This window comes from Carcharodon carcharias, chromosome 11 (genome assembly GCF_017639515.1).
Source record: "Carcharodon carcharias isolate sCarCar2 chromosome 11, sCarCar2.pri, whole genome shotgun sequence".
Classification (NCBI taxonomy): domain Eukaryota; kingdom Metazoa; phylum Chordata; class Chondrichthyes; order Lamniformes; family Lamnidae; genus Carcharodon; species Carcharodon carcharias.
In genome coordinates this window covers 21,327,663-21,471,841 of record NC_054477.1, presented here as the reverse complement: position 1 = coordinate 21,471,841, position 144,179 = coordinate 21,327,663, and the positions used below count along the sequence as shown (strand labels likewise).

The window sequence follows — 144,179 nt, the reverse complement described above, 5'->3', positions numbered from 1 at the left end:
AGGTGTGAATGGGAGTAGGGGGTGGTGTACAGGTGTGAATGGGAGTAGGGGGTGGTGTACAGGTGTGAATGGGAGTAGGGGGTGGTGTACAGGTGTGAACGGGAGTAGCGGGTGGTGTACAGGTGTGAACGGGATTAGGGGGTGGTGTACAGGTGTGAACGGGAGTAGGGGGTGGTGTACAGGTGTGAACGGGAGTAGGGGGTGGTGTACAGGTGTGAACGGGAGTAGGGGGTGGTGTACAGGTGTGAACGGGAGTAGCGGGTGGTGTACAGGTGTGAACGGGAGTAGCGGGTGGTGTACAGGTGTGAACGGGATTAGGGGGTGGTGTACAGGTGTGAACGGGAGTAGGGGGTGGTGTACAGGTGTGAACGGGAGTAGCGGGTGGTGTACAGGTGTGAATGGGAGTAGCGGTTGGTGTACAGGTGTGAATGGGAGTAGCGGGTGGTGTACAGGTGTGAACGGGATTAGGGGGTGGTGTACAGGTGTGAACGGGAGTAGGGGGTGGTGTACAGGTGTGAACGGGAGTAGCGGGTGGTGTACAGGTGTGAATGGGAGTAGCGGTTGGTGTACAGGTGTGAATGGGAGTAGCGGGTGGTGTACAGGTGTGAATGGGAGTAGGGGGTGGTGTACAGGTGTGAATGGGAGTAGGGGGTGGTGTACAGGTGTGAACGGGAGTAGGGGGTGGTGTACAGGTGTGAACGGGAGTAGGGGGTGGTGTACAGGTGTGAATGGGAGTAGGGGGTGGTGTACAGGTGTGAATGGGAGTAGGGGGTGGTGTACAGGTGTGAACGGGAGTAGCGGGTGGTGTACAGGTGTGAATGGGAGTAGGGGGTGGTGTACAGGTGTGAACGGGAGTAGTGGGTGGTGTACAGGTGTGAACGGGAGTAGCGGGTGGTGTACAGGTGTGAACGGGAGTAGGGGGTGGTGTACAGGTGTGAACGGGAGTAGTGGGTGGTGTACAGGTGTGAACAGGAGTAGCGGGTGGTGTACAGGTGTGAACGGGAGTAGCGGGTGGTGTACAGGTGTGAATGGGAGTAGGGGGTGGTGTACAGGTGTGAATGGGAGTAGGGGGTGGTGTACAGGTGTGAATGGGAGTAGCGGGTGGTGTACAGGTGTGAACGGGATTAGGGGGTGGTGTACAGGTGTGAATGGGAGTAGGGGGTGGTGTACAGGTGTGAATGGGAGTAGGGGGTGGTGTACAGGTGTGAACGGGAGTAGGGGGTGGTGTACAGGTGTGAACGGGAGTAGGGGGTGGTGTACAGGTGTGAACGGGAGTAGGGGGTGGTGTACAGGTGTGAATGGGAGTAGCAGGTGGTGTACAGGTGTGAATGGGAGTAGGGGGTGGTGTACAGGTGTGAATGGGAGTAGCAGGTGGTGTACAGGTGTGAATGGGAGTAGGGGGTGGTGTACAGGTGTGAATGGGAGTAGCGGGTGGTGTACAGGTGTGAATGGGAGTAGGGGGTGGTGTACAGGTGTGAACGGGAGTAGCGGGTGGTGTACAGGTGTGAATGGGAGTAGCGGGTGGTGTACAGGTGTGAATGGGAGTAGGGGGTGGTGTACAGGTGTGAATGGGAGTAGGGGGTGGTGTACAGGTGTGAATGGGAGTAGCGGGTGGTGTACAGGTGTGAATGGGAGTAGGGGGTGGTGTACAGGTGTGAACGGGAGTAGCGGGTGGTGTACAGGTGTGAATGGGAGTAGCGGGTGGTGTACAGGTGTGAATGGGAGTAGGGGGTGGTGTACAGGTGTGAACGGGAGTAGTGGGTGGTGTACAGGTGTGAATGGGAGTAGCAGGTGGTGTACAGGTGTGAATGGGAGTAGGGGGCGTGCAGGTAACTTCCAGCAGTGGGAGGGTGGTGTGGCAGGTGTGAACAGGCAGTGGGGGCGTGTGGGAGGGAAGAGGGGGAAAAGGGGTTCATAAGGAGTTCCCCATGGTATCAACTGACGAGCCTTTGGAGGCATACTGAGGAAGTTGTTGATAGGAAAGGATGGTAAGGGTTAAAGATGACAGTTGGAGCCGGTAGGGTGGGAAAGTGAGGGGCCTGAGATGGTGGATGAAGGGGCGCTGACAGTTATTGGAAGAAGAAGCAGTTTCTGGGGGTCGGCAGAATGGTGGGGGGCAGATCTACTGTCACTGGGAAGCTAGGCATTGTGGACATTCACCTGCATGGGATGGGGGGTAATGGCAGAGGGATTTCAAGGGTAACTGTGGGAAGGTCAAATGTTACATCTGGTTTTGAGGGGGGGGCGTTGGGGTCAATGGTTACTGGGGAAGGGTGTGGGTCACAGGGGAAGGCGTAAAGGCTTTGGACTGCACCTCAAAAGTCACACAAACCACGGCCGCTCTGTACTGTCCTAGCGTGGTGGTGGAGATCTCCAGATGCTTCATGGGCGTTGGGTCAGCGGGGGTGGCCGGAGCTGCAGGTCAGCTCAGCTGGACAACTGAACAACCCCAGCATGTAGCACTTACAATGTTAGGGCCCTGGGACAGTTGAGTTTGTTAAAGGCAAAGGCTCAGCGTGAGTGGGGAGGCTTCTTGTACTTGACTTGCAAGGGCCTTGGTAAAGACCTTTGCCTCCCTGCACATGCATAATTCCGGGGGACATAGAACCAGCCTTGGGTGACCTCTGAAGATGGCATGGGGGTGCACATAGGCTTAATGAGTAAGATTTGCAACAAAACCACAGCAGATCAGATTAAAGTAAAAGTGTATTAAATTTCTAAAAGTGTGTGAGCATTGAACAATGATACTGTACCCATGCAGTCTCATGTGAAATCAGAACTCCTTAATTTTGCATACCCTGCCATAGGGTACAGGAGCTCCCCTGACATCAGCAGCAGGCAGGGAGGCAGCCTGCTGACCACTCTGCCCTGTTGTCCTTGATGACTTTGGCGGGCATCCTCTGTGTCCTCGAGGCCTGGAGGGCCTCAGCTTATTTCCGGTCTCCTGCTCTGGTGCAGCTGCACCTTCTGTGGTCACAGAGGCTGAGCCTGATGGGTTCACAGGCTTAGGGGATTGAGAAAGGCCTCTGAGTGGAGGTCCCAGGAGTGTCTACCTGCTGCTCCTCTTTGGGTGCCTGAGGGCCCCTGCCTGACCCCTTGAAGGGTAGGGGCACCTGGATGGAGGTTGAGGTGCCCTGTCACCCTCTTGCCACTGTGAAACCTTGCCCAAGGATACTGTGATGGATTGAAGGTCTGGGTGCATCTCCGGCAGAAACTGGTTGTTCTGCTGGATAAGGGTCTCCATGGCGTCTGCCAGCCTCCCCATGGTGACCTCAATGTACACACGTCAGTGCCACTTCAGCAGAGAGCAGTTGGACGCACTCCTGAAGGCCTCCGACATCTCTGCCTGATGTTCCCCTGCCTCTCGCTGCATCTCAAGCGTCTTGTCTAGGGTCACTCGCAGAGGCTCGACACTGACTCGGACTTTGTAGGGGCCTCTTCCCCAGCAGTCCCCCGACTGCCAGTGAGCTTGGCTACTCCTGCCTGCTCCTGCTGTGGAAATGTGCCCATGTGGTGACCACCACAATGTGAGACCCTGCCTGAACTAGTTCTCGTACCCACGCATCTCTGGGCTGGTGGAGGGCGCAGGTGACAGCTGTGACGGCTCCACAGGTGAAATGTCTTGTTCACCTTGATCTTCCTCGGTCACCTGTGGGCTTCTGAATGTGGTGTACTCGGCACCAGGGTCAGGCCCCACTCTCTTCTTGCTGGCACTTGCAATTGGGAGAGGAAAGAGTGAGTGACCTGCATGGGCTGCCTCCAACATGGCACCCCGCATGACCCTTAGGTTTCTAGTTGGAGACATTAAGCATTGTTCCTTACTGGATGGAGGCTGATCTCGCCATCTCCACGTGCCTGGTCTCGATCCTCTCCTGCCAGCTTGGTATCCTGCTCTTTGTATGATGTCAGGGGCCACAGCTGAGTCATGTCCTTTCCCGTCTTCTCTCTCTCTCTCTCTTGCACTTGTTGTGCGTCAATTGATCCTGCACAAGGAGCGAAAATGATTGGCGAGCACTTAGGATGCATGTGGCATACACATGCTGCTAGTTGACAGCAGCAACCCACTGGTGACTGTATACCATGTGAAAGCTCCACTGCACCTGGACCCCTAGGGTTCTCTGGCAGCACCCTCCAGAACAGTGAGTTCATGCACATAGAAGGAATAGGGGCGAGGAGACACGCCCTCTGCTGTGTTTGCTGGTGTTGTCAGATTTTGGGGGGCCTGGGGCCACAGGTACCTAAATAGGCAGTCGATTAGTCATAAGTAACTTTAAAATGGTTTATTAAAAAACAACAGTTTAGATATGATGCTGTAACTAATTAGACAGAAAACGTATACGATCTGTGACAGTTGACGGTTAACTGGTTCCAGAGAACGGACAAACAGTTGGCACGGAGTGTTGATCTCATCACCCTCCTCTTCGTCCACATTAAGAACAACCTCACCACAGTACCTCACCAGTAAAACGCCTGACCCCTGTGCCTAACCATTTGTTAATATACCCTTTCTCGTTGGGCTGGGAGCTTACCCAGTGTCAGGTCACCTACTCAAACTATTCTGACCAATGGATACAGGACAGGTACCCAAACTGCCAAGGTGGTTACCGACCCCCTGTTTGTCATCTGCACAAGGCGCTATCCTACCATCTTAGGAATGTCAAGATGACAGCCTGAACTAAGACTGTTTTGAGGTTAAAGTGCTTAGAAACCCTCTTTCCTGAGAGAGAATCAATGCTGTTTAGCAAACCCTATCAATGCGCTATATTATACAGAAAAAGACACCAAATTCTTACTATTCCTCCCTTTGAGAAGGAAATATCCTTATTGACTTCTGACAACTAATTTTTATCCCAGCATAGTTATTGCTAAAATACAATGTTTCCCTAATTTCCTGATTACATATCGTAGGTAAGACACTAAAGCTACTAGGATTATCTGATTACTTGGTTTGGCCCTCCTCACCTGCAGATCTTATGGTTCCCCACTTTGAGAGTGAAATATACTTAGGGCAGGATTTTCCAGGCCTGCCCACTCACTCACTAGGATCGTCCAGTCTCACCAAAAGTCAACGGGCTTTTGCTTGGCCAGCTGCATCCCCCACAACGGGTCCTACCACAAGGGGGCAGGAAAATCCCAATGGCCTTATCTCTTTTGCAGGAGTGTTGCTAATTTCCAGGCTCTTAGCACATAAGCAATAGATTACCCATGGACTTAAAAGATTCTCCAGCTCTCCCTTCACCTGTACCCATCTTGTGGATAATTCTTATTAAGTATTATTGTTCCTTAACCCTTCGTGTGCCCCAATCCAAAATTACTTTCATCTTTACTTTAATTTAGCCCCCTTTGACCATTACCATCTCAATGGAGTGTATGTCAATGTCATGATCATTTAAAAAGGTTTTCTTACTCTTCAGGCCAGGTTAACCATTTCATGTCACGCTGAGATGGCCAAGTAGCTGAGCAAACCTGGGACCCCTTCTTCAGTGTACCTGCACCCATGTACTCTTACATGTCAGTTTCTTCACAAATTACAAATCAGTTCTGCACCCTCGCACCGCTGTTCCAATTCCTCCTTAAATCCTCTGTTGGAATTTTACATTCATAAGTCATCTTCACATGTTTCCCTATCTGTTGGATGTGTTTTCTAGTGATTCTCTTTTCGGGCAATATCCCTTCCGCTACATGTCACTTCATCACGCTTGGTGCCCTCTCCCACAAATCCTGGTTTTGTATTTGTCGAAGGATTATCAGGTCAGCCCTCAAGTCTTCCAGTGTTTGGTCTAATTTTTCACCTTGTATAATGTGCTCTGTCGTGTGCCTCCTGTTAGTAGCAGAACTGATTGAATGGGTCAATCCCTTTTGTAGCTTACCGACCTGTTCTCTTAACTCCTTATACTTTTTATTCAACTGTAAAGCAAACACACATACTCCATAGACTGACTTATTCTGGTACTTTTTCAACTTAACCTTTCCTTCCTGAATTTTCTTAGAATGCTTATCAAAAATACACTTGTAATCAGACTTTACACCTCCCAGTATATGTCTCATTCCAGGCTCAATACTGTTTTCAGTCAAACTCTCGATCAGTCAGTCCCCAGTGTATGCCATTGTGACTCCTGGCTTCACTTTATGACTACACCACGTGTTTAACTGCAATCTAAGACTGTTGCTTCTCAAATTCCAAACCAATGATACCTTGACTAGTGTGGATCCCACTTCTGACAGCATTCTGTAAAGATTTTTGGATTCGGGGACCACAGGTGCCTAAACAGGCAGCCGACCAGTCGTAAGTAATCTTAAGGTAGTTTAAGTTCATTAAGAAACACCAGTCTAGATATGAAGCAATAACTAGTTTGATAGAAAACATACACGACCTCTGACAGTTGAGAGCGTTTTATTGGTTCCAGAGGGCAGACAAACAGTTGGCACAGTTTTTCCAGGTAATTCTGTTTTTGTTTTGGCACAGAGTGTGTTGATCTCATCATCCTCCTCTTTGTCCATCTTGGAGCACTGCAACCTCACCACAGCACCTCACCAGTATTTCACCAGTATTACTGGAGTGCGACCTCAATGGAGTGTGAGAGTTCGATGAGCTGAGGGAAACTTAAATATCTTTCCAAAAATCTAATGTTGTTTGTATTTAACATTTAACTGCAAGTACTATTTAAATTCTAAGCCTCATCCAGGGGGCTAAGCAGGGAAATAGAAACTATCCACTGACAGCAGCTGAAACTATTAATTAAGGAACTGGTCTTTCCGTACCGGGGCTCAGCTCATCCCTTTGTTTAGAACATGTAAATTCAGATGTTCTGGGCAGAATTTTCCAGCCGTTGTGGGGGGTGGGGGGGAGTTTGTGGGCGGGCAGCCCTCAGATCGGCACCCCCGATCTGGGTGGTGGGGGGGTGGGGGGGGGGGCGGGTTGTGGCGCCACCATTTTCAGTGGGCGGGCCAATTAAGGCCCGCCCAGCGTGATGTCCGCAGGGAAGCCCAATGCGTTTCCTGTGCGGCGGTGGAGATGGGGGGGGGGGGGGGTTCTTAAAATCGGAAGTGCGCTCCTTCATGCATGTGCTCGTGCAGGAGTGCTTCAATCTCCCTGAGACTAAGTGCTGCCTCAGGGAGATGGGTTCCCAAAGTAAAAAAGTCACTGCAGTGAAAATTTCATTCACTATCCATGTCCCCTCATGTGACAATGTCACATGAGTTGGGACATGGACATAATGTCAATTGAAAGTGTCTCTTAATTTTTTGATTCAGCAAAGAAACCTCATCCTGTCCGTGGATGAGGTTTCATGCTTTTTCAGGTGGCTGCCGGCGCTCCTGACCTGCCCGCCAACCTTAAGGTTGGATGAGCAGGTCCACTAATGAGCTTGATTGTTTTTTGAATGGCCTAAATAGGTCGTTGACAGGTCGGCGGGCACACAGCTGACTCGGCCGCGCCCCTGCCTACCTGAAAACGCAAACGACGCAAGGTGGTGTCGGGAGCTCTGCCCAATGTCATTCCGTGTCATTTTATGTGTCGGTGAGCGGACCCCATCCCCCCGCTCGCCGACGGAAAATTTCTTGCCTCTCGGGTGCAACCAGCACTGGAGTGCAACCTCAACGGTGTGTGAGAGTTTGGTGAGCTGAGGGAGTTCAATGAAGAGGGGAGTAGAGGTGCTTCTTTGCTTTTTACAACTTTTTCACCCATTAGGAGCTTTTTCTTGCTCCTTCCAGGGGAAGAAGCTAATTGTTTGGTGAGTATCTGGTTAGTGGTCAAGGTCTATTCTATTCCTAAGGTTTAAAATAGTACAGAAATTTGTGATAAGGTTAATAAATATATAAAAGAAAATAAATAATTGAATAAAATAATTAAGTAATTAAGTAAAGCACATAAATATGCAGCAACAGATGAGGCTTCATGGCTGCAGTATGTGGGGGCTCCTGGATACCAGTTTTATCCAGGGCAAGTATGTCTGCATTAAGTGTCTGCAGTTTGAGGAGCTTCAGCTCAGAGTCACTGAGCTGGAGGCTGAGTTGCAGACAGTGCAACACATCAGGGAGGGGGGAAGTTCCTAGACACTTACTACCAGGGGGCGGTCACACCCCTTAGGATAGGGTCTTCTGATTTGGGAGGTGGTCAGAGGCAGGAAGGTGTGACTGTAGCTGAGGCAGGCAAGGGGACCCCAAAGGCAGGAGGGTAGGAGTGTCAGCCTTTGCAATTGTCCAACAGGCTTGAGGTCCTTTCAGCTTGTTCGGATGAGAGTGGGGGCTGCAGGGTGGATGAGCTGACTGATCATATCACTATGGTGAAAGGAAGCCATTCAAGTTGGGGGAGCACAAAGGAATGTAATTGTAGTAGGGGCAGTAACATCCCAGAAATAGCTGTAAATCAGGAATTGAAAGGGAGGAAGGAGCTCGGGAAAATTGCAATCACCAGAGAAGTGGTACTGAGCAAATTGTTCTGAGCAAGTTGTTGGGGCTGAGGGCTGACAAATCCCCGGGTCCTGATGAACTTCACTGTAATAAGTTAAAAAAACTGGCTAGTGAGATAGTTGATGTGTGAGTTTTAATTTTTCAAAATTCCCTAAATTCAGGGGAGATTCCATTCATTTGGAAAATAGCAAATGTAACTCCTTTATCCAAAAGGAGAAGGAGATGGAAAGCAGGAAACTACAGACCAATTAGCTTAACATTTGTCACAGGAAAATGTTAGAAGCTATTACCAAAGATGTTATAGCAGGGCACTTAGAAAAACTCAAGGCAACCAGGCAGAGTCAGCATGGTTTTGTGAAAGAGAAATCATGTTTAACCAATTTATTGGAGTTCTTTGAAGGATTCACATGTGCTGTGGATAAAGGGGAACTGATGGATGTCCTGTAATTAGAATTCCAGAAGGTATTCGATAAGATGCCACATAAAAGATTATTGTGGAAAATAAAAGCTCATGGACAGAAGATTGGCTAGCTAACAGGAAGTAGAGAGTTAGCATAAATGGATCTTTTTCTGGTTGGCAGGATATGACGAGTGGTGTGGCAGAGGGAGCAGCGCTGGGGCCTCAATTCTTTACAATTTATAGAAATGACTTGGATGAAGGGACCGAAGGTATAGTTGCTAAATTTGCTGACAACACAATGATAGGTACTGTTAGGGGAAAATTAAAAATTTTAAAAGAAAACACTGTAAGAATTTACTGAAGAACACTTCAAATCTCCAAGCAGCCATGGATGTTAAACCTATTGACAGCTGAGGGTAAGCAGATGGACATTGCACTAGCTTTGATTTTGTGTGATTTACAGTTTCAAGAGATGAGCTAATGTCCAGTCACAGGCAGAACCATTCAAGTGGTGCAATGATGCGGTGAAGCCTTGAGAGCTGGACTGGAGATAAAACATTACATAAAGTTAGTTTAGGTATACTCCTCTCTCAGATAGGGACAGGGCAGATGGTTTAGCTTAGATATGGGAGGACATACAAAGACAAGAGAGGTCTCTGATGAAACACAAGCAGTCTTGAGTTGTGAGAACCAAGGTCTTTGTGTACATGTTTTAATTTTGATTGGATAATATAATTATGTATATACCCTTTAGAATAATTGATTAGCAAAATCACATGTTTATGTACTCAATAGGATAGTTTTGACATGTTACCTATGTGTAAGTTACCGATTGGATGTATTCAAATGCATTCAAATGTATTGTGATAAGAAGAAGTACAAAAGTAATGAAATGTATTCAATCTGGGAGCTGGGTCTTCATTCTTAGGAACGATTGTGGCTCCCTCGCATATGGTTGAATAAAACCGATAGAGGAGGCCTGAGTCTCTGTGGTCGCTATGTGGTCGGGGATTGTAGTTTCTCCCCTTCCACTGGCCTATGTGGTAGCTGCAGGATGGGAGGGAGTACCCTCTTCAGGCAGGAAAGTAAATTGTGAAGAGGACATAAGGAGGCTACAAAGGGGCATTAATATGTTAAGTGAGTCAGTAAGGACCTGGCAAGTGGTGTGTAATGTGGGTGAATGTGAAACTTTTCCATTTTGGCAGGAAGAATAAAAATGAAGCTTATTATCTAAATGGTGAGCAGGCTCGAGGGGCTGAGGTACCTACTCCTGCTCCTAATTCGTATGTTTGTACAACACTCGACCCCTGTGCCTGAGCACTTGTTAACATACCCTTTTTTGGGGGGCTGGGAGTTTATCCAGTGTTAACCATCTACTCAAACTATTTTGACAAGTGGATCGACGACAGGTACCCAAATTGTCAGGGTGGTTACCACCCCCCTGTTTGTCACCCTGTTCAAGGTCAGCGGGGTCATCTCCTGGTCCTTTCTAAACACTTGCATTGATAAAAGGGTGCAAAAGGCCCCATCCTTACCAGCTTAGGAATGTTAACGTGGCAGCCTGAACTAAGACTGTTTAGAGGTCAAAGTGCTTAGAAACCCTCTTTCCAGAGAGAGAATCATTGCTGTTTAGCAAGTCCTATCAAGGTTCTCTATTATGCAGAAAATGCCTGTTTATTCAAGAGCCCAATGTGTCACAGGGTCCTCAACGCCAGACTCCACTACCAACATCCCTGCCCCAGCTCCTTCCGCGATATGAGCTTCTCTAAGTGGCAGGGTCAGTGATCCACAATTGCACCTGTACCTGCAAACTAGTTGGGCTGCAGTATGACAATGAGGCATCAGCGCTTCACATTGAGAAGCCCTTTAAGCATGGACAGCACAGAAGGTGGCCTGTCCACTGAGGTCCATTAACCAGTTCCCTCCCTATGATGTAAATTGGAACAATGGAGGGCTCATGTATCCTGATGATGCAAATGAGATCTTTCATCCTTTTCCTGCACCACAGGGCTGTCCTCTGGTGTGTGCTGTTTGCACTCACCACCCCCATCAAATGCCTCCTATGAAAGGCTGGTGAGTCGAGTGGGCCCCCTCCTTCCATCTCTGGGGTACAGGACGCCCCTCCTCACTTATACTGCATTCAGCGGCACCCTCCAGGGATGTGTCACTTAATCTGGGTGCCGGTGCAGCTTGCTGACTCCGGGCCCTCTCTGATACCGCTGTTCCGAATCGGCGAGGGCATGTGCCGATATGACAGCGGGGCACATGACATCTTGCCTGACCCATCGTGTAAGATGCCGGGAAGCCCCCGGCTGCACAGTTAATGAACCCAGCGCCGCGTGAGTCGGTGCAGTTTCACACTGGGCGCAGCGGAGAGAAATACTCCGGCTTCCTTCCCCGGGCGCGAGACTTAGGCTGGGAGCGGAAAATCCCGGCTGAACACCTGGTGTAGCCATACCTCCTGAAAAGGTTTATTTAAAGTACCAGGGATGTTTTTCATTGGAACAATCATTTGAAACTGTCATGTGCAGCATAATCCCTGCAATAAAAATGCAGCTCTTACTTTCCTTGACTTAACCTTTTTTTAGGCCTTTTTTTCGCATCAACGCGATCCAACTGGTGTTAAAAGATATTAAAAGAGCTGCGCATGTCTCCGGAGCTGCGGGTCGGAGATCCCAGACCCAGGCAGTCGCTTCCTGCCTGGGCTGCACATGATGAACTTATTTGAGTGCGATATCAGTAACCTCAACCCCAGCTCCCTGTTCACCAACAATCTCACCCTCTACAGCTCCCTTCAGCTGTGGCTCAGTTCACAACATGCTCACCTCCGAGTCACACAGGTTAGGGGCCCCCAGCTGCCTCCTTGGCTGGATGTAAAAGATCCCGTGGGCACCATTTCAAAGAAGATTAGGGGAGTTATCCCTGGTGTCCAGGCCAATGTTTATCTCCCTATCAGCATCACAAAAAATATATAATTTGGCCATTATCATATTTCTGTTTGTGGAGTATATATGTATATATATGCGACCCACCCTTGCCCACAATGTAAAAATAAAAGCCAACGTAAACACTGCAAGCCAAACTGATAAAGCAAATCATGCTATGTTGCAAGTAGACTTAAACTAATCACCCTGCTCATTCCCTTACCATCTGCTGTCTGTGTGCCTTCACCTGTACTGTTGCTCTTATGCAATGCTACCCAAGTGACTGCAACATGGCTGGTGGAAGATTGCTGACGTTCATTGGAGCAGACTGCAGATGGCTTTGCAGGACAACCTCGAGCAACTCTGGCCCAAGTCTTCTGATTCCACCATATTGCCATGGGTAGCAGCAGTCTGGGCTGGTGGGCTGATAGGCAACAGCCAGGGTTCTACTGGAGAGGCACTGGTGGGATCACAAATGCTGTCCTCCTGGCAGCTGTGGAGCTCAGGTTTTGGTGGAAGCTGCTTTTGCTGCAACAGAAGCTGAGACATTTGCCATCAGAAACTGCATCACAGTTGGGCCCACAAGCGTAGTGATGGTGTTGGTCCCCAGTTCATGCTGAAAGGGATGTCCTCCAGCCTCTCTGCAAAGCCCTGTGCCAAGTTGGTGCTGGACTCATCCATTCTTCTCGAGATTTCTGCTTTCTGGTGGCTTTCCCAATGCACCAAGCATTTTGTTGAATACATCAATTTTTGCAGCCTATTTCTGTAGCCTGGGCCCTCAAAGTGATAGAGTCATAGAGTTACTCAGCATAGAATCAGGTCCTTTGGCCCATTGTGTCCATGCCGGCCATCAAGCACCTATCTATTCTAATCCCATTTTCCAGCAATTGGCCCGTAGCCCTTTACGCTACAGCGTTTCAAGTGCTTATCTAACTGCTTCTTAAATGTTGTGAGGATTCCTGCCTCTACCAGCCCCCTCAGGCGGTGTGTTCCAGATCCCAACCAGCTCCTGGGTGAAAACATTTTCCCTCAAATCCCCTCGACACCTGAGTCCTCTACCGCAGGGCCCATGTATGACCTTGCCCTTTGCAAAGCTGGCACCTGCACTCCTCTTGCCCCCCTGGGGCTTGGCTACAGCGCACTTGTGTCCAATGTCTCACCATGTTCAGACTCCACCCCGATGCTATCTTTAGAGACACAAGTTGCGATTCTCTGTCATTTTTTGTGACCCATCCAACCTTACGGTTGGTAGATGGGTGGATTGGCCAGGCGGCCTTTACATTTTTCAGCAAACATCATCCAAGGGCAGGTTAAGGTTTCCGTTATTAAATAAAATAAAAATGGAAAGCTGTGGAAACCGTTTTTGTAATCTACATGTTCAGGTGCCTGACTGTGATGCTTGGACATTTGTTCCTGAGTTAAAAAACTTTATTGCCTGGGTTTCAGGCCCTCAGCTCCCTGAGGCAGCTCTCTGCTTTCAAGGAGCCTTCTGCCAGCGCCCGCGTTGTAGTCTTCGCCTGCCCTCCACCCTGGCAGCGCTCCACGCTGGCTGACCATTCATTGGCCAGCCAGTGTGAAATTGCAGTCAGGGGTCGAACGCGGTCAGTGATCCATCTCCCATCCGCTCCCTGGCCTGTCAATTGCCCCCACTTGCCGAGCTGAGAATTCAGGCCCCAGTATCAATATCTGAAATGGTTGCTGCGAGTGTAAAAACAACTGGCGATGTGTCTTCATCACTGTTGTCTTCATGGTCTTCCTGCGCTGCCTGACCAGGTTGTACATCTTTGGGATATGAAAGGAAAAAGGTACAAGGATAAGGTTGTAGTGAAGGGAGAGGGGAAAATAGGAAATGCATGTTTACACCATATGGAGTGCATATCAGAGAGAATTTTTTAGTCTTTCATGCACTGTGTCACTAGCTAGGTCAGCATTTATTGTCCATCCCTAAGTGCCTCTTGAGAAGGTGGTGGTGAGCCGCCTTCTTGAAGTGCTGCAGTCTGTGTGGTCTAGGTACACCCACAGTGCTTTTAGGGAAGGGACTTCCTGAATTTGGCCCAGTGACAGTGAAGGAACGGTAATATAGTTCCAAGTCGGGATGGTGTGTGGCTTGGAGGGGAACTTGCAGATGGTGGTGTTCCCATGTCTGCTGCCCTTATTCTTCTAGGTGGTAGAGGTCATGCGTTTAGAAGGTGCTATTAAAGGAGCCCTGGTGAATTCCAGCAGTGCAATTTGTAGATGGTACACACTGCTGCTACTGTGCATCAGTGGAGGAGGGAATGAATGTTTAAGTTGGTGGATGGGGTGCCAATCAAGCGGGCTGCTTTGTCCTGGATAGTTTCAAGCTTCTTGAGTGTTGTTGGAGTCGCACTCATCAAGGCAAGGGAATGTTATGTGATGAAGGGAAAGTGGGATGTGATAAGAAGGATTAGGTATGAGGACACCATCACCTGAAAAAGATTCAGCTGCTGGCCATGGTCTCAGCAATGTCCTTCCATGACCCATCCACTGATGGGCAACACCATCTCCCCCATGGAGATTAGAACGTGCAGGCATGCTTCTACCCCTCTGGTTAGCTCCTGCTGCCTTTAGTGGTACACCACTTGGTCCTCCAAGGGAGAGGGAGTGTGTCACTGAGTGTATTGCAATATGTTTGAGTGATGTGGCTGTTATAGTTGAATAGCTGGAATTGTGTGCAAGCTGTGAGATACGGGTGTGAGGCTTGAGACACTGTTGAGTGTGTAAGGATGAAACTACAAATGTTAGGTATGAGTCCTGATTGGTAGAGATTGTTGGTAGATGAGTGATTGACATATGGAACTAAGCAGCGACTGGCTGATGGGGCATTCACTGGCCTTGACCACTTGTGGCAACATTAAACCTCTTGCAGTGCCACATCCAGGTTCTCAGTGCTCCAGTCCCAGCAGTGATCTTCACATACATGCACATTAACCCTGATTTAGACTCTATTATTTTCTCCTTCACTCTGACACTATCTATTAATTACTACTCTAGTCTAACGATCTTTCCTGGTATTCTGTGCACCTTAGCATTCCTCTCTGATGTTATTTCCTGGTTCCCACACTCCTGCCGATACAGGTCAGAATCACTCTGAAACAGACCAGGAGGAATGTGAAACAGGTGAGGATCACTGTGAAGCAGGCCAGGAATAACGTGAAACAGGTGAAGATCACTGTGAAGTAGACTGGGAGGATTGTGAAATAAGTCAGGATCACTGTGAAGCAGACTGGGAGGAGTGTGAAACAGGTCATGATCACTGTGAAGCAGACTGGGAGGAGTGTGAAACAGGTCACGATCATTGTGAAGCAGACTGGGAGGAGTGTGAGGATTACTGTGAAGCAGATTGGGAGGAGTGTGAAATGTATCAGGATCACTGTGAAGAAGACCAGGAATGATGTGAAGCAGATCAGGATCACTGTGAAGTAGACTGGGAGGATTGTGAAATAAGTCAGGTTCACTGTGAAGCAGACCGAAAGGAGTGTGAGGATCACTGTGAAGCAGACCAGGAGGTGTGTGAAACAATTCAGGATCACTGTGAAGTAGACTGGGAGGATTGTGAAACATATCAGGATCACCGTGAAGCAGATCAGGAGGTGTTTGAAACAGGTCAGGATCACTGTGAAGTAGACTGGGAGGATTGTGAAACAAGTCAGGATCACTGTGAAGCGGACCGGGAGGAGTGTGAGGCTCACTGTGAAGCAGACCAGGAGGTGTGTGAAACAGTTCAGGATCACTGAAGCAGGCCAGGAGTAATGTGAAACAAGTCAGGATCACTGTGAAGCAGGTAAGGATCACTAAAGTGAGGGAGAAAAAAATCAGATAGGACTGGGTGTCAAATATTCCTATATACAAAGTGTTCAGAAAGAATGTAACGGGGGAGGGGTGGCAGTATTGATTAAGAAGAACAATGCAGGGCTGGAGAGAGATAATGTCCCAGAGGAGTCAAGGGCAGAATCTATTTGGCTGGAGCAAAGGAACAAAAAGCTTGCAATGACATTGTTCAGTGTAGTCCACAGGCTGCTAAATTATGGGAAAGATGTAGAGGAAAAAATTGCAAGGAAATTACATAGAAGCACAACAACTCTAGAATAATTATTCTGGGGAACGTCAATTATTCAAACATAGACTGGGATAATGGGAAAGGGCAGACGGGAACAAGGGTTCTTAGAGTGTGTTCAGGAGAATTTTCTCCAGCAGTGTGTTTTCAGTCTAATGAGAAGAGCAGCAATGCTAGACTTGGTTCTTGGGAATGAGATGGGCCAAGTGGATCAAGTGTCAGCAGGGGAACGTTTAGGGGACAGTGATCATTATATCAAGAGGTTTAGGATGACTATGAAAAAGGACAAAGATTAGTCCAGAGTATGAATAATTAACTGGAGAAAAGCCAACTTCAATGGGCTAAGGGTGGATCTGGTCCAGGTAAATTAGAATTGAAGATTAGCAGACAAAACTGTAACTGAACAATGGGCTGCCTTTAAAGAAGAGGTAGTTCAAGTACAGTCAAGGTATATTCCCATTGAAGGGAAAAAGTAAGGCAAACAAATCTAGAGCTCCCTGGATGATGAAAGGGTTAGAGATTGTGATGAAGCAGAAAAAAATGTTTTGGGACAGGTGTCAGTGGGTTATACAATGGAGAACCAGGCAGGATATTGAATGTCCAGAGAGGAATTGAAAAAGCAAATAAGAGAAGCAAAGAGAGAGTGTGCAAAGATATTGGTCACTAGCATAAGAAGAAACCCCAAAGTCTTCCATAGGCATATAAGTGATAAAAGAGTGGTAAAAGTAGAAGTGGAGCTGATTACAGACCAAAAAGGAGACCAACACAGGACACAATACTCAACTTGAGGCCAAACCAGTATTTTATAAACCTCCATGTTTTTATACTCTATGGGTGGAATTTTACGGCCCCGTCATGGTGGGGCTTTGCCCTGGGAGAAGAGAAGGTTGAGAGGAAACTTGATAGAAGCATTCAGAGTCGTGAAGCATCTGGACAGAGTGGGCAGGGAGAAACTGTTCCAGTTGGTGGAAGAATTGAGAACACGAAACACAGATTTAAGGCGAAAAGAAACAATGACGACGTGAGGAAAAGTGTTTTCATGCGGTGAGTGGTTAGCGTCTGGAATTCACCGCCTGGCAGTGTGGTGGAGGCAGGGTCAATCAAGGCATTCGAGAGGAAATTGGATATTATCTGAAAAGGAGAAAAAAATCTAGGTTACGGGGAAAAGACAGGGGCGAATGGCATTAGATGAATTGCTCCTTCATGGAGCCAGCACAGGCATGATGGGGTGAATGGCCTCCTTCTACCATGTAAGTATTCTATTATTCCGTGGTATGCTGCCTGCATTATATTGAATGGGCGGGGTGGGGGTGGGGGTGAGAACGGTGTGGGGGGCTGGGGGACAAGTGCCTGTTGCGATCCCTGCACCCGTTTTTGTGAGCTATCCAATTTAATCCCTTTGTTTGTCAATCCTGCCATTTTGTCTCCCACTGCCCCATCTCTGCAGACCCCTGGGCCTGGATATTTCCTGTGTCGGGCGTGCTCAGCGGGAGTGGGCGAGGGTGGTTGGGAAGCCGACCTCTGCCGGCGATCGGCTCCGCACCGTGGTTTCACACGGGCGGACCAACTGAGGCTTGCCCTGCGTGGATCCCGAGCGGTGGCGCTGAGCGCTACCTGTGGGGGCAGAGGGGGGGGGGGGGGGGGGGTAGGGAGAGCTGGGCCTGGCGCGCAGTTCACGCATGCATGCGGAAAAGCGCTTCAGTCATCCTGAGGGAGCTGCCCCAGGGAGATTGAAGAGCTTTCTGAGTAAATTAATGAACACCATAAAAATTCAATGAAACATGTCCCCTCGTGTGACCGCGCCACATGAGATGGGACATGTTTTTAATTTCAAAAGGAAGTTTTTATTTAAGTTGTAATAGCTTTAGGATACCTCATCTCGCTTGTGGATGAGGTTTCCTAAAAAACGTGAAGGCCCACTTGGCCTTTTTGTCTGCCCGCCAACCGTTAGGTTGGACGGGCAGTGTAAACTTCAACTTAATTACCTTCTTAGTGGCCTTAACGGGCCTTTCAATTATTGGCGGGCGTGCAGCCGACATCAGCACGCCCCCGCCGAATGAAATACCTTAACGGTGCACCTCACTTTACATTCCAGCGTGTCGGGCGCGTGCCCGCACACTGAAGGTAAAATCCTGGCCCTGGAGCCCAACATCGCCCACAGAAAACTCCACTTCGCTGCCCAACAGAGATGAGGAGAAACTTCTTTAGCCAGAGAGTGGTGAATCTGTGAATCTATGGAATTCATATGGCCACAGAAGGCTGTGGAGGCCAGGGCATTGAGTGTATTTAAGACTGAGATAGATAGGTTCTTGATTGGTAAGGGGGAGCAAAGGTTACGGGGAGAAGGCGGGAGAATGGGGTTGAGAAACTTATCAGCCATGATTGAATGGCGGAGCAGACTCAATGGGCTGAATGGCCTAATTTCTGCTCCTATGTCTTATGGTCTTATGGTCTCATCCAGATGGGAATGAATGACTCTGAAGAGTTCATCTTGAATGTCGTGGAGAGGCTTGACATTGAGGAAGTTAACCTCAGCAATTGAGAAAAGGGGAAGGATGGAAATGTATAAATAAAAACAGAGATGTGACACGAATCTGTTGATTCTCTGTTTTAATCTGTTCTTCCTCCTGCTCATGTTTAAAAGTAGGCTGTACACTTGACCTTTCTTTAATTCATTGTTCCTAGGTCCTCAGCATTTTGTGCAATCCGTCTCCCTTCCCCCCACAATTGGTGACGACATCATCAACTGCTTGGAATTTACTCTTTGGAATTTTCTCCCTAAACTTTTCTATAGGACTACCTCTCCCCTCTCCACCCCACCCCCTCTCCTTTTAAAAAAACTCCTGAAAGACCATCTTGACCAGGCCTTTGTTTACCTCTCCCAATATCTCCCGTGCTAGCTCTCCTCAGCCTTCTTTATGCTTATCTGGAAAAAGCATTAAGCCTTGTTTACATTAGGTGCTATATGAAGGTACAAGTTATCAATGGTGTTGAATGCAATTCCAATTCTGCTGCATGTCGCTTGGAGAGGGACACCCACCCCATATTTTCCAAATATGTGAATTATTTATGTGATTTATATGAAAAAATAGAATTAGGAATCCATTTAAGACATACTTGTAAATATAGCTATTTTCCTGGGTTTTTTGCAATATTCTTCCTCTAAGGGAGGGGGTGACCTAATAGAGGTCTTTAAAATTAAGGGTTTGATAGAGTGGATGCAGAGAGAATGTTTCCTCTTGTGGGTAAGGATATAACAAGAGGTCATCAAGTTAAAATAGTCACCAAGAAATCCACATGGGAATTCAGAAGAAACTAATTCATCCTAAGGGTGGTGAGAATGCAGAACTCACTACCACAGGAGGTGATTGAAGTGACTAGTATAAATGTATTTGAGGGGAAACTAAACAAGCATATGAAGGAGAAGGGAAGAAACAGTCAGAATGGTAGTTTTAAATGATGGAAGATATCGGGGGACTCGAGTGAACATGAGCACGGCATGGACTGGTTGGGCCAAATGGCCTGTTTCTGTGCAGTATATCCAATGTAACAATGCAGTTAAACATCTTAAAAAGTTTGACAGAAGCATTATCAAACAAAATCAGAAAATTGGAAAAAGGAAAGAAGGTGACCATTTGGTCCCTCATGTCTTTGCTGGTTCTGTGGAAGACTTACCAGCCCATTCCCCGGCTCTTTCCCCGTAACTCTGCCAATATTTCCTTGTTAAGTAGGGATCCATTTCCTTTTTTGAAAGTCATGAATGAATCTGCCTCCACCAGCCTTTAAGGCAGTATAACCCAGGCCATAACAATGTGCTGAGTAAAAACATTTCTAACCCTTGGGCTTTTAATTGTATGTCTTCTATTTACTGACACTGCAGCCAGCAGAAAACATTTCTCCCTATCAGCTCTACTAAATCCCTCATCATTTTGGAGATCCACATTAAATCTCCCCTTAACCTTCCCTGCTCTGAGGAGAACAATCTCAGCTGTCGTCTATATAGAAAACTGAAACCCATCTTCATTTGAGACCATTCTAATAAACCTTCTCTGCCCTGTCTCCAAGGCCTAGAAGTCTCTTCTAAAATGCAGCATCCGGAATTGGACATACAATGTAAGTTGAGGCCTAACATGATTTTCTTTCTTTTGTACTCTAAGCCTCTATTCATAAAGCTAAGTATTCTGTATACATTTTTAACATCTTTATCAATTTGACCTGCCACCTCCAATGATTTCTTCACAAAAAGACTGATTAAAACACTGGTTGGACTTCTGACATGGAGGCAAAAACTCTGGATTAAATTAAAATCTCTCCTTGACATTCAATGGCATTACCATTGCTGAATCCCCCACTATCAACATCCTAGGTGATACCATTGACCAGAAACTGAATTGGACTAGCCATATAAATACTGTGGCTACAAGAGCAGGTCAGAGGCTGGGAATTCTGCAGAGTAACTCACCTCCTGACTCCCCAAAGTCTGATCACCATCTACAAGGCCAAAGTCAGGAGAGTGATGGAATGTTCTTCACTTGCCTGGATGAGTGCAGCTCCTTCAGCACTCAAGAAGCTCGACAATATCCAGGACAAAGCAACCTGCTTGATTGGCACCTCATCCACCACGTTAAACATTCACTCCATCCTCCACTGACGATGCATAGTGGAATCAGTGTGCGCTATCTACAATATGCACTGCAACAATTCATCATGGCTCCTTCAATACCACCTTCCAAACCCACTACCTCTTCCACCAAGAAGGATAAAGGCAGCAGATGGATGGGAACACCCCCACCTGCAGGATCCCCTCCAAGTCAGTCACCATCCTGACTTGGAACTATAACACCATTCACTGTCGCTGGGTCAAAATCCTGGAACTCCCTCCCTAACAGGACTGTGGGTGTTTCTGCAACACATGGACCGCAGTGCTTCAAGAAGGCAGCTCACCACCACCTTCTGAAGAGCAATTAGGGATGGGCAATAAGTGCTGGCCTAGCCAGTGCCACCCACATCCCATAAACAAATAAATTTAAAAAAAACGTCTGGGAGACATTGAGCTGTTTCTCGATGACTGAACCAAGACACATGAATTACCGAAGAAAAACAAAAATGCCTGGAAAAACACAGCAGGTCTGATAGCATCTGCAGAGAGGGATACAGCTGACATTTCAAGTCCGTAGTTCTGATGAAGGGTCATCCTGACTCAAAACGTCAACTGTATCCCTCTCCACAGATGCTGTCAGACCTGCTATGTTTTTCCAGGTATTTTTATTTTTGTTCTAGATTTCCAGCATCTGGAGTATTTTGCTTTTATCTACATGAATTACCTTTTGGTATCTGCATAAGATCTGGTGTTCTTATCAAATGAAATTGTTCTGCATCCATTTGCAAAGAGAGGAAAGGGGGATTCCTGATAGCCTATAAAATTCTAACAGGACTAGACAGGGTAGATGCAGGAAGGAAGTTCCCGATGGTGGGGGGGTCCAGAACCAGGGGTCACAGTCTGAGGATACGGGGTAGACTATTTAGGACTGAGGTGGGGAGAAATTTCTTCACCCAGAGAATGGTGAGCCTGTGGAATTCACTCCCACAGAAAGTAGTTGAGGCAACAATTCATCAAGGCTCCTTCAATAACACCTTCCAAACCCACTACCTCTTCCACCAAGAAAGACAAGGGCAACAGATGCATGGGAAGGCCCCCATGCAGATGCTGTCAGATCCTCTCCGCAGATGCTGTCAGACCTGCTGAGTTTTTCCAGCTATTTTTGTTTTTGTTTGAGGCCAAAACATTGTATGTTTTCAAGAAGGAGTTAGATATAGCTCTTGGGGCGAAAGGATCAAAGGGTATGGGAAGAAAGCGGGAGCAGGCTATTAAGTTGGATGATCAGCCATGATCATAATGAATGGCGGAGCAGGTTCGAAGGGCCGAATGGCCTACTCCTGCTCCTATTCTTTATGTATGTTTCTACGCATAGCTGTCATTTTAGTACGGTTAAAGTCCTGAATTGAGAAATTCTGCTTGTACTGAAGAGGAATTAATTTCAAGAAGAGACTAAAGTAGAACAAAACTGTGGGTGGAAGAGTTCACAAGTTTATTCACAAAGGGAAGATTCTAGTTATTTATGTGAACAAAGAACTGAACATAAAAACAACTAACTTTATTGTGGCTTCTCATTGAATCTGTTAGTTCTGCTTGTAGTGTTACTGAAGTCTTGAAGATATTTTAACTGTAATTAAGAACATTGCATAGTGGCTATGTTACTGGACAAGTAATCCAGAGACTTGGGGCAGGATTTTCCTCTTCAGGACATTCCCACCAATGGGGGTCCTGCTCTATGTGGGGAACATTCAGTTAATGTGATTCTCCTGAATTGGTCAATGGGGTGGCCTTGCTGCACAATTAAGGAAGGTTGGCAAGTTCTTGAAGCTGGAGGGCCAGTAGGAGGTGAGAAGTAAGGGAAAGGGCACCCCAAAATGGAGGTGTTGTCTCTCCGACTCTTTAAACTAAAATTACAGATGGGTCACCAGTGGGGAAGGAGAAATCCTCTGTACATGTCAACCTGCAGTTGATGCTGAGTCCAGGCAGCCAAGGAGGGCCTCTAGGCCTGCCTTGAGTGCTGGGCCCTGTGTTCTGCTCCTGGGAGATTGCCTCCAGGCACTTAGCCTAACCCCACTACCTTTGTTTTATTTGTACATCAGATGTGGCGACACTGGCTAGGCCAGCATTTATTGCCCATCCCTAAATGCCTTTGTTCAGTGGGCGGTTAAAAGTCAACCACATTGCTATGGGTCTGAAGTCACATGTAGACCACACAAGGTTTCATTTCCTAACAAGAACTAGGTGGGTTTTTACAACAATGGCTTCATATCATCATCAGACTTGTAATTCCAATTTTTATTGAATTCAAATTTCACCATCTACTGCATTAGGATTTGAACCTGGGTCCCCAGAGAATTACCTGGGTTCTCTGTAACATTAGTTCAGTGACAATACCACTATGCCACCACCTGTGAGGACTTAGAGGCTGATTGGAAAATCCCAGCTAGTCAGCAATAATTGGCCTTCACTGGTCATAGGCAGCCTCTATTGGCTACCTTCCACTTGTGGGTGAGTAGACCTGCTGCCTGCTTTGACTCCCTATCTGTCCTCCACGAAAATAGCTCATGGCCGGTATGCAGCAGGGGAACTGGCATGTTGGTTGGCAGCGGGAAATTCTGCACTCGTCCGCCTCCATTCCTGCCCCAAGCGAGGTTAAAATTCCTGCTCCTGAACTAATAATTTAGAGAAACAAACACTGAGAAAATGCTGGAAAAACTCTGCAGGTCTGATAGCATCTGTGGAGAGAGAAACAGAGTTGACACTTCGAGTCCGTATGACCTTTCTTCAGAGATAATTTAGAGACACATGTTAAAATCCCAACACAACAGTTGGGGAATTTAAAATTAGTTAATTTAAAAAAAAAGTCTGGAATTAAAAGCTATTATGATGACCAGGAGCCAATTGGGTTGCCCTAAAAACTCATCTGGTCTGCTAATGTCCTTGAGGGAAGGAAATCTGCCGTCCAAACCTGGTCTGGCCTCCATGTGACCCACAGCAAGGTGGTTGACTCTTTACTTCTCTGTGAAACGGCCAAGAAAGCTGCATCAAACCGATCTACACCACACGAGCTACAGGGATTCAAGAGGTCACCTCAAGGCCACCCTCTCAAAGGCTATTTGAGGTGGGCAATAAATGCTGACGTTGCAAATGACACCTTTATTTTTTAATTGAACAAAAAATAGGAAAAACACAGAAACACATAGTTAGCAGCTGCTTCCTTTTAGAAGTTTAGCAGCTAAAATTGCACAAGTTTAAGATGTTTACTCATGTTACTGAGTTGTTTGTCCGATGTAAATGAGCAGCTTACCCTATGCAAATGTCGTAACGTTCTAAGTAAGTTGGGGAAAATATTAACAGTGCCAAACGGTAAACAAGCCAAGAGCTGCACTTCAGTCAGAAACTTAGGCACTTGCCATCAAATGCTGGAAAGAAAATTAGAGTCTTTGTAAAGCACCAAACCTTCCCTGTCCTCACTGCATCAACAGGCTCACGCACAAGCCTGCATCTTCAGAATGATTAATCTTTCATCTCAAAGTCTGAAGAATCTCCACAATTGTCATTAAAAAAGAAGTAACAAGAAATATGAATGAAGGCGAACCTACAGATGTGGTGTACCTGGATTTACAGAAGACATTTGATAAGGTGCCACATCAAAGATTAATTTTTTTTATTCATGGATTTTTATAACCTGTGATTTCAATTTTATGGATTCCAACTTTTTATCTTCATCTATTTATTCCAAATTAGATTCAAATTCTCAGCCTACAATGGTGAGGTTTTAATTTATATTCTTTAATTCCTTCACTGAACAGCTTTCAATGTAAGTATATCCCTCCCTAAGTAAGGAGACCTAAACTCTATATAGTACTCCAGATGCTGTCTCACCATTGCCCTGTGCAGCTGGAGCAAGACTCTCCTACTTTTAAACTCCATCCTGCTTGCAATAAAAGCCAACATTCTGATGTTTTCTAATTACTTGCTGTAGCTGCATGCTTACTTTTGTGATTCAGGTGCCGAGTACACTGAGGGCCCTCTGCGCTGCAGCATTCTGCAGCCTCTGAACCATTAAAGAATATTCTGCTTCTCGATTCTTCCAGCTGCCAAAGTAGACAACCTTACATTGACCCACATTATACCACGTCTGCCAAATTTTTCCCACTCACCTAATCGATCTATGTCCCTTTGCAGACTCTTTGGGCAGGAATTTCCGGTTGCTGGGCAGGCACAGCGGGAGGGCCGCGAAACAGTCTGCTACCCCGCGATTGGGCCCCGACTGCGATTTCAGGTTGGCTGGCCAATTAGCGGCCAGCCAGCGTGAAACATGCGCTGAGGAGCTCAGCGTTGCCGGGGTGTGGGAGGGTGGAGTGCGAGCACAGAAGTCTACGCATGTGCAGGGGCGGGGGGGAGCACGCGCTGAGAGCTCCCTGAGGGGACAGAACTGCCTCAGGGAGCTGAAGAATTCTGGACACAAAAATAAACATTTTGAAAATGAGAGAAACGTGTCCCCACATGTGACCAAGTCTCATAAAGAGGGATATGTTTAAAATTATGTTTAAAATTTTTAGTTTTTTAAAAAAATTACTTCTGGAAACCTCATCCTGTCCATGAGTGAGGTTTCATTAGAAATCCAAAGGCCGTCTGGCCGATTCGCCCGCCCACCAACCGAGTGGTTGGATGGACAACAAAAAATACAAATGAATTACCTGCTTAAGGGCCTTATTGGGCCTCTTAATTGTTGGCGGCACCTCTCATGTGCCTGCCGACCGAAAGATTGTAATGACGTGGGGACACTCACCCAATGCCATTGTGCGTGATTTTACCCCCGATTGGGTCAGGCGCACACCCGCCTGCAGAATGTAAAATCCTGCCCTTTGTGTCTTCCTGCACCATTATATGTTATTGGCCTCTGGTGTTTGAGAGCTCATTCCCATTGGGGCAGGGCTATTTTGTATAGTTTATATTGTATAGTGGTCTAGAACTAGGGGTCACTGTTTAAAAGTAAGGGGTTACCCATTTAAAACAGGGATGAGGCAAAAACTTTTCACTCAGAGGGTTGTGAGTCTTTGGAACTCTCTTCCTGAAAAAGTGGTGGAAGCAGAGTCTTTGACTATTTCTAAGGCCGAGGTGGATGGAGTCTTGGTAAACAAGGGTTTACCGGTTATCGGTGATAGGTGGGATGCAGATTTCAGGTTACTATCAGATCAACCATGATTTTATTAAATGGCGGAGCAGGCTCAAGGGGCTGAATGTCCTACTCCAGCTCCTTGTTCGTACGTTCATATAGTATAAGGCTCATCTTTGTTGTTGCATTAAAGCTCAACTTTTTTACCTAAACATTGTTGATATCATGATCCAGCCTATGTGCCAACCTGGAGGGAAACCCAGCCTACTTGTGTTGACAACTTGCTTTCCTATCTATCCTTGTATTATCTTGGCCACAATACACTCGGTCCCTTCATTCGTGTCATTAATATGGATTGCAAATCATTGAGGCAACATGCCAGCAGTGATACCTATGACACTCCACTAGTTGCAGTTTGCTAACCTGAAATTATCCATTTATCCTTGCTCTCTGTTTCCTGTTTGTTAGCCAATCCTCTATCCAGTCAGGTTTCCATCCCCTGTTTGATCATAACCTCTGCTTGAGGTTGAATAGGTCAGCAGGGTTGCAAACAGACCAGTTCTGAGGCAATAGCAGGGGGCTGGAATACGTGGTAGGCTTTGTGTTGGGAGCTGAGGATGATGCAAATTACTGTTCATCCAAGACTGGATGTTAGAAAAGGAGTCCAGTGCCATGAAGGTGTCCAGAGGGCGATGACAGTAGGTAAAGCTGGATGTTGTCAGCATACACGTGGAAGTTCACTTTCTGCCTGTGGTTCATGTTACCAAGTGCAGCATGCAGCTGGGGGAGATAAGGATAGTCTCTTGGTGACAGTTACTGAGTGTGGAAAGTGCGAGATGTTCTGGCATCTAAGAGTAGAACCAATCAATGGCAATGCCACTGAGCTGACCAACACAGGAGAGACCTTGGAGGAGGATGGCCTGTTCAACTACGTCAAGCCCTGCAGAGAGATCAAGGAAGATGAGACAGAATATTGCATGGCAGGTGCAGTGACATCAATCTTTGGTCATGGCCAAACAGGGGATGGAAAACTGACTGGAGAGGTTCAACGTGAAGTTGCAAGAAAGATGGATGCAAGTTTAGGAAGTAACATCCTGTTCAAGAACTTTAAAGAGGAAGGGGACATTGGTGATGGGGCGGCTGATTTAGGGCACAGAGGGATTGAGGGTGGATTTTCTGAGGAGGTAGGTGATGACAGCAGTGCTGACAGGTTGAGCAACAGCACCTCAGGGGATTGAACCACTTACAATGTCAACAATCATCTGGACTGTGAAAAGAAGTTCAGCTGCTCACAGTTTAATGGGAAAGGCATCTAAACATCAGGTCCCATGGGCATGATGAGCTCGAGGGGGCATGAGAATAGGAAGGAAAAAGACACAGTTTCAGAGCTGTGGCTTGGCAGATTTTGGAGAGGTTCAGCTTGACGCACAATGGGACAACTGAGACTGGTAATGTATAAACCAGGGGTTACCTTTGTTCTACAGGATGAGCTGAGGGGTGGCTAAACCTACTCTTCACGAGAAATACTCAAGTCAACACCCCTTAGATTTAGGGGATGAAGATGGTGGGCGGACCAGGGGAATAACTCGGATGGAAGGGATTTAATTGATTTACCAGGGCCAAAGGCATCAAAGGCAGAGTGATTAAGTAGATAGGTATCTAAAGGAGCATTGTGGTGAATGGAAGGCCGGCTTGAGAATGCTCATAAATAACTTGGGGGATATTTTCTCCCAGTTTGAATGCAGCCGAAAACGTGGTTCAGAAAAGATAATACGGGAGGTTACAGGGGTTGACAAGTTCAAATGTGTTCCTGTGAAAATGGGTTGGAGAATTTATATGGAGGGAGGTGTTCTGGGAGGAACAATGAATTCAGGCAGTGAATTGAGAGAAGAGAGGGCAAGGGAAGCTGAGAGAGAGAGATTAGAATCACCAAGGCTTCACAACCAAAGGAGAAAAGGAGGGAGGATATTGAGAAAATTGGGGTGGATCCTTGGAAAAATGAGATAAAACTGTTTCAAAAGCACTTTGTGAAAATAAAAACTGGAAGTGCTGAAAATCTCAGCAGTTCTGGGAAAATATGTGGAGAGAGAAACAATTAATCAGGTCTGTGACCCTTTGTCAGAACTCACTTCCCATAGCATCACTAAAAACCCCACTGACAACTGTAGTGCTGAAATATCATTTACTAATTATCGTGAGTGGCCAAGTGAATGGAGTCCACGCACCTCATTTGTGTTACATATAGATAGCACAAGGACATCACTACAAATATGATGCAATAAAAGGAGAGAAGCACCTTTGCATGAATCACGAGAAGGTGCATTAGGCAGTGCAACACATAGCTTGAAGCACATTACCAAAGGACGAACAACAAGGAGGTTGGAGGTTATGACCTGTGACTGCAAAATAAGTTCAAGGTGTGATACTGAATTGAAACAGGCTGCTAATTGGATGATAAATGCAGAAAAGTGACTTTTTTTTAGCCGTCTTATCTGACCAAACAGCAGGAAACGAAATAGCTGTTCAGTACTGATACGCATCCTTTTCTGGCCCCAGTCATTGTGCCATGACATTCAGAATGAAGTGTTGTGACACAACATAAGCAAATGTGCGTTTTACTTTGCAGAATGTTGATGAGGTGAAGACTTGTCTTTCCTGTGTCACAAGTAGATCAATTGACTTACCATTCAGAAGCGCTCAGAAAACTACCATATTCATTGCTTTAAGGATTCCTTATGCAAATTTGTGGCATGTTAAACCACTGGTTCTCTTCAAGCGGGAGAGGACAGAATTCAAGGGGAACATTACAAAGAGCAATGAATTCACAGAGCTGATCACACACAGCAACAAAGATCTGTATCATATTTGAAGCTGTTAACTGGCATCAAGGAAAAGAATGATGTCAAATAATTAGAAGAGAATTATAAGTCCAATTCAAATGAAATATAACAGTTATAGTGTTTGATCTGAAAGAAAAGCTGGAAAATGCTGGAAGACAAAGCGAGGCAGAGTTTCCTTTTCAGCTCAATGACCTTCCATCAGAACTTTGTGCAACTGAGTCCCAGTGAAAGGTCACTGACCCAAAATGTTGCTCTCGATTTTAGCTGTCCAAGGCGCTGGCAATAGGGGAGCTCAGCAGCGTGTGAGGAAAACAAAAGTGTGTTTGTGGCTTTTTAATGCAACCATTGCATTTGTTTCTGACTTGTGGGTTATATTAATTGGCTTAACCAATCACTCACAGCATCTACTTCTCTCTGAAGCCGCGATAAGATTGTTTTCAAACATGCATTTGCTAGCTCTTTTATGCTGCTCTCTATCACTAGAGAAAAAGTACTTGGGAAATTAATGGGGCTGAAGGCCAATAAATCCCCTGGAGCTGATGGGTTGCATCATTAGATATTAAAGGAAGTGGCTACAGAGATAGTGGATGCACTGGCAGCAATCTTCCAAATATCCTTAGATTCTGGAAAAGTCCCAGAGGATTGGAGAACGACCAGCGTAACAGCCGTATTCAAAAAGAGAGGGAGACAAACACAGGTAACTATAGGCCAGTTAGCTTAACATCTGTCATTGGGAAAATGTTGGAGTCTATTAGAAAGGAAGTAATAGCAGAGCAATTAGAAATACATAATCTAATCAAACAGAGTCAGCATGGCTTCATGAAGGGAAAATCATGCCTAACAAATTTATTAAAATTCTTTGAGGATGTAACAAGCAGCATCGATAAAAGGTGACCCGTAGATGTAATATATTCGGATTTCCAACAGGTGTTCGATAAGGTACCGCACACAAGGCTACTTAATCAGGTAAGAGCCCATGGTGTTGAGGGTACTATATAAGCATGACTATAAGATTGGCTAACAAATAGAAAACAGGGAGTTAGGATAAGGAGGGCAACCTGTAACTAGTGGAGTGCCACAGGGATCAGTGTTGGGGCCTCAATTATTTACAGTATATATTAATGACTTAGATGAAGGAAGTGAATGTATTATCGCCAAGTTTGCGGATGGCACAAAAATAGTTGGGAAGGCAAGTGGTGAGTATGACACAAGGTGTCTGCAGAGGGATACAGACAGGTTAAGTGAGTGGGCAAAAACTTGGCAGATGGAATATAATGTGGGAAAATGTGAGGTACTGCACTTTGGCAGGAAGACTAGAGGAGCTGAATAGTATTTAAATGGAGAAAGACTGTAGAAAGCTGCAGCATAGAGGGATTTGGGGATCCTCATTCATGAATCACAAAAAGCTAGCATAAAGTTCAGCAGGTAATAGGGAAGGCAATGTTGGCCTTTATTTCTAAGGGAATGGAGTATAAAAATAGGGAAGTCTTGCTAAAACTTTACAAGGCACTAGTTAGACCACACCTAGAATACTGTGAACAATTTTGGTCCCCTTATCTAAGGAAAGGTATACTGGCATTGGAGGCAGTCCAGAGAAGGTTCACTAGGTTGCTCCCGGGTATGGAGGAACTTTCTTATGAGCAAAGGTTGAGTAGTTAGGGCCTGCACCCATTGGAGTTTAGAAGAATGGGAGGCAACCTTATTGAAACATATAAGTGTCTTAGGGGGCTTGACAGGGTAGATGCTGAGAGGTTGTTTCCCCTTGTGGGAGAATCTAGGACCAGAGGGTATAATCTCACAGTAAGGGGGCACCCATTTAAAACAGAGATGAGGAGGAATTTCTTCTCTCAGAGGTAGTCAATCTGTGGAATTCTTTACCGCAGAAGGTTGTAGAGGCTGGGTTGTTAAGTAAATTCAAGGCTGAGACAGACAGATTGTTAATCAGTAAGGGAATCAAAATTTATGGGGAAAAGGCAGGAGAGTAAAGTTGAGGATTATCAGATCAATCATGATCTCATTGAATGGAGGAGCAGACTCGATGGACTGAATGGCCTACTTCTGCTCCTACATCTTATGGTCTTACTCTGTTCTGGCTCTTGGTGATGTCTTCACTATTTTCTACACCCTGCCTGCCGGTCTCGCTCTATACCAGGAAGGTAAGTTGGTCTGAGGTGTGGTGTGCTGGAGTAGGTTTGAGTAAGGGTTTTGGGGTTAGATGCAAATCAGCAATTACTTGAATATGCCAGGCCACCTACCTTTCCAGACCTGATTAAACCTTTTCTGGAACTGCGCTCAGCTTGGCACCACACTCCTTCTGCTCAGCTCCTCAGCGATTTCCACCAAAATTTCCTCGTTCTCTCCGGCAGTCTTCATCTTCCCAACAGCTGGGAGCTGTGTCTCCCTATGGGTCCTTACAGCCTGCAGCATTACCTGTAGGGACAGCCTTGAGATGAGTCCAGTGCTGTGGGGGTTTTGTTCTGTTGTAATATCTGTACAGTTGTTCAAATCCCATCCCGGCAGGGTCCCTTTAAGTTGTTGGGTTGAAATAGACTGATTAGGATTGTCATCATGGCTGCTTGCTTGCTCAGTGTGGGTTGGAGAGTTTATATGCAGGGAGGTGTTCCAGGAGGACAAGAAGGCAGTCAATTCAGAGGAGAGAGGGTAAGGGGAGCTGAGGTAGAGATTGGAATCACCAAGGCTGAAGAACTGATAAGGTGAAGGAGGGGGAATATTGAGAAAATTGTGGTGGACCCCCATTATAATTTTAATATTATGACAAATAATATAACTTAATATATCTACAATATGAATTAATAAAACTATAAATAATTGTTAAGTGATATTTCTAAACTTGAAACCTAACTAGTTAAATAAACACAAAATAAAGATGGCAGGGCAGGTGATGTGTTGGAGCTGTAGCATTTGGAAGGTAGTGAGCACCGATCCATGGCAACTGCATCTGCCATTATTGTCTGTAGCTCGAGGAACTTTGACTTCGAGCTGGTGAGCTGGAGTCTGAGCTTTGGACACTGCAATATGGCAGGGCGAGGGAAAGTTACCTGGACACTATGTTCCAGGAGGCAGTCACACCCCCTGATTTGGTCCAGCATCAGGGGCAGGAGGGTTTGCCTGAAAGTGAGGCCACTATGAGGATCCAGAAAGTAGCAATGGGGCCTTCAAATTTGTCCAATTAATTTGATGTTCTTGCAGCTTGTGTAGATGAGAACAAGGAACACAAGGGGGATGAGGAAACAGTCACCAGGTGGCCATTCAAATTGGGGAAGTTAAAAGGGATGTAGCTGTAGTAGACCGTTCCCTGCAGCTGAGCTCAAGGCCTGAGGGCTGTGTTGCCAGCCCATTGCCGGGATTAGGGACATTTCCTTAGGGCTGGAGAGGAACTTGGAGTGGGAGAGGAAGGATTCAGTTGTTGTGATCCACATCAACGGCTAGGGTAGGACTAGGAAATAAATTCTGCTAAGGGAGTAAGGGCAGCTAGGGACTAAATTAAAGAGCAGAACCACAAAGGTAATAATCTCTGGATTATAACCTCAGCCACTAGCAAATTGGCATAGAGTAAATAAGATCAGACAGGTTGAACGCTTGACTCAAAAATTGGTGTGGGAGTGGGTTTTGATTCATGGGGCACTGCCACCACTACTGGGGAAAATGGGAGCTATACTGTTGGGATGGTCTTCACCCTGAACTGTGCTGGAACCAGTGTCCTGGCAAATCGTACAGCTAGGATTGTAGAGAGGACCTTAAACTAAATAGTGGTGGAGTGGGAGTTTGGGGCCTGGGAGGGAAGGTTCATAGGAGGGAAGATTTGGAAAGTTAGAGAGAAGGGACAAGATGATGATGCAGGATAAACGATACAGGTAATGAGAACCAGGGTGTGACAGGGAGGCACAGAGCATACAAACATAAGAATGCACCAGCAAATAGGGTCAGAGTATGGAAAAATGGGGAGGGGCGGGGGGGGGGGTGGGGGGCTGCTGGTGGTGTTGCCAGAATTAAAAGCTCTTTATCTGAATGCTTGCAGCATTTGGAACAAGATGGCTGAATTGATAGCACAAATAAATAAATGAGTATGAAATGATAGCCATTTCAGAGACATGATTACAAGATGACCAAGGTTGCGACCTGAATATTCAAGGATATTTAACATTTCAGAAGGACAGAAAGAAAGGGAAATGAGGTGGGGTACCTCTGTTAACAAAGGGTGAGATCAGTACAGTAATGAGAAATGATCTTGGTTTGGAAGGTCAGGATGTAGAATCGGTTTGCTGGAGATAAGAAATAGCAAAGGAAAGAAATCACTTATGGGAGTAGTTTACAGGAGCCTTTATATTAGCTACACTGTAGAACTGAGTATTAATTAGGACATAATGGGTACTTGTAAAAATGATGTTACAATAATCATGGATGTTTTCAATCTTCATATAGTTTGAATGAATCAAATTGGCAAAGGGAGCTTGGAGGATGAGTGCATAGAGTATATTTGCGACAGTTTCTTAGAACAATACATTCTGCAACCAACCAGTGAGCAGGTTTTATTAGATTAGATTAACAATATTATTTCGTGACATCATAGTAAAGGATCTTCTAGGAAAGAGCAATCATAACGCGATAGAATTTCACATTCAGTTTGAGAGTCAGAAGTGTCAGTAGTAACAATACCATAGAGGATGAATTCCTGGAGTGTATATGGGATGTTTTTCTGGACCATTACATTGAGGAACCAATGAGAGAACAGGCCATCCTCAACTGGTTATTGTGCAATGAAAAAGGAATAATTGGCAATCTAGTTGTGTGAGGCCCTTTGGAGATGAGCAACCATAATATGATAGAATTCTTCATCAAGACGGAGAGTGACATAGTTGATTCTGAGACTTGGGTCCTGAATCTTAATAAAGGAAACTACAATGGTATGAGGCATGAGTTGGCTATAATGGATTGGAAACATTACGTTAAAGGGATGACGGTGGATAGGCAATGGCAAACATTCAAAGAGCACATGGGTGAACTGCAACAATTTTTAATTCCTGTCTGGTGCAAAAGTAAAACAGGAAATGTGGCCAAACCATGGTTTACAAGGGAAATTAGAGATAGTGTTAGATGCAAGGAAGAGGCATACAAATTGGCCAGAAAAAATAACAGACCTGTGGATTGGGAGCAGTTTAGAATTCAGCAAAGGAAGACCAAGGGATTAAGGGGAAAATAGAGTACGAGAGTAAGTTTGCAGGGAACATAAAAACTGACTGTAAAAGTTTCTATAGGTATGTGAAGAGAAAAAGATTGGTAAAGACAAATGTAGGTCCCTTACAGTCAGAAACAGGGGAATTTATAATGGGGAACAAAGAAATGACTGACCAACTAAATACATACTTTGGTTCTGTCTTCACAAAGGAGGACACTAATAACATACCAGAAAAGTTGGGGAACACAGGGATCAGTGCTGGGACCCCAGTTATTCACAATATATATTAATGATTTGGATGAGGGAATTAAATGTAATATCTCCAAATTTGCATTTGACACAAAGCGGGGTGAGAGGGTGGGCTGTGAGGAGGATGCAGAGATGCTTCAGTGTGATTTGGACAAGATGAGTGAGTGGGCAAATGCACGGCAGATGCAGGATAATGTAGATTAATGTGAGGTTATCCATTTTGGCAGCAAAAACAGGAAGGCAGATTATTATCTGAATGGCTATAAATTGAGAGAAGGGAATGTGCAACGAGACCTAGGTGTCCTTGTACACCAGTCGCTGGAGGTAAGCATGCAGGTGCAGCAGGCGGTAAAGAAGGCAAATGGTATGTTGGCCTTCATAGCCAGAGGATTCGAGTACAGGAACAGGAATGTCTTGCTGCAATTGTACAGGGCCTTGGTGAGACCATACCTGGAATATTGTGAGTAGTGTTGGTCTCCTTATGTGAGGAAGGATGTGCTTGCTATAGAGGGAGTGCAGCAAAGGTTTACCCAACTGATTCTTGGGATGCCGGGACTGACATATGAGATTGAGTTCATTAGGATTATATTCACTAGAGTTCAGAAGAATGACGAGGGGATCTCATAGAAACCTATAAAATTCTTACAGGACTAGACAGGGTAGATGCAGGAAAGATGTTCCCAATGGTGGGGGAGTCCAGAACCAGGGGTCACAGTCTGAGGATATGGGGTAGACCATTTAGGACTGAGATGAGGAGAAATTTCTTCACCCAGAGAGTGGTGACCCTGTGGAATTCGCTACCACAGGAAGTAGTTGAAACCAAAACATTGCTTGCTTTCAAGAAGGAGTTAGGTATAGATCTTGGAGTTAAAGGGATCAAAGGGTATGGGGAGAAACCGGGAGCAGGCTATTGAGTTGGATGATCAGCCATGATCATAATGAATGGCGGAGCAGGATCCAGGGGCCGAATGGCCTACTCCTGCTCCTAGATTCTATGTTTCAATGTTAAGATTGAGTCTTTAATTTAAATAAAGGCAATTACAAGGGCATGAAGATAGAGTTGGCTAAAGTGGACAGGGAAAATAGGTTAAAATGAAAGATGGTAGAAAAGCAGCGGCTGACATTTAAGGAGATAATTCATAACTCTCAACAAAGATATATTCCAGTGAGAAAGAAGGAAATTATGAGAAGGATAGTCCACCTGTGGCTAACTGAAGAAGCTAAGGATGGTATCAAATTGAAAGAAAAGGCACAGAATGCCACAGAGTTGAGTGGCAGGCCAGAAGATTGGGAAATTTTTAGAAACCAGCAAAGAATGACTAAAAAATAATAGAGGGAAAAATTAGAGTATGAGAAAAAATTAGCAATGAATATAAAAACAGTCAGTAAAAACTTCTACAGATATATAAAATGGAAAAGAGTTAGCCTCTGAGACCCTGAAGGCTCAGCTGCGCTGAGGTCTCCCACACCACTTCGTGCTCGGTATGCTTTCAGACGAGGTGCGGTGAGATCTGTTCAACCTCTCCCTAACCAAAAAACGCCTGCACGGGCTTCTTCAATAACCAAGTGCACCTGGAATGGAAGCATCGCCATCATGAACTTCCCCCAATTGCGGGGCCATTGCAATGTCTATGACTGCCTCACTCCAGCACCTGAGAGGTATCATGAGGCTTTTCACCAGCCTTTATGTGCCTATTTCTCCTGTGAGGACAAGGCAGAGAGGGAGATCATGCACTGCATTCCTATATGGAAAAGGGCACCTCCTTTAGATTGTAAGAGATAGCATGTCATTGCAGTTGCCTGTCCTCAGAAGCACTATGCCTCCGGGCTTCTCCAAGGGCTGAATGAGTGTCCTGGGTCCACACACTTCTCCAAAGTTGAGGGGCTGCGTGTGCCCTGTGTCTCCTCAGCTGCTGTGAGTCTTTGTAGATTTATGCCCAAGGGCCCACCCATTTTGTGGAGGTCTCACTCACCTCACCAGACTTAATTAGGCTATTAACAACTAGTAGCCCTGCACCCAGGTTCACCAACTTCTCTGATGGCACTGACTATTTGGCGATTTCCAACCAAGACCTCATGGTTGTGGCTGGAGGCATTTTTCTTCCCTCCAGGAAGAGGATGTCCCCCATCTCCCTTACAGTGCTCGCAAGTGCCTGGAGGTCAACTTTCAGAAAGCCAAGGACAGTCCTGCCCCGGTCCTCCTGGTTGATGGTCTGCTGTGACATCTTGGTATTGAAATGAAAGGACTATAGAAGTTAAATATGTTTCTATTTTATTCAGAGTACAGTATCAGCAATGAAACACTGCAGGACCGTGAGCATCTAGTCACTTGTGGGTTACAGCCAAGTGATTTGTGCCTCATATGTAGGAGTGGTTTCCTCTCTGTTAATGGAATGGGTTCCTGCCATTTGACAATGTTTATAAGTAGTTGACTTTTATTGAGCTCTTTCCTCCCATGGGATAGTATGCAGCTGGTTGTGCCCAAGGCTTTGTTCATTTGAAATCGTCACATCTTTCAAACTTCTACATGAGTCGTTGGGAAAAGGCACATCATTCAGAGTCATATGTCCAGTGAGCCCCCTCAAAATGGCTGGTCTTGATTCACTTTAACTACTTTGCTGTCACTTGGATTATTTCTACATTACAGTCTGTGCCCAAATGCTAGAGAGAAGAGACTGCACTCCATCCTTCATGTACCGTATTTAAAAGCAAGCTCTGAACAAGCAAGGCGAAGACTCAAACCAGTGCACGTTGCAAAGGTTTTTTTCTTTGAATTCTTGATCCATTTAGAGAAGGGGCTTCCCAGAACATATCATGAGCAAAAATACAGCAAGGAGAGGCAGCTAAGCCATTATTTTAACCGCCTTCCACACACTTGCTAACACTATAAGCAGAAATTGAAGCGGCAGCCACAAAAAATGGCTGCTAATGTGGGCCTTTCATCTCGCCCACTCCGGGGTTGACCCATCTCTGTTTCTGCCTCCAGCCTGCCTGCTCAGGTGGTGGACCCATCCCGAAATTCATTAGGGCCCCAGCAAAGGCAATATCCCAGTGTAGGTTTCCTGATGAACGCGGGTTAGCAATCTGGAATCGAGCCACCGCCCGCTTCCCATCACTAATAGGAAAATCCAGCCCTTTGGATCTAGTATTGTGTCATGAGCCTGGGTTAATTAGTAGTCTCATCGCAAGAGATCCACTTGGAAAAAGTGATCATAATATGATGGAATTCCATATTAAGTTTGAAAGTGATGGGCTCCAGTCCCAAACAAGAACCTTAAACTTGAACAATGAGAGGAGAGTTGGCTAAGGTTGGTTCGGTAGATAGACTGAAAGGTCATGAGGACTTGAAACGTCAACTCTTTTCTTCTCCGCCAATGCTGCCAAACCTGCTGAGTTTTTCCAGGTAATTCTGTTTTTGTTTTGGATTTCCAGCATCCACAGTTTTTTTGTTTTTATAAGTTCAGGATAGTATTGGATGAAGCCTATAATGTGACAAAGTATAGTGGTAACATTGGGAATTGGGGTATTTCAGAAACCAGCAAAGAGCCACCGAAAAGATGATAAAAAGAGAAAAAAAATAATGAGTATGCCAGTCAGCAATACAAAAACAGATTGTAAGAGCTTTTATGAGTATATAAAAAACTAAGAGAGTAACTAAAGTAAACATTGATCCCTTGGAGGCAGAGATAGGGGAGATTATCACGGTGAATGAAAAGAATGGCTGAAACATCAAACAAATACTTTGTGTCCATCTTCCCAGTAGAAGTAAATTTCATTCCAGGAATAGAGTAACCAAGGGGCTAAAAAGAGTATGGAAATTAAGATAATATTATTGAAATCAGCAGAGAAAAAGCATTGTACAAACTTAAGGGACTAAAATCTGACAGCTCCCAATGACCTGCCGGCTTCCATACGTGGGTTCTAAAAAGGGTAGCTCCAGAGATAGTGGATGCAATCATTATGATTTTCCAAAATTCCCTAGATTCTAGAATGGTTTCAGGTGGACTGGAGGTTAGCAAATATAATTCCACTATTCAAGTAAGGATGGAGAGAAGCTGAGTAAATTGGGTCAATATTCCCTGGAGTTCCAGAAAATGAGAAGGGTTCTCATTGAAACATGTAAGATTCTGAGGGGGTTTGACAGGGTAGACACTGAAAGATTGTTTTACCTGGTTGGGGAAGCTCGAACATGGAGGCAAAGTCTCAGGCTAAAAGGTTGATCAATTAGGACTGAGATGAGGAGGAATTTCTTCACTCAAAAGTTGTGAAGCCTTGGAATTTTCAACCTCAGGGGGCTGAAGAAGCTCCATTGTTGAATATACTTGAAACTGAGATGGACAGATTTTTGGCATCCGAGGGAGTCAAGGGATATGGGGAGTGACATGGAAAGTGGAATTAAGGCTGATGATCAGCCATTATCGGATTGAATGGCAGAGCAGGCTCAAAGGGCTGTATGGTCTATTCTTGCTCCTAATTCTTATGTTCTTATGTTCCTTGCAGAATAAGAGAGCACAGAACATCAGGGAGAGGGAGAGAACCAGACTTGGCCCTCCAGCCATCCCTGTGCTAATAGCTGCCGAGGAGTAGGTGCTTGGGTTAAGCTGAGTCCTGATATGTTTGGCCATTGGGGGCTGGAGGTCTCCCAGCTACCTGGTGCCAAAATTAAATATCAGGCAACCGCATGGCATATAACTCTCACTCATATTGATTTGATGTGGACAGTCAGTGAACTATGGTCATGCGCACAGTGATGACTATCTTACATTGTCAGAGCTATTTGATCTAAAGCAAAACATTGCAGAAGCTGGAAATCTGGAATAAAGACACAAAATACTGGAAATACTCAGAAGGTCAGACAGCATCTGAGGAAAGAGAAACAGATTTAACATTTCAGGTCTGTGACTTTATGGCAAAATTCCATCGTTTGCACTCATTTGTGGCCATTTGAACAGAGTCTTCAAATTGTACCTGTTTTCTCAGGTGCACAGGCACCAGTAGGTAGGCATGTGTTAAAAGTTTACACGTATTAAAAATATCTGACTTAATAAGAAACTGACTCATGTACACCAATGGAACTAGAAAATGGTTCATTATAGTTTTTTACACCGTTTCCAGTAATCTAAAATCAGGTTACTCATAGTGGGTGGACAAGATACTGTCATTAAAAATGCCTATTTCTTATGATAAACCTACTTACTGCTGTGTTAATAAAACCGCTCCAATATGAAATGAATATTTTACAATGCAATGAAAAATGATAAACAATTGTGTTCTATTATGCTGCCCAATTGCACCGGTTTATAGAAGCTTTCACATTTGTGAATGCAGTACACTCATGAATTTTAGCAGGGATGAAATTGAGCCGGCTCATTGTCGAGAGCAATCTGTGCCCAATTTCCCGTTTGCACTCGGCAGAGAAACTCTACCCATATTTTTAATGGGTCACTTAATGGACCTGCTGTGCACTTCTGGCATTTTCATGTTTCACTGTTTTTAAAATATTCGAATTTGAAACCTGCAGCACTGCAATAGGCTGAAATTTAGGTCAGCAGCTGGGGCTTCCCCAGGGCTGAATTTGTTGGCTTCATGCTGCTGTTTTCTGTGCTCAGAGGAGAACATCATGAACCACAAGGCTGAAGCTCAGTTTCACAGCAGAAGAGGTTTCTCATCCTTTTCTGAACATCATGATGTGTCTATTAAACTTTTTCTGTCTCTATTCGCAATCAATGTATCACCAGTGACAATTAACAAAGTAACACAGTAATTACAGTTGTTGAACATTTCGAGCAATAACAGAAGAGTAAGAGTGAGATTGTCAACTATGATTCGCCACAAGGTACAATGAACTGGACAGGTCAGACAAATGGTCACAACCCATTTAAACTTAACTGGACTAGCCATATAAATACTGTGGCTACAAGAGCAGGTCAGAGGTTAGGTATTCTGTGGCAAGTAACTCATCTCCCAAAGCCTGTCCACCATCTACAAGGCACAAGTCAGGAGTGTGATGGAATACTCCCCACTTGCTTGGATGAATGCAGCTCTCACAACACTCAAGAAGCTCAACACCCTCCAGGACAAGGTAGCCCAATTGATTGACACCCCGTCCGCCATCTTAAACATCCACTTCCACCACCACCGACATACAGTGGCAACAAGATGTACCATCAACAAGATAGAGCAACATGTCAAACCTTATGTGACAGTGCCTTCCAAACCAATGACCTCTACCATCTAAAAGGACAAGGGCAGCAGATGCACGGAAACACCACCACCTGCGAGTTCCTCTCCAAGTTATGCACCATCCTGATTCAGAACAATATCACGGTTCCTTCACTGTTGCTGGGTCAAAATCTTGGAGCTCCCTTCCCAACAGCACTATGGGTGTACCCACACTACATGGGCTGCAGCAGTTCAAGAGGCAGCTTATCACCACCTTCTCAAGGACAGTTTGGGTTAGGCAATAAATGCTGACCTTGCCAGCGATGCCCATATCCCATAAATGAAAAAAAAACTTAGTGTTGAACTGTAAACCATTGATATAGTTCCAGCATTAATGACTATTGAGAGGGAATCAGAATTAACGGCCTGGCACAGATTAAATTTACATTTAATTTTAAACATTTTTTGGATGTGCACATTTCTAGCAAAGCTAAGTTTTTATTGCCCATCCAGAATTGCCCTTGAGAAGGAGTGAGCCATCTTGAACTCCTGCAGTCCATGTGGTATAGGTGTACCCACAGTGCTGTTAACATAGCAGGTCTTGTGATGCAGTGGTAGCATCCCTACCTCTGGGCTGGAAACTCTTGGTTCAAGCCCCGTGCCAGGACTTGTTGGCCATGGAAGGAGCAGTTCAATGGGTTTATAATCCTTCCACCACCTGCCCACTCTTCCCCAAAGGGAAAAAAAACGTGTGTGAAGATATGCTTTAAAAAGGTGCTGATAGGGAGGGAGTTCCCAGTGATGAGGAAAGATCAGCTGATGTGTAACTTGAAGGCAAACTGGTGTACCCATACATTTGTTGCTTCGGATTACTTCAGCATAGTTTTATTACGGTACTCAAAGTTATAAACTGATATGATGAAGTCTAGGTGCGAACCAATTCGTCTGATGCCTCACTGCCTGTATAGAGCCTGGCTTTAGAGCTAGCAGTAAATCAGATGAACAGGAAGTCTTGTTGAGAGTCTCTTCAGCAGTAGGAGGCAGATATAGAGGGACTTCTCTCGAATAGCTGCTTTCACACTGCACTGCACAGCAACAAGAAAACATCTGGAGGAAAAGCTGCTTGTTGTTCCGACAAAGAAGCTCCCACTTGTTCCTGGGGTTGATCTCAGAAAGGAAGGGGACAATTTGCTTCTCTCTCCTCATTTTTGATTGGATATGGCACAGGTAAAAACATCTCTTAGAACCAACTTTTAGTAATCATTACCTCCAATTCATTTACTAGATTTAGCTTAATTTTAGATGAATGCAATCATTGGAGCAAATCTGGCACAAATTTGACTCTTTTGAAGTTGTTCTTTCACTTTGTCTCGGTGTTCTGTCAATATGAGTAGACAGTGCTGGATGTTTTTAATCGGGTTTCCTAGAATGAATGATAACAGTGTGATCTGATATTCTTGTGCCTGTCTAATAGGGAAAAAAGGCAGTGAGTGCGTGAACTGGTTTGTTTTCAAGGGGTAGATAGTCCTTTTAGAAATATCGAACAGGGATTATAATTGATTGTAGATGCAACAATGCCTGTTCTGTGCTGATGCCCAATTTCTTGTACTTAGGAACATAGGAACAGGTAGAGGCCATTCAGCCCATCAAGCCTGCTCCACCATTCAATGCGATCATGGCTGATTGAACACTTCAGTGCCTTTTACCCACATTATCCCCATAACCGTTCACGTTATTGTTAATCAGAAATCTGTCAATCTCCACCTTAAACATACTCAATGACTTAGCTTCCACGACCCCCCGGGGTAGAGGATTCCAAAGATTCACAACCCTCTGAGTAAATAAATTTCTCCTCATCTCAGTCCTAAGTGGCTTTCCTCTTATTTTGAAATTGTGTCCCCTGGTTCTAGACTCCCCAACCAGGAGAAACATCTTAGCTGCATCTACCTGTTTATCGTTTTAATTATTTTGTAGGTTTCAGTGAGGTCATCTCTCATTCTTTGAAACTCTAGAGAATGTAGACCTAGTTTCCCCAAGCTCTCTTCATAAGACAGTCCGGCCATCCCCGGAATAAGTCTGGTGAACCTTTGTTGCACTTCCTCTATGGCAATAATATATTTTCTGAGGTAAAGGGGCCAAAATTCTACACAGTACTCCATGTGTGATCTAACCAAGCTCCTATACAATTGAAGCAAGACTTCACTACTCCTGTACTCAAATCTTTTTGCGATAAAGGCTAACATTCCATTAGCCTTCCTAATTTCCTGCTGCACCTGCATGTTAGCTTTCAGTGACTTATGGACAAGGATACCCAGGTCTCTTTGTACATTTACACTTTCTAATATCTTACCATTTAGGAAATACTCTGCACATCTGTTCCTTTGACCAAAGTGGATAACCTCACATTTTCCACATTATATTCCATCAGTCATGTTCTTGCCCACTCACTAAGTCTGTTCAAATCCTCCTGTAGCCACTTTACATCTTCCTCAAAACATACATTCCCACCTAGCTTTGTATCATCCGTGAACTTGGAAATATTACATTTGGTCCCCACATCCAAATCATTGATATATATTGTGAACAGCTGGGGCCCAATTACTGGTCCTTGCAGTACTCCAACAGTCACAGCCTGCCAACATGAGAATGACCTGTATATTGCGACTCTCTGTTTTCTGCCTGTTAGCCAATCCTTAATTGATGCCAGTGTATTGCCTCTTATCCCATGTGCTTTTATTTTGCTAGTCAACCTCCTGTGGGGGACTTTAACAAAAGCCTTCTGAAAATACTACATCCATTGACTCTCCTTTAACAATTTTGTTAGTAACATCCTCAAAAAACTTCATCAAACATGATTTCCCATTCGCAAATCCACGCTATGACCAATCAAACCATGATTATCCAAGTATCCATTTATCATATCCTTTATAATAGATCCTAGCATTTTCCTTACTGCTGATGTCAGGCTAACAGGACTATATTTCCTTGTTTCTCTCTCCCCCATTCTTAAATAGTGGGGTGACATTTGCTAACTTCCAATCTTCAGTAACCATTCCAGAATCTATAGAATTTTGGAAAATGATCACCAATGCATCCACTATCTCTATAGCAACCTCTTTCAACACTCTGGGATGCAGGATATCAGGTCCCGGGGACTTATCAACTTTCTGTCCCATTAATTTCTCCAATACAACCTTTTTATTTATACTAATTTCCTTCAATTCCTCATTCTCCCTAGTTCCTTGAATTTCTAATTCTGGGAAATTTCCTGTATCTTCCTCAGTGAAAACAGACATTAAGTAATCATTGAGCCTCTCAGCCATTTCTCTGTTCCCAATTATGAATTCTCCTAACTCTGCCTGTAATGGACCCACATTTGTCTTAGCCAAATGCTTCCTTTTTACATACCTAGAGATGCTTTTACAGTCCGTTTTTATGTTTTTTGCTAGGTTGCATTCATATTCTATTCTATCTTTCTTTACCAGTTTCTTGGTCTTCCCTTGCTCTATTCTAAAAACCTCCCAATCCTCAGGTTTACCACTACATGTTGCAACTTTATAAGCCTTTCTTTTAATCTTATACAATCCTTAACTTCCTTTGTCAGCCACGGTTGACTGACGTTTTTTTTGGGTTTTCGCACCTTGAAGGAATGTATAGGTGCTGTAAGCTATGTAATAGTTATTTGAAGATCATTGCCAATGTACAGCCATACCTTTTAATGTATTTTCCCAATCCATCTCAGCCAATTTGTCCCTCAGGCCTTCACAATTTCCTTTATTCAACTTTAACACCCTTGCTTCAGAGTGAACTACCTCACTTTCAAACATAATGTAAAATAAAATGAAACTGGGGGCACGCGCAGCTTTGAAAAAGGGTACGGCGGTGCTGCTGGAGGGAGAGGTCAAGTGTGTTCATATGGCGGCACGTGTCACTGAGTGTGGATCTCAGAATGTGACGGGAACAGCAGTCCGAGAAACGTTTTATGTCCCGGAGATACCTGTAATCCTGGGTGGGTTCGAAACATGAGGGGTGGAATTTCAGTTGAAATCCACGTGGGGTAAGTCGGAGACGGAGACAGTCACTGAGAAAAGAGATATGGCTGTGAAAGTGGGTTTTAGTAAACACCTTGTCAAACACCAGGAGAGAAATGGAAAGCAAGGAAGGTGAACAAGGCAAAAGAGAGATACGGAAATCTTATCGCAGAGACGAACAGAGCTTCTTCAAGGTAAGCATTTCTTAAAGAGCAGTGGCAGTCAATTAAACACAGAGATAAAAACAAAAAACTGTAGATGCTGGAAATCCAAAACAAAAACAGAATTACCTGGAAAAACTCAGCAGGTCTGGCAGCATCAGAGAAGAATAAAATGAAACTGGGGTCACAAGCAGCTTTGAAAAAGGGTACGAAGAATAAAATGAAACTGGGGGCACACGCAGCTTTGAAAAAGGGTAACCACGTTTCTGTAATGGCGATTAGATCATACCCATTTACCTCTATTTGTACCTTTAGATCATCTACCTTATTGCGAATGCTGCACACATTTGTCTTTCTGACATCATTCCACATTCGAAGCATACTCAATGCTCTGCTTTGTTTCTCTTACCTTCTGGTCTCACTACTACCTCCTGTTACCAACTTTACTTTCTTCCAATTTGGCCCATCCTTCAGGCTCCCACCCTCCTGACAAGCTAGTTTAAACACACCCCAACAGCATTAGCAAATCTCCTTTCGGGTTAAGATGTAACCCATCTAGCTCGTATAGATCCCAACTGCCCCAGAGCTGGTCCCAATGCCTCAGATATCTGATGCCTTCCCTCCTACACCAGTTCTCCAGCCATGCATTTAATTGAAAACAAAAACAGAATTACCTGGAAAAACTCAGCAGGTCTGGCAGCATCGGCGGAGAAGAAAAGAGTTGACGTTTCGAGTCCTCATGACCCTTCGACAGAACTTGAGTTCGAGTCCAGGAAAGAGCTGAAATATAAGCTGGTTTAAGGTGTGTGTGTGGGGGGCGGAGAGATAGAGAGACAGAGAGGTGGAGGGGGTTGGTGTGGTTGTAGCGACAAACAAGCAGTGATAGAAGCAGATCATCAAAAGATGTCAACAACAATAGTACAATAGAACACATAGGTGTTAAAGTTAAAGTTGGTGATATTATCTAAACGAATGTGCTAATTAAGAATGGATGGTAGGGCACTCAAGGTATAGCTCTAGTGGGTTTTTTTTTTTTATTTTATATAATGGAAATAGGTGGGAAAAGGAAAATCTTTATAATTTATTTATATTTAAATTATAAAGATTTTCCTTTTCCCACCTATTTCCATTATATAAAATAAAAAAAAAACCCACTAGAGCTATACCTTGAGTGCCCTACCATCCATTCTTAATTAGCACATTCGTTTAGATAATATCACCAACTTTAACTTTAACACCTATGTGTTCTATTGTACTATTGTTGTTGACATCTTTTGATGATCTGCTTCTATCACTGCTTGTTTGTCGCTACAACCACACCAACCCCCTCCACCTCTCTGTCTCTCTATCTCTCCGCCTCCCACACACACACCTTAAACCAGCTTATATTTCAGCTCTTTCCTGGACTCGAACTCAAGTTCTGTCGAAGGGTCATGAGGACTCGAAACGTCAACTCTTTTCTTCTCCGCCGATGCTGCCAGACCTGCTGAGTTTTTCCAGGTAATTCTGTTTTTGTTTTGGATTTCCAGCATCCGCAGTTTTTTTGTTTTTATCTATGCATTTAATTGATCTATTCTCCTATTCCTCTTCTCACTAGCACGTGGCACTGGGAGTAACCTTGAGATTACTGCTCCTGAGGTCCTGATTTTTCATTTCCTTCCTAACTCATTGAAATCCGCTTTCAGGACCTCATCCCTCTTCCTACCTGTCATTGGTACCAATGGGGACCACAGCTTCTGGCTGATCCCCCTCCTGCTGAAGGATGTCCTACAGCCGCTCCATGATATCCTTGACCCTAGCACCCGGGAGGCAACATAACATCCTGGAATCACGTTCCCTGCCACAGATATGCTGTCTGACCCCCTGACCACGGACTCCCCTATCACTATTGCCCTTCCATTCTTCTTCCTCACCTGCTATACAACTATCTGCCCATGGTGACACAGGCTTGGCTCTGGCTGCACTTCCCTGAGGAATCATCTCCTTCATCAGCAACCAAAATGGAAAGCCGATTAGCAAGCAGGATAGACTCAGGGGATTCCTGCATTATCTGCCTGGTTCTTTTAGACTGCCTGTCAGTCACCCATTCCCTCTCTGACTGTACGCTTCTGACCTGGAGTGTGATCACCTCCCTAAATGGGTTATTCACATAGTCCTCTGCCTCACGGATGCACAACAGTGACTGCAGCTGCCGCTTAAGTTCCGAAACCCGGAGCACAAGCTTGTGCAGCTGGTGACGTTTCCTACAGGTACGTTTGTCAGGGACACGTGGTGCATCCCTGACTTCACACATACCACAGGATGTGCACTCCACTTGGCTGAGCTGACCTTCCATTCCATAACTCTAAAAACTATTTATTACAGTAAGTAGAATGAGTAGAATAAATTACTAGTAACTTAACTTTACTATACTTATGCTAACTTTATCTTACATTGGTTTATTACTTTATTTCACTTTGACTTAATTTAACCTTACCTCCCTATTGCTAGTGTACCTGACTGAAATCCAAGTAGCTACTTCTTTAAAAATGATACATTTTTCTAGTTTTAAGATATTTAAGCACAGTCCCAACAGCAGCTTCTCACCAACCAATGAATTTAGTTTTCCTATGAGTTACTCCTGGATTTTTAGCAACCTCAGCGTGGTGCCCGAGCAGAGGTGCCTCACAAGTCCAGCTGTGTCTGCTGCCGGGAAGTGAGTGAAAGTCCCGAGCCTCATCCTCTATATATCTACTGCCCGAGTATGGGCGTCCCTCGCAGGTCTGGCTGTCTCCACTCCCGAAAGGTGAAGGTGTGTTGAATTTCTAGCCCATGGAAATTTTGTCTCCTGAAATTCTCTCCTCAATACATTGCTGGAGTGTTAGCTAATGGACACTGTCCCTTCTAATTCCCATATCTCCTCTAAGGTACCATTTCTTCTCACCAACAAGCAACAGGCAGCCCACGTACTGGCTAAGTTAGGGTCATCACAGCTGAGGCCAATCCTGCCCACTATTCATCAGTGGCTGACAACCTAGACTGATTCGTCTTTTCTTCCTTCTTGTGCCATTATTGCAGTTCCGATTCGAGATGTTTACCTACACATAGGTCAGGACAGAATCAGAAGGGAATTGGCAACTTAGTGTCTATTAGAAGGAGCAATGAATTTACAATGCTAACCAGATAACAACAACAGGGATCACTACAGTGTTTGAGCTTATTAGTTGGCAATATAAAACAATGGGATAGTAAACGTTGGTTCCCTAGAGACGGAGACAGGAGAAATTAGCACGGGTTATGAGGAAACGGCAGAGAAGTGAAACAAATGTTTTGTGTTTGCCTTCTCAGTAGAAGACACAAGTTACACAAGTTTTTTTTTAGAGAGTAAGCAAGGGGATAATAAGAATGAGGAACTTAATATCAGCGGGAAATAAGTGTTAGGGAAACTAAAGGGACTAAAAGATGAGAAAGCCTCAAGACATTGCCTGGATGAGTGCAGCTCCAGCAATACTCAAGACGCTTGACACCATCCAGGACAAAGCAGTCCATCTACCATCTCCAACATCCACACCTACCACCACCGATGCACAGTGGCAGCAATGTGTACCATCTACAAGGTGCAATGCAGGATCTCAACAAGGCTCCTTTGGCAACACCTTCCAAACCCATGGCTTCTACCACCAAGACTGACAAGAGAAGCAGATGGATGGGAACACCACCACCTGCAAGTTCCCCTCTGAGCCCCACACTATCCTGACTTGGGGTGTTCCTACATGGTCTGCAGTGGCTCAAGGAGATGGCTCACCACCACCTTCTCAAGGGCAATTAGGGATGAGCAGTAAATGCTGGCCTAGCCAGCAACATCCAGATTCCATGAAAGAATTTAAAAAATGATGGTCCACCCTCTGGTTTCTAATAAAGGCAGCTGCAGAAATAGTGGATGCACTGGTTATGATTTCCCAAAGTTCCCCAGATTCTAGTGGGTTATAAATTAAAAAAATGTAACACTGCTGTCCAAGAGAGGAGGGAAAGGGAAAAGAGGAAACTCAAGGCCAGTTAGCTTGATATGAGTCATCACGGAAATGCCGGAATCTATTATTAAAGATGTCTTAACAAATCAAGGAAAACATTATAATATCATCAGACCGAATCAAACTGCTTTTACAAAAGAGAAATATTATTTAACAAATTTATTAGATAGTTGTTTGGTAGTGCAGAACTTGAGCATTGCTGAAAGAAAAAGCCATTTTGTTGTCAAAGCTTGTCGTCTTGCACTCATCAGCACAATTTGCCAGAAAATGCTCGTGTCAGGAGAAACAAATAATTTCTACTATATGAGAAGAGAGTGCTGATTGGTTGGCAAGTAGACTCTGATTGGTCGAGGAGTTCTCATGAAGAATGCACCAGTTGATGGTGCTTCAACAACAAATGTATTTTATGTAACTAATTGGAGTAGATAACGGGGAGCTTGGATTTTCAAAAGTACTCAGTAATAGGATAGAAAGACAGAATATTTGATTGATGATGTGAAATTTCTAAATGTTGATGATTAGTAGACTTGAATGTACTCATACATGGAGCACGGAAAGTTAGCATGCAGAAACAGCAAGCTAGCATGTTGGTCTTTACTGCAAGGAGATTGAAATACAGGAATAAAGAAAACTTGTTACAATTGTACAGGGATTTGGTGAGACCACACCTGGAATACTGTGAGCATTTTGGCCTTCACATCTAAGGAAGGATATACTTGTATTGGAAGCAGTACAGTAAATGTTCACTAGGTTGATCCTTGGGGTGAAAGGGTTTTTCTAAGATGAGGAGCTGAGTAAATTAGGCCTTTATGTACTCTGGGTATTAGAATGATAAGAGTTGATCTCATTGAAATGTACAAGGTTCTGGAGGGACTTGACAAGGTAGACATTGAGAGGTTGATTCCCCTGACTGGGAAAACTAGAACACTGGGAACACACTAAGGGGCCAATCAATTAGGACTGGGATGAGAAGCATTTTCTTCCCTCGGATGGTTGAGAATCTTTGAAGATCCCTACCCTAGAAGGTTGTGGATGTTCCATCATTGAGGATATTCAAGGCTGAGATTTTTGGTCTCTCAGGGAATCAAGGAAAGTTGAGAGCAGATCGGAAAGTGGAGCTGAGGTAAAAGATCAACCATGATCGTCTTGAATGGCAGACAGGTTTGAAGGAGTGTATGGCCTTGTGGGACTGGAGCAGGCTGTAGGTATAGGATTGGGTATCACCATGATAAATTTAAACATGAGGATGAGAGTTCTCATTTGAGAATTTTATTGACTGAGGAACCAGAAGCCAGTGTAGGCCAGTGGGGACGATGGTGATGTGTGAGCAGCACTCAGTGCAGGACAGGATATGGGCAGTGGAGAATGGATGAGGTGAAGTTTATGCTGGGTGAAAAATGGGAGAATGGCTGGATGAAGGTGACAGATGTATAGATGAAGAGTTCAACAGCAGATAGGCTAAGAAAGAAGTAGGTAGAACAGAGAATTATTAAATAGTATTTTCAGATTCAACATGGACCAGGTTCTGAATCTAAGACCTTCCTACATTGTGTGACTCAGTTCCAGACTAGATGTTACATTGGCAAACCGAAGAATCAAATGAGGATTTACCAGTTCCTAGAAAGTGAAACAAGCATCATTTTCAATGCATCAGTTGAAGCAACAATAAGTAGTTCAATGTGATTCATATTGTTGTGGTGTTGCTTTGTAAATGTGTAAGAAAAATTTCTTTTGAGAAGGTGGTTCCTACTTTAAAATGGTTAGACTTAATGGGCAGAATCTTCGACTCGGTGAGCAGGGGTGGGGCCTGCTCGCTGAGGCATAAAATGACACGCAGTGATTTAGATTTAGATTTTCAGTTTGGCGGGCGCGCAGCCAAGTCAGCTGCGCACTCACCGAACTGTCAAAGGCCTACTGAGGCCTTTTAATATCTATTAAACTAATAAACTGAGCTGCCCGTCCAACCTTAAGGTTGGCGGGCTGGCGAAGAGCCCAGGCGGCCTTTACATTTCTCAGGGAACCTCATCCACAGGCGGGATGAAGTTTCATGAATGATTTTAAAGTGATTTAAAAGTTTTTAATAAAATTAATGGCCATGTCCCAGCTCATGTGACAGCTTCACCTGAGGGGACATGTCCTTAAATTTTTGTTTACATTTAATCAATGTTTCATAAGTGAAAGTAATCTACCTGAGGAACCTCTGTGCTCCCAACTCAGGGAACACCCCCCTGCTCCCACGGCACAGGGAGTGCATAGCACTTCCGGGAGCAGGTCACGTTGGGAAGGCCTTAATTGGCCCACCCACTTAAAATGGTGACCCAATAGGGGGGAACCAATCGGGTCCTTGCCCGCCCCCACATGATCCCCCCGATGGGGGGGACAATTCTACCCAATATTCTATAAAATTAGGCAGAAGCACAATCATGAGAACATAAGAAATAGGAAAAGGAGTAGACCATATTGTCCCTCAAGCCTGTTCTGCGATTCAGTATGATCATCACTGATCTTTGATCTCAACTTTCCTGCCCATTCCCCATTTTTCTTGATTCCCTCAAAGGCCAAATCATTCACAGAATCACACAGTGTAGAAGAGGCCCTTTGGCCCATCGAGTCTGTACTGACATGAGAGAAACACCTGACCTACCTACCTAATCCCATTTACCACTTGGCCCACAGCCTTGAATGTTATGACGTGCCAAGTGCTCATCTGGGTACTTCTTAAAGGCCTTTGGGGGAATCATATTTCTTGATTCCCTCAAAGGCCAAATCATTGATAAAGAATTTAGGGAGAGAGCTCAATAGTGTCGAACAAAGGATTTAGAACAATGGTTGAGAGAGGCATGTTCCTTAACAGTTACAAATTGGGGCTGCATTATTAACCAGCAATGGTATTTTGCTGCTGAGAGGGTGGAATTCTGATCTACAGTCTCATAGTTCGCTCAGTGTTTGATTTAGAAACAATTCATTACTGTCACCTTTGCAAACCAAGGTCTCTAGGGGTCACTATGGTTGATCCTCTGACAATGTGGTTTTTTTTCTGCAAGTGATTGTGAAATAATAATGTCTGTTAAAATAATGTTGTTGTCCAATCGGAAGCCTTTGAAAACCCCAGCTGAACTGACGTTGTAACTGGAAGTTTTGATGATATTTTAAATTTTGGAAAGAGCGAGGGATAGCTGCATAGTTGAGCTGGAATATTTTTGTTTTATGGTGGGGGGGCTAGCGGTGCAGTTTGCAAGCTGCCTTAAGTTCCTGGAAGAGACAGCAATCATTTGAATCACTTCCATTTTTCTTCTCCTTCCAGTTGAACGGCATAAACTGAAAAATACAAACGTTTCCAAATTGTCATCATTAGTTACATTTTGGGTTTCTTTTGATAATTTCCCCTCTCTTGTCTTAAAAGCATTGACTCTTGCTGGGTTATCATTCCACATGATCCAGGGTTCTGTCAAGTCATCATTCTAAATGTGTTGAGTGTAGATAATTATTGCGAAGGACATCACACATGAAATAGGAGCAGAAGTGGGTCATTCGGCTCCTCGAGCCTGCTCCACAGTTCATTAAGATCATTAAGATGTTTGTATTTTGAATTCCACTTTCCCAACTATGCCCAATAACCTTTGGGTCCCTTGCCATGTGTGATGTAGCCAAGTCGCATCTAGTTTTTATACTTGCACCTGCCAACTGGAATCACTAGGCAACACTTAGCCCTGGCTGCAGCAATTCTGGTATATGAAGTGGGTAATGGGGGAAGGGATCATGGTGGGGGGGTGGGGATGGCAGGGGGGTGTGGTGGGGATGGCAGGGGTGGGTACAGGTGGTTGTGAATAAGCTTCAATAATGAAAATCCTGGGTGGGGAGTGGGGAATGTTTCTTTCTGAACTCACAGCTTTTTGGCATAAAGGTGCAGTGTCAACATAAAGGAAATAAAAGCACATCCTGTGCTTAGAGTCTAAACAAATAGCCACAATAATTGAAAATACTGCACACCCAACAGAATTGAGTTTTGATCGCACGGCTTGCAGTTCTGTTTTTTTATATATCTTTTGGATTATAGTTCCTTAAAACGCCTGCAACTGAGCAATATTGAAGTACTCCTTTCACAACACTCAGTCCTGAGCATGTGTTGGCCACAAAGGAATCTGCATCTCATTAGGCCAAAGATGTCCACTTCGCGGATGTCATTGTTCTTGCATGGATGACCTTTAGTTCCAAATGTTTCTCATAGAAGCTCAGGAATTGTTAAAGGGCATATTTGCCTTGGCATGATTCCCTCATCAGAACTCACTTCCCAAATGTTAGCACATTCCCTGTTGACTGACCAACCCTGCACTTCCGGTAAATCCTGGTTTATTTTGCAACATTCACAGTTTTAGTTTATTTTATTTATCCTTGATTCGTGCTTTGAAAACATTTGGCGCGCAAGGAAGGCATGGTGAATTTTATTTCTTAGACTTAATTTCCTTCCCTATTAAGTGCTTCTCATCTATTTCGACCTTTACTTTAACTAGAGATGTTCATGAGTATGTACCCATTGATCAAATCATTGATTTAGATATGTCATTTAGCCCCAATTCAGTTAGTGGTGTTTGGAATTATGCAAATCTGAGATGTAAGACAAGAGGAATATTTCAACATCTTGTTTGATCTCCATTTCCTCCCTTCATCTCCCAACTCTTCTGAATATTCAGGATCTTGGAGTAAGACTCCAAGGGTCTCACCTGCCTTTGGGTACCTCAGCCAAAAATGATCTGGACAAACGCATGTCAGCAAGCTGTTTATGTTAAACAGCATCCATGGTGGGCCCATCTTAATCTTGCTTGGTATCCATCCACATATAGGGTGGAATCTTTCGTGCGTTTTAGGCGTTTTTGGCGGCTTGAGTGGACAATATGGTGAAAAGGCTAAACATTTGTTTCACGATGTCATGGAACCAGTTTACAATTCCCGTCAGATGTCAGGAACTTCATTGTAATGCATCTGCATATCATTATAATCCTAGCTCGCTGGAATCATCTGTCCGCGCTGGATCACCTGAGCACATCACACTGATATGTTTCACAGCTGGACATAAGCAATGTGCACCTGGTGAGCTGCACTTTGCTCGGGACTCTAAGGTTTGTTTGTCTACCTTGCTTTGTGCAGCACTCGTGGTCATCAGCGCCAGGCTTTGCAAACAGCGTCACATCACTTTTAGGGGGTGCTCACAGGCAGGCCTCTACTTACAAGACCAGCCATAGGATGGGGTAGCTTTTCAACGGCTGCAGGATTAGGGCTTACTTGGGGAAGAGGGAGAAGTGGCCTCAGGCAAGGGAAGAGGCTGCAGGGCAAAGGCTGTACTGGGGAAGGGGGTGTATCCCAGGATGTGTGCAGGACACAAGTTGATCTGTGTAAGTGGCTTCAAGATGGTGAAAACTAAGCAGGCAATCTCCAGAGGAGATGAGGCCAGGTGGACATGTGAGGGTGTGTGAGAGAGAGTGTGTGTGGTGATGTCCCTTGAGCTGGCAGTGAGTGAGATGCCAGTGAATGTGTGATGGGCTTGTGAGTGTGTGAGTTTAGAGTGATGAGATGGTTGCCTTACTCTGACGGCATGGATGAGATCATTCATCTTCTTTCTTCACTGGGTGGCCAACCTCTTCTGTGCAGCATTGGCCCTGACCACCTCTACCACCACCCCGCAAGCCGGGGTGTTGAGATTGTTGGACGTCCTGCAGCCAAAGCTGGGGTAGAGGTGGTGGCTGGCATCCGTGACCTCCAAAAGGCATTCCAGGGGCACATCACTGAATCGGGTGGGGGGGCTGCAATCTTCTTGTCTTTCGGGGCCATGTCTTCTGTGCGGCAGCCCTGGGCTGGAAGCACCAAGAGGTGTGCGCAGGGCTGCACTTTAAATATGGCACATGACATGAGGAAGTGGCGTGGTGATGGCATGGTGGGCAAATGAGAGCCCGCTTGCCATCGCGATGGTGTGTTTCCCAGGAATGCACGATTAATGAGGCGGGATTTGGACGATACAGCATGGGAAGCTGCCATTGCGGCCGGTGGGTAAAACATTCTTTTTCCCGCCACTACTGCACTTAGTGCAAATCTGAGATGATTCTGCCCACAGTCTCCAGCATTGGATAGTGTCCTCTGAGTTCACTGCCCTCCCATCCTCCCTTAATCTCTGCCTTCATATAAACTCCTCACCCACTTGGCCTTGCCTAGGAACATATAGGAACATAGGAATGGAGTCAGCCATTTGGCCCATTGGGCTTGCTCTGTCATTTGGTTTGATGATGGCTGATCACCTACCTCAATGCCACTTTCCTGCACTGTCTCCATGTCCCTTGATGTAATTAGTCTCCAGAAATCTATTGATTTCTGTCTTGATCATGCTCAACGATTGAGCTTCCACAGCCCTCTGAGGTAGAGAATTCCAAAGATCCACCACCCTCTGAGTGAAGAAATTCCTCCTTATCTCAGTTTTAAATGGCCTGCCCCTTGTCCTGAGATTATGTCCCCTGGCTTTAGACTCACCAGCTAGAGGAAACATCCTATCTACATCCACCCTGTCACACCCCCTAAGAATTTTGTAAGTTTCAATGAGGTCACCCCTCATTTTTCAAATGAATGCAGACCCAGTCTCCTCAATCTCTCCTCATAAAATAATCCTGCCATCGCAGAGATTAATCTGGTGAACTTCCATTGCACTCCCTCTATCGCATGTATATCCCTTCTTAGACAAGGGGACCAAAACTGTGCACAATACTCCAGGTGAGGTCTATCAAGGCTCTATACTACTGCAGCAAGGTATCCTTACTCCTGTTCTCAAATCCCCTCACGGTGAAGGGCAACATACTATTTGTCTTCGTAATTGCTTGCTGCACCTGCATGCTAGCTTTTAGTGACTCATGAACAATGACACCCAGGTCCCTTTGGACACCTGCACTTCCCAACCCCTCACCATTTAAAAAGTATTCTGTCTTGTTTTTTTCTACAGAAATGAATAACCTCACACTTATTCACATTATATTCCACCTGCCATGTTCCAGCCCATTCACTTAGACTGTCCAAATCCTCTTGACGCCCCCTTGCATCCTCCTTAAAACTTACGTTCCTACCCAGTTTGGTGTCATCAGGAAATTTGGTCCCCACATCTAAATCATTTATATAGATTATGAACAGCTGTGGACCTAGCACTGATTCTTATGGTATCCCAGTAGGAACAGCCTGCCATCCTGAGAATGATCCGTTTAGTCTTACTCTCTGCTTTCTGTCTCTTAACCAATTTTCAATCCATATTAATATGCTTTCATCAATCTCATGTGCTCTAATATTTATTTATTAACCTCCTGTGTGAGAACTTATGAAAAGCCTCCAGAAAATATGAATACACCAGTGGTTCTCCTTTAACTATGCCACACGTAACATCCTTAAAAATCTCCAACAAGTTTGTCAAACATGATTTTCCTTTCACAAATCCATGTTGTCTCTGCCCAATTTTACCATTTTTTCCTAAATGTTGAGCTATCACATCCTTAACAATTAGATTCTAACATTTTCCCTACTTCTGACTAACAGGTCTGTCGTTCTCCATTCTCCCTCCTCCTCCTTTTTTAAATAGTGGGGTTACATGTACTACTTTCCAATCCACAAGAACCCTTCCTGGATCTATGGCCAGGGTTTTACAGCCTCTCCTGCCTGGTGGAGTATTACAGTCCCACTGAGCTGCATGGAGATTTTAGGGGTTTGCCGAATCCGTTGGGTGCAGACATGCCATGGTGAGGCCATAAAATCCTGGCCTGTAGCATTTTGAAAGATAACCATCAATGTATCCACTACCTCTCTAGGCACTTATTTCAACACTCTGAGATGAAGCTCATCTGGTCCAGAGGATTTATCAACCTTCAATTCAGTTAACTTTTCAAGCACTACCATCTTACTAACACTAATTTCTTTTAGTTCGTCAGTTCCACAAGTCCCTTAGTTGCCTAGTATTTCAGGGAGATTTTCTGTATCTTCTTCCATGAAGACAGACAAAATGTAACTGTTTAGTTTCTTCACCATTTCCCTGTCCTCCACTATAAATTCTCCTGTCCCCACCTGTAATGGGCCCGCATTTGTCCTAGCTAATCTTTTCCTTTTCACATACTTAAAGGAGCTTTTACAGTCCATCCTTATGTTCCTCGCCAGTTTACATTCATATTCTCTTAATCAGCTTTTTGGTCCACCTTTGCTGGGTTCTAAATTGCTCCTAATCCTCAGGCTTACCACTTTGTCTTGGCATCCTTTGTTGGAGGTGGTGGTGTGTGTGTCAGCTCCACCTTTGACTTCTGAGCGGTTCGAATCGCTCCCACTCCCTAGGTTATAGACCTTGGACTTATTTGGGGTTGTGACAAAGTGCAGCAGACAACTGGTTTTGGTGCAAGAAAAGAACTGAGTTTATTGAAATCACAAATGAACTTATAACATTAGGATTGCACTGAGATTATACAGACCTACAAAGTACACTTAGTTAAGAATGGGGAACTCACGGCATAATGAGGGAAAATCACGCTACTAATCCCCTTACCCTTGTCGCACCCCCCAAAACCTAACTAAATTGAACTAGGAGAGGTCAGGGATCATGCTCACCAACCCAGGGTTCCTTGACAGTTTGAAATCCAGCCAGGTAAGCCGGTTGCAGTTTTGGGTTACGTTCTTTGTGTCCTCTGGGGCCTGCCATCCCCACATGGTCCTGGTCTGTGGAATCTGCTAAGGTTCTTCAGTTGGGTGGAGGGGGCGGTTGTGGGTGGTCGATCTCCGTGGAGGGCTGCGGTTGCGGCCTTGTCTTCGGTTGAGCCTGCCACCCTGTGCCCCTCGCCGTGATATTGCCTGCGAACATGCAAACCTCCAGATCTCCTTCCTCTGCTTGGCTCAGCTCCCTGCTTAAACTGCTTACTGCCTAAAACTGCTTTCAAAACTGCTCACTTCTGTGTCCACCCAAAAAACCTGCTCACTTCAGATCTCCTGGCCCAGTTATATTGTTTTATTTTGAATTTCTTATCTCAATCCAATTCAAGGTTAGTTCTTTGTTTGATTTTGGTGGGCTTCCCGGGGTGATTGTTGTCTCGTTTTTAATGGGCTCACATGATGTTTATCATTGTCTTCCTGGCCCCGTAACTAGTTTTGAACTGAAAGCCATTGTATGTGTGGAATATTGATGGGTTCGCATAATTGTAGATTGTGGTCTTCCTGCCTTAGTAGTTAGCAATGATTATTTAAACAAGATTTTGATGGGCTTTAGTTTTGTGTTGATTGTTATAAAGGGAAGAATCGTATTCTGTCTTCTCTCATTGTCTGGTTTCAGGTAAAAGTCCAAAAGTCATGTCCTTGTTGATGATATGAAAAATGTGGGAATTTTGAGAACCCTTCCCCTTATAAGGCATTTCCTTTGATCAATGCAATCTTTAACTTCTTTTGTTAACATGGATGAGTTACCTTTCCATTTGGGCGTTTGTGCCTTAGAGGAATGTATATCTGCTGTAAACTATGTAGTATTTCTTTAAACACTAGCCATTGCCTGTCTGCTGCGAGATCTTTTAGTGTATTTTTCCAATCCACCACAGCCAATTTACCCCTCAGACCTTCATAATTTCCTTTCTTCAGGCTTAAGATCCTAGTTTCAGAAGGAACTATATCATATTCAAAATTAATGCAAAATTCTATATTATGGTCACTGTTTCTCAAAGGCTCCTTTACGGCAAGGTTATCAATTAGCCCCTTCTCATTACACAACACTAAATCCAAAATAGCCCGATCCTTAGTTGGCTCCTCAACATACTGCTCCTGAAACCCATCTCATACACATAACAGGAATTCCTCCTCCAGAGCATCAGGCCTGACTTGGTTAACCCAGTCTACGTATAAATGAAGTCGCCATTATCATTGTATTATCCATGTTACATGCATCTCAAATTTCCTGATTTATCATGTGTCCAACATTTCCATGACAGATTGGTGGTCTATAAACAACTCCCACCAATATTTGCTGCCCTTTGCTGTATCTGAGCTCCACCTAAACTGATTCTATATCTTGAACCTTCAATTTAAGATCCTCTGTTACCAATGTACTAATCTCGACTTTTACTGAGTGTGCTATCCCACCTTCTTTCCCTTTTTGTCTATCCCCCCTAAATGCCGAATATCCTTGAATATTCAGTTCCCAATCTTGGTCACCCAGTAGCCACATCTCCATAACGGCAATTAAATCATACCCATTTACCTCAATATGTGCATTCAACTATATGTGAATGCTACGTGCATTCAGATAGAGTGCCTATAAATCTGTTTTTTTAACTTTATTCTCTATTCTGATCCTATTTGATGCTTGTCTATGCTTTATCTGCCTTCTGTTTTTGCTTTCTACTTTTCTATTTCCATATACTCCCAGTTTTGCTCCCTCGAATCTGAGCTCCCTCTTAAGTTCCCATTCCGCTCCCAATCTAGTTTAAACCATCCCCATGGCCTTCTCATGAGGCCTCTCTACTCCCATTGTATCTATCATAGACACAGCCATTTCTGATCTCTTCCTTGTGTCACTCTTCAGCCACATCCCCCTTCCCCTCCCTACCACAATCCTACTTCATTCTGCGTTCTCACAGAGGGAAAAAAAACACTTTTCCAATTCACTTATGGCTACATTTTCAAAATGGCAACTGTCTAGCCCTCCATTCACATGAAAAATATCTGCAGCCCACAATCTGCCCAACTACAACCTCAACTCCCCTTTGATGAACAAGTTCCCATTAAAACCATTAACCTCTCTCTCACTCTGCTTATTCCCTTAGTATGGCTTTTATTTCAGTTTCCTTAAGTACAAGGGATGCCAATTTGAATTGTTACGATCTCCATTGAGAGTGATAACTTTTAAAAAGAAATTCAAATTCCCAGTAACCAACTTAAGAGATCATATGTCAAGATTTCAAGTTTTACAACCTTTACTACAACAAACTAAAAGCAACATTAATTAAATACTATTCCTGTAGACAATGTTTACTTTAGATTACAGAACAGAAATTTACCTTTTTACTTTTAGCACAACTGAAAATCCCACTCTCCAGTTATACTTTACATTATCCCTTAAATAGACATTCAATTCTCATGGAACCAGTCCAAGGTAATTATTAACTCCCAAAGATTCACTTCCATTCTGTTCATTTTGCAACCTGGTAACTTTTAACCCCAGAATGTTTTTTTAAGGTGAGGGTTTTCCCGGAGACACTCCCTTTAACTCAAGCTAGGCGAATCTTCCAACCTCATTTTAAATCCTCATGATTTTGTTCTAGGTATCCTAACGATTTTAATGTAGGGTAGCCTAGTAAATGAATTGCAAAAGGTTAGTATGCAGGTACAGCAAGTAATTATGAAAGCTATTATGAATGTTATTGTTTATTGCGAGGGGAACTGAATACAAAAGTATGGAGGCCGTGCTTCAGTTATATAGGGCATTAATGAGACCACTCCTAAAGAATTGCATACAGTATTGTTTCCTTATTTAAGGAAGGATGTGAATACAATGGATGCAGTTCAGAGAAAGCTTATGAGACAATACCTGGAATGGGTGGGTTGTCTTTTGAGGAAAGGTGGGACAGGCTAAGCGAATATCCGTTGAAGTTTAGAAGAGTAGGAGGCGACTTGACTGAAACATATAAAATCCTGAGGGGTCTTGACAAGGTGGATGTGAAGGGGGCATTTCCTCTTGTGGGAAAATCTATAACTAGGAGTCACTGTTCAAAAATAAGGGGTCATCCATTTAAGATAGAAATGAGAAGAATTTTTTTCTCTCAGAGGGCCATGAGTCTTTGGAACTCTTCTTCAAAAGGCAGTGAAAAGAGAATCTTTGAATATTTTTAAGGCAGAGTTAGACAGGTTCGTGATAAGCAAGGGGGTGAAAGGTTATGGGTGTAGGTGGAAATGTGGAGTTGAGGTTACAATCAGATCAGCCATGACCTTATTAAATGGCAGAGCAGGCTTGAGATGCTGAGTAGCCTACTCCAGCTCCTAATTCATATGTTTGTATGTTTGGATATTCAATGTGAGCACAAGCTCCCACCTGTATTCCTTTGTGGTGAACCGTAGAGACTTGTCACCTCTATCTGCTCCTTCCCTCTTGCTCTCTCTCGGATCCTGATGGACTTCACTGTCTGTGAAATTCAGGATATCTTTTAGGAGAACCATGTAATCTAATCCTACAATGGTTTCCCATGCGCTCTACCTCTCTCAAAGCCAATCGCTATGATAATATGAATCACATGGGTCTTGTATCCAGGTAGACATGATGATTAGCTATCATTTAGAGTCCAATCCGCATTCTATCTTGTAATTAAATAGACAGTTAAAGTATTACTTCCTGGTATTCAACTATGAAAGATGATGGAAACGCAGCAAACAAATCCATTCTAGGTGGGTTATCTTCATATGGTGGACCTGTGCTGTTGGCTGAAAAGGCCAATCCTTGAGAGGCAGGTTCAGCTTCAAGCACCACAAGTTGAAGCTACCAAGTTCATCTGAGCTGTTTTCGGCATTGGCATCTGTTGCCAAGCCACTGCAGCCACTGGTGGTGCATGCCAGCCCACAGGAGGTGTTGTCCTTAACTAATGATTCTTAGCTAGTTATGCCTAGGGTCTTCATGTCACACTTGCAAACATCCTTGAAGTGGAGCTTTGGGCATCCTATAGGTCATCTAGCTCCAGCTACCTAATCACAGAGAAAGTCCTTGACAATGCAATCATCTTCAATCCTACAGATGGGTCCGAACCTACAAAGCCATCTCACAGTTCAAGTATAACTGGTTACAAAACCTGACATTCTTTACGTCTTCCTGGGACTTTAGAGGCTAATAGTCTATCCACTGTCAGCACAGGTGCTTCTGCCGTTGTCTACAAGTGTGAACACCTTGCACCTTCCTCCCAGTGAAACAACCTGGGCCTCCCTTTAATCTTTAAAAAAACACTCAGGTTTACTATCAGCAGAATTCAGAAAATCTCAGACTGCCCCTTCATTCCTCCATTTTACCCTAAGTTAGAAGCCCAGAACCAAAATGCAATAATCTTATAAAATCTCACATTTGTAACAGAATACATATGGTGGGCAATTGATTTAGCCATTCATCACCAGGTCTGGCTGGATCACATAAAGTACTAATGAGTGCTGTGTTCCTCTGCCAAAACAACCCACTTTTGGCAGATCATCGTGGAATGCAAATACAACCCCCACATTCTTTCCTTTACTGAAAATGGTCTTTGCAAACCCCTTTTCCCTGTCTCCTCTATTCTCACCACCCCCCCTCCAACATCAAGGGCAGAATTTTGCCCTTGATGGGTGGGCGGGCTCCACTGGCATTTTAAGTTGGCCTGCCCAGTGGGCTGCCCAGCGGGAAGCGCTATGCGCTCCCTGTGCGGTGAGGGGTGGGGTGGGGGGGGGAGGGGGGGTGGATGGGGGGCGGGATTTCCCCAACTGCCAGAGCGCACATCTCCCTGAGGCTAAATGCTGCCTCAGGGAGAGTGCTGAAAGGATTTGAAAGTTTAAAAATAGAAAAATAAAAAAATTATTAACATGTCCCCCTCATGTGACAATGGGTGAGGTTTCATGTTTTTTCAGAAGCCCCACTGGGGGTCCTGGCTTGCCCGCCAATCTTAAGGTTAGACAGGCAGGGCCTTTAATTGGTTTGACTACCTTGTCAATCGCCACAATTGGCCATTGACAGGTCGGCGGGTGGACAGCTGATCGCGCTGTCACCCAGCCTTCCTGAATATTTAAATGGGGCGAGATGGCGTCGGGGGTTCCTCCTGATGTCATCCTGTGTCATTTTCACGTCGGCGAGCGGGCCCTGCCCCCAGCTCGCCAATGGAAAAATTCTGCCTCAAGTGTGGGGAACTCAAGAACTTCTTTGTCACTATAATTGAGATCATCCATTCAGCTGCCTCTGCCAATTCCCTCCCTTTCTCTAGCCCATGAACCAAATTTCCCCGAAGACTCCCCCCACTCTTGAGCTCACATCTTTCTCTAGTACATCTCCTATCTCCCCTCATGCCCTCTCTGAGCTCATCTTGTCCATGGGATCCATATCCTGTTCCCTTGGCCCTATTCCCACTAAACCAATGACAGCCCCAAATTCCCTTCTTGGCCCCAATAGCTGATATTATTAACTGTCACCCTCCCCATTCACCCAGCTCCTCACAAAAAATGACCCTTGACCCCTCTGTCATTGCAAACTACTGTCCCATATCCAAGCTCCTTTTCCACCCAGAAGTCCTTGAACCCATTGTCCCCTCACAAATCTGTGCCCCATCATTATTGGAACTCCATATTTGAATCCCTCCAATGAGGTTTCCACCTCTGCCACAGTACCAAGAAACCTCTTATCAAAGTCACGAATGACATTCCTTGGAACTGTGATGGAAGTAAACTATTGCTCCACATCCTTCCTGACCTCAGTGCAGCCTTTTGTATGGTTGATCGCACCATTTGAGATATCAGCGCTCCTACAATTCCAACTTCATGTACACCCCAATTTAACAAACCAGATGTGGTCTGACCAATGCATTATACAGTTGCTGTAAAACTTCTCTACTTTTATATTCCATTGCCCTTGCAATAAACAACATTTCATTTGCCTTCCTAATCATTCACTGTATCTGCATATTAACTTTTTGATATTCATGTACCAGGACACCCAGATCTCTTTGTTCCGGAGAGTTCTGCAACCTCTCTCCATTTAAGTAACATACTACTTTTATATTCTTCCTGCCAAAGTGGACAAGTTCACATTTTCTCACATTATATTCCATCTTCCAAATGTTTGCCCACTCACTTAACCCATCTATCTTAACCTATCCCTTTGTAAACTCTTTACCTCCCATTCACAACTTACTTTCCCAATTATCTTTGTGCCATTGTCAAATTTAGCTACCATACTTTCGATCCATTCATCCAACTCATTGGTGTATATTGTAAATAATTGAGGCCCCAGCACTGATCTCTGTGGCACCCTACTAGTTATAGCTTGCCAATCCGAAAATGACCCATTTATCCCTACTCTCTGCTCCCTGTCATCGGCCCTATTATCTCCTTATCTGGCCAGTTGTCAGCTTTTGTTTGACAATGCTCCTGCGAAGTACCTTGGGATGTTTTACTGCATTAAAGGTGCTATATTATTTGCAAGTTGTTGTTGTTAATAATCATAAAGTGGGTGCCACCTGTTCCTTTCCTACCCCCACTGCCACCATTCCCCATAGAACTACAGCTTTGAATTAGAACTCTAGGCTCAACATGGGCTTTAGAACCCAGGCGTGCCTTTCACTCTCTGACTCAAACTCTCACTAACTCATCTAACTAATGCATTATGAGAACAAGCCTGTGGTTTTTCATTAGAATGCAAAAGGATGATTAATGTTCACACTTCTGCAACTAGTTATAACTAAATTGAGGTTTTATTCTTCATGGTTTGTGCAGTTACCCTTGTTTGTGACATGAATAATAAACCCACAGCATAATGGCTAATATTTGGGGTTGTATCTCATGTTTTGGAGTTAAATAGCAGACGTGTGTTTTGTAGTCAGCTTCATTAAACCCTAAACCTCTCTTCAAGTATGTTGTTTCTTATAGTCTGAAAAATGTAGGAGTAGATAGCATCACTTCTGGGGTCACAATGATTCATCAGTCAGTGAGTAAACCTAAACCCTACAATAACCCAGCCTGATTTCCACACAGAAAGATTCTAATCCTGAGGTGATAGCCATGACTTCACGGGTCTCACTTTCAGCTCTGAATGAGAAAGTTCATGTCCAAAGACAAAGAACAAAGAAAAGTACAGCCCTCCAAGCCTGTGCCATTTCTTCTGGCTCCACACACAGATTCCCACCTCTGTCCCTGAGTGGGCCTACCCTTTCCCTGGCTACCCTCTTGCTTTTTACATATGTATAAAAGGCCTTGGGATTTTCCTTATTCCTGGTTGCCAGTGACTTTTCATGACCCCTTTTAGCCCTTCTGACTCCTTGCTTAAGTTTCTTCCCACTTTCTTTATATTCTCCACCGGCTTCATCTGTTCCTGGCCTTCTAGCCCTTACAAATGTTTCCCTTTTCTTTTTGACTAATCTCACAATATCCTTCGTTATCCAAGGTTCCTGAAACTTGCCATGCTTATCCGTCATCCTAGCAGGAACTTGCCAGTCCTGAATTCTTATCAACTCACATTTGAAAGCCCCCCACATGTTGATTTGCCCTCAAATGTCCGCCTCCAGTCTAGATTCCTCAGTTCCTGCCTAATATTGTTATAATTAGCCTTCCCCCAATTAAGCACCTTAACCCGAGGACTCCTGTTATCCTTATCCACCAGTACCTTGAAACTTACTGAATTATGGTCACTTTTCCCGAAATGCTCCCTACTGAAACTTCGACCACCTGGCCGTGTTCATTCCCTAATACTAGGTCCAGTATTGCCCCTTCCCTAGTTGGACTATCTACATATTGTCTCAGGAAGCCCTCCTGGATGCACCTTACAAACTCTGCACCATCCAAACCCCTAGCACTAAGTGATTCCCAGTCAATATAGAGAAAGTTAAAATCACCCACTACAACAACCCTATTGCTTTTACATCTTTCCAAAATCTGCCTACATAATGTTCCTTAATCTCTCACCAGCAACTGGGAGGCCTACAGTAAACGCCCAACATTGTGACTGCACCCTTCTTATTATGGAGCTCTACCCATATTGCCGCACAGCATGAGCCCTCCAAGGTGTCTTCCTGTCATACAGACTTGAGCACAAAATCCAGGCTGGCACTCCAGTGTGATCTTGAGGCAGCTCTGTACTGTCAGAGGTTCTCCCTTTCGAATGAGATATTCAACTGAGGCCCTGTCAAGTGGACGTAAAATAAAAACTATGGCATTATTCTAAAGAAGAAGGTTCTCTCCAAGGTCCCAGTCAACACATATCCCTCAATTAACATCACACAGAAAGATTAACTGGTCATCAATCTTATTGCTGTTTGTGGAAGCTTGCCCTGAACAAATTGGCTATCGCACCTCTTACATTACAGGAGTAACTACATTTTAAAAGTGCTTCATTGGCTAAGATTCTTTGGCAAGTCCTAAGGTTGTGAAAAGCACCATATAAAAGCAAAACTTTCTTTTTTTTATGTTCAATAACTTAAGAGGATCTCAAGTATGCTATCAAGAACCAAAAGCCAAACTTAGACTTACACTGGTCCCAAAGCATTCTACAACCAATTAATTACATTTGAAATGTAATCATTGATGTTGTATAAACAACACAGCAGTTATGTTTGCTTATGTCATGGGCTTATCAGCAGCAATGCGATAAATGAACGTTAATCATTTTGGTGCCATTGTTTGATAGATGAATTTTAGGAAAGACATTGGGATAATTCTTTGTTGTTCTCCAGCAAGTGTCATGGAATCATTTATATCCAATTTAACAAGCAGACGTTCTTGCTTCAACTTCCCATCCAAAAAGTTACACTTCAAGCATTGCAGTAATCCTCCAGTAATGCACAGAAAATCATAATGGGCTAGGAATTGATCCACACCATTATTGATGTGCAGGGACATCGACTTGTCTATACCCAATGGCATGGAGATAGGTAGCACACACATTTAGTTTTGCCTCCTTGTTTACCCTAAGATGGCACTGGGCTGAGTGGCTCCTGCACTGTTGGCTGCTTCTGTGCTGAGCAGGGAACCGAGCAGCATGTACTAACATCATGTGGCATAAGGGCTGTTCTGAAAGGCATCTTAAAAAGAGGCTGAAGTGAATCACAGGAGGCTGCTGCTGAAGACTATTGCTGCAACTCTAAACAAGGACAATGGAAAACCAGGGCAGTTGGAGAGGGCTCCAATCAAACAAGCAGACATTCTTGTGCTGGGAGCTTTAGTTGTGAAGGTGGATAAAATGAGGGAAACCGGAATTGTCCCAGAATTACACCAAGTTTGGTAGCCGGCATGAAAAAAGACATTTTATCTGCCGGCCATAATGGCAGGTTTAAACACCATATTGCCTGCTTCCTGGCTCATTAATTATGCAGCCACAGGAAACATGCTGTCTCGCTGGTGGGCAGCCTCTGAATCACACACCACGTTGTCACCTCAACGTTTCCTCACTCCCAGTACCACACAAGACGCTAAAATGTTGAAATTATGTTCCCAACGTGCAGCGGTGGGAAACAAGGCCCTCCATTGGTGGGTGAGGTGGACGATCGCAAACAGCTTTCACAATGGCATAAAACTGATTTTTGGTCTTTTCACCATATTGTCCGCTTATGCTACCAAACACGCCAGCGGAAATTTCCTCCCCATAGTTGCACAGGGTTCAGGAGACTCTCAAGGGCCACCCTCAGAAGGGATTGGGAATGGTCAAGGAGACAAATTCACGATTTCTGGATCTGAGGACCTTCCAGCAGTGCCACCCGAAGTCTAATGACATCACATGGGTGTCTTGGTCAGTGAATGCATCTTCACATGACATCTACCCATCACACCACTGGCCTTTCATGCTGCTCAATACACTGTATCTCTACCACTCAACTATCATCTGCACTGGCACAGAGGCCTTAGGCCTAACGTTCAGACATTCCACTTCACCCTCACACACCTACCAATGCTGCCAGTTTCACACCCATCTCTCGGTGCCTCGACATACTTTCACCTATTCAGCTACAGCAGGGCCCAAGGCACAGTGCGCATTGGCAGAAGGACTTTCGGCTTCTGTAGCACCTTCTCCAGTGGCAGTACGGGTCTGAATTTCACACCCAAATTGTCTGGCTTAACTATGAGGATTTTTGGAGCATAAATAATTATCAAACCATTTTGAAAATAACCCATGTCAGTCAGTCTTTGGGATTTGTACTTAAGGCCTGTTGGTTTCGTCGCAGGCTAATGGCATAGAAACTCTCTGGAATCAACATGTACCAAATGTCAATGCAGTGTGATTTTTATCTTTGTTTTAGGTATACAATTAGACTGAAAGATCACAACAGTTTGCACGATCTGTGGCTGCGTTTTGTGAGCTTTGGAATGTTCCAGTAGTCTGTAAACATTGGCTGGCACTTTTGAAGCGGCAAGTGCTTTCTGGTGGAAGCCACCACTTCTTTAGTAACAAAGAAAGAGGAAGTCAAGCGTTGTCTGCATTTGAAGGGAGGGAGCACTGAGCTGCTGCTCGTGTAAGAATCCAATGTATGCAGACTGGAGGTGCCTGTGGTAAGGGCCAGGATTCATTCACCCTGAGTTTCTACCATGGAAGCTCTTCCTTTACTCCAGACAGCACGGCCACTCTCTAGCAAAAGCCTAGTCAAAATCTGACAATGTCATCTTGTCGTTGTAAAGGCCGGTCCCACATCAGATGGTGATGATAATGTCAACAGCATCCATTTGTTGCCTCGGTCTCGTCAACATTTTATAAAGCAGTAACGACATTGTCAAAGAGTTACTGAGACTGACAGAAAAAGTGACTTGAATATCATCGCTGGAGATAGTTATTAACCCAAACAGCATGGGTTAGTCACATTGAGATTATTCTTAACAATATTTGTGGATGAATCCATTTTTGTGACATCTTGCTGCCCATTTTTACAGAGACAGGTTAACACCTGCTTTGTAATAATGAACAGATGATTGTTGTGCAATAGCATTAGACCTTCAACTATTAACAGTAATTTCTACTTTTAACAACAACAGCCTGTATTTATATAGCATCTAGCATCTTTAACATAGTAAAACATCCCAAGGCACTTCACAGAAGTATTATTAGACAAAATTTGACACTGAGCCACATAAGGAGAGAATATTGACAGGCACCATAAAACCGATAGGTTTTAGGGAGTATCTTAAAGAAGGAGAAAGCAGTGGAGAGGTTACAGAGAATATTCTGGATCCTAGGGCTTAGACAATGAAGGCATGGCCAAAGATAAAACAGTGAAATTCTGGTATGGGCAAGAGGCCAGGACTGGAGGAGGACGGATATCTCAGAGGTTATAGGTCTGCAGGGGGTTTTTAAGATAGGGATGGATGGATGGATAAAATTTTAAAATCAAAGCATTGCTGACCCGGGAGTCAACGTAAATCAGTGAGCACAAAGGTGATGAATGAATAGGACTGAACTTTTAGATTAGTTCAGCTTCCCAATGCTCAGGATGTTCAATAACTTTTCAAAGAAGATATTGCTGATGATGTCAACTTTGTAGCTTAAACAAAATACATAAAACAATAAATGCAAAGGAACAGAACCAAACTAGCAATGTTTAATGTTAATGTTTCTTTGTAAGTGTACTTTAACTTTTCAAAGTAAATTGATTTCTAGGCAAAAAAGTGTTGTCTGGAAGTTCTTCAAATTTGCGGTGTGGTGCTATGGATTTCATTGAAGTGCTTGATGGCATCATTTAAGCTTGACATTATTGCCATAGGAAGATAGGAAATAGGGGCAGGAGAAGGCCATTCCACCCCTTGAGCCTGCCATGCCATCCAACCAGAACATGGCTGAACTTCTGCCTCAATGCTATTTTCCTGCATTGTGCCCAAAACTCTTGATATCTTTAATATCGAGAAATCTGTTGATCTCAGTCTTGAATATACTCAATGACTGAGCCTCCATAGCCCTCTAGAGTAGAGAATTCCAAAGATTCACCACCCATCGAGTGAACAAACTCCTCATCATCAGCCAGGAGAAACATCCTCCCTGTATCTACCCTGTTGAGCCCTGTAAGAATTTTGTACAATTCAATGGGATCATTCTTTTAAACTCTAGAGAATACAGGTCCAGTCTCCTCAATCTCCCCTCATAGGAATATCCTGTTAACAATCCCGAATCAGTCTGGTGAACCTTCATTACATTTCCCCTATGGCAAGTGTATCCTGTTGACTCTGTCCAATCCTACCATTATTTTCTAATGGCAGGATGATCCCAGAATTGCACTAAGTGCAGTAGCAGGCATGAAAAATAACGTTTTACCCACTGGCCCCAGTGGTGGGTTTTCACGACTTATCATCCGCTTCCCGCCTCATTAATTATGCAGCCACATAAAACATGCCTACTCAGAGTGAGCAGCCTCTGAATAGCCCGCCATGCTGTTACCTCACCGTTTCCTCACTCTGGGTCCCATATCTAAACTGCAGCCATGAAAACAATTCTCAGTGCTTGCAGCCCAGGACCGCTCCAGTGAAGGCGTGGCCCTGAAAGCCAGGAAGAGTTCAGTGACCTGTCATCAGGATGCTTTTTAGAGACACGCTGTGATGTCCCCTACCCTTACTCTGGCTGCAGGAGGTCCAACAATCTCATCACTCCGGTTTGGGAGGTGGTGACGGTGGTGGTCAGTGCAGAAGAGGTTGGTCAGCCAGTGCAGAAAGCGGATGAATGATCTCACCTATGCATCCGGGCTAAATCAACCATGTCAACACTTTAAAGTCACACAGTCAGAAGCTCATCACACATTCACTGGCAGCTCACTCTGTGCCAGCTCAAGGAACATCACAACTCAGTCTCTCATGCAAACCCTCACATCTCCATGTTTTCCTTAATTTTAAAATCTTTATTTGTAAAGTTAATAATCTTCAGCTCCCTGAGGCAGCTCTGTGCCAAGAAATTTCCTGGCCCAAGCTACCCGCCTCATTAGCAAAATTCCAGGCCGACTTTTTGCACTGCAAAAGACTGTCATACATTGGTTTCCGTTGACCACTGTGTAAAGTTAGTCCGGTAGTTTCCATGTTTATTTCTGTTTGAAGCTTCTTCTTCCATTCTTATGTGATAAGCCACTTGGTTAATGTGGTTCAGTGGGTAACATTTCATGGCTGAGTCAGTGAGATGAGCAGATAATCTAGTTGACAGTCCAGTCCAGTACTAATCTGCACTATCAGAGATGCTGTTCTTCACATGAGAGTTTACTGCACTTGCCTACTTGCTAGCCAAGAGTTTAAGTTCCGTAAAAAGCAGTAAAAATCGGTTATTTAAAAACTATGCTTGCAAATTTTCTTCCATTTTTATAATACGATATTGTTTTCCTTTTTTTCAGGGAACTTTACTATCTGGCATATGAGCATATTTCAGAGTAAGCAGTATTTCTGCTGAAGATGTCCACTATGTTCCTATTGGCACCTTGCCTTGCAATCTCCTTTGTTTTGCCAATTATGCCAAGCAATGGAAGCCAAGAGTTCCAAGCAAACATAAGTGAGTATTGAGCTTTTACAAGCTTTAGAGTCTGCTTTCCCATTGTCTTTTAACAATGGTAGCTCCATCTTTTCAATCCCACTCCCATGTTCCTGATTCCTCTTCCTTCCCAGGTCAGTACCTATCTCACCTTTAATCACCACTTATGGGCTTTCAGGCAATATGTTCCACATTCTTACAAACAATTCCGCATTAAAGCTGTTGATGTATGCCTTGTAGATTTTGCTACCTAACTGGTAAGGAAGGAGCAATGAGCCAGATTAAACAACAAGTCGTGTTTAGTGCTTTTGACCTAATAAAATGTCCCAGGATGCTTAACAGGTATTATCAAACAAAATTTAACACTGAGCTGCTTAAGAAGATATTAGACCAGGTGACCAAAAGCTTGGTCAAAGGGTAGGTTTTAAGGATTGCCCTAAAGGAGGAAAGTGAAGTAAAGAGGCAGGGAGGGAAGTCAGAGTTTAGGGCTTTGGCAGTTGAAGGCATGGCCACCAATGCTGAAGCAATTAAAATCGGGGATGCTCAAATGGCATGTAGTGTTGGATACCACAGAGATAGGGAGACGCAAGGCAACGGAGGAAGTTGAAAACCAAGATGAGAATGCCTTAGTACCGAGGCATTGCTTAATGGAAACCAATATTGGTCAGTGGAGATAGATGACGGGGAGGTCGTGTGAATTAGGACATGGGCAGCAGAATTTTGAATGGTCCCAGGTTCATAGAGGGTAGAATTATGGAGGCTGTCTAGAGGTGAATTAGAATAGTCAAGTCTAGAGGTAACAAAGCCATGGAAGAGGGTTTCAGCAGCAAATGTGCTGAAGCAGGGGTGAATTTGATGCTACGGAGGTGGTAGTAGGCAACCTTTATCAAGGCATTTGTCAAGGAGAGGGGTGGAGTTGGTGGCAAGGGAATGGTATTTATGACAGGAACCGAAGACAGTGGCTTCTGTCTTCCCAATATTTAGTTGGAATAAATTTCTGCTCATCCAATACTGAATGTCAGACAAGATGGCTGCCAGTTTCCAGACAGTGGGGGGATCAAGAGAGGTGGAGGTGAGATATCATCAGTGTACATGAAGAGAGGGAGCATTTGGACTCCAGCGATTTTAAGGTTGAAATGAGGACAGAACAAATAGTGAAAACTCATTAAGGAACTGTGGTCCAGGAGTGTCAGCTTTGAAGAGTTAAGATGTTGCAGGAAAGAAACAAAAATGGGAAGAATTATTTAAGGAAACGGGTGAGGAGGACAAGTAAGTGAGGTTTAAGGAGATATTCTTTACTTTACAAAAAGCAGTTTATCCCAGAAACCAGTCAAGGTCAAAATAGAGATGGGTGTAGAGGGAAGTCATGGAAGCAATAAGGTGGAAGAAGATCCTTACAAAATATACCAAGTGAAGAAACATGAGCAGAGAGGACTAAAAATCAATCAAAGTAATACCCAAATACTTGAAAAGATACACAAGAGGAAATGTAGCAGATGTTAATAAAGCATTACTTATGTGTATAAGCTGGGGTATATTGGATATTTATTTATTATTTAGTTGGGGAAGTGGTGTCTGAAGATAGGGAAGTGGTGGAATTAGTACACTATTGTGTTATAGTGCTGTTTGCCACTGAAAAAGTCTGAGAGATGTCTCAATTGAGAGATGAGTCTGTGGGAGTGTGCAGACTGGGAAGCCTTAGCATCACACTAGAGGGCATTGTAGAAAGGTTCATGAAGCTTAAGGTAAACCTAATTGCCTGCGTAGTGATAACTTCCATCCAAGGATGCTAGTGGAGTTGGTTGAGGAGCTTTTCAAATTGCCTCGCTGACATCCATGGCTGTCAGCCTTGGTTTGATGAAAGCAATCATTAATCTATATCAAAAGGTTATAGTTTCAAGCCCCACTCCAGACCATTGAGCACATAGGCAAGGTTGATACTTCGGTATATTACCTAGGGAGTGTTGTATTATCAGATGCACCATCTCTCAGGTGGCCTGGGAATGCTGCCCCCTCATGTGATTGTACAAGGTTCCATGGCATTATTGGAAGAGATGGGAAATACTCTTCGTGTTGTGACTGATACGTGGCCCTCAACCAACATCACCAAAAAAAAAAGTGGCTAGTCATTTATCCCCTTTGCCATTGGGAGCAAATTGACGGCCATATCTGACAATGTTAAAAATTGACAACCCTTCAAAAATAACTTTATTGACTGTGAATCACTTTAAGGTGTCCTGCAGGTGTGAAAGATTTTAAATAAATGCAAGATTTTTCTTAAGAGCTCATTGGAATCAAGCAATATTAACTGGATTAGAAATGTGTGATTCTCACCTTTATTAAGAGGCAAGAATGATTCCTCAAATTACAAACTACAAATTATAATCAATTGGAAGGACTGTGATTGATTAGAAAGAGCTATCTTAAGTTCCTAAGAGGTGCGTCATGTCTAACTAATTTTCAAGAGTTTATGAGGTCACATAGCTGATGACACAAAGATGAGGCGGCTAATGTTGTCTACTTGGGTTGTGGCATTTAACAGTATCCCATATAACTGGTACCGAATGGATAGATGCCAAGATATTCATCAAGACTGGTGCATGACTGAAAGGTAGACAGAAAAAGTTGGTTGTGTTTGGAGAGGACAGAATGGAGTTGAAGCCTCTACTGTTTATCATTTTTATAAAGCCTTAGGGAACAGAATATTTATCAAAGTGCTTACATTTGCAGGTAAGGCCAAACTGGATGCAGTAGCCAATGTTTATAACCAAAGGGGACTTGAATAACCGTAGTCAAATAGCAGGCGAAACTCGACACCACTAAGTGTAAAGTGATGAGAGTTGGTGGAAGAACATTAATGTGAAATCAGTGTTATGTGGTAATGTGCTTGAGGTAACAAAGCAGGAAAGAGATCTTGGAATTTTGTTGGTACAAACATACAAAATAGGAGAAGTAGGCCATTGGGACCATTGAGTCTACTCTGCCAATCAATGATATCATGGCTGATCTGATGATCCTCAACTCCACTTTCCTACCTTTTATCCATAACCCTTGATTCCCTTATTGATTAAAAATCTGTCTATCTCAGCCTTAAATATATTTAATGACCCAGCCTCTATAGCCCTCTGTGGTAAAGAATTCCACAGATTGACTACCCTCTGTGAAAAGAAATTCCTCCTCATCCCTGTTTTAAATGGGTGCCCCCTTACCCTGAGATTATGCCCTCTGGTCCTAGACTCTCCCACAAGGGGAAACAACCTCTCAACATCTACCCTGTCAAGCCCCCTAGGAATCTTATATGTTTCAATAAGGTTGCCTCTCATCCTTCTAAACTCCAATGAGTACAGGCCCCTCAAGCCTGCTCCACTATTCAATAAGTTCATGGCTGATCTGTTAGTGTTTTGATTTCCACATTCCCATCTATTCCCAATAACCTTTGATTCCCTTGCCTAACAGGAATCTATCTACCTCTGCCTTAAAAATATTCGATGACCCCACCTCCACCACCTTCTGAGGCAGAGTTCCAAAGTCGCACAAACATCTGAGAGAAAAAAATTCTCCTCATCTCTGTCCTAAAAGGGCAACCCTTAATTTTGAAACAGTGCCCCCAGTTCTGGACTCACCCAGCAGAGGAAACATCCTTTGCACATCCACCTTATCAATAACATTCAGGGTCTTACATACTCCGATCAAATCACCACGATCACCCCCACTCCCCAAATCTTCTAAACTCCAGTGGAAATAAGCCCAGTCTGCCTAACCTTTCCTCATAAGAAAAGCTGCATGCTTCAGGAATCAATCCAGTAAACCTCCTCTGAGCTGCCTCCAATGCATTTATATCCTTCCTTAAGTAAGGAGAGCAAAACACACCATAGTGAGATGTGGTCTCACCAATGTCCTGTATAACTGAAGCATTACATCCTTACTTTTACATTCAATTCCTCTCATAATAAAGGATACCATTCCATAAACCTTCTTAATTACTTGCTGTTTTTTGTGACTCATGCACTAGAACACCTAGGTCCCTCTGCACCTTGGAATTCTGCAGCCGTTCTCTGTTTAAGTAATACACTGCTTTTTTATTCTTCCTGCCAAAATGAGCAACTTCACATAGGTCACTGGTTCAGTGTTCACAGGTAGCCAGTAAAAATATATTTGTGTAACTAGAAATGTATCACCCAAGGCAAACTGATGATTTTAAAATTGTGTCTAGCTTTGGTGAGGCAGCATCGGAATAATGCTGTTTATGGGAAAGAAATAGAAAGTACTGGAATAAACAGGACTGATTTGCGAAGAAATGTTCTCTAACCTGGAATTTTATTCTTGCAGTGAGTGAAAGAGCATCAGATGACATTACAGACCTTAAATGGCAAAATTTGAATCCAAGAATGCTGATTTTTGGCAAGCGATTCAACGGTGTTGAAGTAAAATGGGAAATTTAAGCCAACTTATTTATTTAACAGGCAATGGAATTGCAGATGAAACAACCAGCATGTCCTTTCCAGTAAAGGGGTCACAGTGCTATTGGTTGCAGAATCCCAGTAAGGAGCTGGATAGAAGGTGATGATGTGTAGCTTAGATAGACTTTTCCTGCCTTGCTATGTTGCTAAGAGCTGTACAAAGTGTCGAGGAATGCATACATTTTCTCTCATCGTCTGCCAATGTTGAACAGGAGCCAGAATTTGAAATAAACTTATGCATTTGCAGCTTTTTGTTTTGCTCATTCATTTCTTGTTTATTCCTTTTTAAATAGCTGAACTTAATCCACCGACCAACATCACAGTTACAAATAGACAGCTCGGAGAGCTGACATTTACTTGGAATGACAACCTCAGTGAAGGCATAAAGAATCAGAGCAAAGTTAGATATCGATTCGAGTTTAAGTACTCTGATCTTGATTCTTGGCAAGAAGTAAGAATTAGTTCTTTTCTCTCTATTATGTTAAAACCTAATTCCAATATGTTGTAGTTTATTTGGAAATGCCCCAGAAATGCACCACATCTGCCCACCTTTGTTTCTTTATTATATCCAGTACCATTCTCTTCAGCTGTTGAATCATGAAATCTTTTGTTTTTTGACCTCCCCTGGCCTGCACCCTCTCACAGACCTTCTCCTTAGTTCTTCCTGCCCCCTCTCCCTCTTCCACTGGCTGAAAAAGTCTTACATTTCTATCTTTCTCCAGTTCGGATTAAAGGTCATCGGCTGGAAACATTGGGTGGAATTTTCCCAGAATTGCACTGAGTGCGGTAGCGGGCAGGTAGTGAAAATGACGGGTTTTCACGCCATATTGTCCCGAGCCCGCCTCATTATTTATTCACTCCTGTGAAAGACGCCGTTTTCACGGTGCGCAGGTGCTCATTAGCCCTCCCGCCATCACCTCGCTCTTGCATCGTGCCGACCGCCATTTTTAAAAGGCAGTCGCCAGCACAGCGCTCATGGCCATCGGCTCACCATTGCTGCCCGGGAGACCTGGCCAGCAAAGGAAAAAAGAATGCAGCCCTCTGCTTCAATGACGGGTCCCTTGAGCGACTGCTGGATGCTGTGGAGGCCCACGGGCTGTGCTCTACCTCCGCTCTGGCCGCAGGATGGGCAGCAAAGTCACCTACCCGGCTTGGGAGGCAGTGGCAGCGATGGTCAGCGCAAATGTCCTGCAGAGGAGCACAGCCACCCAGTGCCGCAAAAGGATGAATGATCTCCTCTGTTCCGCCAGGGTAAGTCACTCTTTCTATCACTCCCGACTCACACGCTAATAAACCCATCACACATCCACAGGGCCCTCACTCACTGCCAGTGCAAGGGACATCACCACTCACCCTTTCACACACACACACTGTCATTGTCCTCATCCTGTCCATGGGACCACTCACCACCCACACAGGTCAGGCACACTTATCATCTGGCCTGGCAGGACTCCTGATACACTCTCCCCATCTCTATTCATGGAGGACAGACTGGCTCACACAGGTGGACGGATGCCGGAGATCAAGGTTCTGACAGAAGTCGAAAACAGAGCCATGCAGCTGGCCGGTGATGACTGAGGCTGGTCCTGTGCTGACGTTGAGGTCAACTCTGAGGATCCAGCAGTGCAACATCCATCCGACAACCATGCCGTGCGTGATGTGTCCTCCTTCACAGGCCACTGCCATGCACTGATTATCTCGCCTTGCTTTCACAGGCACATCTGCCAAACAGCCGACAGAGTTCATGACCCAGGGCCTCCAATCAAGCACCGAAGAAACCTCTGAAGAGGAATCAGAAAGCACCCTCCCTGAAGTCCCATGCCAGTGCTCACCCACACCCTCCACCAGCGCAGAGACACACATCTCGCTGGGACCTAGCTTTAGAGTAGCCTCAGGATCACAATCTGGTGAGAACATCGCATTTTCTGATCCACAGCAAGCGGGGGCAGGGACTTCTCAGGTCCCCGGCACTCAGAGGACTGCTGGGGGCCGGAATGTTGCTGAGTCTGAATCAGATGACGAGCCTCTGGACTCGGTCATGTCACAGTTGCTGGAGCTGCAAAGGCAAGCTCGGGAACATCAGGAAGGGATGTCCCTGCACTCCTCAGATTGCAAGGCACGATGGAGGAGTCCGTCCACCTTTAGGCTGAGGTGATAGCGCTGACATGCCAACGCACTAAGGTTAACGCTGGCAGGATGGCGACTGCCATGTAGGCCTTGGTTCAAGATGTCACTCCTGCACTGCTGCGTGGGCTTAACTCCATTGCTGATGCCATTGTTGGCCTCCAACAGGGTGTACTCGAGAGGGATGCTGGGCAGCTGAATCCCGCTCCAGCTACTCCCTTCCACTCACGGAGTCAGCCAGGGGCTCTCGGGCACCCATTTGGAGGAGGATGAGCAGGTGCACACTCCGAGGCCATTAACCTAGGTGACTCTGAGAGTGACTGGCCCATCTGAATCCCTCTTCCAGTCACCTCCACAGCTCCAGTTTCACAGGCTGAGGAGGGTGCCGCTGCCACACAGCAGGGACCTGAAAGCAGGTCAGGGGCCCTCCAAGTCTCAGCCCTTCAGAGGACGCCCGCCAAAGTCATCTCAGACAGGACGTCAGTCAGCAGGCTGCCTCCACCTCCACTGTGGATGTCCAGGGAACACCAAGATCTAATTGAGGTGTGGAGCAGATTGGAAGTGCCGAATGGCCTACTTCTGTCTGTCCCTATGTCTTTTTGTCCTTTTGGTCTTATAGTCACCCTCTGCAGACTGTATTGCAGGGCTCCACCAGACCGGTTCAGGCACCAGAACCGTATCTTCAGCATCCCGATGGTCTGCTCCACCAAGTTGCGAGTTGCAGCATGAGCCTCATTATAGCGTCACTCTGCTGCAGTCTGAGGCTGCCGCACGGGTGTCATCAGTCACGTCCTCTGCGGGTAGCCCTTGTCCCCAAGGAGCCAACCCTGCAGCCTCTGTGGACCTTGGAAGACTGCAGGGATCTGCAAGTGACTCAGGATGTAGGCGTTGTACACACACCCTGGAAACTGTGTGCATAGCTGCAGGATGCATTTCTGGTGGTCACATACTAGCTGCACGTTCAGTGAGCCTTGCGGTTGATGAAGTCCAATGAGTGTAGCGACGGAGACCTGAGCACCACATAAGTGCAGTTAATTGCACTCTGCACCTGAGATCAGGGCGAATCCAATGGCCTTTGCATCTTGGCTGTCCCGGACCTGGGTAAAATGCACAAAGTTGTGTGCCATGGAGAAGATGGCATCCATGACCTCATGGATGAATTAGTGGTGGCGGATTGTGAAATCCCATAGAGGTCACCAGTGGAGCCCTGAAAGGAGCCATTGGCATAGAAATTGAGTGCTGCAGTCCCTTTCACAGCCACTGGCAGTGGGTGCCCTCCATGTCCCCTTGGTGCCAAGTCCTGCAGTAAGTGGCAGATGTGAGCCACCAGGTCCCTGGACATGCGCAGTGATCAGCAACACTGGTTCTCAGTCATCTGCAGGAATGGCAGGCAGCGTCTATAGATCCTGGGTGTCACTAGGCGCCTCCTGTCGGTCCTGGGCGGTGTGTGCAGGAGCCCCTGCTGACGCTTCTTCATGAGGTTGCTGCTCCTGCCTTTGCATGGTACCTGCCAGGTACCTCAGTCCCTCTCTCCTCCCTCTTCTATGGTCTCTGTAGGCATACAGCTAGGTCACCAGGATCCATGATCCTGATGTGGTCCTCCTGCAGCATGAAAGAGAGAGAAATGTGGTTATCATCGCTGTACCTAGCAGCTTTCCTGGCCCCTATCTGACCGCCCCTTAATGTTTCCCGGGGAGTGTTGGTCACCCCTCGGATGGTCAGAGATGAGTGTGCTGCATGGCTGCCCTGTCAACCTGTGACACAGGGGCCACTAGTCCAAACCAGGATGCTGAGATTGCAAGGGGTTTTGAGTGCCTGCAGCAGTGACTGCTACATGGCCAGTGTTGGTGAGGAGATTGTACAATGTGTGCAGCCCAAATGCTCTGCGGTCCAATAAAGTGGTGGCAGACTTGAAATCTGTGCCGGGGTGGGTGGAGGTGTGATGGGGGGGTAAGGTTTGGAGTGCTTGGTGGTCCTTTCGTGCCTCCGTGTTGCTTGCATGGGCAGGCAGGCTAGGAGCCTGACCCCAATCATATCACTGTGGCTGCTCCTGATCTGTCTTAGTTGCAGAGGGATGGTCAGTTTATATAGGTGTCCCTAATGTGTGGCCACTTCCCTCGCTTACTCTGACCCCCACCTCGATTGCATGTGCGCAGGATGCAGCGCCAGGGCAGCACTTGACTCCCCCACTGACAACAGTCGCATCCAGGGCTAGCTAACCCTTGACCCCGGACACACCACCACCCTCAGCAGGCGCCTTCAAGGCTGGCCAGCACTTACCCCTAGACACCTCCCCACCCCCACCCCCCCGCAGCAGTCGCCTCCGAGGCTGGCCAGCACTTGCCCTCAGACAGCTCCCCAACCCACCCCCAACAGCAGTCACCTCCGAGGCTGGCCAGCACTTGCCCCTGGACACCACCCTCCCCATCAGCAGTTGCCTCTGGGGCCGGCCAGCACTTGCCTGGCCACAGCACAGCACTGACCATCAGTCACCTCCGGGGCCAGGTATCAGTTGTCCCCCCGGTGCCCCTGAGGCCTGTAAACAATGGGCAAGCTGTGGAGAACGCTGCTGCTCACTCACCTCAGTTCCTCCAAAGTGAAGGTGGCCAAAGTGCACGTTCCCACCGATGTGGACGGACGATACAGAGGGGTTCCAAGAGCCGGGCGGGATAGCCTTTTAAGTATATGCTAATGTATTACAATTAGCTCCCCGCCGACCAATGGTGGGAAACGCTGTCGGCAGGCTGAGTGGGTGATCGCGACCTGCTTTCACACAGTTCAGCGCTCACCTCCAGCAGGCTCGAAAAATTCCACCCATTAACTCTGTTTCTCTCCCCAGTTGCTGCCTGGCCTGCTGAGTTTTTCCAGTGTTTTTTTTTTTAGAAATTATGATAAATCTGTATAAAATAATGTCCCTGCCACAACTGGAGGATTTTCTTTTTATTACTGTTACTTCTAAATGCATAGCTTGTCAAGATGGAACAGCTGCAAAATCTGATTTTAGAGAAAAAGGCCTTGTGATTTTAACTTGAGGCTGGCCTCAGGCATAGAATTGTCGTCGGCTCATAGAATGGGTTACAGCACAAAAGGAAGCCCTTCAGCCCATTGTGTCTGTGCCAGATCATGGCAATACCAACTTGCATAATACCATTACCCATTTTTTTCCCCGTGGTCTTGCAATTTTTTTTCTGCTCAGATAATTATCCAATTTTGTTTTGAAAGATGTGATTAGAAATGGCTCCACCACACTCCCAGGCAGTGAATTCCAGATCCTGAACACTTGCTCTGTAAAAAAGAGTTTCTCATTATGTCATTGTGGCTTCTTTTGCCAATCACCTTAAATCGGTGCCCTCTGGTTCTCGGTTCTTCCGCCACTGGGAACAGTATCTCTTTCCCTACGCTCCCCTGTCCCCTCATAATTTTGAATAGCTCCATCAAACATGGATGAATATTGGCCAAGATATCGGCGATAACTCCCCTGCCCTACTTGAAAATAGTGCCATGGGCTCTTTCACATTTACCTGATCAGGTAGGCGGGGCCTCGCTCTAACATCTCACCCAAAAGACGGCACCTCTGACAATACAGCATTCCTTCACTGGAGCGTCAGCCTCGATGTTTGTGCTCACCTCCTGGGTTAGGAATCGAATCCCGAACCTTGTGACTGAGAGGGGTGTGTGTGCCTCCCGCTGAGCCACAGCTGACACACATGGGAATGGATTTTACACTTCCAGCTGGCAGGTTTGAACGTAGGGCCCACGTAAAATGGCTGATCCTGCCACCGACCTGCCTACCCCAACCTCCCCTCCCCTCCCCCCACCTGTCTCAAACTTTCCTGAAGTGGGAGGGGGTCAGGCAGGGTGGGCAGGAAAAGCGTTGGGTGACCCGCCCACCCTTGGGCCTAGGAAGGCACTCAAGTGGTCAATTAATGGCCACTTAATGGCCTTAACCCCCATCCTCCCCCCACCCCGCCACTGGTATTTTACCTGTGGTGGGAGAGGCCTAAGCCATGAGGGAAGCCTGGCAGCTTTAAGGGTGTGGGCTGGTGTTTGGGCAAGGGGGCAGGGACCTCCTCTGAGGGCCATCTGAGACCACCCGAGTCACCCCCTTCAAGGTCATCCCTCCTTAACCCCCTCCCCACTAGCCTCTCAATCCCTCACCCTCTTCACTTCAAGGCCCCCCTGACCCCAGGCTTAACTGGACTCCTTGGCGTGGTGGGGCTGCCTGTCTCCCCAGCAGTGGCCACTGCCCCCAGCTGGCGCTGCTGGGAATACAGAGCTGCCATCCAACGAAACTGTCTCCCCAAGGCGGGACATCCTCCCAAGAAAGGGGCAAAAGACTAACCTAAAAGAAATTAGTGTCGGTCCCTGCATTAAATTGCTGTGGGGCAGCCAGCAGCAAGGTAGGCAGGTGGCCCACCCTCACCAACATTTTAGGCTGAACTGGGCAGGGAATGTGCCGCCCTGTAAAATGCAAACCATAATATCTTTTAACATTGAGCAAGATGGAACCTATAAACCATCAGGCATCAGTAAAATGATGGAAGGGGTCATCAACAGGGCTATCAAGTGGCACTTGCTTAGCAATAATCTGCTCAAATGCTCAGTTTGGTCTCCGCCAGGGCCACACAGATTCTGACCTCATTACAGCCTTGGTCCAAACATGGGCAAAAAATGCTGAACTGCTGAGATGAGGTGAGAGTAACCGCCCTTGACATCAAGGCAGCATTTGACCCAAAGTGGCATCAAGGAGCCCTAGCAAAACTGGCAAAAAAGCCCTAGCAAAAATGGGAATCGGGGGGAAAATTCGCCGCTGGTTGGGGTCAGACCGAGCACAAAGGAAGATAGTTGTGGTTGTTGGAGGTCAATTATCTCAGTTCCAGGACATCACTGCAGGAGTTCCTCAGGGTAGTGTCCTAGGCCCAACCATCTTCAGCTTGCACAATGTTCAGCACCATTTGTGACTCCTCAGATACTGAAGCATTCCATGTCCAAATGCAGCAAGACCTGGACAATATCCAGGCTTGGGCTGACAAGGAGCAAATAACATTTGGGCCACACAAATGTCAGGTAATGACCATCTCCAACAAGAGAGAATCCAACCATATTCCCTCGACATTCAATTGCATTACCATTACTGAATCCCCCAATATAAACATCCTGGGGGGTTACCATTGACCAGAAACTGAACTGGACTAACCATATAAATACCGTGGCTACAAGAACAGGTCGGAGACTAGGAATCCTGTGGCAAGTAATTCACTTCCTGACTCCCCAAAGTCTGTCCATCATCTACAAAAATCAGGAGTGTAATGGAATACTCTCCACTTGCCTGAATGAGTGCAGCTCCAAACAGCATACAAGAAGCTTGACACCATCCAGGATAATGCAGTCCGCTTGATTGGCACTCCATCCACAAATATTCACCCCTCCAGCACCGATGCGCAGTGGAAGCATTGTGTACCATCTACAAGAAGCACCATAGGAACTCACCAATCCTCCTTAGGCAGCATCTTTCAAACCTGTGACCACTACCATTTAGAAGGACAAGGGCAGCAGGTACATGGGAACACCACCGCCTGGAAGTTCCCCTCCAAGCCACCCTTGCTTGGAAATATACCGCTGTCCCTTGACCATCACTGGAGCAAAACCCTGGAACTCCCTCCCTAACAGCACCTACACCACAGAAACTGCAGCGGTTTAAGAAGGTAGCTCACCACCACCTTCTCAAGGGCAATTAAGGATGGGCAATAAATGCTGGCCTAGCCAGCGATGTCCACATCCCGTAAAAATGAATTTTAAAAAATTGATACTGGATGGATGATCTTAAAGGGCATTAATTGCGCAAATTGTTTTTACTTGTAACACAGGATTCCAGGCTTCTGTCCCCAGAATATGTGAAAACATTTGAATTACACAGGGGTGTTTCTGTACGAATTCAAAATGTGCTTCTGGATAACCACCAAAATCAAAAAATGAAAAGTGACTGGACTGTAAAGGATATCCAATCACCACCAGGTATGGCAGCTGTATATATGGATATAATTAATGTGTGAATGTGCATGTGTCTATATATTATATATATATTATATCATGTGTTTATGTGCACAGTAGCAGCAGTGTGGAAATATATCGCCGTTCCTTCACTGTCGCTGGGTCACAATCCTGGAACTCCCTCCCTAACAGCACTGTGGGTGTACCTACACCACATGGACTGCAGCGGTTCAAGAAGGCAGCTCACCACCACCTTCTCAAGGGCAACTAGGGATGGGCACTAAATGCTGGCCTAGCCAGTGATGGCCACATTCCTTGAATGATTAAAAAAAACATTGACATTGATAGGATAGACAGCTCCTATCTTTAATGAGAGGAAACTTGTTTGGAGCAAAACCACAAGCATGGGCTAGTTTTATTTTTTTTAATTCTTTCATGGGATGTGGGTATCACTGGCAAGGCCAGCATTTGTTGCCCATCCCTAATTTTCTTTAAACTGAGTGACCTAAGACTCAGCCACATTACTGTGGGTCTGGAGTATCATGTAGGCCAGACCAGGTAACAATGGCAGACTTCTTTCACTAAAGGCGATTAGTGAACCAGGTAAATTTAATACTACAATCAATGATTGTTTCACAGTCACTATTGCTAAGATTAGCTTTACATTCCCAGTTTATTAACTGAACCAGCTGCCATAGTGGGATTTAAACTAGTGTCCCCAGAGCATTAACATTGGTCCCTGAATTATAAGTCCGGTGGCATTACGTCTGCCATAGTTGCCCCCTCTAAGCTGAATGGACTTTAACTGTGCCATGTATTCCAATGCATCTTTAATGCGGGGCACTCAGCTCTGTCGGCCTGGATTTTACCTTTGGCACAACCGGCAGGCCCAAGGGTGGTCGGGAAACAGGACCCCAACTGCGACTGGCCCCCCGGTTGCCATTATGTGTTGGCTGGCCGCATGAAACCTGAACTGAAAAGCTCAGCGTTGCCGGGGTGAGGGCAGGGAGAGGGTGGGGAGAGGGTGGGGAGAGGGTGGGGAGAGGGTGGGGAGAGGGTGGGGAGAGAGTGCGGTGGGGGCGGGGAGATGGGGGAGAGGGTGGGGAGAGGGTGGGGGTGGGGGGGGAGAGGGTGGGGAGAGGGTGGGGAGAGGGCGGGGAGAGGGTGGGGTGGGGGGGAGAGGTCGGGGAGAGGGCGGGGAGAGGGTGGGGAGAGGGTGGGGAGAGGGTGGGGAGAGGGTGGGGGGGAGAGGGCGGGGAGAGGGTGGGGAGAGGGCGGGGAGAGGGTGGGGAGAGGGTGGGGAGAGGGTGGGGAGAGGGTGGGGAGAGGGTGGGGGGGAGAGGGCGGGGGAGAGGGTGGGGTGGGGGGGGAGAGGGCGGGGAGAGGGTGGGGAGAGGGATGGGGAGAGGGTGGGGGAGAGAGTGGGGGGGAGAGGGCGGGGAGAGGGCGGGGAGAGGGGTGGGGAGAGGGTGGGGAGAGGGTGGGGGGGAGAGGGCGGGGAGAGGGGCGGGGGAGAGGGCGGGGAGAGGGTGGGGAGAGGGTGGGGGAGAGGGGGGGGGGGAGAGGGCGGGGGAGAGGGGGCGGGAGAGGGTGGGGGGGGGGGGGGGGGGGGGGGGGGGGGGAGGGGGGGGGGGGGGGGGGAGGGGGGGGGGGGGGGGGGGGGGGGGGGGGGGGGGGGGGGGGGGGGAGGGGGGGGGGGGGGGGGGGGGGGGGGGGGGGGGGGGAGGGGGGGGGGGGGGGGGGGGGGGGGGGGGGGGGGGGGGGGGGGGGGGGGGGGGGGGGGGGGGGGGGGGGGGGGGGGGGGGGGGGAGGGGGGGGGGAGGGGGGGGGGGGGGGGGGGGAGGGGGGGGGGGGGGGGGGGGGGGGGGGGGGGGGGGGGGGGGGGGGGGGGGGGGGGGGGGGGGGGGGGGGGGGGGGGGGGGGGGGGGGGGGGGTGGGGGCGGGGGGGGGGGGGGGGGGGAGGGGGGGGGGGGGGGGGGGGGGGGGGGGGGGGGGGGGGGGGGGGGGTGGGGGGCGGGGGGGGGGGGGGGGGGGGAGGGGGGGGGTGGGGGGGGGGGGGGGGGGGGGGGGGGGGGGGGGGGGGGGGGGGTGGGGGGGGGGGGGGGGGGGGGGGGGGGGGGGGGGGGGGGGGGGGGGGGAGGGGGGGGGGGGGAGGGGGGGGGGGGGGGGAGGGGGGGGGGGGGGGGGGGGGGGGGGGGGGGGGGGGAGGGGGGGGGGGGTGGGGGGGGGGGAGGGGGGGGGGGGGGGGGGGGGGGGGGGGGGGGGGGGAGGGGGGGGGGGGGGGGGGGGGGGGGGGGGGGAGGAGGGGGGGGGGGGGGGGGGAGGGGGGGGGGGGGGGGGGGGGGGGGGGGGGGGGGGGGGGGGGGGGGGGGGGGGGGAGGGGGGGGGGGGGGGGGGGGGGGGGGAGGGGGGGGGGGGGGAGGGGGGGGGGGGGGGGGGGGGGGGGGGGGGGGGGGGGGGGGGGGGGGGGGGGGGGGGGGGGGGGGGGGGGGGGGGGGGGGGGGGGGGGGGGGGGGGGGGGGGGGGGGGGGAGGGGGGGGGGGGGGGGGGGGGGGGGTGGGGGGGGGGTGGGGAGAGGGTGGGGAGAGGGCGGGGAGAGGGCGGGGAGAGGGTGGGGAGAGGGTGGGGAGAGGGCGGTGGGGAGAGGGCGGGGAGATGGGGGAGAGGGTGGGGAGAGGGCGGGGGGGAGAGGGTGGGGAGAGGGCGGGGGGGAGAGGGTGGGGGGGAGAGGGCGGGGAGATGGGGGAGAGGGTGGGGAGAGGGCGGGGAGAGGGTGGGGAGAGGGCGGGGGGGAGAGGGTGGGGAGAGGGCGGGGGGGAGAGGGTGGGGAGAGGGCGGGGGGGCGAGGGTGGGGGGGAGAGGGCGGGGGAGATGGGGGAGAGGGCGGGGAGAGGGTGGGGAGAGGGCGGGGGGGAGAGGGTGGGGGGGAGAGGGCGGGGAGATGGGGGAGAGGGTGGGGAGAGGGCGGGGGGGAGAGGGTGGGGGGGAGAGGGTGGGGAGAGGGCCGGGGGGAGAGGGCGGGGAGATGGGGGAGAGGGTGGGGAGAGGGCGGGGGGGAGAGGGTGGGGAGAGGGCGGGGAGATGGGGGAGAGGGTGGGGAGAGGGCGGGGGGGAGAGGGTGGGGGGGAGAGGGTGGGGAGAGGGCGGGGGGGAGAGGGCGGGGAGAGGGCGGGGAGAGGGTGGGGAGAGGGCGGGGGGGAGAGGGTGGGGGGGAGAGGGTGGGGAGAGGGTGGGGTGGGGGTGGGGAGAGGCCGGGCGATGACGTTTCCGTGGGCGCGGGTGAGCGCTGCCAGAAAGCTCCCTGAAGTCAGACCGTTGCCTCAAGGGAGCCGCGGACCTGAAAATCATCAAATAAACATTAAAAAAGCTGAAAAAAAATGTCCATGCGTCCCAGTCAAGCATCTGAAAATATAACCAATCAAAATGCTGTCCACAGATATTTAGTTTTATTTTATTTCATAACTGAACTTTCACCCCGCCCTCGGAAGAGGTTAGATGTAAAGCGCAGAGGCCGCCTGACCGATACGCCCGTCCGCCAACCGTAAGGTTGGACGGGCCACGAAAAATCGGAGACAATTGCCTCTGTTAATGGGATTAATTGCCCACTTAATGCTCGGCGAGCACACTTCCGGCTTCTGCGTGCGCCCACCGAGCGAGATATCGCGCGGGTCCGCGACGACGTCGGGATGCTCGTCCGATGTCTTCTCGCGCAATTTTATACCCAATCGGGTGGGCGCCCGCGGGACCCAAAATTCAGCCAATTGTGTGCCAGTTACCGGCCTCTGATATGTTCCTCAATTCTAAAATGGCTTGACGGCAAAATGTCATTTGAAATGCTGCCCTTTTTAATTAGCTTTGACTGTGGTGCTATCATGACTCAGGAAGGATTTCATGTCCCGTGAAAGGGAGCAGAGAAGGTTCACCAAAATGTCTCCGGGGATGAGGGAAGGTTTCGGCTGGAGATGCTGGGGTTGGTTCTCTTCATGGACCAAAGCAGTTTGAGGGGTGATTTGATAGAGGCGCGCCGGATTATAATAGGTTTGGACGAGGTAGACAAAGTAATTGTTCCCATTTGCTGGTGGTTAATGATTAGGGAGCGTAGATTTTGTACAAGAGAGGTGGGTGGTGGAATGATGCGGGGACCGAGTTTTTAATGCAGTGAGTGTAAATGATGCTTACGAGGTTGCTGGAAGCAGAGACAATCAGTAATTTAGAAAGGATATTGGATGGGCACTTGAGGGAAATAAACTTGGATGGCAATGGGTTAGAGGGGGGTGGGGCTAACATGGATTGTTCTATCAAGAGCTGGCATAGACTCGCTGAGCCAACAGGCCTCTCTTTCTCTGTGCCATAATGACCCTACATTCTGAATTTCCAAGGAGTTGAACCAACTCCAAAGGCATTTAAAAACGGCGGACGAGATCAGATTACCAGGTTGCCACCCCGATTCCCACCTCACTGCCCCACCCAAAAGATTTTCGCTAGTGTGGGATGAGGACACAGGTAGCAAGCTCGCACCCTGCACTCCCAAACTGGCTGGCTCCATTGCAGGAATAGGTATCTCCTATGTCCCCCGCAGCTTCTATGTAGTCAGGCCAGCTTCTTGTTGATTAGTGGTTCACAGCCCCTTAGAGGAACCATGACCTATAGCCTGGATTCAGGAACCTTTAGAAAGATAAGGTCAAAAGATCTTACTCATGCCCTTTCCAAAACCTAAGCCCTCTCCATGTCCCCGCCATGCCAACACATGCACCCCACCCTCCCCGATGGCACCTCATATCCTGCATGCCAACTCTTGGCCCTTCCATCCCCATTCACCCAATGTACACTGTGTACAAAACCTTAAACACAATAATCTATATACCTAGGTGTACAAGGCATCATATGACACAAAATTCGGGTGAATTGCGAACTACATGAAATCTGTGCAAAACTGCAGAATTTACTCTTGAGGTTTCAAAGTTATGATTTTGCGCTGAAACATAAGCCAGGAAGAGAAGCAGTGCAAGCAAATGCTTTATCTCGGTTGTCACCACAGGAGAAACATGAGATTAAAGATCTAGGTACAAAGTTCCGCTAGCTAATGAACATAACCGAAACTAAGCCAAATTAGCGATGAGATCAGCAAAGCTGAGAAGTTTCAGGTGTTCTTTCAGCAAGGGTTCCAGAGATGGCCTGAAAAGATACAGCAAACGCAGCCAGCGAAACAGCAGCACTGGTCTATCACAGGTGATACCTCACTAGAAGATGGTGTTCTGCTAGCTGAATCCAGAATACTTGTACCACAAACAATGCAGAAAGAGCTACTCCAGAAAATACATGAAGGCCACATGGGAATGGAGAAGTATAAGATCAGAGCCAGATCAGTTGTTTACTAGACATGCATCTACAAAGGCATCAGACAAGTGGTATCTACATGCAATATTTGCCTGAAGTACAGAAATACACAGCAGGAAGAGGAGGTGATAGCTACTGAGTACCACCCAGTCCATGGCATACTGTGGGAACCAAATTATTCACATCCAATTAAGAATGGTATCGCATAGTTGCAGACTACCACTCAAAATTCCCTTTTATTTGAAAGGTGGAAGATTTGAGAGCTACAACAATCATCTCAGCAGTTCACTGAGGAAGGAGTTCCTGAGAGATTAATATGTGACAATGGAACCCAATTCAGCTCCAGAGAATTTAAGGAAATTGCTTATCTGAAATTGTGATGTCTAGAACTGGATGCAATATTCTGTATGTGGCCTAAACAGAACTTTACAAGTTAAGCATAACTTCCCGGCTTTTGTACTCAACATCTCTATTTATAAGACCAAGATCTCTTTTGTTTGCTCACCACTCGCTCAAAATGTCCTGACGGTAATTGTTTAGGAAGGCTCACTACAACCTTCTCAAAGGCAATAAATGCTGGCCTTGCCCATGGCAGCAACATTTCAAGAGTCATATTAAAGAAAAACATACACAGTAAAAGCAGGGATTTGGAGAAATTCATTCTAATTCCCCTGAATGACTTTAAAATTTGGACTTGCATTTTCCATTCTGTATTGCTGTTACATGTGTTAGTTTTAACTTTATGAGAGGAAACATGGCTGATATAATTTCTTCTGAAAATCCTGTGGACTAAAATTATTGTTAATGAGCCACATACATTGCAAAGTCTTTTAATTAAAATGTTGTTTATTTTTATGAATGCAGACGATCCAGAAACATTGATTTCCAACTTCTCATGTATTGTGTATAATCATTCATCCATGAATTGCACATGGCGAAAAGGCAGGAAAGCACCAACTGACACCCAATATACAATGTATTACAGGTAAGCGTCAAAATGTGGGCACGTGATAAATTAAAACTCCTCCAAATTTGCTGTTAAGTTTTTGATATTAATTACAAATATTTCCCCTTTAAGACAGGAAGAGACCACCAGGAAGTGTACTCATTATTTTACAGATGTGCATGGGAGACAGGGCTGTCATGTTGATCAAGGCAGAGTTTATGTCGAGGAGAATATTCTAATATGTATCAATGGATCAAGTGATTCCAGCACAATTCCATCGTATTATACAGAATTTGACCCATGGGATTATGGTATGGTGTCGTTCCTTTTCTAAGGCTGTGTCTCTTTTTTTGGATTGTTGTGTTACTCGTTGCATTAAAGGTTCAATTGCTGGTGAATGGTTTTGTGTCCTTAATTTTCAGAGATGTACAACCCACCAGTAAATCTTACGGTTTTACCAAACCTGACTGTGAAATGGGACAAGCCTTCAGGTTATGATGTTAACCCCGAGTGTTTTCAGTTTCAGCTGAAAGTCACAGACATGGATGAGGGTAGGACTGAGGTAAAGGTTATGTATTCCTTCCTTCACTCTCTTGCGCGTTGTCAACAATTCACTTTTATTATTCTTTCATGGGATGTGGGTGCCCCTGGCAAGGCCAGCAGTTCACTGCCCATCGCTACTTGCCCTTGAACTGAGTGGCTTGCTAGGCCAGTACAGAGGACAGTTAAGTGTCAACCACATTGCTGTGGGTCTGGAGCCACATGTAGGCCAGACTAGGTATGGATGGAAGATTTTCTTCCTTACAGGGTGTTGGTGAACCAGATGGGTTTTTACAAATAATTGACAATGGTTTCATGGTCACCATTACTGAGACTAGCTTTTAAATTCCAGATTATTAATTGACTTTAAATTCCACCAGCTTCTGAGAGGGGATTTGAACCCTGGTCCCCAGAGCATTAGCGTGAGCCTTTGGATGACTAGTCCATTGACATAGTTTTAAAGCCACCATTGTGTTTACATGCCATTTAAGTAGAGATTATGAGTATAAAAATCCTATTGTATAAAGATAAAGCTGTTTTCACAAAAAAAGTGTAAACATTTGTATTGGTGGAATAACTTGTATGGCTAAAACACTCTAAAATGGGAGAGTGTGTTTCACAGTGAGTCACACTCAAAGTGAGCAGAGATCTGTGGCTGTTTTGTGCTGCTCCCAGCCATAATGGGAGTTACGTACAGGCCTCCGAACATTAGTCAGGATGTGGGGTACAAGATACACCAGGAGATAGAAAAGGCCTGTAAGAAAGGCAAGGTTACAGTGATCATGGGGGATTTCAATATGCAGGTAGACTGGGGAAATCAGGTTGGTGGTGGATCCCAAGAAAAGGAATTTGTGCAATGTCTATGAGATGGCTTTTTGGAGCAGCTTGTGGTGGAGCCCACTAGGGAACAGGCAATTCTAGATTTAGTGATGTGTAATGAGGCAGATTTGATAAGGGAGCTTAAGGTGAAGGAACCCTTAGGAGGAAGTGACCATAATATGATAGAATTTACCCTGCAATTTGAGAGGAAAAAGCTGGAATCAGATGTAACGTTATTACAGTTGAATAAAGGCAACTACAGAGGCATGAGGGAGGAGCTGGCCAGAATTGACTGGGAGATGAGCCTAGCAGGAAAGACAGTGGAACAGCAATGGCAGGAGTTTCTGGGAGTAATTTGGGAGACACAGCAAAAATTCATCCCTAGGAAGAAGAAGCATACTAAAGGGAGGACGAGGCAACCATGGCTGACAAAAGAAGTCAGGGACAGCATAAAAGCCAAAGAGAAAGCATACACTGTGGCGAAGAGCAGTGGGAAACCTGGGGATTGGGAAGCCTACAAAGACCAACAGAGGACAACTAAAAAAGAAATAAGGAGGGAGAAGATTAAATATGAGGGTAAACTAGCCAGTAATTTAAAAGAAGATTGCAAGAGATTTTGTAGATATATAAAGGGTAAGAGAGAGGCAAAAGTGGACATTGGGCCACTGGAAAATGATGCTGGAGAAGTAGTAGTGAGGAACAAAGAAGAGGTGGAGGAACTGAATAGGTACTTTGCATCAGTCTTCACAGTGGAAGACACGAGTAACATCCTCAAAGTTCAAGAGAGTCAGGGGGGCAGAGGTGAGTATGGTGGCCTTTACCAAGGAGAAAGTGCTAGGAAAACTGAAAGGTCTGAAGGTGGATAAATCACCTAGACCAGATGGATTACACCCCAGAGTTCTGAAGGAGATAGCTGAAGAGATAGTGGAGGCATTACCGGTGATCGTTCAGGAATCACTGGAGTCAGGGAGGGCTCCAGAGGACTGGAAAATTGCTAATGTAACCCCCCTGTTTAAGAAGGGAGTGAGGCAAAAGACGGGAAATTACAGGCCGATTAGCCTGACCTCGGTCGTTGGTAAGATTTTAGAGTCCATTATTAAGGATGAGATTTCAGTATACTTGGAAGTGCATGATAAAATAAGGCAAAGTCAGCATGGTTTCATCAAGGGGAGGTCATGCCTGACAAAGCTGTTAGAATTCTTTGAGGAGGTAACGAGTAAGTTAGACAAAGGAGAGACATTGGATGTTATCTATTGGACTTCCAGAAGGCCTTTGACAAGGTGCCGCACAGGAGGCTGCTCAGTAGGATAAAAACCCATGGTGTTAGAGGCAAGGTACTAGCATGGATAGAAGATTAGCTGTCTGACAGGAGGCAGAGAGTGGGGATAAGGGGGTCCTTCTCAGGATGGCGGCCGGTGACTAGTGGAGTTCTGCAGGGGTCAGTGTTGGGACCACAAATTTTCAATTTATACATTAATGATCTAGATGAAGGAACTGAGGGCATCCTGGCTAAGTTTGCAGATGATACAAAGATAGGTGGAGGGACAGGTAGTATTGAGGAGGTGGGAAGGCTGCAGAAGGATTTGGACAGGTTAGGAGAATGGGCAAAGAAGTGGCAGATGGAATACAAAATGGGCAAGTGTGAGGTCATGCACTTTGGTAGGAAGAATAGAGGCATAGACTATTTTCTAAATGGGGAGAGAATTCAGAAATCTGGAGTGCAAAGGGATTTGGGAGTCCTAGTCCAGATTCTATTAATGTTAACTTGCAGGTTGAGTCGATAGTTAGACAGGCAAATGCAATGTTGGCATTTATTTTGAGAGGACTAGAATATAAAAACAGGGATGTGCTGCTGAGGCTTTATAAGGCTCTGGTCAGACCACATTTAGAATATTGTGAGCAATTTTGGGCCCCGTATCTCAGGAAGGATGTTCTGGCCCTAGAGAGGGTCCAGAGGAGGTTCATGAGAATGATCCCAGGAATGAAAGGCTTAACATGTGAGGAACATTTGAGGACCTGGGTATATACATGATGGAGTTTAGAAGGATGAGGTGGGATCTGATTGAAACTCACAGAATACTGAAAGGCCTGGATAGAGTGGACATGGGGAAGATGTTTCCATTAGTAGGAGAGACTAGGACCCAAGGGCACAGCCTCAGAGTAAAGGGAAGACCTTTTAGAACAGAGATGAGGAGAAACTTCTTTAGCCAGCGAGTGGTGAATCTATGGAATTCATTGCCACAGAAGGCTGTGGAGGCCAGGTCATTGAGTGTATTTAAGACCGAGATAGATAGGTTCTTGATTGGTAAGGGGATCAAAGGTTACGGGGAGAAGGCAGGAGAATGGGGTTGAGAAATTTATCAGCCATGATTGAATGGCGGAGCAGACTCGATGGGCTGAATGGTCTAATTTCTGCTCCTATGTCTTATGGTCTTATTATGGCCATTGATCTTAGTAGATAAGATGCACTGTCCTCTCTTTCTGTTTCTCCAATCTCTGTTGCCAAAGAGTAATCTTCCACAGAAACTCATAAATTAGAATCACATTGAAATTTCCAGCACAGAAGAAGGTTATTTGGCTCTTTATGTTCTACATGAGCCTTTTCCAACCCAACATCACCTCACCCATCGGCCTTTCCATCTATTCCTTTATCCCTTGTGTAATTACCTAACTTCATCTTAAATGCATGTATGGGTGGGGTTTTCCGGCCCTGACACCTATGGGCATTGTCGTGGGTGGGATGGGAGAATTTGGATAGCCATTGACTTTTGACAGCTCTCCAAATTTTCCCGTCCCACCACTAGTGAGGCCGGAATGTTAGTCTCTCAGGGAAATGGTTGTTTTCAGTTTTTGTGCCATTTCCTTGCAAATTCCTTCTTCCCTCAACCAGGGGGTTCTGGTCAGAGACTGATAGAATCTCTATGGGATTTCAGAGCCAATTAATCACCTTCAAGTAAGAATCAGGAAAGGCCTATGCAACATAGAATCCACTATAGAATCATACAGCACAGTAGGAGGGCATTCGGCCCATTGTGTCTATGCTGGCTCTTTGAAAGGGCTATCCAATTGGTCCCATTCCTCGATTCTTTCCCCATAGACCTGCAAATCTTTTCTTTTTCAAGTATGCCTACAATTCCCTTTTGAAGGTTACAGTTGAGTTTGTTTCCATGGCTTCTTTCAGGCAGATCATTCCAGATCACCATAACCCGCTGCATGAAAAAGGGAAATGCCTCTCATCTCTCCTCCGGTTTCTTTATAGGGTATTTTAGTACACAAAGTCTGCATCACTAACTGTTTTGTTTTAGTTTTCAACTACCACTGATGAATCAAAGTATGTTCTTGTAAACATCAACCCAACAAAACGTTACTCAGTGAAAGTAAGGATGAAATTAAAACATTGCCAAGGGAATAAGATCTGGAGTGACTGGAGCAATGAGGGTTTTATAGGTAAGTTTCCTGTGTTTATCTTTTCTTGAGCCTTTGCTCATTGTTATGCTCATTGAGGGTTTTTCATATTTCCTGTTTTGTAGTAATATTTTTGAAACTGGTATCTTTCCCACAACTGCTACCAGTGAAATTATGGGCTGGCTTTTTTTTAATTCATTTCTCTACCGGCTTGTTTTTCAGCTTGAATGTGGCATTAGTGAGATGAACACGATTAACTTACTGTTGGTTTCCTCTCCGCCCCTCCCACTCTTGAAGAAGTGATCTGGGAGAAGGCCTGAATGTAGCCAACCTAGGTACCTGGAGGAACCAGAAAGGAACCTTATTATCCTGCACAAAATGGCGTCCTGTGCTGTGATGCCTCTTTTCCTCTGTCTTCTAAGTTTCATTCTCCTGCGTAGACAAGACGGCTGAGTTTTTTATTAGAAGAGTTTGCCATGTTGAAGAAGTCAATGATTAGTTCATGGAGAGTAAAGCACAGAATCGTTCAGCAGAGTGGGAGGCCATTTGTTCCATCGTGTCTATGCTGGTTCTTTGAAAGAGCTATCCGATTGGTCCCACGCTGGCTGCCCTTTCCCCTAAATATGCATAGAAACAAACTGCTTTAACTCTGGTTCATCTGCAAAGCATATCTCTCAAAGAACATGGATATATTTTGTTTTTTTTAAAAAATATGTAGCGAATAAAATTGGTTGACCGACATATGCTAAATTTTAAATGCTAATCCATAATGTGTTAATGACTTATCCATGAATAAATAATTAGCTCTGGATAGGCAACAGCTTATATGTACATCTTTTTAAAAATTTGTACTTTTCCAATAATCTCGTTGACAATGAAGGTATGTGAATTATCTGTTTAGCCAGTAAAACGTGTCTGTTTAAATACTCAAAAATAAAATACAGCTAAAAATCTGAATTACCAACAGCAAGTGCTGGCAACACACAACAGGTCAGGCAGCATCATTTCAGTCCTAGCCACTTGCTGTTCTCTAGCGCTTTGGGACAGAAGCATGCTGCTCTGGCTCCCAGATTTTGGTAAGTATTTGGGGGCAACGTCGGGCGCCAAGCTGGCAAGCTCTGGTGATGGGCTTGTGTTTCAGAAGCCATGGGGTTGGGGGGCAGGGTGGGGGGTGCTGGTGGTGGGGTGTGAAGGGAGCAGAGTGTGAGTGTAACCTGGGGAGGGTAACGCCTTGTGTGGCATTCTCTATTGTCTAATAAGCCTATAGGGGCCATTTAAAGAGGGACCACCACCACCACCACCACCTCCCACCCTCCCACCACCCACTCACCACCTGGAAACCTGCCAGGCTGGTCCCTTGTCACGGGCATCTCCTGCTGTTGGTTAAATCCTGGCAGAAGTATCAGGACGAGGCCCTCAATCGCTGGTATAATTTGGGTGAGGGTAGGGGCGGGTGGATAGGTGACGGGCAGGCCACCGACACGGTTGAATGAGCCCCCGCACCCTTCAAACCACCAGTGGGGGAGCATTAAATCAAGCCCTTTTGGGGGCAAAAGATCTAAATTGACACTCACTGAGGGAGTTCTGTGCTGTTGAGGCTGCCATAATTTAGACGAGATGTTAAGCTCTGTCTGCTCTCACAGGTGGATTTACAAGATCCCCTGACATTGTTCAAAGGAGAACAGGGGAATTGTTTCTGATATTCAATCAAATATTTATCGTTCAGTCAACATCACAAAAACATTATCTGCTTATGATCGTGTTGCTGTTGGTGGGATCTTTGTGTGCAAAATTCAGCTGCCACCTTTCCTACATTAAAACAGTGACTATACTTCAAAGGAAATTCATTGGCCCTAAAGCGCTTTGTGACATTTTGAAGTCTTCAAAAGAGCTATATAAACGCACCTTTTCCTTTCTGTTATTTTGAGAATTAATCTATTCATTTTAATGAGACCAGGGCCTGGAAATTTAATTACACTAATTGAGTGTGAGATCTAGGTGCAGCGCACACTGTGCACACCAAATGAGGCTGATGGGAGGATCACATTAAACTGTACCACTGGACTCAGTAATATAGGACTGGTGAACTACCATTGTCATTGGCATTCCCATAGGTAACCCAGTGGGTGAACATTGGCTTAGGACCTCAGGGAAGGCCAGGGGGCAAGGGCTGGAGGACAATCAGGAGACGGGGCATGATTAGTGGCTGGCAAGTGATCTGCAATTGTAATGTTCACTCATGCACCTCCTGACTCCACAGTTAGGTAAGACAACTTGAAACTTGCCTTTCAGGTGGCAGCCTTCAGTGGTCCCTTTAAAGACTGTTGAACACCTGGGGAAAGTGACTGCCAGTGAACATGACTCTGCTTTAGTCATTCACGGTCCAACTCTGTGAAGGGTTGGGCAGGTGTAGCAATGGGCTGAACATTAGTTGCAGACGCACAGCCACGAAGGTACCCTATCAATTTGACATTTCTAATGTGCAATTGCTCTCTGCACCCTTTGCCAACTGTTCTACATCTGTAAAACAAGCAGAGTGTGATCCAATTTTAAGGTCATATCTTAGAATGTGTTCAAGCTAATGAATTTTACTATATGTCTCATTGCACTGCAACTCCTTTTTAAGCAACTTTCACATCTTTTGAAACAACGAATATCACTTGTGACCTATAGTAACTGCTTTGTTTATTTACAGGACCTATCCATTTGTTTAATGTGCATCAGATGCTACTTATAGTGGCCATGTTTACAATGGCAGCAGGGCTTCTTCTACTGTTTGCATTCAGAAGGTAATTCTCCATGCAGAGGTTAATTGAGTTTTAAATAGTGTCAGGTTTCTCCCGGCTCTTGTCCTGATGCACTGACTGGCATCGAGGCTCAGCTCCAGAGCATTTCAGCTGCCCTGAAGTGCCTTGTTAAAAGTCAAGATCCCTGAAATTCACAGGGTTTCTCCCAATCTCCTGCCACAGCTTTGATGTGAGACCAGGAGAGCCCTCCGAGAAGAAGCTTAACTGGAAATTTGTGCTATTTGCCTGTGGGGGTTGGGGTGCTCACCAATCTCCTGGTAAATCACAGTGGGAAATCTATTCATTAGCCAAGCATATAAAAGGACATGGAGCCAAGGCAGGTGAATTGAATAAGGACACAGCTCACCTATGATTTCAGCGAATGATGGATTAGGCTTGAGGGGATGAATAGCCTCCTCCTGTCTAATTCCAGTAGATTTCTTTTCCTTTGCGAATTTTCAACCCTCACCTCCTCTTCTGAATGTGCTCACTTGTTTCTGGCTTCCTTTGATGCCTGGACCAAGTGACCATGAACCAGACAATGAGTTTCTGCTGACCGCTACACTGTGAGGCATCACGCTTGAACACAACCAACATCCTCACACATGCAATTTGCTGGAGAGGTCATTGTCTTGTTGTCAATTGTGACAACCTTGGCTGGCATTCTATTTCCTAACCCAAGGTCACCGAGAACAATGATAGCGACACTGCATAAAAACCTGAGCCAAGTCCCCACTCAGAAAATTATGATCTTGTTTAAAAGAATGCTATTGAAATTCATTTACAGGGTGTGGGCTTCACTGGCTGGGCCAGCGTTTATTTGCCCATCCCTAATTGCCCTTGAGAAGGTGGTGGTGAGCTGCCTTCTTGAACCGCTGCAGACCATGTGGTGTAGGTACACCCACAGTGCTGTTAGGGAGGGAGTTCCAGGATTTTGACCCAGTGACAATGAAGGAACGGTGATATATTTCCAAGTTAGGATCGTTAATGGCTTGGAGAGGAATGTCCAGCTGGTGGTGTTCCATATATCTGTTGCCCTTGTCCTTCTAGATGGTAGTGATCGTGGGTTTGGAAGGTGCTGTCTAAGGAGCATTGACGAGTCCCTGCAGTGCATCTTGTAGATGGTACACACTGCTGCTACTGTGCGTCGGTGGTGAAAGGAGTGAATGTTTGAGGGTGGGGTGCCAATCAAGCGGGCTGCTTTGTTCTGGATAGTATTGAGCTGCCTGAGTGTTGTTGGAGCTGCACTCATCCAGGCAAGTGGGGGGTATTTCATCACACTCCTGACTTGTGCCTTGTAGATGGTGAACAGGCTTTAGGGGGTCAGGAGGTGAGTTACTCATCGCAGGATTCCTAGCCCTTGACCTGCTCTTGTAGCCACAGTATTAATATGGCAAATGGTGTACAAATTCATTATCTTAACATGCATTTTAGATTTGTTTTAATGCACAGAAATGTTGATTTTAACTTTGTGGGATAGTGTATAACAGGTGATAAGAAGTTGGCAGTTTATTTTACAGCTTTCCCATTGACTTCAATGGAAATACTAATAGGGAGAGACCTACAACAGGCTGCTGATCTGATATTACAGGTTCTTCACTATCACACAAAGCCACGATCTACCCTAAACGTTCTTCTGTATTTCTATGTAAAATAATGCAAAGCTAATGTGGATTTCATTAATGTGTTTAACATTGCTTAGGTGCAAAGTGTTGGAAACTGTATTCAAACCAATCCCCGATCCTCAAAAGAAGTTCAAAACATTGTTTGAGGAATACAACGGTGATTTCCAGGTCAGCATACACTAATGAAATGCTTCATGGTCAGAAATTCAAATATTCATCGCCTGATTATTTGTATCTAATGTAGCATTTTGTGTTTTGCATGGAATGGAAACTCAGTTTTAGAAGTAATTCCTCTTCAGGCATGCAATGTAAATTGTCAAAAAAAAACATTTTCACAGGTAATAAGTTTCAAATTTGAGTGCCCTCACCAGGAAGTGGAAGGTGTTATATCAACACTTGTTCTTTCTCACTCTGTGTCTTATCTGAGAATGAGTACTGACCCTGTCTGATGATCCAAGTGCCAGAGAGCCTCAGGGTTCAAACATTTCATTACTCAAAGTCAACAAAACAGAAATAACACAACTGGGGAATCAGAGTTTATGGAGTAAACATTTGTCTTTACTGTATGCATGGTAATCTGGTACAACAGGTCACCTGCTAGTTATAGACCCTGCCCAGTTTACATTCCATTGATCAGCTATTAGGGTGCATTGATAATCAAGAAGGGTTGAGTAATTAGAATACTTTGTATGATGAGAGATAAAATGCAGCATTCATCCAAACCATATTTATGTTTCTCTATGGAGATCTAGAGGAGTGTTTTATTGGTTTCTGGTGAACAAGGATATAGAGACACTCACATTAAAATTGGAGGCATGTCACCAGTTTCAAGCCAAATCATTATTAGGTGCTGAATACTGTAGAAAAAGACCTGATGGAATATGAGCTGATTGAATCGGAGGGAAAATCTATTCTGAATAAAGCAGAAAATGCTGGAAAAACTCAGCAGGTAGAGAGAGAAAGGAATTCACATTTCAGGTCGTTCAACTTTGCTCAGCAGGTTCAATCTTTCACTAGTTTCTCCCTTATCTCCCCTCATGCCTTGCCCAAACTCATGAGATTCACCTTCCTCTGACTTGACTTTATTCCCATTCAATTTTCTCTCCTGGCTCCCATTCTTGCTGATCCTGTAAATAGTTCACTCTCCTCAGGTACTGCCCCCCTCCCCTTCCAATCTGCCATCATCACTCCCCACTTCTCAAAAAGACCTGTCGGTTCTTTCAGGCCATTAGGACCCTAAGTTTTGACATTCCCATCAAAACATATTTACCCTCCTCCTTAAAGGCAATTTGTAAAATCTATCTCTCTGATAAATCTTTTATTCAACATTCAAATATCTCCTTTGGCTCCATGACAATTTTTATCTGGTCACCCTCCTGGGGAAGTGCCTTGGAATAACACCCCGCTAATGCCCTGCAGTGGAGGTACATCCCAGCCAGAACACAATCTGGTGAGAAGGAGGAATTGGAAAAAGTAATCAAAAACATTTTTGATGAAAATTGTCTATATAATTTAAACACCACCAGAAAACCTTGACATCATTTTTTTTTCAAATGCACTCAAAACATTCAGTAACATCATTTATCATCAAAAGGTGTAACTTGGAGCAATTGTTTAATGGCAGATTGAGTCATCATTTGCATAAACGTGTCATCAAAGTGTTCAGAAGCATTTCAAAACCATCACAGCTTTGGTAAATTTGTGGAAGCAATCATTAATATTCAGAAGTGATCATTAGTGCTCAGACGTGATCATTTGCACTGAAAAGTATTCATTAGCGATCCAAGTCTTTCATTAACCTCAGCCTCTCTCCTTATCTCACCCTTTGCAGCCCCCTCTCCAACCATCCTCTTCCCCCTTACAGATCCCTATCTCCCTTGCAGCCCCGCTCTCCCTTTTGCAGCCCATCCAGCCTGGAATCACCAGCCTTGTTGTCCCCTCCCACCTTGCTTCCCCACAATCCCCCACCGATCTCACCAGCCTTGTTGGCCTTGCTTCCCCCTCGGCCCCCCTCAGGTGCTGCTTCTTAAGTCCTCAGGCCTTGGTCACCACCGCTGCTCCGGTTCTTGGGCCTTGCTGACTGCTGCTGCTTCAGTTGTTTGGGTCCACCCTCCACCTCCACTCACTAATTGGTGGTGCAGCTCCTTATAGAACCTGTCGCTTCCATTTATGGGGTGACTTCTTTTCTGATTGGTCGCTCCCATGATTGAATTGTCTAAGGCTTTTTGGGGGCTTTAACTGCTTGCAACAAAAAACTAAAAACATGGAACATATACTTGTAAACTAACTCCAACTGCACTTAATTTACAGTTCATTTTCTCTGTGGAATGGAATGGGATGTTATAAGCTACAGTACATGTATACACTCATATATAGGAATTGGGAAAATGACTTTACACAATTTGCCATATTTTTATTTCTTAACAATCACTGTACTAAACCAGCTTGATATCCACCTTACCATGGATGATTTTAAAATACAGATACCAATGTTGAATACCTGTCCCCTTCAAAGGCACGTGAGGAGAGCGGCAGAGATACAGGATAAAAGAGCATGAGCAGAGCGGCAGAGGCATGGGGTAAAAGAGCACGAGGAGAGTGGAGGCACAGGATAAAAGAACACAAGGAGACCAGAGACACAGGATAAAAGAGAGTGAGGAGAGCGGGGACACAGGAGAAAAGAGCGCGAGGAGAGCGGCGGAAACACAGGATAAAAGAGCACAAAGACATACCTTGTCATTAAGAAGCATAAAGCCTTAGTTGTCAGTGGTACTAGCATTCAAAAAACACAGTAAATTGTAGCATACATAGGAAGAAAGTAATTAAAGTAAATTAAATGACATAAGTTAGAATGACCGGACAGGTGTTATGTTGCAGCTGTGAGATGTGGGGGCTTTTGGATGCCAAGGCAATCCATGACAAACACGTCTGCAGAAAGTGTAAGCAGCAGGAGGAGTTCTGGATCAAGATTATTGATCTGGAAACCCAAATGCAGACACTGTGCAACATAAGGGAGGGGGAGAAATACCTGGCTACTTTGTTCCTGAAGACAGTCACACTTTTTAGAATAGGGTCATCTGTTTTGGTCAGCGGTGAAGGACAGGAGGATGTGACTGTCAGTGAGGCAGGTAATGGGACCGAGCAGACGGTAGGGGAGGAGCCTCAGGCTTTGAAATTGTCAAATAGGTTTGAGGTGCTCACAACCTGTGTCGATGAAAGCGAGGTCTGCAAGGCGGATGAGCTGGCTGGCCTTAGCACTGTGGTACAGGATGCCATTCAAGTGGGGGAACAAAAAGGAATGTAGTGGTAGCAGGGAATAGTATAGGGAGGGGGACTGACACTATTCTCTGCAGCAAAGAGCGAGAGTCCAGGCGGCTATGTTGCTTGCCTGGTGCCAGGGTTCGGGGCATCTGCTCAGGGCTGGAGAGGAACTTGCAATGGGAGGGGGAGGATCCAGTTGTTGTGGTCCATGTAAATACCAATGACATAGGTAGAACTAGGAGAGAGGTTCTGCAAAGTCAGTATGATAAGCTAGGTACCAAATTAAGAAGCAGAACCTCAAAGGTAATAATCTCTGGATTAATCCTGAGCCACGTGCAAATTGGCTCAGGCAAATAAGATTAGAGAGACAAATGCATGGCTCAAAGGCTGGTATGGGCGTAGTGGGTTTTGGTTTATGGGGCACTGGCACCAGTACTGGGGAAAGTGGGGGCCGTACCATTGGGACGGTTTATGCCTGAACCATGCTGGGACGAGTGTCCTCACAAATCGCATAACTAGGGAAGTAGAGAGGGCTTTAAACTAACAAGAGGGGTGAGGGACCAAGTTTGGGTAAAGGTAGCAATTCGAGGTGTAGAGTCAAGACAGGAACAAAATAATAATATGAGAATTGAGTGTCAGAGAATGGCAGGAAGGGACAGAGAGAAAAATACCTAAGAATACATCAGCAGTCAAGGCTAGATGTTACAAAGGTAACAAAAAGACAAAACTGAAGGTTCTCTATCTGAATGCACATTGTATTCATAACAATGTAAATGAATTGATGCCCCACATTGAAGTAAATAAATATGATTTGCTAGCAATTACAGAGACGTGGCTGGAGGAAGAAAAAGATTGGGTCCTTAATATTGAAGGGTACATGGCATCCAAGAAGAATAGGAAGCTAAGTAATAGTGGAGGGGTAGCACTGTTACTCAAAGAGGGCATTGGTGCAGTAGTTAGAGCTGACCTTGGTTCAGAAGATCAGGATGTAGGATCAATTTGGGTGGAGATGAGGAATAGTAGGGGGAATAGGTCATTAGTGGGAGTGATCTACAGGCCCCCTAACAATAGCCACAGTGTAGGACAAAGTATTCAAGAGAAAATATTGTGTGCTTGTGATAAAGGGATGACAATAATCATGGCTGATTTCAATCTACACATAAATGAGAAAAATCAGATTGACAGTAGCAGCCTGGATGAAGACTCCTTAGAAAGCTTTCGAGAAAGTTTCTTTGAGCAGCATATTCTGTAACCAGCCAGAGAGCAGGTAATATTAGATTTGATATTGTGTAATGTGACAGGATTAATTAATGATCTCAGAGCAGAGGCATCCTTAGGTAGCCGCGACCACAGTGTGACTGAATTTTACATCCATTTTGAAAGGGAGAAGAACGGGTCTAAGACTAGTATCTTAAACTTAAATTAGGGCAACTATGTGGGGATAAATGCTGAGCTAGCTGAAGTGAACTGGGAAACTAGGCGAGAGGATCGATCAATAGAGAAGCATTGGTAGATATTTAAGGGGATATTTCAGAATAAGTATATTCCTACTATAAAGAAAATTTCTAAGAGGAGGACCCACCATCCGTGGTTAACTAGAGATGTTAAGGAAAGCACCAAACTTAAGGAAAAAGCATACAACTCCGCAAAGATGAGTGTCAGCATAGATGATTGGACAGAATATAAAGAATGGCAGAGAATAACTTAAAGGTCAATCAGGAGAATGTAATTAGAGTATGAGAGGGAGCTAGCTAGAAATGTAAAAATGAATGGCAAGGGTTTCTGCAGGTGTTTAAAAAGGAAAAGAGTAAGTAAAATGAGTGTTGGTCATCCAGAGAGTGAGAATGGGGAGTTAATAGTAGATAATAAGGAAATGGCAGAAGAAATTAACAAATATTTTGCTTCTGTGTTCACTATAGAGGATGCAAAAAACATTCCAGTAATAGCTGCAAATCAGGAGATGAACGGGAGAAAGGAACTTGGTGAAATTGAAATCACTAGGGAAGCAGTACTGAGGAAATTGACAGATCTGCAGGCTCCGAATCCCAATGGACTACATCCTAGGGTCCTAAAAGAGGTGGCTAATGAGGTAGTCGATGCATTGGTGTTAATTTTCCAAAATTCACTAGATTCTGGAATGGTTCAATTAGAGTGGAAAATAGCAAATATAACCCCTCTGTTCAAGAAGGGAGAGAGGCAGAAAACAGGGGCAGGATTTTTCATATGATGGGCGGGCTCAGCAGGAGCAGGTGGGGGCGGGGGCAGAGACAATCGCCGCCTGTGATGGCTCCTCGCCACCATTTTGCCAATTAAGGCCCGCCCAGCGTAATACGCGGCATGGAGCACTCAGCGCCAACTGAGCGGGCGGTGGGAGGGAGAGTCGGGGCCAGTGCTCTTTCACGCATGTTCGTGGATGAGGGTTTCTAAAAAATGCAAAGGCCGCTTGGCCTTTTCGCCTGCCCACCAACCTTAAGGTTGGACGGGCAGCGTTTAGAATAACTTTAATTAGATCCTTAGTAGGCCGTTTACATACTGACTCCGGCGCGCAAACAAAACATCACAACTCAGCGTGATGACATCAGGACGCACACCCGATGTCATCGCACATCATTTTCCACTTTGGCGTGTCCAGCCTGTCCCCACATGCCAACCTGAAAACTCTGCCCCAGGAAACTATGGGCCAGTTAGTTGATGTCTGTCTAGGGAAGGTTATTAGAATCGATCATTAAGGAGGTTATAGCTGGGCAGTTAGAAGAGCTCAAGGCAATAGGGAAGAGTCAACATGGTTTTGTGAAAGGAAAATTATGTTTAACCAATTTATTGAAGTATTTTGAAGGAGCAATATGCTCAGTGGGTGAAGGGGAGCCTGTAGACATACTGTACTTGGATTTCCAGAAGGCATTTGATAAGGTGCCACATCAAAGATTATTACGGAAAATAAAAGCGCATAGTGTAGTGGGTAACATATTAGCATGGATAGATGATTGGCTGGCTGGCAGAAAGCAGAGAGTATTCATAAATGGGTCTTTTTCTGGTTTGCAGGATGTGATGATTGGAGTCCCACAGGGGTCTGTATTGGGACCTCAACTTTTTATGATTTACATCAATGACTTAGATGAGGAGAGTGAGGGTAGCTAAATTTGCAGATGATACAAAGATAGGCAAGAAAGCATGTTGTGAAGGAGGCTGCAGATGAGTATAGATAGATTAAGTGAATTGGCAAAGATCTGGCAAATGGAGTTTAATGTGGGAAAATGTGATGTTGATCACTTTGGCAGGAAGAACAAAAAGCAGAGTATTACTTAAATGGAGAACGGCTGCATAATTCTGAGGTGCAGAGGGATCTAGGTGTTCTAGTACATGAGTCACGAAACGTTAGTATGCAGGTACAGTAAGTAATTAAGAAGGCTAATTGAATGCTATCCGTTATTACGTGAGGGATTGTACTGCAAAGTAAGGATGTTATGCTTCAGTTTTACAAGGCATTGAAAAGACCGCACCTTGACTACTGTGTGCAGTTTTGGTCTCCTTATTTAAGGAAGGATGTAAATGCATTGGAGATGATTGAAAGGAGATTTATTAGATTGATACCTGGAATGAGCTAAAGGCAAAATACTGCAGATGCTGGAATCCTGAAACAAAAACAAAAAGTGCTGGAAAAACTCAGCAGGTCTGACAGCATCTGTGGAGAGAAAGACAGAGTTAACACTTTGAGTCTGTATGACTCTTCTTCAGAACTAAAGAGAAGTAAAAATCTGGTGAAATATATATTGTATAAGGTGGGGTGGGACAGGTGAAGCTGGATAGGAGGCCAGTGATAGGTTGAGGCAAAGGAGAGGTTGCAAAAGATGACATAAAAAAAAGGTCAAAGGAGTGTTGATGGTGGTGATATTGGCTAAAGGAGGTGCTAATGGTGACATTAAGAGTAGAAAGCAGGATGAGCAAGGGACAGATGGCCCTAGTGGTGGTGGGGTAGGGGGAGGGGACAGTATGGGAAAAAAGATCGAAGTAGGCTAAAAGGTGGGGATAAAACAATTAATAAAAATGGAAATAAATTTTAAAATAATAATAATGAAAATAGGTGGGAAAAAATGTATAAAAATTAAGAAATAAATTTTTGAAAAAAAAGGATGGAAAAGAGGTGAGGATGGACGAGAGAGTTCATGATCTAAATTTGTTGAACTCAGTGTTAAATCCGGAAGGCTGTAAAGTGCCTAATTGGAAGATGAGGTGCTGTTCCTCCAGTTTGCATTGCGCTTCACTGGAACAATGTAGCAGGCCAAGGATGGACATGTGGGCATGAGAGCAGGGTGGAGTGTTGAAATGGCAAGCGACAGGGAGATCTGAGTATCATGCTTGCGGACAGACCGAAGGTGTTCACAAAGTGATCACCCAGAATGCGTTTGGTCTCTCTAATGTAGACAAGACCACGTTGGGAGCAGCCAGTGAGTGGCTTGTCTTATGAGGAAAGGTTGGACAGACTGGGCTTGGACAGACTGGAGCTTAGAAGAGTGAGGGATGATTTGATTGAAGTATACAAGATCCTATACGGCCTTGACAAGGTGGACGTTGAAAGGGTGTTTTCTCTTGTGGGTGAGTCCAGAACTAAGGGGCACTGTTTTCAAATTAGGCATTGCCCTTTCAGGGCAGAGATGAGGAGAATTATTTTCCCTGGGGGTTGCGTGACTTTGGAATTCTCTGCCTCAGAAGGTGGTGGAGGCCGGGGCATTGAATATTTTTAAGGCAAGGTTGACAGATTCTTGTTAGGCAAGGGAATCAAAGGTTATCAGGGTTAGATGGCAATATGGAAATTGAAATGCAAGAAGATCAACCATGATCTTATTGAATGGCAGAGCAGGCTCGAGGGGCTGAATGGTCTATTCCTCTTCCTATTTCTTATGTACACATTAATTATGCCTATCAAGGTTATGATTACATGTATATTAGACTCAATGAAACCAGTAGGATTCTGAAGGCGAGGGACGTGAAATGATTTTGCTTGGGGTCCATGGCACTATGGCTCTGGAGTCATGGTTGGTCAAGGCATCTTAGCAAGGTGTGGAGGGGTCTGATTGGTGTGGATGAGATTAGACAAAACTGTCATCATCAGAAAAGAAAGGAATTTCTTTAAAATCACAGGTGTGGGGAAAAGGGACGTGTTTTTGCACCTCCACTAACGGTGTATGCACTGTGTTAAAGAATCTACACAATATATTCATAACATACTGCATTTGCTGGGACTTGGAAAAAAATCATGGCACAATATCGTTGATGTCAACTAGTGTCAAATTTTGTCGTGATCACTAGGACTTGGAATATTTCCTCCTGAGCAAGATCTATGGTCACTTTTGGTGTCAGCTGAACCCTGCTCAATGCTTTGAAGGCAAACAAATGGTGCTAAATGATCTCAAATGATGTTTTTTTGAGCTTTGTATGATTTGATTTTGAAGTCAGTTGATCACCAATGATGTCAGTTGATCACTTCTTGATTACATGGGATGTCAGATGATGGCTAAATGATCAATTTTGAATGCAGCCAATCACAAATGAGCTCATTTGATGCCTGTTGCACGCCAAATGATGCCAACATTTTCTGGTAGGGGGTTAAGCCTCAGATGAAGACATGTGTTCAGTTGTAGACACCAAACCTTAGAAAGGATGTTAAGAGCTCAGAAAAGGTCCTGAGGATATCTATTGAGTGGTACAAGGGATAATTAGTTATCTAGAAAGACTGGAGAAGCTTCGATTGTTCTTCTTAAAACAGAGAAGGTTAAGAGAAGATTTAATAGAGATGTTCAAACTCACGAAGGTTTCCATTTGTAGAAGGGTCAGTTATCAGAGGACACAATTTTAAGGTAATTGACAAAAGAACCAAAGACGACGTGAGGAAACATTTTTTGCACAGCGAGTTATAATGATAAAAGCAAAATACTGCAGTTGCTGGAAATCTGAAATAAAAAAAGAGAAAATACTGGAAAAGTCTCAACAGGTCTAGCAGCATCTGTGGAGAGAGAAACAGAGTTAACGTTTCGAGTCCGTATGTCTCTTCTTCAGAGCTAAAGTTCTAATGAGCTACAGTTATAATGATCTCAGATGTACTGCCTGAAAGGATGGTGAAGGCAGGTTCAACAGTAACAATCAAAGGAGTATTGGCTAAACACTTGAAGGGATAAAATTGTGGGGCCATGGGGAAAGCATGGTGAGTGAGAAATTGAATCGCTCAACCAAAGAGCTGGCACAGGTAAGATGGGCCGAATGGCTCTGCTTCCCTGCAGTATCGTTTTATGATTCTATGATAACTAAAACAAACTAAAACCATTAATATTAAATTGAGCTTTTCCTTCCTCGACAGAATTGGATCAACTATCAGATACCAATCTCAAAAGCTGACGAGTGCCATCCAGTTGTCATTGAAGAAAACCCCAAGGCTGAAGCATGAATGAAGAAAATTTCATCACGACAAATTTCTGCATCTGGCAGACTGCCATAAACCTGTGTGTGCACAAACCAATGTTCAGGATGCTTCATTTTGCCCATGCCTTATCTATTAAAAGCTGCTAATTATTGTCAGTCAATGTTTTCCACATCGCTCAGGGTCAGTTCTGAAGCAATGTCAGCAGCCTGAAACATCAGACTTGAGCTTTCCTGGCCTCAAGCTGGTGGACCTGGTGGTGGGTGGGCCAGGAAAATACTGGGTGCTGCGTCAGGATGTTTCCCTGACACCCTCTTGCCACCGGCCAAGTTTCCCAGGGGCAGTCTGGGAAATAGATCGCCGACCTCCACCAAGGAGGCAAGCAGCCAATGTGCATATTTAAAGCTGCAATAAAGGGCAATTTAGAGGGTTCGTCTGTATTTCGCGAGCTGTGGAACTGCCCGCTGCCTGGTGCAAGGGCCGCCAACATAATGGGTGTGCCCTCCCTGTCGCAGTACAGGGAGGCCACTGGAACGAGAGGCTGCTTGCTGGCTATAAGCACGCGAGGCCACAACTGAGGCTGAGACAGATGCAGTGGAGGTTTTTCCCCTCTATGATGACTCACTTATTGGTACAGATTGTGGCTTTGAATGTTTCATGTGCAGGCCAATGAGGGAGCCTCCATGTCGTGGTGACCTTGCATTCCACGATCTGCATTAGCTGCACTCAGCAAGTGCAGTCTCAGGACCCCCCATTTGGTCCTGACACCTGCTGGAAAATTCTGTCTGGTAACTCTGTTTCTCTCTCTACAGATGCGGCCAGGCCTGCTGAGTATTTCTAACACTTGTTGTTTTCTTCGAACTAATTCTGCGGTGTTTAAACATCACACCTTCACCCCCGACCCCCATCTTAAAAAAACAAAGCTTTTTCAAGCAATGAGTGTGCATTTATCAAAATTTTGCTTGTTCAGATATAACGTTTACGTTTGTTCAACTTTGCTGTCTCTCGATAGATTTTGTTCGCTCCTGGAGCAATGGATAAAACTCATGGGCAAGCTAATGTTTTTTGCAGAAAAGTGTACACTTGTCAAAAATAACAGTGGGTGTCTGAGATAAATAGAAATATAGAAGCTAGGAGCAGGAGTAGGCCATTCAGCCCTTCGAGCCTGCTCCACCATTCATTATGATCATGGCTGATCATCCAACTCAACAGCCTGCTCCCGCTTTGTCCCCATATCCTTTGATTCCTTTCGCCTCAAGTTCTTTATCTAACGCCTTCTTGAGATGGACCAAAAGTGTTACTTCACATCAGGCTCTTCCATTTATAAATAGCCTGTTGCTGATATTAGCAGTGGACTGCTTAACACATTCATCAGCTATTTAACTTGGGGTGTTCATTTTCATTGGCGTACAGTGGTTGCTGAAATAGAGGATAAGATAATATCAGACAAACGCATTCAAGTTAAAAGCAAAATACTGCGGATGCTGGAAATCTGAAGTAAAAACAGAAAATGCTGGAAAAACTCAACAGGTCTGACAGCATCTGTGGAAAGAGAAGCAGCACTAACGTTTCGAGTCTGTATGACTCTTCTTCAGAGCTCTGACTCATTGATGCGAAATATTATCCCTACCAGACCTGCTGATCTTTTCCAGCACTTTCAGTTTTTAAATAAGTTTAAGTGTTTGCCTGCTAACAACGCAATCAGCGATTTCTACACTTGTATCATAGAAGCTGACACAGACTTATCTTTGGTAGCTCTTTTCATTTCATGAGGGAAAGTTTCAATGCAACAGCTGTTCCTGTGTAAAGGTCTTGAGCAGATGTGGAAATGTGTTGGCACGTGTGAAGCAGATCACTGCTAACAAGAAGTCATTTTTAAGCTAAATAGCCTGATGGTAGTTACCTATTCCAGCCTAGCTCAAACATTACTGCCATTTTTAATTCGTGTTTTTTTAAAGCAGCCTCGCAGCTAGCAGGTGGAGAAATGTGCAAGGAATTCAGGGATGTACGTTGTTTTGATGATTACTGTCTGATTTGTGAGAATGTCATGGTGTATTAAATGTTTTTTTTCAAAACTTAAAATGATCTGTGTGCGTGCTTGTTTCTTACGTTAAGCAAGTAGCCATGTGGTAAAATTACATTGTCTAAATGAGTTTGAATTGTACATGATAAGTGATCCCAGGTATTGATTTGTATAGAGAGGCTGATACACATGTACCCTGATGTTTTTTTTTATTAAAGTTTGCCCATAGGGGGTCATTTTGTGATTTTGCAGTTGTTGTTCCTGAGCTGTGGCATTCCGTGTTGTGAAGGGAATGAGATTCCCATATATATGTGGAGGACAATTCATCTGGCTTGAGGGGGAATAGAGGGTTACAATGACCTATTTAGAATAGGAAAGATGGGAGGAAGGTTGAGTGGAGCACAAATACCAGCATGGACTGGTTAGGCCGATTAGCCTGTCTCTGTACTGTATGTCCAATGTAACCCTCTGTGTCTCCACTATTTAACCTGTAAGGGAAAGGATCATTGCTGAATCCATTTGAAACGATGGATAAACAAATAGAAGCTATTTCCTTCATCTTGCCTTCAGCTCCAACTGTGTACATGAACACAATCTGATACGTAGATATGTATAGGCTGTGCAGCGGAAGATGGGTGGTGGTGGGGAATGTAAATTATGTCACAGTTATTGGTGCTACTCTGAACTTTTCTCCCTTCCTCCTCTTAAACTCAAAATAGGAAGGCCTGAATTCTCTTTCTGTTTGTGGTGGACGGGTCCTAATACCAACCATCATGAAACTACCAGGCTCACCATGATTTTCCCTCATAACAGTCATAAAGAAACATAGAAAATAGGAGCAGGAGTAGGCCATTCAGCCCTTCAAGCCTGCTCCGCCATTCATTATGATCATGGCTGAGCATCCAACTCAATAGCCTGCTCCTGTTTTCTCCCCATATCCTTTGATCCATTGAGTCACGAGACATTGAATGTATTTTGCTGACTAGAAAATTAGCCTTGCTTGACTGACAACAGCTGGGAGGCAGGAGAGTACAGTCCTAATGCAATCTTTAAATGATAGGAGCTAGTCAAACGGAAATATCACTTCACAGCCACAAGGCAGAAGGAACAGCAGCCTTGGGGCAGTCAGCCACTGATATGGCCCTAGATTTACCAATGAATCTGTGGAAATATTTCTGGTAGCAGTGAGGACCTGGGGAGACTGATGATCTCCGAGGCAGCAAGTTCCATAGGGGACCTGTGCAGCCTTGTCTGGAGGGAGATGGCAGAATGGTTAACGTAGGCTTCACCAAACCAAGAATTGCCACATGGTGCAGAAAAGGGTTCACTAACCTCACAATAGTAGCCAAGGTAAGTTGAGTCTCTGGTAACAATACACATCCTCTAGCTTGTCAGATTTACTTCACTCCTTGCCTACCATACTCTTTCTCAGCACCAGGTTTCAGAGAAGCTCAATTCTAGAGGGGGATGGTGTCATTGTGATAATGTCACTGGACTACCTATGGGTGGTTCACTAATGCCCTTTAGGGAGGGAAATCTGCCATGCTTACCTGGCCTGGCCTACTTGTGACTCCAGACCCGCAGCAATGTGGTTGACTCTTAAATGCCCTCTGAAATGGCCACTCAGTTCATGGGCAATTAGTGATGGGCAACAAATTCTGGCCTTGCCAGTGCCACCCCCACCCCCCCACATCCTATGAAAGAATAAAATAATTCTGCTAAGAGCTACTGCTCCAAATACTCATGCATCTACTTTCCTCAAAATCCCACACACCCCCGCAGCTATGGTTTCTGCTACCCTTCAAGGAAAATTCTTTTAAAGAGTCACAAAACTTTTATCTCCCTTCATCATGAAGTGCTTGTCCTCATCCGGGACAAGTTTCTCATGGCACTTGCAGGCCCGTAGCAGTTGTCAGGAATTTTCTTTGGAGCTGTTGTCCCGTCATAACTTCATTGGAAATGCAGCAGAAATCCCATGTAGAGATATGAGAGCAGCGATGGTGGTTGAGCAGGAGCAGCCTGGAGGAAGATGTCGGCCATTTTGTTTTCTCCCTCCAAAGAAAAGAGACTTACAATGAGCCCCAGAGAAAGTCAACATGGAAGACTGACATGGGTAGGCTTTTTTGTTGGGGAATGTTTAGCGGGAGGAGGGGCACTGTTTGGCTATGAGATTTCCAGACCAACCAAAACTATTTCAAATGCTATTTTTCAGCCATTAGTTTCACAAATAGTTTCGAATAGGAACATTATTGCTTGAATTAATCTAGCAATTCAGGCAAAGCAAATGAAAATGCAGAAGCAAAACATTCTGAATGTTGGAAATCTGAAAGAGAAACGGTGGAGATTACAGATACTCAGCAGGTCAGGCAACCTCTGTGGAGAGAGGAACAGGTGGGATTTTCAATTCCGGGTCAGGTGCCTGCCTGCAGGAGCAGTTCCGGGTCCCGGCCTTATGTCGTGCCAATGTCACTGACACAACACAATTTTCAAATGCAGAGGAGCTGATTGGCCCCCCGGGAGTGGTTTCTGCACCCAATCAGGAAAGCCTGGAGCGACATGGAAGCAGGACATAGAAATGGAGGACTCTTTGGGCAGTAGCTGTGGCTGGACCTGCCACTCGCTGTGGAAATGCCTCCAAAGAGAGCAGGTCAGGATCGGGCCCACGCTGCCGGGGGCAGAAGGGCACCAGCGACCCCAGGATTTATGAAGCCTCCCTGATCAAGGCTGTTTCCGAGAGATGGGAGATTTTGTTCCCGGCCTCCAACCGATACTCCAACCCCCACCCCTAGGAAACCAAAACCAACTGGAGGTGGTGGAAGGGGTCAGCAGATGAGGTGTGCCCAGGAGGATGCTGGTCCAATGCTGAAAGCACATCAATGACCTCATAAACTCTAGGAAGGTGAAGGCAAGTGATGCCTGTTTGATAGGCCTCAAACTCTGAACACGACAGCATGTACACGAGCTCAGCAGACTGAGTGTCCATAGTGCTTCCTAGCATTGCTAGAGCTAATGCCCAGTGGGAACTCTGCAGCCACCTTCACATTTGGAGAGCATAGGGGCATCATTGAGGAGTGCAATACCACATATCAATGTCATGCTCTTAGAGTTGAGGGAAGACAGCCTACTCATGCATCATTCTCTCCTCATTCTGCAGGATAAGAGAGCTCTGAATAACAGAAATGACACCTCAAGAATCGCCATCATCCCTCACCCCCTCAGCCTCTGTCCCACAGGAACCATCCCTATCGCAAGGACCAGATTCAGAGGTTGTCTGCAAAGATGCAGGCACATCGGCCTGGGGAGGATCCCTCACGAGCACATTGAAGGTGCAGTTGGCAGCCGGGGGTATCTCTATCAGATGCAAGTAGAACGATGGAACAGGCTGCCTCCAGCTCATCCTCAGCCACAGGGAGGAAACCACATCGGAGCACATGGTGATGCACCATCAGCTGCACTTGATGGGGTTAGCTGGGTGGAGTTATCCCTGATTGTTTTCTCATTTGAATGAGATTGTTCATGGATAATGATGGGGACTGAAAAGGAGGCTGAGTCGGGGAGGGAGAGTAGGCATGGCCTTGTTGCAGGCATCTGGGATGATGGTGGCACTGGAGACCCCAGGCTTCGTGTCTTTGGGTGCTCGCGAAATAATTTCTCTCTCTGATGGAAGTTGAGTTTTGCAGTCATCTGCTATTGTCCTGGGAACCACTCAACAGAAGCATTGCTGAGTCAGTGTGGCACTTATGGCCATGCCAGCCTGATGATTGATGTGAGGACTGGGACATGCAGCCTCGATGATCTCCTTCCAAAGTGTGGGCGCCAGGCTCCTCTGCAGTACCCACTTCATTCCCCTCTTCCTCGTTGTCTTCCTTCTCCCAGTCTTCCTCCAAGGAAAAAATGGTGTATCAGTGACCCCACCTCATCCAACTCCAAGCCCTCTTGGTATTTTCATGTTATGCAGCGCACAGCAGATGACCGCATAATGGGACACTCTGGCTGGCCCATACTGGAGGGCACCACTTGATCATCAACACCACCAATATCCAGGAAACTCCTTGCCAACTTTTACTGAGGGGTGCATCCAGATCACTCAAGGTATCTTGAGCAATCCCCACCATCAACATCCTGGGGGGTTACCATTGACCAGAAACTGAACTAGACCAGCCAAGAGCAGGTCAGAGTCTGGGAGCTCTGTGGAGAGTAACTGCACTCCCCAAAGCCTGTCCACCATTTACCAGGCACAAGTCAGGAGTCTGATGGAATAGTCTCCATTTTCCTGGGTGAGTCTTCTTAGACGGTCCCTCAGGATCAAGGATGAAAGGCTCCAACTCTCCTTCAATGGGTCCTGAGATAGCCGATACATCCAGTGTAGACTCTGCTACACGTGGGGCACCTGGTGTTTGGAGGGTTAGGTGGATGAATTCTTTAGAGGTTTGTGTACTCTCTCTGATGCCTCAAATTTGTCTGTATGTCCCCAACAAAGCCTCTTGATGTAGTCGGTGCCCTCCTGAAGGAACCTTCTCCATTTTGGTTGATCACAAGCCAGGGATCGCATGAGTTGACAAGGATGTTTGGCTTGGGAGAGGAAGTTTCTATTGGACCACCTTTCTTGCAGGATCTTGCGAAGGCACCGCTGGAGGCACTTCTCCAGTGTTTTGGGGTACTTGCTGTAGGTTGTCCAAGTCTCTGAAGCATCTGGGAGTGCAGGGATCACTGCTGCCCAGTAAAACATGGCCATAGTCTTGGGTTTGAGAACGCAGTCCTCAAATTCTCTTTTCCTTAGTCAGCTGAAGTCTGGACTGGAACATTGGAGGTGAGGGTGAATTTCATTGTCCATGTCTGCCTTCAGCAAGGGGAACCTCCCAAGATACAGAAAATGGTCTACATTTTCCATGATCTCACTAATGATATTAATTGATGTAGGGAGGTGTTTTGCTGTGGGACCTGGTTGGAAGAGGACCTTGGTTTTCCGGGTGTTTAGTGAAAGACCCATTATCTCATATGCCTTGGAGAAGGAGTTGACAATGACCTGGGTTCCAAGTGTGGTTCCAACAGTATCCAGGAAGCTCAACACTATCCAGGACAGTGCCTGCTTGAACGACACCCCATTCACCACCTTAAACGTTTACTCCCTCCACCACCAGCACACAGTGGCACCAGTGTTTACCATCTACAAGATATATGCAGCAACTGACAAAGGCTCCTTTGACAACACCTTCCAGACCCGTGATCGGTGTCACCAAGAAGGACAAGGGCAGCAGCTGCATGGGAGCACCATCACCTGCGCGTTCCCCTCCAAGTCACACACTGTCCTGACTTGGAACTATATCATTGTTCCTTCACTGTTGCTGGGTCCTTGGAGTCCTTCCCTAACTGCACTGTGGGTGTTTCTACTCCACATGGACTGCAGCGGCTCAAGAAGGTAGCTCACCCCCACCTTCTCAAGGGCAATTAGGGTTGGGCAATAAATGCTGGCCTAGCCAGCGCTGTTTTTATTCATTGAACACATATAAAAATAAATGTTTCTTGTGGTTGTTGTTGATGTTACAGGCCTCCTAGCTGAGCAGTCAGCGACAATCAGATGCAACCCTACCCTCTTGATTAATTTCACAACTGTGTGGACAGGGCTATTTCAGTAATGGGGAACTCTCAAAGGCACACCCTGATAAACAAGGCATGAGAGGTGACCAACCGTAGCACAAACATATATAATGTACCCACAAGACAGTTTCAGTATTGCAGGAACAAAAGCAGCGTGCGCTTGTGCTATAATTCAGTCACAGTTCAGTCACACAGGCGCGTTGGCTAATAGGCCTGTGTTTTTTGGAAGCTGTGAGAAATGGAGTCAAAGGGCTGAATTCTACCGGCCCCGAGGAGCTGGGAATGGAGACGCACCGGGTCGTATAAGAAATCGGGCAGCCATGGCGGGTTGGTTCCCCATTGCTGTGCTGCTGCTGTTTCCCAGAGGTGAGTAGCGGGCGGACCAGGGGGGGCAGGTAAGCCTCTTGCTCCACGGAGACATTTTTTTGTATAATTAAGGGCCCCATTAAGCGTCATTTTATGTGGCGGCCCGCATTTGACTGGCAGCGGCGTGGCACCTGCCTGCATGGGGAAGCTTCTACTTTCATGGTGGTGACCTCCTTGCGGGCAGGCTGGGGAGATGGGGGTGGGCGTGGGTGGGGAGGGTGGTGGTTATTGGAGCCAAAGGCTCCAGGCCCCAAAGAGGAGGCCACAGGCATGGAAGGCAGTCCTTGTGGGTCTGAAAATCATCGCCAAAAGGATTCCTCCTTTACCTCATTAGGCCTGACGTCTTCGACTCCATAAACTTTAATTTCTAAACACCAGTCCAAGTGCCCCTCCATTTTGAGGATCCCCCAGGTTTCCTGCCTGTTTCAGCAGCACCCACCTCTCCCAGGAAGATTGCTGAGGCTTCAGAGCTGGCCCTCTGGTTGTCCTGGCAGGCGATCAATTAGGAGTCTGCCTGCAATAAAATCTCAGTCATTCCCGTTGCTGGCAAGTACAGGGTCCAGACATGATTTTCACACTGATATTGGGGTCTCAAAGCTTGCGGTGAAATCCAGCCTATTGGCCCTAATGTTGATGGTGGGGGCTGGGATGATGAACACAAGCCCCAAAGCCAGCAGTGAATCCAGGAGGAGCAAAATAAGTTGAGCTCTTGTCAAGTTGCATGATTCTCTTGGATTGCTGTCACAGCCCAGTCAGATCATGTACCCCGCTCGGGATCCATGGGGATCTAGCAGTGATCATGGGGGAAGGGGGTAGGGTGTGGGGGGGATTGAAGAATGGGGGGTGTTAGTGGTTCCTGACCATAATCATGGAGACGGCAGAACTCAAGGATGAGGAAGGCCAAAGAAATCTAAAATTCTATTTTGAATTTTGAAAATAATGCTATAAAATTTAACTGGTTGGGCCTCTTCTGAATTCTTCTGGCCCAAGACCTAACCTCTGAGAAGCTAGGTCTGATGAGGAAGCCTTCACTGCTGCCTCATTCAGTCCTCTGACTATTATTATGGCAATGTCATCCGAGGGGAGAGACTCGATGAAGGCAATTAAAAGGTCTGAAAATTCATTGCAACAAGCAATCACGTAACTATGGTACTCTTTATAAATTGCAATAAATGCAAATGCTCCTAGGCCATTTCAAAGGAGTGATATTATTAGGCTTTGAGTGTATTGAGACAGTAGCTTTTCGTTCAGCGACCAAAGAGACCCATGTTGTCACTCTAAATCCTCTGCTAAGTTCCAGTAGTGCCTCCATGGTGAAAAAGGACTCAGTGAAGCCCCTCTTTTTTTAATATGCCTTTAAGGGAGAGCAACATGACATCACCAGAAGAGTCGTGTGTCATGCAACCCATCTTAGTTTCACTTTTGGTTTTGAGCTGAGCACATAGACACAGCTCTGCTGCCGATGTCTTCAAGCTTTCTATTCATCTATGACTGTTCTCATGTGCCTAGTCTGAATAAATGAAACCGCAATGTGTGATTGGTACCTTTATATCATCATAACAACACAACATGGTGTGCAGTGGTGGTCAAACAGCCTGGCAGCACGATTAAGTACAGGTACAACATGGTGAACAGCCTTAGATCGCTCAATACGGTATGAGATGACCCTTGTCCTTCTGGTCAGACTGCAATGGAGCCACTATGCCAGGGAGTGTTGAAACCGCAGCGCGGTGACTGGAAAGAAAACCTTTGAAGAACATTTTCTGTCCCCTTTGGCGTCAGGCATCATGGTGGGCACGAGCGGACAATATGGCAAAAATCAGTTTCACGATGTCATAAAACCAGTTTGCAATCATCCGCTGCACCTGTCAATGGCGGGCAGTGTTTCCTGCTGCTGGACATCTGCAAAGTCATTTCTTCATTTTAATACCTCGGTATTGTGCATATAATTATAATCTCTGTCCACTGGAATCACCCCCACGCCCCCACCCACAATGCTGGAGCATCCAGGTACATCAGTGTGATTGTATCTGGCGAGCTGCCCTATGCTTGGGACTTTGAGACTTGTTTGCTTACCTTGCTGTGGGCAGCACTTGCAGTCATCAGCGCCAGGCTTCACTGGCAGCGCCACATCAGCTTTAGGGTGGCTCACGGACGGGTCTCTACTTACGAGACCTGTGTAAAGCAGGGGTGGCTTTTTATTGGTTGCAGGGCTAGGGCTTGCTTGGGGAAGGGGGAGAAGTGACCTCAGGCAAGGGAAGACGCTGCAGGGCTAGGGCGTTACTGGGGAAGTGGGGAGGGCATCCCAGGGTACGTGTGGGGTGAACATTGATCTGTGAAAGTGGCCTCAGGTGGATGAGGCAGTCTCTAGAGAAGGTGGTGATGCTGGATGGAGGTGTGAGGGTGTATGTGAGAGAATGAGTGGTGATGTCCTTTAAGCTGGCAGTGAGTGAGATGCCAGTGAGTGTGTGATGGGTTGTGAGTGTGTGACGTTAGAGTGATGAGATGGTTGCCTTACCCTGGTGGCATGGATGAGACCATTTATCCTCTTTCTGCACTGGATGGTGAACCTCTTCTGTGCAGCTTTGGCACTGATCACCACTGCCACCACCTCCCAACCAGAGCAGTGAGATTGTTAGACCTCCTGAGACCAGAGCAGGGGTGGAGGATATCATGGTGGGCCTCCATAAGGCATTCCCAGTGATGGATCACTGAACTCCTCTTGGATTTCAGGGCCATGTCTTCACTAGAGCAGACCTGGGCTGTGAGCATTAAGAACTGTGTGTGCTTGGCTGCAGTTTAGATATGGCACCTTGAGTGAGGAAACAATATGGCACAACATGGCGGGTGATTCAGAGGCCGCCTGACAGTGAGACAGCGTGTTTCCTGTGGCTGTATAATTAATGTGGCAGGAAAGGGATGATACAGCGTGAAAAGCCGCCATTGTACCAGACGGGTAAAACGTCCCTTTTCCTACCTGCTACTGCACTTAGTGCAAATCTGGGATGATTCCACCCACAATGCTGGGGTAGTGTTCAGACATGGAGCTGGTAAGTAGACAGATCCCTCATGGTGAGATTACAGCACAGAACCTGTTAGTTCAATTAGTGAGGCAGTGTGACGAGAGGACCAGCACCGGTTTAGCTTAGTGGGGACAGATGAGTGACCAGGGTGGACCTGATCAAGAGTGAGTGAGGGAGAATCAAAAAATATATAAAACAAAACCGTCATAAAAATTGGACCAGAGAAGATTACGGTTATAATGGGTGGAGCTTATACAGCGACACTCATCCCCGGTCATAAACGAGAAGGAGGTCAAAGGGATATTGTCAGAATGTCCACAGAATTCCCCAGTTTGAATTGGGATACAGCTGACCTACTATCCGAATGCAAAATGTTTCAACAGTGTACAGAGTTACAGTTTCCTGATTCAGGTATGTCTGAACCAGACATGCAAGCCATAAAAATTCACCTGGCGATTGGGAATGAATGTCTACACAGGCTGAAAACATCAGGATTAAATGCAGAAGATCTAAAGGATCCCCCAAATATATGGACTACATTGGAAGACCAGTTCAGAATCAGGTTAACCTTCTATATTCATTGACTAGAGTCCATGCCATTTTGACAACAGCCTACACAATCCATGGACCACTTTGTCAGCAGATGCGGAGAAAAGGGTGTCCACTGTGATTTTTCAAAGACAGAACTAACAGACAGAATTGTTGAGTTGGTGATTGCATCCACTCCCATGGAAGTGTTCCAGAAAGATCTGCTAGACAAGCCCAAAATGTATAGCACTGAAGAGCTATTTAAGGCTGGGCGAAAGTATGAAGCAATCCTCGCAGGTCGATGAAGCTTACATGTCCTAAGTACAATAGCAATTGTTGACACACTCACTCGAATACCTAAGCCTAACAAGACATGTGGAAGGTGTGGCCTTTGGCAGTCAGTAGGGAATTCCCAGCTTTCCATCAATTCTGCAAACTATGTGGCAGAAAGGGCCAATGGCAGAGACAGTGCGCTAGAGCAAAGGTTAATGCAGCTACAACGAGCCATGCACTGATCCAAACAGACCATACACAACGGCTACCTCCAAGCAATAAGAATGACCATCCAGTATCCCGTCAGAAACAAAAACATGAGATGATTGACAAACCAGAAAATTATGATGATGTGCACAATGAGACAGAGAGCGGTGATCACATTTCACACCCTCAATCTTGTGGAAAACATAGACGCTGTCACACCATCCAAAGTGTTTGCCAAGATTAAAATGATCTGTCCTAAGAAAGTTGATAATTATTTGTTATTGGCCAAGGTTGACACAGAGGCAAGTGCTAACATACACCTCAGTGAGTTCTAAAAGACATATAGCCACAGGTATGGAAGGCAGATCAACCTCAGAAACTACTATCACCTCAGTTTGCAACCTACCATCAAAATATCCAGAGTTTTTCAAAAAGATTTACAGTTTCAAGTGAATTACAACATTACGCTTGCAGGAGAATGCGAGTTCATCAATTGATCCAGTACATTGTGTGCAATGCAAATAGCAGCAGCTACAAGAAACAGTAAAAGATTCCACACTGCAGAACCTGTGGAAAACTATCATCGGCGGGTGACCTGATTCAATTCCACCTGTCCACGAACACATGAGACCATTTAGGCCTTATTGGGATGAGCTAGGCATCTCTTGGGGAGTCATTTTTAAAGGCAGGCAGGTCATCTTACCAGAATCTTTGCAACCTGATATTCTTCAACAACTTCATCACCAACACATGAGAATAGATCGGATGAGAAGACTTGCAATAGACTATTGGCCAGGTATAAATAGTGGCATTGAAATTGTCATCAAGAAGTGTGAGTCATGTCAAGAGGATATGCCAAGTCAGCACAAAGAACCATTCATTTCCCGAGAAGTTCCTACCCATCCTTGATTCAAAGTCGCATCGGACCTCTTTCATATCTGTGGCACTGACTTCATCATCGTTGACTGCTTTACCAAGTACCTCATTATTCAACAGTTGCATAATAAGTCAAGCACAACTGTCAGGCACCCTCTAAGTGCTATTTTCAGTTTATTTGGTGTACCTAGAAAAATCATTACAGATTATGGCCCGCAATTTATTGGTAAGCTAATTCAGGATATGTGTGAGAAATGGAATATCAATCATATATTCCTCATTCTTCTTCTCCTCATTACCCTAGATCTAACAGCTTAGCTGAACGAATGATTCAATCGGTGAAATCTCTAATTCTTACATGTAGACAGGCCATGAAAGATCTACACATTGCAATGTTACATTTCAGAGTGATGCCTTCAAGTGCAACTATTCCATCACCAGCACATCCCATGTTTGGCAGACCAGTGTGTGCCAATTTATCTAATCTTACCCATTCTTCTCTCTCAAACTAGAGAGCAATTTTTAAAACTGCAAGAGAAGACGACCTATGTGCATAATAAAACTGCAGGTACAGAATTGTCAAGTTTACAGTTGGGGGCAGCAGGTTTGCATCCAGGATCCTGCAGAAGGGACATGGCAACCAACCAAGGTGACAAAGGTTTGTTCAGACCAAAGTCCTGTGAAATCATTATGCACAAAGGCACAACAATAGGCATAAGCGAGGGAAAATCAGATCCATTCCAGCTTCTCAACCAACGTACAGTCCTATTGCATCTAGGACAAGATCCCAAACATAACCAGGAACAACATCCAAGAATGACAATCCCACAGATCACTGTGAGTAATTAAAGAAACCTCCAGACAGGGTTATGAATACAAGATCTGGGCATACCAGCAGATTACACGTATGCTTTAGAGACTTATAGATTTATCTACTGTGTGCAGGAAGATAAGAGAAGTATATTATCTAAATGGTGAGAGATTGCAGCACTCTAAGGTGCAGAGAGATCTGCATGTCCTAGTGCATGAATCACAAAAGTAAAAGTAAATAACAAATGCAGATACAGCAAGTAATGAGGAAAGCTAATAGAATGTTATCATTTATTGCAGGGGGAATTGAATACAAAAGTAGGGAGGTTATGCTCCAGTTGTATAGGGCATTGGTGAGATCATATTTGGAGTACTATGTACAGTATTGGTCATCTTATTTATGGAAGGATGTAAATGCATTGGAAGCAGTTCAGAGAAGGTTTACCAGACCAATATGTGGAATGGGTGGGTTGTATTATGAGGAAAGGTTAGATGACTAGGCTTGTATTGGCTGAAATAATAGGCAACTTGATTGAAACATATAAGATCCTGAGGGGTCTTGATAGGGTGGATGTGGAGAGGAGGTTTCCTCTTGTGGAAAAATTTAGAACCAGGTGTCACTGTTTAAAAATAAATTTAAAACAGAGATGAGGAGGATTTTTTTCATTCAGATGGTCGTGAGTCTTTGGACCTCTCTTCCTGAAAATTTTAAGACAGAGGTGGATAGATTCTTGGTACGCAAGGAGGTGATAGGTGGGATGCAGATTTGAGGTTACTATCATTTCAGCCATGATCTTATTAAATGGTGGAGCAGGTTCAAGGGGCTGAATGGCCTACTCCTGCTCCTGGTTCATATGTTTGTATGTTTATGTAATGGTAACTAAACATGAACATGTATTGTAAACAGTTAAACTTCTTGGGATCGGAGAAAGTAGCTTTATAAAGAAAGGGGGCTGTTTTAATGTGCCTTTAAGGGATAGCAGCATGATATCACTAGAAGCGAAGTATGTCATTGGATCCAGTCTTAGTTTCGCTTTTGCTTTTGAACACAGCCCACACACACACACACACACACACACACATGCGCATGAACCTCTGCTGCTGATGACTTCAAGCTTTCTACAAACCTATATTTGTTCTCATGTGCCTAGTCTAAATAAATGAATTAACAATGTGTTTACCAAATCCCTTGTGAGTGATTGATGCCTTTATATCATTATAACAACACAACACCTCTCACTCCCACACGCGCATAAAATCAGCTCCTCTCCCCCCATACAAACACACACAGTTGTCTTTCTTCCCATCCCCATTCACTCACTCATCCCTTCCTCCTTCTCCACCCTCTCCCTACCTGGATTAGTTTAGCATTTCCTGCCCCCACTCTTCTCTCTCTGATTCCGCTCTCACTCTCAGTCATACCTTGCATCCCTAATGCCTCAGCTGGTCTGGGTGCTCTCTCCTCCTCTTCCTCCTTCCATGTGCATTCAGATCTTCTCCCAGGATAAGAAAAGGTGGCATCTATACTGCTGCACTTGTCATTTATTCACACAATTCTCCAGATTTTTTAAAGTGTCAATGTACAACCGATGGGTTTGGCTATACAATACTCTCTTACAGCTGCCTTTCAGATACATTGCCTAAAGACAAATTGTCAAGGATAATCCTTCCGGCATTTCTTTCCCTCAACCTGCCCACTCTTTTCCATGCTTAACACACATTGCTCATTCAAAACTGAACAGTTACAGCAATGAGAAAGCGATTTGGTGCTACTTATCTTTCTAGGTGTGCCAAGCTGCCAGCACCTTATTTACTTTAATTCCACCGTGCGATTGATGCTATGACTGAAAGCCTTTGATGTTTAGAGTCACACAGTGCAGAAGAGGTCCATCGAGTTTGCACCGACACGTGAGAAACACCTGACCTACCTACCTAATCCCATTTACCAGCACTTGGCCTATAGCCTTGAATGTTATGAAGTGCCAAGTGCTCATCCAGGTACTTTTTAAAGGATGTGAGGCAACCCGCCTCCACCACCCTCCAGGCAGTGCATTCCAGACTGTCACCACCCTCTGGGTAAAAAAAGTTTTCCCTCACATCCCCCCTAAACCTCCTGCCCCTCACCTTGAACTTATGTCCCTTTTTGGTGTGTGTGTGTGTGTGTGTGTGTGTGTGTGTGTGTGTGTGTGTGTGTGTATGTGTGCATGCGTGTATGTGTGCATGCGTGTGTGTGTGGTTTTTTTTATCTCAAATTGCATTCAGCCATGCAACTACAGCTCCCCTCCCTTTAGTGCAAACAGCGAGTGCTGGTAAAACTCAGCTGGCCTGGCAGCATCTGTGGATAGAGAAACAAAGTTAACGTTTCGGGTCCAAGATGACTCCTCTTTAGAGTTCCCCTCCCTTTAAGATCAGTTTTGCAGAATTCAAAATATCCATTTAAAGTTTCACACTGACCAACTTTTGCTGCTCTCCGGGAGGCGAGTCTCTCTTTCTCAAAAAAACTTTGGCACTGCACAGCTAGTCACTGCTCTGACTGGCTCACCTTTCAGTGTCCCTGATTGGCCATTCAATCAGAACACACTGATTAGATAATCAGGGATTCCAGGAATTGCTTTGGTACAAAGCATGGCAAAGGAAGACTCCCATTAAAACAATGGAATGGATAAGCAAGGCAGAATGTTCAAACAGAATGTCCTTGAGAAATAATTACTGGATAGGAAGTGACCTGATTAGCCACCTAATCAGTTTGAAGCTGCAGCATTGCCTTGTAACTCTTTTAAGTACAAACCCGTTTCCATCTGCTTCAGATGAAGTGACATTGTTTCATAGTTTGCCATTGTGAGACATGAACTCTTGAGGTTACAAACCCAGTACCATAACCACTTGGCTACTTAGGCCAAGCTAGCATTCCCTTGTAACTTTTTCGAGTGCAAACAGGTTTCCATCTGTTTCAGATGAAGTTACATTGTTTTCATAGTTTGCCAGTGTGAGATTTGAACTCTTCATCTTGGGGTTACAAACCCGGTACCATAACCACTTGGCTATTTAGGCCAAGCTAAATTTCTTTCTATCACATGGCTGACCAGGAATCTCTCCCAATCTTACTACCTGTCATCAGAGTGCATTAGAAGAATTTGCAGGTTGATGCTCAAGCTGCTTGGCCACATCTTGAATGCACCTTCTTTGACCATCAAGCCCTGGGGTGGGACTTGAACCTAGAGCTCACAGCTCAGAGGCAGGGACACTACCCACTGCACCACAAGAACTTGCTCCTTGAATTCAAATTCCCACCATGTGGGATTTGAACTGTGTGTTGGCCTGGGCCTCTGGGTTACTAGTCCAGTGACATTACCACTATGCCACCATCTCCCCGAATCTTTTACGTGGGGCTCGAACACACGACCCTGAGATTAAGAGTCTCATGCTCTACCAACTGAGCTAGCCGGGGATGTCATGTGCAAGGATTGTAACTCTTTCGAGTACAAACCCGTTTCCATCTGTTTCAGATGAAGTTACATTGTTTCATAGTTTGCCATGGTGAGATTTGAACTCTTGATCTTGGGGTTACAAACCCAGTACCATAACCACTTGGCTATTTAGGCCAAGCAATATGCTTGTAACTCTTCTGAGTACAAACCTGTTTCCATCTGTTTTTCAGATGAAGTTACATTGTTCTATAGGTTGCCAGTGTGAGATTTGAACTCTTGACCTTGGGGGTATAAACCCAGTACCATAACCACTTGGCTATTTAGGCCAAGCTTTTCCATCTGTTCCTATTCAGATGAAGTTACATTGTTTCCCATTGTGAGATTTGAACTCTTGATCTTGGGGTTACAAGGCCAGTACCATAACCACTTGGCTATTTAGGCTTATCCATAAAATGTGATTGGAGTTGTAACTCTTTCGAGTACAAACCCGTTTCCATCTATTTCAGATGAAGTGACATTGTTTCATAGTTTGCCATTGTGAGACATGAACTCTTGAGGTTACAAACCCAGTACCATAACCACTTGGCTACTTAGGCCAAGCTAGCATTCCCTTGTAGTGGTCGGTTTTTCACAGGACATGTAACTGTGCACATATGTTTCCACTCTCTCAGGTTCTGTTAGCCAAAATGCCATTTTAAATGAACTCTGTCCACAAGTGAAGCTTAATACAGTATAAGAAATGTTGTGAAATAAGCCTTGGTCCAATTGTTACTGGTTTATGGCAATGTTAAAATAGACTCCCAGAACCCACCAGCTATCTCCTCTTTCTGGGATCACAGTGAGTTCCTCACAACTGAGGAAAATGCAATCTTTCTTTTTTGATGAGTTATCCAATCTTAGCAGGTGTAATGTGCTCCTCTTTTACATTTAGTCAACATTATTTTGTTCCTATCCTTGGCACAGCACAACTTTAACCACTGGGAACTCGTGTCCAGTGCAACCTTTTGGCCAATGGAAGGGGTACGCTGGCCATGCACCCTCACCCCCTGTCAGTCGCCCTGGTACCTCACCACCCCCTGGCACCAGCCTGCCACGTTTCCCGCTGTTTCCCCTGGTCAGCCGCCCTCTGGTTCTTCTCAATGCTCCAGCAACCCCCCAGTCTCCTGCTCTTCCCCACTCTGGTTGGCAGGCACTGTTGCCTCTTCCATCCCCCACCCCACCATGCACTCCTCCCCAGCTCCCATCCCCACCCTCGGTCCTGGCCTCCTTCATCTCCTGCTCTTTCCCCTGAAGCACCTGGTGCTTCAACTGGGCTCAGCTTCATCCCGCTCTTCCCCCTGTTTAGCGGTTGTCACTTACTCATCTGAGGCAGCAAAAGGAAAGATGTCCAGTGTTGGAAATGCTTTTATAGGCTGCAAGTGAGATTAGTGAGCACCAGGGGCGTGGCCTCAACGTATCCCAGCACACAAAGGGAGTTAAAGACAGGTCAAAATGGCAGCGGACTTGGGGAGAGGGGCTGATCGACGGTTTCCTCTGGGGCAGTTGGAGGGCAGACAAAATGTAAAATGGTGCACACTTGTGATCAAAAGCGGGACTCTGGAGGAAACGTTGCACCCATGTGGTCGGCACCCATGTGGTGCATTAGTTTGATCTGCCTGGTTCAACAGCTGAGGAAGCATGTTCAAAAGAAGACCAAGAGCATTTTATAATGAGTAGTTTCGGCATGAAGAAACGCCTTTGGCTGCACTTAGAACAACGAGATGGCGACTCTCCAACAAGTGCAAAGATGGGCTAAATGCCCAGACTGCCTGTGTTCTTGTTACTGAGAACTTCCCTGTCTCATCAGGCTCTCCTAGGCCCTGCAAGTCATGGTGCTAGGTGTACGATGACCTGGACCGGTGCCAAGACTTCTTTTTATTCATTCATGGGATGTGGGTGTCACTGGCTAGGTCAGCATTTATTGTCCACTCATAATTGTCCTTGTTCAGAGGGCATTTAAGTGTTAACCACACAGCTGTGGGTCTCTGTTTTTTATTCATTCATGGGATGTGGGCTTTGCTGGCTGGGCCAGCATTTATTGCCCACGTCCTTGAGAAGGTGCTGGCGAGCTGCCTTCCTGAAGTTCATGTAGAATCACATGTAGGCCAGACCAGCCGATCTCCTTCCCTAAAAGGGCATTGGTGAATCAGATGGGTTTTTACAACCATCTGCAATGGTTTCATGGTCATCATCGAACTTTTAATTCCAGATTTTTATTGAATTCAAATTTCACCACCTGCCATGGTGGGTTTCATACCCAGGTCCTCAGTGCATTACTCCGTGTCTCTGTAATACTCGTCCAGTGACAATGCCACTATGCCGACGCCTCCCATGTTCGGTCTCAACTTTGCCACGTTCACTGGCAGCTGGCAGTTTGCCCATGGTTGCAATGGTGACTCCTCACATCATAAACCAGGAGCTATGAATGAAGGGCAGATTGGGCCCAGGCTTAGCCAGCATTTGTGGTGAGCTTTCACACTGTAGACCGGTGATCATTCGCTTGTGCAATTTTTGGAGCCTTGTTGCACTGGTTCAACAACAGTTACTCAATTTAGTCGATGTTGTTCAGGTTTTGCCACCGCTTTGTGTCGACAGCTGTTTATTCTTTCAAACGACTTAATGGGAAGTTACCGAAAGGTGTCCACGGTGTAACAAGCCTGTCATGCAGATGGAAAAACCTGTTGCTTCTATGCTTAGAATTCCTGAGTTTGGTATGAGATTTCCTCTTGATTCCAAGGTTGGTAGCTTCTACAATCACTTATGAAATTGCGGAACCGAGCACCAAAGTGGAATTGCCATTGCAGAGGACATCTGTGCAATAGGTAAAATGACATCAGTAACTGATAAGGAGGTGTCCCAATAGGCCTGAACCTCCGCCAAGCGGTAATCAGGGTCTACTTCTACTCCACTTTTTCGTTACCTCAAACTTTTTTTGATCCAGTCTCACCCGACATTACAACTCAGGTTAAGCAAGAACTGTGGTGGGTGTCGGGAACTCGGTGTGGAGAGGGGTTGGGGTGGTTGTTGGGCAGTTGGGGTGGGGGGGGGGTGGGGTGTCAGGCGCTCTGGGAGGGAGTGTCGGCCAATTGGGGCGGGGTGGGAGTGTCAGTCAGTCAGCTGTTGGGGTGGGGGGGTGGAAGGGAGTCGGCCATTCAGGAAGTGGGAGGGTCTCAGCCAGTTGTGGGGGTGGGGTGGTTGGGCAGTCACGGAGGTGGGGTGTCAGATTGGGTGGGGCGGGCCTGGGAAGGGTTGTCGTGGTTTTGGGGAAGGTCCATAGGGAGGGAGAGTACCGTCAGGGGCGGGACTCCCATAGGGGGGAGGGGGGGCGGGGGCAGTCCCATGGTGGGGTAGTAGTCATGGGGAGACCCCTGGGGTTTTGGTGGTGTGGGGGGAGTCCTGTGTGGGTCTGTACAATAGTTACATGGAAGCTAGAAGTGGTTTTAATTCTTTTAACTTTTTCTGAGTAACTATTGATATAACACAATCGAAACCATTCAAAGTTTGCGAATGAAATCACAATTTTCTAATGGCTCCCAGTGCAGGGCAATTGGCCATGGGAAGTTTGCTCTTCCCAGGCAATTGCCATGTAATCCTTACCAGGGAACTTCTGTGGGTGTGGTGGGGGGGATAGCGGGGTGGTGGGGGAGTGTTCCCGGCGCATCTTGGGGCATCCCCCAGAAACGACAACCTGGAGCTCGGAAGCTGTGGCCATTTATCTGCTGTGGAAAATGCACATTTAGCTCCGAAAGTCCCATTCTCTTCCCTCCATGTCAAGATTGATGGTTTGATTACTTGCGATCTTTAGTGTCAGATATCATCGGTTGGTTTTTTTTTTGGAAGAAGGCAACTTTGCCTGGGTAGAATTATTTTTGAGATGCATAAGCTGCTCATGTGTCGATGATTAGGGGTGTGAATGTGACTGATGTATGTGTCGATGTGATGAGAAGATAGCTGTTGCACGGGGTGTACAAAAGGTAAGCTCTGCAATGATGTGTTAACAGGAATTGCACTTCAGTAGATGCGTTTAGTACAGCCTTCACAGAACTTGGCCAAAATAGTCTAGTCCTGACAATTGTGCAAGTTCACCTGTATATCACACCTAGTTTTAAGTATTCACGTTAAAACCAAACTGCTTGAGACAAAAAACATGTACTTGTACATTAACACCAATTGCCTAGCTATTTTATTTCCAGTGCATTTTTTTCTGGGCAGAATGGAATGAGGAATGGAATGGGGAGGTGGTGGCATAGTGGTATTGTCACTGGGCTAGTATTCCAGAGGCCCATAATGCTCTGGGGACCTTTAGGGAAGGATATCTGCCGTCCTTACCTGGTCTGGCCTACATGTGACTCCAGACCCACAGCAATGTGGTTGACTCTTAAATGACGTTTGAACAGGGGCATTTAGGGATGGGCAATAAATGCGGGCCCAGCCAGTGATGCTAACATCCCATGAACAAATATATTCAAATAATTACAAGGTACATACACATATGTTCACTCCTATATAAGGATTGGGAGAATGAAAAGGGAAGCATGTTCACACCCTTCACACTACTTGATCATAGGGTACTAACCCTATGTTAAACAATCTACACATTGCATACACAACATACTGCATCAGCTGGACTTAGAAAAATCCATGGCACACATTGCTGATGTTAACTGATGTGTGAAGCTTATTAAAATTTTCTCATGATCGCTATAACTTAAATTTTCCTCACTATGATTACTTCCACATCACTTGAATGCTACTGAGCAGAGAAGCTAATTAGAGGATGCTAATCACAAATGGTGTTGCTTGAGCACTGTTTGATTTCATTAGATGTTAATTCAGTTGATTGTTACTTGGTGTCAAATGATGACTGAATGATCACTTTTGAGCACAAATGATGTCAAATGATGGCTGAACGTTCACCTTTGAGTGCAAAAGATGTTAAATAATGACTAAATGATTGCTTTTGAATGTAAATGATCACAGGTGAATGCTGTTGAATGCAACTGATGTCAAAATTTTCTAGTAGCACATGCTCAGTATATTTAAAGGAGGAGCCTTCTCACCTGTCATGATGTATTGCTTGGTGTCCTGATTGAGCCTACTTCAGGGACATAACATCGAGACAGGTTGGGACCAGAGTAGGTAAGTGAACAGCCTCATTTTAACTTCCTCCCCAACTGCACCGAACCTTGTAGTGCAGAAATCGGACTAAGTTAAAATCACTATCAATGGGAACAATTTGCTTTTCCAGATTCAAATTACAATCATGTCAGAACAGGAATTTAACTCATCCCTCTGTCTCTACCCCCATACCTGACCTACATCAGAGACCACTAGACAATAGGGCAATCTTTTCTATTCACTTATGGGATGTAGGCTTCGCTGGCTGTGTCAGAAATTATGGCCCATCCCTAGTTGCCCTTGACGAGGTGACAGTGAGCTGCCTTCTTGAACTGCTGCAGTCCATGTGGTGTAGGTACACCCAGTGCTGTTAGGAAGGGAGTTCCAGGATTTTGACCCAGTGACAGTGAAGGAACAGCGATATGTTTCCAAGACAGGATGGTGAGTGACTTGGAGGAGAACTTCCAGGTGGTGGTGTCCCCATGTTTCTGCTGCCCTTGTCCTTCTAGATGGTAGTGGTCGTGGGTTTGGAAAGTGCTGTCTAAGGAGCCTTGGTGAATTCCTGCAGTGCATTTGTAGATGGTACACACTGCTGCTACTCTGCGTCAGTGGTGGAGGAAGTGAATGTTTGAGGATGTGGTGCCAATTAAGTGGGCTTGGACGTTTTTGAGTATTGTGGAAGCTGCACTCATCCAGGCAAGTGGGGAGTATTCCATCACATTCCTGACTTGTGCCGTGTAGATGCCAAACAAGCTTTGGGGAGTCAGGAGGTGAGTTACCCATCACACGATTCCTAGCCTCTGACCTGCTCTTGTAGCCACAGTATTTATATGGCTAGTCCAGTTAAGTTTCTGGACAATGGTAACCCCCAGGATGTTGATAGTGGGGCAATCAGCGATGGTAATGCCATTGAATTTCAAGGAGAGATTTTAATGGCGGAGCAGACTCGATGGGCCGAATGGCCTAATTTATGCTCCTATGTTTTATGGTCTTATGGTCATTTACATCCTTCCTTAAATAAGGTGCCCAATACTGTACACAGAACTCTGGATGTGGTCTCACTAGTGCTCTGTATAACTGAAGCATAGCCTTACTACTTTTGTACTCAATTCCCCTCACAATAAATGATAACATTTTATTAGCTTCCCTAATTACTCACTGTACCTGCATACTAGCCTTTTGCAATTCATGCACTAAGACACCCAGATCCCTCTGAATCTCAGATCTCTGCAATCTCTCACCATTTGGATAATATGCTTCTCTTTTATTCTTCCTGCTGAAATGAATTCCCCATTTTCTAACTTATGCTCCATTTTCCAGATCTTTGTCCGCTCACTTAGCCTATCTATATCTTTTTGCAGCTTCTCTATATCCTCTTCACAAAATTCTTTCCTACCTATCTTTGTCATCAGTAAATTTGGCAACAATCCCATCTATCCCTTCATCCAAGTCATTTATATAAATTGTAAACAGATGATCATTAACTGGTGTATTCTCCATGGAAACACCTCTACCAATCAGAGTCCACTTGCCAACCAATCAGCATTCTCTTCTCATACGGTATGAAGTTGTTACTTCCCCTGACATTTGGTATTCTTGTGATTAACCTGATGAGTGCAACACGAAAAGCTTTGACAAAATGTCTTTTTACAGCAATACTCAAAACGTGTTGTATTTTTCACCTTTTGAGCAAACAGCTTGGTGTTTCAGCTCATGGATGCTTTCAACACGGGTGTTTACAACACTTGCATTGGACCCAAAAGGTGAAGTTGAGAGGTTTTTGGTCTTTATCCTCCTATTTTCTCCTATCTTTTCCTGCAGGCACCAACCTGGGAATCAAGAGCTGATCCATCCCACCCCTTGAACCTTGTCCAAATAGCCTTTCATTATCATTGTATATGAGCCAAAATGAGTGTTCAACTGCTTAGTGCATCATAGATAAGCCCAATCATAATATATGGAAATGATGGGTAATGTCAAGAAATTAAGAAATTGTAATATTTTTCTTCTGTTAATTACCCTGTCATGTTTCTTATGTACTGAAAGATAGGCTGTTGGGGGTGTAAATATGGTAATTGGAATAAGAGTCAGAGCGACTGCAAGAATCTAAAGCCAATAGTAAGAAATGGTTTTAATGTGTAAATGAACCAAGAGGAACTTCAATCAGAGTTTTACATAAAGCAATAATAGGTCTGTTTTTGAATTGAGTTGTTTTAGTTAAAAAGGGGATATGTGCAGATTGCTAAAGGTGTAAGTAAGGTAAAGATAGGGTAAAAGCAAAAAACTGCGGATGCTGGAAATCCAAAACAAAAATAAAAATGCCTGGAAAAACTCAGCAGGTCTGGAAGCGTCTGCGGAGAGGGGCACAGTTAACATTTCAAGTCTGTATGACTCTTCAACAAAACTAAGTAAAAATAGAAGAGAGGTGAAATATAAGCTGGTTTAAGTAGAGCTGGATAGAGGGCCAGTGATAGGGGGAGATAACCAAAAGATGTCACAGACAAAAGGACAAAGAGGTGTTGAAGTTGGTGATATTATCTAAGGAATGTGCTAATTAAGGGTAGAAAGCAGGACAAGCAAGGTACAGATAGCCCTAGTGGGGGGTGGGGTGAAGGGAAGGGATTGAAATAGGCTAAAAGGTAGAGATAAAACAATCGATGGAAATACATTTAAAAATAATGGAAATAGGCCTTCTGGACTGAATATTAAGTTCAACAATTTTAGATCATGAGCTCTCTCCTCCATCCCCACCCCCTTTCCGATCCCCCCCCCCCCTTTTTATTCCAATAATTTATATAGATTTTTCTTTTCCCACCTATTTCCATTATTTTTAAATGTATTTCCAATCATTCATACCATATAAGCAGAGAATGCTGATTGGTTGGCAAGTGGACTCTGATTGGTAGAGGTGTTTCCATGGAGAATACACCAGTTAATAATGACTGACAGTTAACTGCCAAGCACTGTTGACATTTTAAGCCAGGCAGCTTGACTCTGATTGGTCAAGTCATTGCCCTGAGGAATGAACCAGCGAATGACTTTGACAAAATGGCTTTTATCAGCAAAAGTCAAGTCCTGTACTACCAAACAACTGCAACAGTATTTGTGGCTAACCGAACAGTTATTCTAGCAAGTGACTTTAAACCGCAGTGTGCACAAGCCAAAAGGGCTAAATGAGTTGCAACAGGTCTGAGTCACTGAGTGGTTTGTTGACTGGTAACCCAATTTCCATTTAATTCTTTTCCTATCTTAGTGTAGTCACTCTGGAATTCCTTCTCCAAGTCTCTATGCTTCTCTCCCCTCTTATCAGATTGATCTTAATACTGACAAAGCTTTTGGTCATCTGTCCTAATATTTTCTTGGGCCCAGTGTCAAATTTTGATTGGCCAACTCCACTCCACTTAGTGTCAAATTTTGAGAAGCATGTTGGGATGTTTTATGTCTTAAAGGTGCTACATAAATTCAAGTAGTTGTTGCAACGTGGGAACTAATGCAGGTATTATTGAATTTATCAGCCATATCAATAGCACTTAACTCACCAGAGAGATTCACCACTGATCTTCAGATTGTCTTGTAGCTGTTTGGAGTCTTGTCCAGTTGATAGTTTGTTAGTTGCTGCATAATTGTCATTTGTGGATAATTGTGTGCATTTTCCTAAGATCTTTGTGTCTACAGGAGGACCCACTCCCTGAGCAGGGGTTTGCTTTGTTAAATTGAGTGTTTTTGATTCCCTGTTGTGTTTGCCACTGAAGGTCTTTGCCTATGTCAGATTATAATTTCCTGAGTACCATTGTAATTTAGTAATTCTGAGAAAGTAGTCTATTTACATGTTGAATGTTGATTTTAGATCCATTTTTAACACTTTCAGTTCTCTTCTATTTTCCGTTTGTTCTTCTATGCAGATGTTAGTCATTGTAGTTTATCGATTGCTTGAGTTTTTTCATAACCACTGCCTCATTAGAAAAGTGAAGTTAATTCACTGGTTCTCCGGACTCTTGTATATGAACTCATGATTCTTCCAGAACATTATTTCACCTCTTAAATCCTGCAAGTCCCATTCACCCATTCTCCCCTGTCGCTCGCTGACCTTCATTGGCTTCTGGTCTGGCAATGCTTTGATTTTAAAATTCTCATCTTTGTTTTTAGGTCACTCCATGGCCTCACCCCCATCCTCTCCCTGTGGCCTCCTCCAGACCTACAAGCTTGTAAGATTTCTGCATTCCTCCAGTTCTGCCCTGGTACACGTTCCCAATTTTAGTTAATTTAACGTAGGGCATTTGTGTTTTCAGCTGCCTTGGACCTATTCTTCAGCAATCTCTACCTCCCTACCTCTCTTTCCTCATTTAAGACACTCTTTTAAACCTAACCCCTTGATCAAACTTTTGGTCACCTTTCCAATATCCCTTTTGCCGACCATTGACATGTAATATCCTTCTTCTTCTTTGATGTAAATGTACCCATCATACACAAGGATTGGTGAAACAATAATGTGGGTTCTTTATTCGAAGATTTTGTACAGATAGATTTACATACATATGAACTTAAGAACTAGGAGCAGGGTTAAGCCACTTGCCCCTTCAAGCCAGCTCTGCCATTCAATAAGATCATGGCTGATCTGATTGTAACCTCAACTCCACATTTCTGCCTACTGCCGATGACCTTTCACCCCCTTGTTAACCAATAATCTATCTAGCTCGGCCTTAAAAATACTCAAAAACTCTGCTTCCACTGCCTTTTGAGGAAGAGAGTTCCAAAGACTCACAACGCACTGAGAGAAAAAAATTCTCCTAATCTCTGTCTTAAATGAGCGATCTTTTATTTTCAAGCCATAATCCTTTGTTTTAGATTTGCCCACAACATCCTCTCCACATACACCCTGTCAAGACCCCTCAGAATCTTAAAAATTTTGATCAAGTTACCTCTTACTCCTCTAAACTCCAGTGGATACAAGCCTAACACGTCCAACCTTTCCTCATAAGGCAACCCACCCATTCCTGGTATTGGCCTAATAAACCTTCTCTGAATGGCTTCTAATGTATTCACATCTTTCCTTACATAAAGAGACCAATACTGTACACAGTACTCCAGGTGGTTATCGGACAGACCTGACATTTTGTCTGTGGAGGCCTTCATTGCCTATAGCATTTTTCATTTTAATGGATTTTTTAATCTTGTTTGGGAATATTGAGGTCCAGAAAAAAGCTCCAAGCATTGTCGGAACAAGGTAAACTCAGATAGGAGATTCGTTGACTTCCAGTTGAGTGGAGGAAATTTCATGGTCATCTTTACTTTATTGCAGGATTTTTAATGCTATTTGGAATTTTTTTTACAGCTATCAGGTTTTCTCCATTGCCTTTAGAGTTCACTTAACTTATAGTTGCAATAACTTCAGTGGCCACTGTCTCAGCTGGCGGTGGATTACTGCTTGACTGCAATGATGGTGCTGTTGAGCTCTTTCTACTTTTCCCACTTTTAGCTCTGAGCTCTGCCCACAAAGCAGTGGTTTTGGTGGGAAAATGGCTGCAGATTTAACAAGTGAAAGCTAACCATGAAAAAAGACTTTTGAGGGTTTCCTCTAGCTGTTAGGAGCTGTAACTGGATAGATGCTGCTCCCAGCCAAGACTGCTGTGTTTAGCTTTGCAGTAATGAACTCTCCTGTCTGTGGAGTTAGACATTGAAGCTGGGAGCAGGAGTATATCATTCAGCCCTTCCAGCCTGCTCCCCCATTCCAAAAGGTCATGGCTAATCATTTATCTCATACTCCCGGACTCTCCCCATACCTCTTGATGCCTTTAGAGTTCAGAAATCGATCTATTTCCTTCTTAAATATATTCAGTGAATTGGCCTCCACAGCCTTCTGTGGTAGAGAATTCCACAGATTCACTGCCCTCTGAGTGAAGAAGTTTCTCCTCATCTCAGTCCTAAATGGTCTACCCCATTTCCTGAGACTGGGACCCCTTCTTCGAGAAACCCCCCCAGCCAGAGGAAACATCATCCCTGCATCTAGTCTGTCCAGCTCTGTCAGAATTTTATACGTTTCAACGAGATCCCCTCTCATTCTTCTAAACTCCAGTGAATACAGACCTAATCTGCCCAATCTCCCCTCGTATGACAATCCTGCCATCCCAGGAATTAGCCTGGTGAAGATTCGCTTTATTCCCTTTATGGCAAATATATCCTTTCTTATGTAAGAAGACCAAAACTACACACAATACTCCAGGCGTGGCCTCACCAAAGCCTTGTATAGCTGCAGTAAGACACCCTTGCTCCCTATCGCAATGAAGGTCAACATGCCATTTGCCTTCTTAACTGCTTCCTGCACCTGCATGTGTACATTCAGTGACTGGTGTACAAGGACACCCAGGTCCCTTTGTACAACAACATTTTCCAATCTATCACCAGATAAATAGTACTCTGCCATTCTGTTTTTCCTACCAAAGTAGATAACTTCACACTTATCCACATTGTACTGCATCTGCCATGTATTTGTCCACTCATTCAGCCTGTCTAAATCTCCTTGAAGCCTCTTAACACCCTCCTCACCGCTCACATTCCCACTAAGTTTTGTGTCATCAGCAAACTTGGAAATATTATATTTGGTTCCTTCATCCAAATCGGTGATGTATATCGTTAATAGCTGGGACCCAAGCACTGATCCCTGCGGTATCCCACTAGCCACCAACTGCTGCTCCGAAAAAGACCAATTTATTTCTACTCTTTGGCCTGAATTTTTCCCTCATTGGGCGGGCTTGGCGGGAGCAAGCGGGCGCGCCCGTGATCGGCTCCGCACTGTGATTTCACGCAGGCGGGCCAATTATAGCCTGCCCTGGGTGGATGGTGAGTGGTAGCGGGCGGGGGGAGGAGGAAGCGTGGGCCTGGTGAGCAGTTCATGCATGCATGGAGAAGAGCTCTTCAATCTCCCTGAGGTATGGAGCTGCCTCTGGGAGATTGAAGAGCTTTTTAAAAAAATAAATGAAGACATTAAAAATTTAATGAAACATGTCCTATCCCATGTGACTGTGTCACATGACATGGGACATGTTTTTGTTTCCAAAGTAAAGTTTTTATTTAATTTGTATTGGCTTTAGGAAACGTCATCCCGCTCGTGGATGAGGTTTCCTAAAAAATGTAAAGGCCGCTTGGCCTTTTGCCAATCGTTAGGTTGGAAGCGCAGCATAAACTTCAAGCTAATTAGCTCATTAATGGTCTTAATAGTCCTTTCAAATATCAGTGGGTGGGCAGCTAACTCCAGTGCCCGCCTGCCGAATGAAATGTTGCGTGAGTGACAATGACGTCGGGATGCGTGCCCAACATCAAAGCATGTTTGGGCATGCCGGGTGCACACTCGCATGCTGAAGGTAAAATTCTAGCCTCTGTTCCCTGTCTGCTAACCAATTCTCAGTCCATGCCAATATATCACCCCAAATCCCATGTGCTTTCATTTTCACACTAACATTTTACATGGGACTTTTATCAAAAGCTTTCTGAAAATCCAAATACACCACATCCACTGGTTCTCCCTTATCTATCCTGCTAGTTACATCCGCAAAAAGCTCCAGTAGGTTTGTCAAACATGATTTCCCTTCCATAAACCCATGTTGACTTTGTCTAATCCCATTGATATTTTCTAAACGTCCTGTTATCACATCCTTTATAATAGACTCTAGCATTTTTCCTACTACTGATGTTAGGCTAACCAGTCTATAATTCGCTGTTTTCTTCCTCCCTCCTTTTTTAAATAGTAGAGTTACATTTGCCACCCTCCAATCTGCCAGGACTGTTCCAGGATCTACAGAATTTTGGAAAATGACAAGCAACACATCCATTACTTCTATGGTCACCTCCTTTAGTACTCTGGGATGTAGATTATCAGGCCCTGGGGAATTATTGGCTCTCAGTCCCATTAATTTTTCCAGCACTATTGTTTTAGTAATACTAACTTCCTTCAATTCCTCCTCCTCATGAAACACTTGGTTCCCGAGTATTTCTGGGAAGTTATTTGTGTCTTTCTCCATGAAGACAGAACTAAAGTAATTGTTTACTTGCTCTGCCATATCCTTGTTCTCTCATTTCAGACTATAAGGGACCTACATTTGTCTTTACTAATCTTTTTCTTTTTACATACTTGTAGAAGATTTTACAGTCCGCTTTTATGTTCCTTACACATTTACTCTCATACTCTATTTTTTCACTCTTAATCAATCTCTTGGTCCTCCTTTGCTGAATTGTAAACTGCTGCCAAACCTCAGCCTTGCTACTTTTTCTAGAAGCTTTATATAACTACTCTTTGGATCAATACTATCCTTAATTCCGTTGGTTAGCCACAGTTGGGTTGTTTTTCCTGTTGTGTTTTTGCACCTGAAAGGAATGTATAATTGTTGCAATGCAATGTTCTTTAAATATTAGCCATTGCCTATCCACCGTATTGAGTTTTAATTAAGTGCCCCAATCTATCTTAACCAACTTGTGCCTCATGCTTTTGTAGTTTACTTTGTTTAGATTTAGGGCCCTAGTTTCAGATTGAACTAGTTCACTTTCCATCCTAATGAAGAATTCTATCATGCTATGGTCACTCTTCCCTAAAGGACCCCGCAAGACAAGATTATTAATTAACCCCTTCTCATTACACAGTACCAACTCTAGGATAGCCTGTTCCCTAGTTGGTTCCTCAACATATTGGCCTAAAAAATGATCTTGTGCACACTCCAGAGGTTCCACCACAGTATTATTGCTAATTTGGTTTGGCCAGTCTATATGTAGATTAAAGTAACCCATGATTACTGTAGCACCCTGGTTACATGCATCTCAAATTTCATGTTTAATGCCATCTCCTACCTTATCACTATTGTTGGAGGCATATACATAACTCCCATTAATGTTTTCTCTCCCTTGATGCTTCTTAGCTCCACCCAGGCTGATTCTACATCAAGATTTTCTGAGTCAATATCCTCTCTCACTATGCACTGATTTCATCCTTAACAAACAACATCACACCATCTCCTTCTCGTTTTTGCCTGCCCATCCTAAATATCGAGTACCCTTGGATATATCAGTTCCCAACCTTGGTCACCTTCCAGCCATGCCTCCATAATCTCAATCATATCATGCTCATTTACATCGATTTACACTGTTAATTTGTCTATCTTATTGCGAATGCTCCATGCATTCAGATACAGTGCCTTTAGATTTGGCTTTTTAACATTTTTACACATCATTTTTTGTGCCTGGCCCTATTTTTTGCTTGGCCCTTGTTTCCTCTGCTTTCCACTTATGCTTTCTACTTTCCTGTCTTTCATTCCTATCTTTGTTTCCCTCTCTTTTGTCTCCCCATTCAGTTCCCATCCCCTTGCCTGTCTAACTTAAACCCACCCCATAACTTTAGCAAGTACCCCTGCGAGGATATTGGTTCTGGTCCCGCTGGTGTGAAACCCATACAGGTCCCATCTTCCCCTGAATTGGTCTCAATGCCTCAGGAATCTAAATCCCTCCCACACACACCACCAGCCACACACTCATCTGGTCTATCCTCCTATTCCGGATCTCACTAGTACATGGCACTGGGAGTAATCCTGATATTACTATCTTTGAGTTCCTGCCTTTCAATTTATTTCCTAGCTCCCTATATTCTGTCTTCAGAACATCATCCCTCTTTTTACCTATGTCATTGGTACAGATATGGAACATCCGTGGTTAACTAAGCATGTTAAATATAGTATCAAACTTAAAGAAAATGTATATAAGTATGCAAAGTAAGGTTGAAGGCCAGAAGATTGGACAAAGTATAAGGAACAGCAAAGCAAAGGATGACTAAAAGGTTAATAAGGAAGGAAAATTTGGAGTATGAGAGAAAGTTAGCCAGAAGTATAAAAACAGATAGTAAGAGTCTCTATAAATATTTAAAAAAGAAACGAGTTAACAAAGTGAGTGTTGGTCCTACAGAAAGTGAGTCTGGAGTATTGATAATGGAAAACAAGGAAATGGCAGATGAATTGAACAGGTAATTCACATCAATCTTCTCTATAGGGGATACAAGTAACATCCCAGAAGCAGCTATAAATCAGGAAATGTAAGGCATGGAGGAACTTGCAATCACCAGAGAGGTGGGTGGTACTGAGTAAATTGTTGGAGCTGCGGGCTGGGAAGTCCCCGGGTCCTGATAGACTTCATGCTAGGGTCTTAAAGGAAGTGGCTAGTGGGATAATTGATGCATCGATTTTAATTTTCTGAAACTCCCTAGATTTGGGGAAGGTCCCACTGGTTTGGAAGATAGCAATTATAGCTCCATTATTCAAAAATTGGGGAGAGACAGAAAGCGGGAAACTACAGGCCAGTTAGCTTAATATCTGTCATAGGGAAAATGTTAGAAGCTATTATTAAAGAAGCTGTAGCAGGGCACTTGGATAAATTCCAGGTAATCAGGCAGAGTCAACATGGTTTTATGAAAGGGGAATCATGTTTAACCATCTTATCTTTGAGGAAGTAACATCTGCTATGGATAAAGGGGAAACCGGTGGGTGTACTGTACTTAGATTTGCAGAAGGCATTTGATAAAGTGCCACATCAAAGGTTATTGTGGAAAATAAAAGCTCAGACATGGATAGAAGATTGGCTGGCTAACAGGAAGCAGCGTGTAAGCATAAATGTGTCTTTTCTAGATTGACAAAACGTAATGATTGGTGCTAGGGAGTCAGTGCTGGGACCTCAACTGTTTATAATTTATATAAATGATTTGGATGAAGGGATGGTTGCTAAATTTGCTGATGACATAAATGTAGGAAAGTAAGTTGTGAATAAGACATAAGGAGGCTACAAAAAGAAAAAGATAGGTTACATGAGTGGGCAAAGATCTGGCAGATGGAGTATAAAGTGGGAAAATGTGAACCTGTCCACTTTGGCAGGAAGAATAAAAGAGAAGCTTATTATCTAAATGGTACGAGATTGCACAGCTCTGAGATGCAGAGGGATCTGGGTGTCTTAGTGCATGAATCACAAAAGGCTAGTAAGCAGGTACAGCAAGTAATTAGGAAAGATAATAGAATGTTGTCATTTATTGTGAGGAGAATTGAATATAAAAGTATTGAGGTTATGCTTCAGTTATACAGAGCACTAATGAGACCACATCTGGAGTACTATGTACTGTATTGGTCTCCTTATTTAAGGAAGGGTGTAAGTGCGCTGGAAGCAGTTCAGAGAAAGTTTACCAGACTAAAACCTGGAATGTGCGGTTTGTCTTATGAGGAAAGGTTGGACAGGAAAGGTTTATATCCGCTGGAGTTTGGAAGAGTAAGATGTGACTTGATTGAAACATATAAGATCCTGACGGGTCTTGACAGAGTGAATGTGGAGAGGATGTTTCCTCTTGTGGAGGAATCTAGAACTAGGGGCCGCTGTTTAAAAATAAAGCATCATCCATTTAAAACGGAGATGAGGATAATTTTTTCTCTCTTAGAAGCTCATGACTCTTTGGAACTCTCTCCCTGAAAAGGTGGTGGGAGCAGAGACTTTGAATATTTTTAAGGCAGCAGTGGATAGATTCTTGGACAGCAAGGAGGTGATTAGTTATCAGGGGTATTCGGGATGCAGATTTGAGGTTACTATCAGATCTTGATCTTATTAAATGGTGGAGCAGGCTCAAGGGGCTGAATGGCCTGCTCCTGCTCCTTGTTCGTATGTTCACTGCCCCACCCCAACCCTTCAGAATGTCCTGCAGAAACTCAGTGCCATTGTTGACCCTGGCACCAGGGAGGCAACATACCATCCTGGTGTCACATCTGCGGCTGCAGATACATCTATCTGTTCTCCTTGTGATAGAATCCCCTATCACTATTGGTCTCCCCTCCTGTGCAGCTGAGCCACTCATGGTTCCATGGACTTGGCTGTTGCTGCATTCCCTTGAGAAACCATCTCCCCCACTATTATCCAAAATGGAAAATCTGTTAAAGAGTGAGATGGACCCCGGGGACTCCTGCATTAACTGCCTAGTGTTTTACTCTGTCCGGCAGTCACCCATTCCCTTTCTGCCTGTGCACTCTTTACCTGTGATGTGAACACCTCACTGTATGTGCTGATCACGAAGATCTCATCCTTGCAGATGCCCTGCAGTGGCTCCAACTGCAGCACCAGCTCCGAAATGCAGATTTCGAGTAGTTGCAGCTAGAGACAGTTCCAGCATATATGGTTGCCCTGGACACAGGAAGTGTCCCTGACTTCCCACACTGCACAGGTGGAGCATTCCACTTAGCCTAGCTGCCCTGCCATGGCTTACCCTTAAATTACTCCCCTTACTTTCTTCTAGTTTAGTGAATATTAAGGACAGAAGAAATACTTACCAGGTCCTACTTACCAAGGCCATTACTCCTCTTACTGAGGAAAGATAAAAAAATGAAAGGACCCCTCCTTCCTTCTTCAGCAAATGCACTCTCTCACCAAACTCCAACTGAAGCACTCTAATGCAACCTAAAGCAGCACTCCAGTGCAGAGAAAAGCAGCACTGTAGTTGGCTTGCTTTTATGTTGAATCTACTTTCTGAAAACCTGTTCATGCTTGTTTTCTAGTTAACTAGGTGCAGCTGCAAGCACAGCCTGTATAATCCCTGTTTTGGACTAATGCAGCTTTGGATGAGTGCTGGACTAAAACTCACCTTTTCCCAACTCAAAGAGCAAGTTTTAGTTAGTTGCGAAATTAAAGAAAGATAACACTTTTGACCCTTAAAAGTTCTCTCTCACCAAATTCCAACTGAAGCACTCAAATGCAGCCAAGGCAGTGCTCTAGTTCTATTTAAAGTGAGACCATCCAGATTCTGCTGTTTAATTTCTAGTCCTGCTTGATCTTGGCAGCAGATAGACTATCATTATTTAAGCTCTCCCAAATTTGAACAATCTTACTGGGATCTGATGTGTTCTGTCTGGGTAAGGTGATACCCCAGAACAGAGATAAAGTGTGTAGAATTCTGAGAAAGCTGCAGAATCATTACACATGGTGAATCTTGATGGTCATTTCACTTTCACATCAGCTCTTTTTTTCTACTGCATGTGAAATGTTGAGGCTTTCATATTTTGCAGTCAAAAACTACGTTGCCTCCATGTTACGTGTTTCTTTGATATAAATGTACCAATTATGCAGAAGGATTGGCAAAACAATAATGTGGGCTCTTTAACTGAAGATAAGACCACATACAGATAAGGTTAACTGGGAGGCTGGGGGCATATGTCTGACCTTGGCCACTATTACTTACTGACTGCCTAACAAGTCATGGGACTAATATATCACATCCTGTCAAAGTATGTAATGATTGACGCTATTAGTTTAAGATACGTTACCTTAAAGGTGCATGCCCATCATATCACAACACAACATTCAACGGCATTAACATTGCTGAATCCCCTGCTATCAACATCTTAGGGGTTACCATTGACCAGAAACTGAACTGGAACAGCCATAGAAATACTGTGGCTGCAAACTATGTTCAACATCTACAAGGCACAAGTCAGGAGTTTGATGGGATACTCCCACTTTCCTGGATGAGTGCAGGTCTAAGAACATTCAAGAAGCTTAACAATATTCAAGTCAAAGCAGCCCATGTGATCGGTAAGCATTCACTTCCCCCATCACCAGCACAAGTGACAGCAGTGTGCACCATCTCCAAGCTGCATTGCAAGAACTTTCTAAGCCTTCTTTGACAGCACCTTCTGAAGCCACCAACTCTGCCACCTAGGACAAGGGCAGCAGATATGACCATCACCTGCAATTTCCCCTCCAAGACACACACCACCCTGACATGGAACTACATCACTGTTCCCTCACTGTTGCTGGGTCAAAAATCTGGAATTC

At 45.2% G+C, this 144,179-nt stretch overlaps 1 protein-coding gene and 1 non-coding gene across 2 annotated transcripts; one reads left to right on the top strand and one right to left on the bottom strand.

The window, feature by feature from the left end:
* Nucleotides 1–41,004: 41,004 nt before the first annotated feature.
* LOC121283838 (interleukin-5 receptor subunit alpha-like) lies at nucleotides 41,005–108,106 on the top strand. Its single transcript, XM_041198617.1, has 11 exons — nucleotides 41,005–41,205; nucleotides 70,221–70,375; nucleotides 75,108–75,265; nucleotides 82,806–82,953; nucleotides 89,131–89,251; nucleotides 89,345–89,523; nucleotides 89,635–89,774; nucleotides 93,877–94,018; nucleotides 96,672–96,765; nucleotides 98,465–98,555; nucleotides 108,001–108,106. The coding sequence occupies exons 2-11, from the start codon at nucleotides 70,279–70,281 to the stop codon at nucleotides 108,085–108,087; spliced, it is 1,257 nt and encodes a 418-aa protein (XP_041054551.1). The 5' UTR covers nucleotides 41,005–41,205; nucleotides 70,221–70,278; the 3' UTR covers nucleotides 108,088–108,106.
* Nucleotides 108,107–125,130: 17,024 nt separating this feature from the next.
* Nucleotides 125,131–125,213, bottom strand: trnak-cuu. Its single transcript has one exon. It is a non-coding gene; the product is annotated as a tRNA-Lys (tRNA).
* Nucleotides 125,214–144,179: the final 18,966 nt, after the last annotated feature.

What these genes read in the sequence shown, in the direction of transcription:
- LOC121283838 (XM_041198617.1), top strand. Translation starts at nt 70,279, where the DNA reads ATGTCCACTATGTTCCTATTGGCACCTTGCCTTGCAATCTCCTTTGTT. An exon ending in GGATATCCAATCACCACCAG is followed by an intron (nt 82,954 to 89,130) that starts GTATGGCAGCTG and finishes TTATGAATGCAG; the next exon opens with ACGATCCAGAAACATTGATT. An exon ending in CAATATACAATGTATTACAG is followed by an intron (nt 89,252 to 89,344) that starts GTAAGCGTCAAA and finishes TTCCCCTTTAAG; the next exon opens with ACAGGAAGAGACCACCAGGA.